The following is a 143,587-nucleotide window of genomic DNA, read 5'->3' on the forward strand; positions in this document are numbered from 1 at the left end:
ACTTATTATTGAGTGTTGGTGGTAAAATAGCCAAAGAGAAATTGTTTTTATAGGTCTTTTTTTTTTTTTTTTTTCTTCTAAAAGTTATTTTTAGAAGAATCTTTCCAAGCACATTTTTAATTTAAGAACATCATAAAAATTTCAATCACAAAAACAATTTTAGAGCAATTTTTGGAATCAGTACAAACACCCCTGAATTTTCTGCACAAATATTTTACGTGATGATATGGATAAAACATGATAATGATATATGACGTTCAAATTAGGCTTTCACACAATATGCACAATGAATACTTAATCTGGGTGATATGTTTAGGAACCAAATTTGAACGAATCAACATGAAATGGTCACATGTTAAAATCTGAATTTTGAACAAATGATAAACATGAAATTATATATGATAAAAATCTGATTTTTGATGGCATGCTCACTAAAAAGGTGTACTTGGCAGGTTTAATCATATGATCACATGAATGGTGGTGTTATGAGTGTGTATATGCATATGTTTTGGTTATGACACAATGACATGTCGTCTGGATGAATTATATACTGCATGAAATGAAAAATGGTTATTAACTCCTAGATCGAATACCATATCTCAAAAAAGAAAAAACAAGCAAACAAACAAACACCTAGAAGACTGACTTAAGTCGAGTGAAAAGGGTATCTAATACCTTCCCATTTAGGAATTTAATTCTAAACTTAGATCAATGGTTCTAGACAAGTGTGTTATTAGATATAGTTTTACATTTTATAGAATGTAACTAAGAACTAAGGTCATGTACCTTTTTCTTCGATTGTAACTAGGAAATAAAGTCTTGTAATTAACTTCTATTTCTTGTTCTAGCTAATAATGTAATATGATTTTTCTTTTTAATGAAATAAAGTTGTGAATCAATATTTTCTTTTGGTTTTCTTGTTTTTGTTCCATAAAAAAGCTAGTGATGGCTTCGTTAATATGTAAAATTTTCGATCTGGGAGAGGAGGGTTATTATATTGACGTTAAGGGCATCGTCTTGAAACTTACCTCAAACATTCACCCGGATTGTGATTTTTCACAAGTGGCGATCCATTGTAGCCCCTTAGATTATGATCGTAGCTACTGCTATTTTTAACATTATTACTATATATATGTAATGAAATGTGATTATATGAGGAGTAAAAAAAAAAAAAACAAAAAATTAGTGTGACTTTTTTTTTTTTTGGTTGAGAAATTTTTAGTGACTCGTTATACCATATTAATTAATTATTAGAGGTGTCATTCTCACCTTAAAAAACATGGATATTGAAGAATTCTCCCACGAAATTTCTATACCTTACTGGATTAAAGAAATTTATTAGTAGAGTACTCTATATATAGGAAATTTAAAATATCTGAATCCGTACCTTACCTTATGTTTGTAATTAGTTTTCCAATAAAATATAAATCCTTCTAGTTAATTTTGTTTTGGCTCAGAATACCTTTGCAGAGTAGGGAGAGAGAATTGGAATAATAAAATTATTATTATTAGTTTTTTTTTTCTTCTTCTTTTGTGGTGAATTGTTGGTTGTTAGGATTGAAATTCTAGGCATACTATGTATCAATGAATATCACTTTACAATTTGAGTTCTTGTACCGATAAAATCACACAATATTTTCAAAATAAATTGATATAAATCCACCATAAGATAAAATAAAATAAAATGGGTCACAAAAGAAAATAAGACTGAGTGCACTACCATTCCATTTGAGAATTAAAGTATAAAATGTAATAAATTAAGATACATATCACACCTGTGGGGCCCAAATAATTTATGGGCCGGGCCCATTTACCCGTGAGGAGGCCAGAGGCCCAAGCCGAGGAAGGCTATGGCCCAAGCTCGGCAGGATGGCCTTGGGATTCAGCCGAGGACAGTTCAGTCCTCGGCAGACCCAAAGTCCCATCAGAAAGAGGGGTAAAAACGGTATAGGATTAAAACTAGGAAGAAAAATCTAAAATATCCGGGGAAAGCTGCCCTTACGGCCATTCAATGCTCTGCACCTGACAGAGCCGCATTCTTTGGCTTTTACAACCACTCCCAACGACTTTGGGTATGGGCTGATGGGACAAGTATCAGTCTTGGAAAGTTTGACCCTACACGTGGACGAAGGACAGCGAACACAAGCCAGTATAAAAGGGAAAACAAGTGACCTAGGGAAGGGGCTGGGAAAAATGGCCAAAAACCAGAGCCTCCCAGCCCACCTCCAGGAGAAAGACTCCAGGGGTGAAGGAAACTTAACCTTGTATGAACACCACGAAAAACCCACCGCCTGGCGATCAAGGCCTAGCCTTTCAAACCCACGCTCTACAAATGATATTGTTTGGGCCTTTCTACGTGCGAACCCGACACTGTTACGGTCCGCCACGAATCGTGTCCTTACAACACCTATAATTCAAAATGAGATTGTTGAGATTTCTGAAATTTTCTTTTAGATTTTTTTTATAATTTAATTTGCCTACGAACATATCAAAACTCACATCTAATTTTCCAATATATTTAAGTGTCAACTTGTGAGATCACTATAAAAAAAGAATTTAGGTGCACCAATCACATTCACAATAATGTGACATTTAAAGATATATAATAGATTTTGGTACTCTCAAATTTTTTCAACTTAAACGATGGATGAAGGGTGAGTTTCAATTAATTCAATTGATAAAATTTTTCATCATCGAATAAGAGATCTAGAATTCAATCGATTATTACCCACATAAAAAACTAATTAATGTTTTGATCTGTCGATAAAGAATCATCCAAGTCGCAAGTTGTTTTGGTGAATGAAAATTAAAGTGTGACATAATTACATAACACGTGTCAAAAAAGGGGACGTGTTGGTTTTGTGGGCCGTCAACAGTGGGAGAGAAACCGAAGCTCTCTCCCGTGCATGAACATATATAATATTATAATCACATGTATAAAACCTTCTCAGTTTCTCAGGGCACAAGCTCAGCCCTAAATATATAAGTGCAACACCTACTATTATTCTGACCTGTTCTCTGTTAACAAGCATTTCTGATTGATCTCATCTGCCACACAACGTTTGCTCCTACTTTCTAGGGTTTTTCACAGAGCAAAATGGCCATGGCTGCGCTCCGACGAGAGGGGAGGCGTTTCGTCCCTCTGATCTCTCCTCGACCAATCTCCGCCGTCCAATCCTCTCTCATCTCTCAGTTCGTACTTTCATCTCCTCTCTCTCTCTCTCTCTCTCGTTTTTATCTTCTTCTGTTTGGTTGATGAGAAATGGTTATAGAAAAAAAGAAAAAATGAAACTTTATCGAAAATTGTGTTGAATAAATTGTTCTAGCTAGGTTTTATTAATCTCTAGCTGATTAGTGTGATAGTGCTTAGTAGTATTTGTATTTTATCTGCTGTTTGGTTGATGAGAAAATTTGGGAAATGCAAAAGGAAATTATTCTAAATGATTTTATTTATTTATTTTTGGCTGTAATGGTGCTGAGAAATTAAAATTTATACAAACTTGAAGAAATTATAAATTGCAATGAAAACACATTCTTAAAGGTACGTTTGGAACGGAGGAAGAGGAGATAGGAAAGTGATCACTGGAATATATACTATTCCACCCGAACATAGGGTTAAGAAAAGAAGTCACAAATATTTGAAATAAATTTTATGCTTTATTTTGATTTTGTGTCATTAGAATTGACACCTCCTGTACCCTTTAGCCAATAAGGGTGAATGCTCCTAGATTAACTAGTAACTGGTTAAAATAGGTAGAGTGGATAGAGTCAGTTGTTCTTAAGTTTTACCGGTTAGAGGCAAGTTCAAATGATTCTTCTTTAGAAACGTTTCCTACATTATAAAAAAGAAAAAAGGATTGACGCCTCTATTCAATTACATTAAATTGTATTTAGTAGCATTATAACTATTTTCTTGGAGCACTACCAATTAATGGATCATGTATTTGAATTTTAGCTAGCAAAATTAAACATTTTTATTTGGAGAAGTTTGAAATTTTGGTACACTTAGAAACATGTGGAATTCATCGGACTTGGGAATACCTATATTAAGAATTTTTGGACTTAATGAATAATTTAGTTTCATAATTTTTATATTTATTGTCTAATTGCTCCATATATGCTTTTATAAAATTATTGCATTTTTTTTTGCTTTGGAAGTACTAAATTATTTGGCTTGGATGGGCAGAGAACAGGCCCCTCTGGGAGTGCGCTCAATTTCAACTCAAATTGGTAAGAATTACTTTCATCATGTAGTTCAGATTTGCATTCGGCTGCCTTTTGGTTACCATTGTTCAGATATGAGATTGTTGATGTTGTTAGCGCTTTTTATGTACAGTCAGAAACCGGATGAAGAGTGTGAAGAATATCCAGAAAATTACAAAAGCAATGAAAATGGTTGCAGCCTCAAAACTTAGAGCTATTCAAATTAAAGCTGAAAACTCTCGTGGCATATGGCAGCCATTTACTGCTCTTCTTGGTGACAATCCCAGTATGTGTCTTAATTAACCTTTATTCTTCATGTGTGCTAGCTGCTCAATTACTGGTTTATTTATTTATTTTTATTTTATATATATATATATATATATTTATATCAAACGTAAAGTTTGCAATGGATTGCAAACTGTTGTTTAGAATGCTATTACAAACTACAGCTTGACACATTATGATGCTGTTGTTTGACACATATCAAATCAAGTGCTTGGTTTTTTCATTTTAAAGATCAACTACTAAAATACTTTTGTTTGATACATATTGGTCAACATTCCCCTTGATAGAAATGGAAGTAGGTCACTGATGCCCTTAGTAGCACACCAGTTTTCCATGTTCTGATTTTTAAAATTTTTGAAAAGTAAGTTTGGCCCCGAAGAGGATTGGAGAAGGGAAGAATTGAACTTTTGACCTCTGCTTCAATTGTTGTGGTTCTAGCTGATTGTGCTACCCCTGGGGGTTTTCCAATGTTCTGATCTTTTGAAATGGTGTTGTTCATTATATTTGTTTCTTTGCTACAGCTGATTTTTTATCAGTTGTAGCAAAGAAAAAGAAAGAAACTTCATAGAAGTCGAAATGTGAATAAATAGATATGGCTAGATCCTTTAGTCTATAGATAAAGAAAGGGTATCTAATTGATAGAAAAAGCACCATAAAGATCAATTAGTGAGCTTTTGGTCTGATACAATAAGAATTGCTTACTTATGTCATGATAGGAGATAAAAGTTAGGTTTTGAATGAGAGAAAAAAAGTGAGGAATCCTTTTTTCAACTCTGACAATATTTGCACAATATTTGCACAATATTCTTCTGAAATGCTTTACTTTTTGATATTAGAGTCTATTGCAATGAAAATGTGTGAAAATAATTTATTTCTTCAAGGATAATGGCATGATGCTATTTATTTATTCAAATTTATCAATAGAAGTTGGTCACTACACACACACACAGAAATACTCAAGTCTACATTAGCTAAGATATCTGTGCTTGATTTTCTCCAAATCTTTTCAAAAATACACCACTTTCTTTGTTAGCCCGTTGGGCAAAAATGGTTAATGGTTTTGGTTCATAGGTTGGGTTTGAGTACTAGTACTCCATCTCTTCTTTTAAAAGATAGTGATGGTAGTGCTAATGAGCCAAGAATCTTGTAATTCGATTGACATCTCCTAGTGTTTCCAACAGAGACATCTAGTGTTCAAATTCCCCCTCTCCATTATAACTATTAAAACATTCAATAAATAGTTGCACTAATTAAAAAAAAAAAAGATAGTGCCAATGAGTTTTGGCTCTAGTAAGTAGTAACACCTCCATCAATAGTAAGAATGAGGTAAAGGGTGAAGTTGTGAGTTCAAACTCTAGGTGCATAACTTACAAGCACAGGTTTCATATTTTTGCTTTCAATAATTGATTTAGAATTTTAGGTTTTGTTTGCTTGGTTTAATTTTTTGTGCAAGGGGCATGCTTTTCTAAACCTTGAAAGATTTTTTGCTTTTTTTTTTATTTTTTTATTATTTCTTTTTTCAGCTGCATAATGCATCACATACTTTGGAAATTGCAGCAATTTTTTAATGTATTTGTCCTTTTTAATGTTCAAGCACGCTTTTGAAAATTTTTGCTGAAAATGCTTAGATGAGAGATTGAGAAAGACCTTTTGCTAGAATTTGGCCAATTCAGGCTAACAAGAAAGTGCTAAAAGTACTTTGCTCACAGATTTTTAATTAAAGCTGTACTTGGTAGATTTATAGTCACCGTTACCAGAAGTCTTTCCTCCACCCTTGAAATTGTAAAACATTGCAATTCTTCTTTAGGATGATGTTTCTTATATGTTCATTTTGTGACTTCTCTTTCTATTCTTTATTTTTCATCCCTTTTGACTAATACATATCTTCCATTCTTGATTTTTAGTTGCCCTCATTGTCTTTCCTTGTGTTGCAATCCTAGGTGTTGACGTCAAGAAGAATGTGATCATTACAGTTTCTTCAGATAAAGGCCTATGCGGTGGGATTAACTCTACTTCTGTCAAGATGAGCAAGGCACTGCAAAAGTTGACTTCTGGTATTTTTGCAAGCCAATTCCTTATCATCAAATAATATTGGTTGTTATCTACATTAACATATTTTTCTAATGCCACAGGTCCTGAAAAGCAAAGTACGTATGTTATTTTAGGAGAAAAGGCCAAAGCGCAATTCATACGTGACTCAAAAAATAATATTGAATTATGCATCACAGAATTGCAAAGAAATCCATTAAATTATACACAGGTTAGTCTCTTTTGTTTCTTGGTACCATATATTATAGGAGAAGAAAGTTTTTTATTGTTTGTTTGAATATATTTGAATGTGAATTCAAATTTAATATCTTGTTGTAAGTCATCTATTGAAAGCTCAAAGTTATCTATCAAAGAAAATGTAGTGAATGCTAGGAGTGCGGTTAAGATCTATTCATCTGGTGATTCTGGTCAACAAGGTTTTTCTGGCTTTAGGTCTTGTAATGTGAGGCCTTATGAATACCAGTTTAAGATTTTAATGTCTTCATTAAGGCTTTGACTTAAGCTCATGTTTTTCCTCTTTATTTTTTACCGAATTTTTTTGTTGATCCATTAAATGCCTAGCCACGACATGAGAATTCAAAAAGCCTCACATCATTGTAAGTAATATATTGAAAGCTCCAAGTTTTTTTTTTTTGATAAGTAAAATTTTTTTATTCAAAGACATAATAATGTGTCACCCAAGTAGATGTAGGATATTGACTGAAGAGTTAGATCTTGGAGGAAGAACAAAGAAATTTAGGATGTTTTTCACTTGTGCTTGTTTAATTTCAGTGCTTCAATGATACCCTAATAGTACGGTTCAGACATTCCATTTTCATTAAGATGATCCTTTAGAGAGGCCCAGCTACCTCAAATTAGTCAGAAATATTGTTCTCAGTTATTTTTACTTCTGTTTTGGATCGTTATGGGTGGATTTCGCAGCTTTTTTATTGAATTAAAGTTGTTTCAGTTGGTGGTTGAGGAAAGGGGGAACTTTTTCTCCCTTAAGATTTTTGAACGGGGGAAGTATTTCATGCAATCAGTTTTTATGGGTAGGAATGCAACATGATGGTTAATGCATAGCTTGGAACACACGGTGATTGGGGTTAACCCCAAACACTTCTTCATGCTTAGGGAAGGAGACTCTGCCTACACAGTACAACGAGATTCTAACTCGTTTGGTCTATATTTGTTAGTAACAGAGCTTAAAGTAAGTGGGATGAGAAGATCTATCATTATTCCTGTAGGCAAGGCGTAACAAGGTTGGAGGGTCTTTGGGATTGACTTAAGGAGAATGTTGGAACCTTCTCATTATGCGTTGGGTGGTCCAAAAGCTTTACCGTACAAGCCTAAGTTGGGTTCAGAGATTCACCCTTCTCAGTCCTTTGTTGAAACGGTAAAAGCGTCTGTGCAAGTAAGGAAGCATTCACAGCAGCCCTCCATTAGAGAGAAGGAGAAGATTCAAGTAGTGGAGAACACAATGCCGCCTCCAAGAGACGAATCTTGGAATTAGGTGATGGCTTTTGAAGTTCCGGCAGATATCGCTATATCGATTGCCGTGGGTGGCATGGAGGGGAGTGATCGTGGTATTAATGGGGAGACTAAGATTAAGGAGAAAATTCCAGAACAAAATAAATCTAGATTTCCTCTGAATAATTTGAATTTGAAAGATGTTGATTCTGGTAGGGAGCGTCAAGTTAGAAGGTCTAGCTGGTTAGGGAAAGGTTTGATTGTGGAAGTAAATGAATTTGGAAAGAGGCGGGTATCTTGGCAACGTTATAGGGGGGATAAGCAAGCTGTAAAGTGGGTAGCACGTGGGGCCAATTCTGCCCAGGATGATTTTAAGGGAATGGACCATGGGCCTTCAGAAGCTCATGCACATTAGTTGGGAAATTTTAAGAGTTACTCAGGCCCACTATCGACAAGCCCATTTATTTTTGAGGTAGGTGATTGTTCCAAGCATTCTCAAAATAAACCCAGCCCCGTTGCTACAGGCCCAAATGTTGCGGATGGTAATTTAGAGTCACGCTTCTCTAGCCTGAGCTCAAACTTGAATGGTACGAGTTCTCTGGTGTACCCCGTAAGCTTTGTGACTGATTCTCTACCACCAAGGAGGACAGAGATGGCTCTGATGGTCACTTGGGGCTCGAATTCTTCCTTATTGGCACTGGAAGTCCCAGGTGGGAATGGGTTTAACGATCAGGTGAGTCCGAGCTGGCTTACCTAGTCCCCCACCTTGTTGATATTGACAACGGAAGTGGTCCAGGCTACATGCGAGTTGAGTTCGCCACCTTTAGCACCAATATATGCTTCTTTGGAGCTGGCGGAGGCGAATGTGCTGTCATCTGGGGACCCGATAGAAAATCTGGTGGAGAAGTCGTCATCTCCAATGTCGATGAAGGATGAGGATGATGAATCTTTGGGTCCAGAGGTAAGGGCGATGGTGCATGAGGCTTCTGATTTTAAGGGGGTAGTTAATTTTTGTCCCACTATTAGGGAATTGGTCAGTGATTTGGATAAATCGTGGGGTAACTCCAAAGAGTGGATGCTACAATTGCATGATGGTCGGCAAATAGTGCTTCCTCTATCTCTATATCAATCTCCAGAGAGTGTGTCAGATTGCTCAACCACGGATGTAGAGATTATAACAAGTAATGATTCTTTTATCAATGAAGGTCAGATGGTTAGCTGGGCAGAGGATTGTGATGGGTTAGTAGATTCATTGTCTATTGTTACTGAGGCAGAGGAGGAGAAGTGGGAATTTGATGAGAGGTCGATGACTTGGGAGTGTAGTGGCAAGCTTTTAGTTGTGGTACCGTTGGCCACAGAAGTTCCCTTGGAGTTGGAGTATAGTTCTGAGCTGGGGGTTGGGTGTAAAGAGTCGGTTGATAGTAATCATTTATCACAATGGGTAACAAATCGGATTAATGCTTTTAGAAAATCAGTGGGCACTTCTTTGGAAGGTTTTAAGGAGCAAATTACAGGATTGTTGTTAGCTATAGAGGCCAGGAAAAAGAATAAAAAGCTTCAGGCAGTAGATGATCAAATGAAGCAGGGCAAGTCAGGGCAGAAAGGTAAGCGGGAGTTGAAAAATTTATTGACCTCTATGAATGTTGAGGTTGGTTCAATGAAATCAAGGAATGTAAGTAAGGAGCGGGCTGTGGTGGTTCATCAATGAATTTGAAGATTATTTCTTGGAATGTTAAAGGGCTGAATGATAGGGATAAAAGGCTTTGGGTTCGTAATCTGGTTAGGAAATGGGGGCCAGATGTTATTTGTCTTCAAGAAACTAAAATGGAGTTGATAACTAGAGCTATGATTCGTAGTTTGTGGGGTGGTCAACATGTTGATTGGTTTTATCTAGGCTCCTGTGGAGCTTCTGGAGGGGTGCTATTGATGTGGGATACACGGGTTGTGAATAAAGTGGAGGAAGCTGTGGGGTGATTTTCGATTTCTTGTAGATTTACAAGTGTGTCAGATCAATTTGTCTGGGCATTTACTGGCGTATATTGTCCTAATTCTTTGAGAGACAGAAGGTTCTTATGGGAGGAATTATTTGGTTTGAACAATTGGTGGAATGTTCCATGGTGTGTGAGTGGTGATTTTAATGTGGTAAGATTCCCTTCTGAGTGCTCTGGTTCTACCTCTTTTACTGCTGCTATGTGGGAGTTTTCCAATTTTATTTCTGAGCAAGGCCTCATTGATATTCCGCTTCAAGGGGGATCTTTCACCTGGTCTAATTCTCATGAAGTTGCTTCGAAGGCTAGGCTTGACAGATTTTTGTTTTTTGCAGATTGGGAGGATAAGTTTCCATTTGTCTCTCAACGACACTTGTCTGGGCTGTTATCTAATCACTTCCCGATTGTTCTTGAGGGTGGTTCCTTTCAGAGAGGTAGGAGGCCGTTTAGATTTGAGAATATGTGGCTTAAAGATTAGGGTTTTGTGGAGAGGGTCCGATCTTGGTGGGAATCTTATAATGTCCTAGGAGCTCCGAGTTTTGTTTTGGCCAATAAATTGAAACTCTTGAAAAATGATTTGAAAAAATAGAATGTGGAGGTTTTTGGAAATGTTGAAGATCGGGTGAGAAAATTGTGGAAAGAGCTTAGTGATTTAGAGATGATTGAGGATAGTCGAACTTTATTGGAGGAGGAAAGGCTAGATTTGGAGAGAGTTCGAGGTGAATTAGAAAAAGTTACTTTGATGGAGGAAATTTGTTGGAGGCAGAAGTCTAGAGTCCTTTGTATTAGAGAAGGAGACAGGAATACCAGCTAACTCTCACAGGAGATTTAACTCCATTGATAGGCTTATGGTGGATAGAGAATTGTCTTCGGATCCGAAGGCTATAGCAGGTTGTATTTCTCATTTTTATAGGTAGCTATATGCTGAAACTGTGGCTCATAGACCTTTACTAGATGATGTGGAGTTCTCTTGTATCTTGAAGGAAGATGCACTTTGGCTAGATAGGCCATTTGATGAAGAAGATGTGTTTGGGGTGATTAGTGATTTTAAGGGTGATAAGGCTCCTGGCCTAGATGGCTTTTCTATGGCATTCTTTCAGTCTTGCTGGTGTATTTTGAAGGTTGAAATTATGGCAGTGTTTCAAAACTTTCATACTCAGGTTGTGTTTGAAAAGAGCCTTAATGCTTCTTTCCTTGCTCTTATTCCCAAAAAGGTGGATGTTGTGGAGATCAAGGATTTTCGGCCTATTAGCTTAGTTGGTGGGATTTATAAGATTATTTCTAAGGTGTTGGCTAATCGTCTTCAAAGGGTGGCTCATGGGCTTATCTCAGATTCTTAGAATGCATTTGTGAAAGGTAGACAGATATTGGACTCTTTTTTAATTGCTTCAGAATGTATTGATAGTAGATTGAAGTCAGGTGTTCTAGGAGTGTTGTGTAAGTTGGATGTGGAGAAGGCATATAACCATGTGAGTTGGGGTTTTTTAATGTATATGCTTCAATGTTGTGGGTTTTCAAAGAAATTGAGAAAATGGATAATGTGTTGCATCTCAACTGTTAAATTCTCTATTCTGCTCAATGGTAGTCCTTCTGACTTCTTTGGTAGTTCTAGGGGGATTCGGCAAGGGGACCCCTTGTCTCTGTTGCTATTTGATATTGGAGGCTTTGAGTCATATGTTGGATGTGGCTACTACTACTAGTTAGTTCTTAGGCTTCTCTGTAGGTAATATGACTGGTAACTTGGTGATGGTGTCTCCTCTTTTATTTGCTGATGACACTCTTATTTTTTGTGATGCTGATCCTAAGCAAATAGCTAGTTTGAGAGCAATTCTGGCTAGATTTGAGGAGGTCTCAGGTTTAAGGATTAACTTGGGGAAATCTGAGTTGGTTCCTATTGGTGTGGTGCACAATATGGATGTTTTGGTAGGGATGTTGGGTTGTAGGCAATCCTCTCTTCCATTGAGATATTTGGGGCTACCGTTAGGTGCTAAATTTAAGGAGTTGTCAATTTGGAATCCTATTTTAGAGAAGATGGAAAGGAGATCAGTAAGGTGGAAGAGGTTGTATCTATCTAAGGGGGATAAGGTAACTCTTATCAAAAGTACTCTTTCCTCCTTACCTACATACTTTCTTTCCCTTTTGCCTTTACCTGGGAAGGTGGCAAATCGTATGGAGAAGTTACAACGAGACTTTTTGTGGAGTGGTATTAGTGGTGAATCTAAACTACACTTAGTCAATTGGGCTCAGGTTTGTAAGCCGCTGTAGGTTGGAGGGTTGGGTATTAAACGATTGTGGAGTTTTAATTTTGCCTTGTTAGGAAAATGGTTATGGAGGTATGGCATGGAGACCGATGCTCTTTGGAGGAGGGTTATTGAGGTGAAATATGGGAATGATTGGGGTGGTTGGTGCACGAAAAAGGTGACCGGTGTTTATGGTGTTAGCTTGTGGAGACATATTAGAAGTGGTTGGATGAATTTTTCTAAACTCCTTCTGTATGATGTGAGGGATGGTACTGGAGTGAAGTTTTGGAAGTATGTGTGGTGTGGAGATCGTACTCTCCAAGAGGCTTTTCCAGAACTTTATTGTATTAGTAGGACAAAGGATTCTTCAGTAGCGGAGGCTATGTGTTGGTTTGGTGGGAGGATTCATTGGGATGCTAAATTTCGTTGTCCTCCACAAGATTGGAAACAAAAATCCTTTGATCTGTTTATGGATATGGTCTACTCTTCGACGGTACGGGGATTGGGTCCGAATCGGGTTTGTTGGAAGCCAGCAAGGAGTAGAGGTTTTGAGGTTAAAGGATTCTATCTCTCTTTCTACCCTCCTACCCTCTTATCCTTCCCTTGGAGAATGATATGGCAATCGAAGCTTCCTCCAAGGTAGCTTTCTTTTCATGGTCTGCTTCCTTAGGTAAGATTTTAACAACAGATAACCTTCGCAAACGACGTGTGCTAGTTCTTGATTGGTGCTATATGTGTAAGAATTGTGGGGAGTCAGTGGATCATCTTCTTCTTCATTGCCCCATTGCTTGTGAGTTGAGGTCGTTGGTGTTTTGTTTGTTTGGAATTCATTGGGTTATGTCTCACAAGGTTATCGAGTTGTTTGAGTCTTGGCAGGTTATGTTTGGACGACATAGTAACATAGAGTTGTGGAGAATTGTGCCTCATTGCTTGTTATGGTGTATTTGGCGCGAAAGAAATGCTAGAAGTTTTGAGGGATGTGAACACTCTATGTTAGAGACTAAGTCTTTTTTTTTTTTATATACACTCTTCTTAATTGGAGTGTGGTCTTTTGTCATGTTTCTTGTTCTTCCCTTCCTGTTTTACTTGATTGTTGTAATCTTGGTCATTGATTTGTGCCCCCCTAGTACATTCCCAATGTACTTGGGTTGGCTGTTTTTTGTTTTTTAATAAAATTTTCGTTACTTATATAAAAAAAAAAAAAAGTGTCACCCAAGTATACAGGAAGTATACAGCAAGGGACCAAAACAATCAAATACATAAAGTACAAGCATCCATCAAATCATAGACCGAAAAAATAGAACAACTTCCTATGATAAACATCCACTCCGATAGAGTTTTAAAGAAGAAAAGTTTTAAATCGGATATAGTCCTTTCAGAATCTTCAAAACACCTATTGTTTCTCTCCCTCCAAATGCACCACGTCAAACAATGAGAGACAACTATCCAAATAACACCATTATGATGATGACCAAAATTTCCTTGCCAACATGCAAGGAGCTTAACCACAGTATTTGGCATCGCTAATAGATACCAAATGAGGCGAACACCATAGACCACAACTCAGAAACAATAGGACAATGTAGTAAAAGTTATCTAAGAAATGAAATAATGAATGCTCGGAGTGTGTTGAAGATCTGTTCATCTTGCTGACAAGGTTTCTTGTAGGTTTTGGTTTATTATGTCAGGCCTTCTGAATGCCAGTTCAATTTAAATTAAAGCATTATTGGATTTCGATGTATTCAATGAGCCTTTGGCTTAAGCTTGTCCTCTTTAGTTAATACTGATTTTGATTGATAATCTGTTGCAGTGAGTTTTTACTTGCAATAAGGTCTCCCCTAATTTTGATGATTTGTTTTCTACTTATGAAAAATCCTATGGTATCTACGAATACGGAATTCCCCTATTAAGGAAAAAAGTAGAAGTCTTTATATCTTCGAACATGCAATCACTTTTTCTAATTCTCCTTTCAAATTGTTGCCCTTTTAGGTCTCTGTTCTGGCTGATGACATTTTAAAGAATGTGGAGTATGATGCTTTGAGGATTGTCTTCAACAAGTTCCATTCAGTTGTCTCATTTCCTCCCACAGTGGCAACCATTTTATCTCCTGAGGTGATGGGGATGCTACATTTTAATAAATGTTCATTTAAAAAAAAAATCATTCCCTTATTTGACTTATGGTTTTAAAACACTGTGTTTATGTGGATGTTATACTTATGTAGACTGTGGAGAGAGAGTCTGAATCTGGGGGAAATCTTGGTGAGCTAGATTCTTATGAGATTGAAGGTGGGGAAACCAAGGGAGAAATACTACAAAACCTGGCAGAGTTCCAATTTTCTTGTGTAAGTTTTCTTTCAGGCTGAAAGTATTTCTATTTCTTAACAGTAGCTGTCAGTTGGGATTGTGTTTATTGTTTTCTGTAACAATCAAATTATCTTGGATGAACTAAGAATCTAAACTGTTGATGTGTAAAGTCTTAATGACTAATTCCGCAAATTTAAGCATGCCTAGTAGTTGATGCTGTCTACCAAGTCTCTGGAATTATCTGATATTTTGATAATTTGCTGAGTAGTAGTTCCAAGCCAATATTTCTTGCTGAAGCTGGCGGTAACTGAAATCGAGACCCATTATTATTATTAGTAGTTTTGGGTTGTAGTTATTGTTAAGTTACACATGCACCAAGTGGATTTTGAGTCCAGTTTATCCTCCACCCATTCTTATGGGAGGAGAGATCACTGACTGGAGACCCATCAATTTTTGAAATAGCTGTAGTGTGACTTTGATTTTAAAAGCTTGCTGGACAAGAAATTTAATATATATGTTTTTGTGTTCCAACATTTGTTTAAATGCTGTAGATGTTGCTGGAAAAGTTTAGTTTCATCTTTTGTTTCTTTGGATGTCATTAATATTTGATAGGCAGCTGTGCTATGCAACTTTGAAGTCAGTACCAATAATTAAGACGCTTATTGCCTCTCATTTCTGTAATGATTTTAATTGATTTGTTGAAAAAAATATGTCCATTTTCCCCCCAGGTCATGTTCAATGCTGTGTTGGAGAATGCTTGCAGTGAGCAAGGAGCAAGGATGTCTGCCATGGATAGCTCAAGCAGAAATGCTGGCGAGATGCTTGATCGTCTCACACTTACTTACAACAGGTCTCTCTCTCTCTCAAACACTCACACACACAAAATAAAATTGCTTTAACTTGGGATAAAGTGATTAAGCATGAGTGTGTGAACAATGATGTGGTCATTCATAATGGAACTCACCAATTGAATTATTTTCTTTCAATTTTAGCAACTCTTGTTAGTTAATATAATACTCTTGTCTACTTTTATTTTTTGTATTTCTGTCGCCATCATGACTGATCTCTGTTGTTCATCTGATTGTTCGCGATAGAACTCGTCAAGCATCTATTACCACTGAACTGATCGAGATTATATCTGGAGCGTCAGCACTTAAGGGCTAATTGCAGACAGCCAACTTCTTGTTTATCCGATGGTGACGAAATAATGTGGCTTTTTTTTATCCTAGAACTTCAAGGTGCCACTTTTGGGGAGTTTTTAATTTTTTTTTTTGGTCAGCTGGGCTCACCCCTATAATAATCAGATTATAGATTTGGCAATGATGCCTCCATCTGTGCAAGAAAAAGTATATACTATTTAGGAACACAATTAATTTCTCAGTAAATTATTATTATTATTTAGTTGTTTTTTTGCTTTGTGTTTTTGTTAAACTACATATCAAAGGGTTTAAAACTTTGTGAGCACCCTAATAATTACCCAGTGTCAATCTTCATGCTGGGAATTAACAATCCTATTTGTGATGGTTTTAATGGATTTTTCTGATTTTTTTTTTCCCTTTTAGCTTGTGTGCCTTAATATTCCTCTTTAATTTTAATGACAATGGTTTGGGGGCTTGTCTTTCATTTATTTTGTTTTGTCATCTCACCAACGAGTCTACACAATGAGAGAAAGGTACTGGATACATAATATACCACCTCCTTAGAATAAGGCTCAAAGAGAAATGTCTCATGTTCTTCAGAAATGTTTTATATATAACTTGTTACACAAAATAAGAACTCTATGTCCTTTAGTTTTAAGGTCAATGGCATGAGTCTATTCTTTGATTGGTGGCATTGGTCCTAAATGGACAATAATGTTTCATAATCATTTTATATTTTCAGTTTGATGATTAGGTGCTACAAGTCAACTTTTGAGGAGTTTAGCAATTTTTTTCGAGTTATGTAAAATGCATTTTCTGAAGAATGAGTTTTGCATTTTCGATGCATTGTAACCAAAATTAGAATCCTCAAAACTAGATTATTTCAATATTTCTTATCTGCCCTTGTACCACCTGCAAGCTGCAACTCTCAAATTACAGCATCTTGTTATTTTTTAAATTTATTTGAAAAAATCCTTCTGGTTGAAGCTGCATGGGCTTGTCTTATAGTCACTAAAGCAGCATGAGAGAGAAAGAGAGAGAGCATCATATTATGATAATATACAATTCAATCTTAAGGGCATTTTATGGCCTTGTCATTGGTGGAATTGGTACAACACCCATTAGGGTGGTTATGAAAACATTTAATAGTTCTCCTTGTGAAATACAAATCTAGTAGAGGTTTTGGTGGAGAATTTGATGCATAACCTTTCCAACTCTTTTGCTAAAGCTGATGGCCCACAGTAGAAAACCCCTATATCCAAGCAAATTCACATTTTCAGTATTCACTATTCAGCTATAAGGACAAAATCCTAGAAATATCTTTTTGGAAGAGTTGATGACCAACTTGATGGGAATTATTATCTAGACCCTTTTAAAAGTTAAAGAGGTTAAATTAAGATGTACTCTTTTTCACGTCTTACCAATCTTTGTTCCTCTGTGTTGACGAGCCAATTTTGAGAAAATGTTAAACCAGTTTGGCCGGGCAAAATGTGTGTGTCCCTGAAAAGTCCAAATTGATGAAAATAATATTATAAATTCAAATAGGTTTTCCTAATCAATATAAATGTACATTAAAAAGTACAGGTTACTGTGGTTGGTGTCTGAATATTCTAATCAGGTGCCATGGCACAAACTATTTGGTGTGTGTCCAAGGAGTCGTTGAGAATCTTAAAAAAAAAAGGGGATCTTTCAAGTTAGAATTAATTTTCAAGCAGGTAGGATATTTCTTTATATATATATATATAAACAAAGTCAATAGTTAAAAAACTTGAAATAAGTGGGAGTGTAGTCATTTAAACCTTGGTTTTTATAAAAAAGACTAAATAATGTCATTGATCTACAAAACTGTTAATAAGTTGATGTATTTAACATGCATGCATTAGAGAAAAGTTGAGAATGTTAACAATGGCACTAATTGTATGGTTTCTCTCTAGGCAGGTGTTGGGAATCTTTAATAAAAAAATATGGGATCTTTCAAGTTGGAATTAGTTTCAAGCAGGTAGGGTGTTTCTTAATATATAAAACAAAAAGAAAAGGATAATAAACAAAGTCAATTGTCAAAATAAGTGGGAGAGTGGTGATTTAAACCTTGGTTCTTATAAAAAGACCATACAATGTCATTGAGCTACAAAGTTGTTAATAACTTGATGTAGTTAACATGCATGCACCAAAGAAAAGTATCTAATGAGAATTTGTAGAACTTCATTAATGATTATGTTGGCTAAACTTACTAGCAAAAATGTTTTGGATAAATAAGAAATCTTACCGGAGTCCCGGAGATAAAGTCAATTCCATTCTTAGCATGATACAAGGCTTGAATTGCGCTTATTAATGCTGATCGCACATCTCCTTCTTGATGCACATTTGTTAGGAAGTTATGCATCTCTATAACGGACTACATGGCCATTAGTGAAATTAGAGTGATCAAAATATTTTATTTTATGAATTGGACAATGAATATAATATGACTCTGAATTTAAAAATAACGTGACTCTAAATATATTTTTAAATTTGTGAAACTGGTATTTAATTTATACCATGAAAATAAATCCATTTTGATGATAGATATTGAAGATTGGCATGTACCTGCTGTTGGTTAGAATTTGATATCTCCTTCATGACATCTCTAAACCAGTCAAAGGAGCTTTGTTCTCTTGTAATCCAATAAAGATAGGATTTTAATGGACCTTTTTTTATGCTACAGTCTCCGCAACCAGTCTTTTAAGGGGCACAACATAAATTTATCAGTGACCAAAAGATGGAATTAGCAAATGAATTTTTCAAGCACATAAAACATATTGATCCTAATGCAAAACTTACATGATCAAAATGTGCCTTTGGATTACTGTTAGCAACATCTTTGAGGATGCTCATAAAAGGTGTGGCTCCTATGCCAAGGCCAATTAGCACGACAATATCATATTTGACATGGTCTTGAGAAGCAGCACCATAGGGTCCATCTATGTATATTCTTGGGCACTCCTTTGGCCCAGATAATTTAGCCTACAAACTCGAAAGTAATGGAACATTTATGAAATTGTTGTTGCAACCTTGTATAGAAATAATTCCATCCCTTCTCTTCAATCATTACCTCTTGGAAGAGATTGTATATATTATAACTCCAATCTCCAAGAGTTCTAATATGCACACTTAGGTAGTCATCTTCTGGTCCTGAAGTTAAAGAGAATGGATGCCTGAAAAGAAAATGAAGATAGAAGAGAAGTGTACCAAATTGTGACATTACTTTGGTGCTCCAAAGTTGGAAGAGGTTGGGCAGTGTAAACAAGCAAATAACATAAATTAGTGCACTTCATAATGTAAGGTCAGTAATGGTTCAATGGCTAGGGGCTATCCAAACTCGACCTAAATTTGTTGACAAATAGAATAAAAAGTCTAAAAAGAAAAACAATAAGATGAATTGTGTAAAATTACCATTCAAAAGGTGAAATGTGAGGGCATTGAATGAATATGTACATGCCACTATGGTACTTAAAACCTTCTGGTTTTTGCAATTTGAGGGACACAACTTTTCCTGGATAAATACTTGCCTGCATATGTATAAGAAAAAGAAAAAATAAACACAACATAATGGTGATTAAGCAGTTGTCATTAAAGCAGAAATAAGTCATTGCAGATTGCATTGAACAGTTGCCAAAATTATGAACTTTTGTACCAAATTTTCTTCCAAACAGGACAACGATATTAATATATACCTTCAAAATTTCCACTTCATACAACCCTGATCTTATGGCTCGAAAGATTCGCTCACCAATATATAATAAAACGGGAATGGCTATGTACATCCACGTCTACATAAGTATAGATTCTTAACATTAGTACTATTAATCTAAATTATAATGCAAAAAAAAAAAAAAAAAAACCCGTTGCAACAAAATGGTAAAAATTTCAATATATTTTATCATTTACACGATACATGATATATAAATGATTGCCTTTAAAAAAAAAATCCTATCCATTTCTAGTGAAATAATGAAAGGCAAATTCATAGTTAAGATTTTTGCTTTTTATGGACATGGGTTAGTTCCAATGCTCCAGTATATAGGAGCTAACATGATGTGGATACATGGCAAACTCCAGTGCATAGGAGCCGACATGATGTGGACATGTGGCAAATTCCAATGCATTGAAACTGACATAATGCGGTTTCAATGCATTGAAGCTAACCCTTACCCATTTTTTATATCTAAGTAAGTATATCATTACTAGTTAAAACTTTAGAACATAGTACTTAATCCATGACTTGATATCGTAAATGCTAATGATATAGGCTTACCGTTTTTTCATTTAGTTTATCGGTTAGGAAGAGGAACAAGGAGTGAATAATGAGCAATGCATAGACAAGAACGAACAAGTGGTGCGAGTACCAAAAGGTGTTATATCCAGTGACCCTTCGGACAGACCTTGGTAGTGAAGGTGATTGGCGTCTTGGCCACTTTGTTGCTAGTGAAAATGCGATCGTCATTAATATGACCATTGCAATTCCTGTTGCCACCTCTGTAGTGCACAATATCTCAATGTATGATGGTTGATGGTACCCAAATCCAGCAGCTATTGTTTGCCGGAACAGTGTATGGTCTGATTCACTGATTCTTGGGAAATCACAAGCAAGGTGTGTACCCCCATGTAGGATCACACCTATTACTATCGCTCCTGCAATCATCTACACCAAAAAGTTTCTTGTTAGTATACTCTACAAAGTTGGTGTACAATGCAGTTTTTGGTTATCAGTTTTATCTTAATTTTTCCATTTTATTCAAATTTCTAGTTGTTTTTCTTTAGAACTTTTTTCATCTCAGTTTCATGTAAAAAATAATTGTTCTAAATATAAAAAGTTCTGCTTCAATTTGGTTACCAATTTGTCATGCCAGCTGTATTAATTGTCAAGTCATGTGTATTATTCAATCATATATTTGTAAATTTGACATGCATTGCATAAAATATAAAGCATAACAAAACGTTATGAAGTCTATAGGATTATCAAACCTTAGCCTCATAAATTAAATATTCATTCCCAACCAATTTCAAATATTCTTTTTAATAGATACAGGATCATTTGAATTTGAAATCTATAATGTTTGTTCAATGATAATTATTCTTTATTATCATATTAAAATAACAACATATTTCTTTTTATTATAATTGAGAATATGGAATTCAAACTAGAATGTGTTTCTTTTTATTGTAGTTAGGATCAAACTAAATTTTTACTCAGATAAAAGATTTTACCAATCGAACTAACTTGAACTCACCAAATAGAAATGACTATTTATTTAAATGCCACATTACCTTGTGGCAGTCGATATTGTCGTTAAATGGAACAATGGAGTTGATCCACCGATGTTTGCGAAGCCATGTAACTGTGTTACGGCAAACAGGTAGGAGAATCAAAGCCATGTTGAATTTTAAAGTTTCCGCAGCACCCTTGGCAGTGGAGAGGCAATAGCCCATGATTTCAAAAGCTGTTCTATGACGGTATTGAATGAATTTCCAAGCAAAGAGAGCAAAGCACACGGTTAACCAAAGCAAAACAATCCATGCACGTCGCCAATAGGATCGAAATAGTACTTCGGCCTTTGACAATGGTTCTTGAAAGGGGTCATTGTGATAAGGAGAATGTGTGATTGATAATTGATTGTTTTGAATTGAGCCCCTTGATAAGTATACTTTAAAGAGAGTCTTGAATTGAGATAGCTGCAATATATAAAAAGTTGTGTATCAATTAGGTCAAATATAGTGATATATATTTCAAAACAAAAATAGTGATATATATTGTCTAGTTGGCAATCAATAGCATATAAAATCCCTAATATTGTGTGTATGTTACATTTAACTTGGTTAAATATATTGCACTAAAAAAAATTGGCTACAAACCGATTTGATTCATTTGAAGTTTTCTTCTTCCAACCTACCATGTGACAATTGAAAAGATTATTAATGCGTAATTTAGTCCTATAATTTTGTTAATGATTTATATGACTTATTTAAACAATACACAAGAATAGTCTTATAAATTAGAGTAATGATATGTCTACAACATTTTTATACTAAATTCTATGTAGCAAGTTGTTACAAGTTGTTATTGGTGGAGTAGAAAAGTAATTTCAGTGGTAGGTTTAAATTAAAACTAATAACAATTAACCACCTATGATTTATTGTAAAAATGTAGTAGAAATAACATTTCTCTATAAATTATCACATAATGAATTAGAAAAGATAACTCAAAAGTGGTTTTGAGACAAACTTTATTCTATCTTAATCCCAATTATTAGAATAACTCAACATATCAATTAAGAGGGTATCTTAGATTATTAAGTTAAAGAGTGAGGTTGAAATATTGGTACCTCAATGTAGCCGAGGTTTTCAGTGTCAAGCACTTCCATGATCAAAGTGGCATAGCATTCTGCTTCCTCGTGAGTCAAAGACAGCTTCTTGGTGGAAGCACTTAACAAAATAGTCTGTAGAATTGTCCAAATTTATATGAAACATTGAAACATGAACAGAAATTTATCGTCCCAAACTTTACATAAAGTCCAGCTTACTTAAAATTTTCTAAATAAACTAGATTAAAAAAATAAAACAAAGAATATAAAAATATAATTTGGTGACAAACTGCTTTTCATGACATTACCTGCTTAATCTCCATCTTAGTAATTCTTCCATCCATGTCTCTATCACACCTGCAAAAATTACAAAGGAAAAAAAAAAGTCTTTCCTGTAAGATATTGTAAAATGCCAAACTATTGAAATATTGTGAATAGAATCAAACTTTTTTTTAAAAAATAATTTTTATAAATGTATAGATTACACAATGGAGAATTTGAATGAAAATTATTACATGTCAAAGAAAATTCGTATTCTTGAATCGAAGGAGGGGTCCATCATGCGACACCAGAAACAGTGAAGCTCACATTTTGTGATATGAAATTTCCAGTCCCTTGTTCCTCTTAGTGCCCTTAATAGCTCATTAGCAAATTCGGGGGATTGTTGCATCCCTTCCAAAGCGAAAAAAAAAGAAAAAAGAAAAAGAAGAATAAGTTGAGTTAGTTCTTCAAGATAAAATACAAGCTGTTTGTATATGTTAAATTTTTTTTTTTCAAAAATAAAAATTCTCTTTCAGAAATTCGAATTATAATATGAAAAAGAAAAAGAAAGAATCAAATAAAGAATGGAGTAATATAATAGGAGAACATGCATGCTGGCGGTCTAGTGTAGTGGGTGCGTTACTTTGCCATTGGCAGCAATTAGCTAGCCAACCACAAGGCAAGCAAAGTTGAAAGTTTATATATATATATATATTACTATTTAATAATCAAGTTGGACTTTTTTCTTTCAACATTAATGGGAGAGTTCTATATAGAGGCATTTATTCTCTCACGTATATTTTTTCATCCACTTCTGACATATAGACATTTCAATATCAATTATATATACGTGTATAAAATAATGGATATAAATGAATGTAAAAAAAATATTGAAAATAAAAGATGCTCAAAGCTTAAATTTATATGTCAACCCATGATGTATATGACTATATTCCTCTTCAAGACTTTAAAAAGGTACTTTTGGTACTACCAAGAGGGGTGGCCTAGTGATCAAGGTGTGTGATCGTTGTCTTGAGGTCCCACATTTGAACCCTAACGGGGAGTGAGGTTGCCTCTTGCAACTAACTCTTGATTTGCTAGCTTTCTCGTGGGGTTAGGGTGAGATCTATGGTCACTCCCAATCACAGTAACTATGACTCAATTTAACATTCTCTAGCGAGAGGTCCTCTTATGATCACAACCAGAGAGGTGAGTCACAATGATTGCCTTCCTTTTTGTTCATCCAAAATAAAAAGAAAAAAAGAAGAAGATACTTTTGGAACAGCAATAGGTATAAAATGAAAGAAAAAAAATTAACCAAAAAACTTATAACCTAACTTCTAATTTACTAGCTCTCTTGTGGGGCTAGGATGAGGTTTATGATCACTCCCGACTACAGTAATTATAACTCAATCCAACATTCTCTAGCAGGGAGTTCCTCTATGATCACGCACAGAAGGGTGAGTCACAATAGTCACCCCCCTTCTTGTTAATCCCTCTCCCTTGTGTGTGTGTTTGTTTCTAAAAGAAAAAAAAAATGATATGAAAATAGTTAATGTCATTTTAACACCATAATAAATAAATATTTGAAGTAATATTTTTTTTCTTTTGTGATTGATTACTCATTAATTTTGTAAAATTTATTGCACTTTTTTTTCCACACAATTTCAGTAAGATCGGAATTCATTGCAATTGAATTTAGCTAAGAGAGTTGATTTAAAATTATTACATAAATTTCCAAATATGATGTTTCTCACTCTCACCTATACAAATACCGAAATCTGACCATTTCATGAGCGGTTCAGGGCCACTATTCTGAGTGAAGGCGAGCTGATTGAATCTTTCCTCCACGTTCTTCCACTCCATCCCACCGTTGCCCATGATGCCAATGAATCTCAGCTCTTCAATATTATCAATGGCTGACCCAGCAGCCATAGAGTACACCTCTCCATTTTCAAGCAACTGATCATCATCATGATTAGTCCCATGATCATATGGTGGTCTGGTTCCTTGAGGCTTTGTCTGAACAGGAGAGAAAGAAAGAGGAACAATAGTAACATTATAACAAGAAGAAGAAGATGTTGGTGATGATGAAGAAGAAGATGAGGATGATAGTGAACGAGCTGAGATAGAGAGCTCTTGGTTGGGTTGGGACTTCACATGCGTCTCCATTGATGGGTATCTTAGTATTATTTGTTAAATTTTGATGGAAAATCTAATGAGGGGTGCATGTAATAATGGTGAAATGTAGACTAGTATGTTCTTGAAAGAAAAAGAAGATGAATAGGTTTTTTAGGATAAATGCTCAATGAATGCACGAATATTGTTGGATATATACGTGAATATGGAGGAGAGAGTAGTGGTATTTTGGTTTCTTGAGAGCTATAGCTAGTTATAGAAATGGTTGTTTTTTTAATTGATTTTTTCGTGGGGTTTCTTGGCTTGAGTGGTTGAGTATGAAATGGAAAGTTTGACGATGAGGTATATGGAAAGATTAAATTTGTGTGTTTGGTTAGATACGGGCATGAATAAGACATGTAAGTTAAGTAAGACTTATGTTTTAATTCTTGGAGGCCAGCGGAGAGAGATGCGATATAGAGAGAGCAGGTGATCAAGTTCAAGTACTAAGTTAAATGCATGAAAACAAAAAGGTTGTGAAATGAGAGAGAGAGAGAGAGAGAGAGAATATTATAGATAACCCATTTCTAGTCTCTTCTCTTGCAAGAGATTATGAGCTGTATTTGGTTTAGGTGATGGAAAATTATTTAGCAACCCTGGTTTTCATAGCTTTATTTTGCAAGTTTCTTTTTTTCTCTCTAGTTTTGCACATGCATTGCATGCTAAGAGGGGCTCTTCAGATTGAAGCTTTTGTTTTTTCTTTTTTGAGTCGGAGATATTGAAAGGGATTGTGCACCTACATATCTGGCTAGTTTGGATCTAAACTAGGTCAGAAATAGGGCTGGTTTGATTAAATGAAAAAATTGGAAAACTGCTATGTGGACTTTAATTAAAGGTTTCATCCTTAATGGTTGGTTGAATCGTTCCCAGCTAGGTATATTCTGTAGTTCCTAGTTCCTAGCTTCTTGTTTTATTGTATATATTTGCATCATTGACATATATATATATATATATATTCATATACTTAATTGATTAATTATATGATTACGTGCTTCACCAAACCTTCTTTGATGTAGTTGAAAACCATGGGTTTAATATGTGTGAAACTACAATGGCTTCACACCATATGCTCTTTTGCTTTGAAATGTGCATCAACCCCGATATTTAATTTAGTCTCCAAAGAAAACTAGTTCGGATGACATCAAGAAAGTGACCAGAATATTGCAGATTATCAAGCTAGCTAGCTACTTGAACCCCACATTTATTTTGTGAAGCTATTTTAGTATGGTGATAATGGCATCAAGTGCTGCAACACGAATTTTAAAATATTCTCTAGTTAAACATATAAAATCAGACAGATTAAACATTCACAATTAAAAAAAAAAAAAGTGTATGAAAATTATTATAAATCAAATAGAATTGTAATTTTTCATTGATTTTTATTATTAATACAGTGAATAATAATGTAGTTAAATTATTATTTTTTTGAGAATCTAGGGCCCTATATTTCTAAGATACAATAATGTGGACGAACTTAAATTAACAATAATGTGGAAGAACTCACGAATTCGATCGTTGTCAATACCTTTAAACATTGATAGTGAAAGTGTAGCGAATATTAATTTGTAGAACACACTATATAGATTATATAGAACTAGCATGTAACTCAAACACATGGATGGATATAAAATTAAACACAATTTTTATTATAAAAATATAAATAATTAGTCTAATTATTAAAAAAATAGCATGTAACACATGCATACATATAAATACATTTAAAATTAAATACAATCATAAAAATATAAATAATTAGTCAATTTTTTTTTAAAGTAAGCATAATTAGTCACATATTAAAATTCTTACTTAAATTTAATACTACTTATGATCATTTTTTTTTTCTAATTTTTAATAAGATAGAACGTGTGGTGATCTTTACTGTGTGGTGATTTTTATTGAATATATGTAATTGGTTTTATTTATTTATTTTATAGTTCATTAATATTAGATTCTTAATATTTTGAAGTCATTAACTCACTTGATATAAAAATTAAAAAATTTAAGTAGACACATGGCACAAACTTAAGTAGATAATTATGCTGTAGTCTTCATATAAATTTCGAAACATGACGCAAAATTGGATTTTAATTTCAAATTCTAATTCAACTTTCTCTAAGTTTTACGTGTGTATATATATATGTATATATATATATATATATACATACATATACTGGCAGAAGAAATTAGAAACAAGTTTTTTTTTTGAGAATGAAATTAGAAACAAGTTCGTTATATATGTGTGTGTATTTCTTTTTCATATTCGTTTCAATCCTCTTGGCATGGCTTTATATATGACAGTTGACGATGTTACAAAAGTCATATATTTATTTCGTATATACTGAAACAAAATATATGCAATGGTTCCCTAATAAGTCCCACTCAACTTTAGATTAAAGAAAGTATAGTGGTTCACCAAATAACTCCTTATCACAAAAAAGGACATAATTAATGGTTCACCAACCCAGAAATACACAACTCCAATAGCGAAAGATACTGATCCGTGACTCAGTTCAGCCACTGCTACCGCCAGGCCAACTGGTGCGCAGCGTGTGCTGATATGTTAGCTAGAATTGGTGCTGATCAAGAGGCAGATTTCATTTTGTTTCCTACTCCGCCTGTGGACTTGTTTAAGGCCTTGGAGGATGACTGTAATGGATTTTATTTCAACAGACTTTGTACTGTTCTTGTTGTTTAGTTTTTAATGTTATAGTCGTTTTCAACCCAAAAAAAGAAAAAAGAAAAAAGATACTGATGCGTGGCTCAGTCAAAGTGCAAAATCTTTAGATTATAATATAGATTAAAAAAAAAGTACAAAATCTTTAAATAAAAGAAGACGATTTTACATAATTTTTATAGAGCAGTACAAATGCGCACATAAGGGAGAGGGAATGAGATTAACATAAAAGTACATTATAAATTCTACTAAAAAATCATAATTACTTTTAAAAAAGAGTGTGGCAAATTATATTACACATGCAACACACCACACACAAAAATTGGCTTAAATGTGAGCCGAGGGGGATAGATGGTGGTGATTTGTGATGAGATGTTGGCATGCATGTTGCATCAAGGTCCATAGTCAAAGAAAAAACTTGACTATGTGATCAAAGTAATGCATAGAATGAGGCTCTTATAAGCACACAAGATGGGGTGCCCCTTAGGGGCCAACTCAATATTGTAATTGGCGTGTGCAATGTGCATGTGTCGGGTTGGTGATTTGTGATAAGATGTTGGCATGCATGTTGCATCAAGGTCCATAGTAAAAGAAAAAACTTAACTATGTGATCAAAGTAATGCATAAAATGAGGCTCTTATAAGCTCACAAGATGGGGTGCCCCTTAGGGGCCAACTCAATATCCTAATTGGGGGTGTGCATGTGTCAACTGGTTGGTGATTTGTGATGAGATGTTGGCTTGCATGTTGCATCAAGGTGCATAGTCAAAGAAAAAACTTGACCATGTGATGAAAGTAATGCATAGAATGAGGCTCTTAAAGTACACAAGATGGGGTGCCCTTTAGGGGCCTACTCAATATCCTAATTGAGGGTGTGCATGTTTCAGGTCGGAAGGTTTTTTCAACTTAACTCTACCTTCTTGAGTTGAGAAATTCCCAACCTATCACATGTATAGAAACTAATCTAACCTAACCCATATGGGTCAAGTCGGAGGGGTATGCATACTTTTTTTTTTATACCTTGTAAAAAATTGGGTTTTTATCGGTTATTAAAAAAAAAATCAATAAATTATTACAACCCATATGATATGTTTAAATTATATTCTAAAATTTTAAATTTATCAAAACTAATTCTCAAAATATTGAAATCAATTAAACAAAAAAAAAAATTTAATGAAGATAATAAAATAAACTTTATATACAAGGAGGGTCGGGTTGGGTAGAAAAAAACTATAAACTTGAACCTGACTCAATCCAAGGCTCAAAATAAAATTTCAACCCAACCCAACCCACAAAAACCAACCCGAAGTGTCGGGTTATATTGCGTAATGGGTCTAGTTGGTGGGTTTGATGCACACCTCTAATCCTAACCCATGGGCATAGAAACACACAAAATGTCTTTTTTCTTTCCTCCATGGGATTCAAGCAATAACACTACTTTCACCTATGTTTAAGTAGATACTTTAGAAGTCAATTTTTCATTATCTCCTTCATGGTTTTGGGCAATTGACTAAATGAATTTATTTTCCTCACAGAGGAGAAAACATCCCAACTTGAACCCCCCTCAAAGGACCCATGAGTTTCACTTTTATTTTGCCTTAAAGTTAGGAAACCAAAATTTTTTCAAATCCAACTTTTCCAACAAAAAGTCCTATATATATGGTTGTGCAAAGATGTTCTTTATGGTTCGAATCTAGGGCTGTTATTTTAGCAATTTTAACAATAAGGATATGAAGTGTTCATTTGTGACACATGCAGTTTTCACTAGCTTATTTACATAGTATTTATAAATATATATATATATATATGTATAGGTTTTGATTTTTTTTTTTTATGTTAAATGTGTGACAACAAAAAAAAAAAAAAAAAGTTGAAATTAGCTAATTTCCAAAATAAACATAGAATTTAAATTATTTGCAAAAATAAAGTTCGTCATTTTAGAGGGAGATGTAAAACAAGTGATTGATGAGGTCAAATGAGTAGTTGTTGAGCTTCACTGGGAAATTCAACCCAATATTGATGATATCAAGGAGACGTTAGATTTTTTTATTTTTTATTTTGAACGGTTGGGACTTTTGTTTAGTTAAGGAAATTGCCAAAAAAAAAAAAAAAAATTGTACACAACCTTGTTAGATGGGCTTAGTTTTGTAACGCTATAACGGGCCTATGCTAGTCTCTACTATTTTTTTTTTCTTTTAATAATCCGTCTCTACTATTTCTAAGTGGGTCTTGGTTAGTGAGGATATATTGGACCTATATTAGTTGTTTTTTTTTTTTTCCTAAATTTTCCAATACACATGATTATCTATCCCCCTTCTCCCATTCCCAAAAAACCCTCAGCCCACAGACAAAAGCCAAATGGTTTATTGGTGATGTTCGGTTTTCTTCAACGAAGATCAGGTTTGAATCTACCTTTCCTAATTGTTATAAAATAAAAAATAAAAACCCTACTGACATGACCCTTATGGTTCACTAGTTATGTTACAATGTGTCAATTCGAATTAGCGTGTTGAGTTCGTGTCGTGTTGAGGTAGGGATATTCGACTAAGTAAGTATTTGGATAGGAATTATATTGCGTTTGACGCGTTTTGCTTCTTCTTTTTTTCTTTTTTCTTTTTTTCACGCATTTCAGCTTTTAGGGACAAATTTTACATCTGATGCACTATTCACGCAATGTTCATGGAATCCACAACCACTTTATTCAGGAAAAAAAAATTAAAAATGGGATCCACGACACTATTCACACATTTAAAAATTATTTTATTATAGTGTTTTCAGTTTTCAACAAAATAAGCTGTATTCAAACGGATCCTAAATGGTTCAACTCAAACCCGACTCATTTAATAATCGTGTCATGATCTTTCAACCTTAACCTGACCCAACCTGCTTGACACGCTTAATAAACAAGTCGTGTTGGATTGACATGAATATAATACAACTCATTTCAACCTGCATAATATTAAATATTACATCCATTTAGAATTTTTTTTTTTTTTTAAAAATCCCAAAAGTAGTGCATTTACTTCAAGTCTTTAACCCACATTCAAAATAATATAGTTCAACAAAAATATAACATCTATCTAGAAATAAGTTCTTTACACTCCAAAAGAAGTGCATACTCTTCAACTCAAATTCAAAATAACATATTTCAACAAAAATATTATATTCTCAAGGTTTGTAAAGTTTCAATTACCAATTATATCCCTTGTAAGTTTTTGTAATTGCTCACTTTTCTTTTTTCATATAAAATATAGGTTGGATATAAAAGGTATTTGACAAATTTAAAATAAAATGAATATTTATTTGTTATACGAGTTAAACGAATTATGTTAAATGGGTCATTTCGGATTGACACAAATAAATTAGCATGTCAAACATGTCTATTGCGGGTTATACAGGTTGACCCGCTTATGACACATTTTTTATCGTGTCGCTTTTAGGTTGATCCATTTATGACCCAAACCCGATAAGACCCAAACCTAGCCTGCAAAAACCTGTGTCGAGTTCTTGTTGTGTTCGTGGGTTGGGTCAAACATTGACACCTCTAAATTATATTACGTTTTCTTCCTCAAAGATTTGGGTTTAATTTCACTTTCCCTAGTAATCAAAATACATAAAAAGTAAAAACAACTAACACGTCATAAGAATATGCAATCTTCTTATTGAAGTTTAGGAAAAGAAACAATGACAAAATAATAATAATACAATTAATATATCAGAGTAGGTAGACAATATCCATCCTAATTAAGTTTATGTGAAATTTAGATCATATTCGACAATTGGCTGTGTAACGTATGTGTTTTTTTTCGCTAAACGTGTAATATATGTGTTAATTGGTGTGTTTTATATTAATTTATTGATTTGCTTATTTACTGAGTAAGACTTTAAAATTGATCTAAAAAAAAAAAAGAGTAAGACTTTAAAAGATTGTACATATATATAAATAAACTAATATGTTAGAGGGAAAAGCTGCCGACAAGTGCACCCATGATATGTGTTATGCATTTTCTCTTTGTTAGAAATGCATTTGAACTGAATTCCAAAGAAGCATGAAATTTTGTAGCACCATGTCAAAATGACAACTTATTAATTGGTTCAAAAGGATTGGCCTTGACCCAAACTCGTCAAACAAAACACATGCAGTTGCTATGGTTGTTGACACAAATTATTTGGTGTATTAGGAGTACCATGCTAGTCATGTTAAATGGTTGAATGTGACTGGTGAGCCATTATTTTTCTCCTTCACTCATACTTGACCAGATCAAATTTATAGCGAAAGCTATGAAACAAAAGGAAACTAGCTATCACCTGCATGTGTAAGGTGTAATCCCTACAATGTAACCCAACTGGTCTAATGATAGTCCGTCACCTTAATTAAAAATGCAACTCAGTTTTTTTTATTTTAGAAGAAAATACAACTAAGGGTCTGTTTGGATACCATTTATTGTTGAAAACTGAAAAATGAAAACACTATAGCAAAATAATTTTTAAACGTGTGAATAGTATCGTAGGACCCAATTTTAAAGTTGTTATTCTAAAAAAAAAAAAAAAATTACTTACGAATCCCATAAACCGTGCATAAAACCCATAAAAAAGTAACGCATATGTTATCCAAACCCCAACTAAGTATACATTTTGATATAGTTTATGTATGATAGCTTATTGTTTAGCAAAAAAAAATGTATGATAGCTTATTTGCACAAAGTCCAACAAAAAGTTAGAAACTAAATTATTTTAAAAAGCTATAAATTAGATATTTGTATCGTAATTATTTGTATAATTTGAGATAAAAAATTAAGAATTAATTTTTTTTCAAAAACTTGAAAGTTTGATTATTTAAAATAAATCCGAAACAAAAAATAGTATGAACTCACAAACAATATATAAAATAAGTAAAAAGCTAATATTTATAATCACTTCCCAAACTCAGAAGAACATATTTAAAATAGGATTAAGACCATAAAAACATTAGAAAAAGAAAAAAAAAAAAAAAGATTAAAAACTAAAAGAGAGAGAGAGATTCAGCCACTCCCTAAACCAAAAGAGAAATCGTTTTCGGCGGCTCCAGGGAGGTTTTTCGGCGTCTCTGGCCACCCTTCGGCGTCTGCAGCAATCTACTCGGCTGGGTAAGTTCAAAAAATTTTAGATTTTCAGTTCCAGTGTTCTTTTAGGTATTTTGTTTGATTTTAAATTTTAGAATTTTTTTTAAATTGGGTGAAAGCATACTGACATGGTAAACCGGGTGCACCAAATAAGGAAAATCAAGGGTTGGTGAAGGGGCTTCACAGTAATTTTAGTTCAAAGAACATTCAAATACTTTACCAAACATTTAGACAGCATAAACTGAAAGTTGCCAACAACGAGAAACAGAAGCAGATCGATCTAAAGAACAAGGTGATTATTGTTTGTTATTGTTTTCTTCATATTTTTAGCAGTGTAAGTATGTTGTTCTTTCTCTGCTTTCTCATATTTGCATTTCTATATTAATATCATCCTGTACCGCACTGTAATCTGTACGTGAAAGCTTCATGTATTTTTATTTATTTTTTTTGGTTTATGAATCTGGGGTTGAGAATTTTTCTGGGGTATGAAACAGAGGGTTAGTGTTCTCTAATTTTCATATTTGTAGCATTGTTTGTGGATCTGGAGCTTATTTTGCTTGTTGTGAATCATTAATGCTTTAAAATTTTGAGTTCTAGTCCTGCTGAAATGTACTTATTTTTAGTTTTTTGGTTTTTGTTTTGCCTTTATTGGCTTAATTGTTGGTTATGAATAAATGGGTACTTGTGTTTTTGTTGAATTAACCTTTATAGTTTGGTGTGCAATTGTTTGTGGATGTTTTGGTATAGTAGAATTTGTGGTAAAGATTGTTTTATTTTCTGTTTTGATGGAAACAGATAAATTAATGGAAGGGTTGGTGGGTTCACAGATGACACCAATTACTGCTCGTTGTAAGCAACTTAGCTCACCTTTCCTTCCTGTGTTTTCTCCCCGATTTACGAAAAAATTCAATCTCAGTCTAATTGGGATGAGCAAATCACCTAAATCATTGAACTTAATTGCTGCTTCCGTTCAACCGTTGGAAGCTGCTAAGTTGGGCCCCTTCGATAACACTCTACCATCCAAAGGTTAGCATTCAATGTTTCCTTGTATCTGCAATTTACAAGTTTGACGGAAACATGTGTTTAATTCAAACTTAAGTACTTTTTGATTTAGTTGAGTCTAATATTTAACTTGGTTAATTCCTTCTTTTCAGTTGGATTTCTTATTAAGTACAAGAAAATAGTGAATTGACTCATCACTCGAGAGTTGAAATTTACGTCCAAAGATTGGAGTTTGCTTATCTAGACATGAACTTTAGAGCTTATGATAACAAATCATTCGACTCTTGAAATATTCACTATTTAGTTTTTCAACGCTAATTTAGAATAATGTTTCTGTGGTTGATGGTTGTCATCTTAAATTTGTAGAGGTTCTTGAGTTATGGAGAAATGCCAATGCGGTGTGCTTTGATGTTGATAGTACGGTGTGCCTAGATGAGGGCATTGATGAACTTGCAGAATTTTGTGGAGCTGGAAAGGCTGTAGCGGAATGGACTTCTAGGTTTGATGTCTCACATTAATTAGAACTCTTGAATTGGTATGGTATTAGTCTCTATTATTGATTTTGTATTTCGATATTGTTAGGGCAATGAGTGGCTCTGTTCCTTTTGAGGAGGCCTTGGCTGCCAGATTATCTTTGTTTAATCCTTCCCTTTCCCAAGTCCAGGACTTTCTTGAAAAGAGTCCCCCAAGGTATGTGGGCTTCCTTCATTATTTTGAGCATGTTTTGACTTGTTTGCTTAATATGGGTGGGCTGGATAGTTTGGTAAAAAATTGAATTAGTGCATTGAGTTCTACGTGGCACTTGAAGACAACCATAGAAACATTGCCATCTTACCAATAGAGATATATGATTTATATTGTCCTACATCTGAAAATATATATTGAAAATGGATGTTAATTTTAAAAGACAGGATACTTAAGGCATCACCAAAACCAGAGTTTGCTGGCACCAAACCTTATAAAACATGAAGCACTGTCCAATTTCTTTGAGATAGCAAAGCTTCTCTTTAGGTTATTAACAGGTGCATCATTTTCTGGAGTAGAGTATATTTCTTTATCAGGTTTACTTATCATGTTACCCGATTGCATAGGTTGTTGTTTTCTTTTATTTTTACTACAGTTAAACTTTTCATTTTCTATTCCAGGTAGCTATTTTAAAAATCATCCACTGTGTTATAGCTTTCTGCATGGCTAAAGTCATGATAATGTTTTATTTTATATTTCTACAAGATTGTGCAAAATATTTTAGGATCTGTTTCAATTGGATGAACATATACTTATTTTGCTCATGAATGGATCAGGAACACAAAGTGAAATGTTGTGACCTCTTAAAACTTTACAAATATTTTCAATTCTTGATGTGTGTGTTATATCTTTAATCTAATGTAGTTTGACTGCATGGTGACATCAAAGTTAATTCCATGTTTGCATCTTTGTGGATCAGGTTACCAAATCATAAGGGAAGAGACTTTTAGAGTTATCATTTTAATAAATAAAATATTTCTTGCAACAATCCACCTACTAACCATGTCAAATAATGTTTATTAGGCCACCTGATGCAAGTTTTGTAATTCTTGTATCATTATTTTTGAAAATTTTCCCATTCGTAAATTATTAATATTAAGTATAATTGCAACTTTCACCAGAATAAGTATTTAACCAGTATGAGAATGAAGCATGGGAATCTTGAAGTGGCAGATCTAAGGCTTGTCAATATAATGGATGCTATTATGTTCCAACTGTTAGTACAACTATATTTGGTCATGCCATCAAATCAAAACTTTGTACTCTGTATATGAGGGGAAATCTTTAAATATTAGAAAATGAATTAACTGTGTGGTTTTGATGGTGAACAACAATAAAGCTTTGTAAATATAGTTTGCTTCATTCTATTCCAAACTGCAACTATACACGATTTATGTAGTATATATTTAAATTAACAAAATATGATTTAAATTTTAATTGAATGATATTCGCTAATGTTACTTATTGATATGTAGGCTTTCTCCTGGCATGGAAGAGTTAGTCAAGAAGCTGAGGGCTAATAATACCGCTGTTTACCTGATCTCTGGAGGCTTTCGTCAAATGATCAATGTATGCCGTCAAATAATGGAGTGACTAATGAGTGTCTGTTGGTAGTTTTGTTTTCTGTAGAAGCATTCATTGAAGAATAAAACAAGAATACGTGCGCATGGGGCACAGGCTGGCGCGCACACACACACATGCATGCATATTTAAGAATAAACAGGTGGTGACACAATTACTTCATTTTGCTGGATAGTGATTGTGAGTAGTCAATTGTAGGAAATTGGAACATGTAATGTTCTTATAACTGTGTTGAATCACTGTTTGGTGGATCCTAACATGACATGAGATTCAACTGAGTCAAGGAGCTTGCTGGACTCATTAAATAGGAAAAGCTTTAATTGATGATAGCAATTGGAGACTGCCGCATGAAGCAGAGGTCACTAGTTCAAATATATCTTTCTCCCTGTCTTTGGGACCAAAATTGAAAAAAAAAACGATAGCACTTAGAAAAAGCTTTGTTAATTTACATATTGTATGCTAAGGATAATCTATCAGAGATTATCAAAGCAAAGAACTATATGGATTGTTCATGTAATAATTCCTTCCTTTTATACCTTAGAAGGTTAATGTGTGTGTGTGTGTGTGTATTTTTAATGATTTGATATTTCTGTAGTGATAGTAGGACTAATAAAGTGTCTTGTTTATGTGAGATCCAGCATAGATCATCTATTTCTGTTTTAAATTGGAGAATTAGTTGAACATTGATCTACTCTTTGTAAGTACTAATAAATCTTCTTCCTTTGAAGCCTGTTGCATCAATCCTTGGGATTCCACCTGAAAACATATTTGCCAATCAACTTCTATTTGGAAGTTCTGGGGAGTTTGTGGGCTTTGACACCAAGGAGCCTACTTCAAGGAGTGGAGGAAAAGCCACTGCAGTACAACAGATAAGGAAGGTAAGTCTATTAGCTGTTTGTTTAATTTTTGGTTGTTAAGCATGTTGCTTATGAAGCTAATGAATTTGGTTCTCCAGGCTCATGGGTACAAGGCATTAGTCATGATTGGGGATGGTGCAACTGATCTTGAGGTAAGTAAATTCATCCAAACTTCAATCGTTTACTTGTGGCAGATTTCCATTAGAAAACTGCTGAAGCAACTGGTGTTTATGTTCTACAAGTTGTCACATTTCAACATACATATATTCAAGGAAATGTTTTTCATCCTCAACTTACCTTTAACTATTAGATTTTGAGTTGAGTCCTAAATAAAAGTTGTGAAGTTGTGTTAACATAGACTGCTCCAATGGTTGGGAGGAAGAAAAAGAGAAACTAAAAACCTACGATGGCCTCTCCATCAAGTTAGCGTGCTTTATGTGATTGGCCGAACCTCTATTTTGGTTCCCACAAGATAGTCATCTACCAGTTGTGTCCTCCACTCCTCCATGGCTGTCTGTTAATGTGATTTTTTTTCTAAGTTTCCTATCCAATGTGGATTTTCTTTTCTTTTTAATTTGTTTTGTTTCTATATATAGGCTCGTAAACCAGGAGGTGCAGACTTGTTTATTTGTTATGCTGGTGTCCAACATCGAGAGGCTGTTGCAGCAAAAGCCGATTGGGTGGTTTTCAATTTTAGAGATCTGATAAATTCCTTGGAATAGCCAGTAGTTTTCTGAGTCCTGTTCTTTTTTTCCTTGTTAAATGTTGTATAATTATTAATTTTGGCTCCTTGGTCAGTGGCCGCATGCCATTATACAAATGCATTCTTCATGGTATCACAAGGTTACATGTTTGCTTTTTAGTAATGAGTAATGTATAAAACGTAACCGACCCCAAAAAGTTGGGACTAAGGCTTGGTTACTGGTGTTCTGATAATGTATAAAACGTAATTGAGAAAGAATAGAGTTTCATTAAATTTAATGCCCACTTCTTATAAAGAATTAAATTTATACCCTATTGTATTTGGTTCAACCCATCGGACAGTTGATAAATAGTAATCCCATGAGTTATAGCTGAGGGTGACATGGTTTCTCTTGTGCAATTGGAGGAACCAAGTAACAGGCTCTTTATTCTTTAATATGTAGTTGTGCCTATATTTTAATATGTGATATTATGATGTGGCAAATTGGAAGTAAAAAGTGTAAAATTTGGGTTTTATACCACATCCTTACAAAATTTAATTTCTTGATATTCTCTCTTATGAAGCTTTTTTTTTTTTTTAAAAAAAAAAATTTATAAGATAGTTACAATATGCTACTTACTCCATTGCTTGAACCATTTCCTTCTAGACCTCCAAGCATTTTATACATAGGAATGTGCCAATTAAGCTCTTATGAAGTTGATTTGGCAAGATGGGAAAAAATAGACAGTTAGAAACCGCAATGTTTAATCAAGTTGTTTTGGGGAAGAAAAAAAAAAAAAACCTCCATTATAACAAATACACACTAATTAGAAAACTCTTAACTTTATTATAAGTGGGTTTCAGTTAACTCGATAAAATCTCAGGTCATTCAAAATAAGAGATTTGGAATTTGATCTCTACCTACACCATACGTAGGGTATGTATTTGACACAAACACAATTTTTAAGAATTGATTTTTATTATAAAGTATATGATAGATTAGTTGAGCATGAAATTATCATCATCAACAGTTGGATTATTGTTTTTACATATGATTATTAATGACATTAGTTTTTAGGGCAAAATGGCTAAATATCTTTTATTTTTAATGTAGCAAAACACCCCTCTAAACCATCGTTCCATGCTATACAATTTTTTTTTTTTTGGGAGAATCTTCCATGCTATACAATTGGATAATGAAGAGCTAATAACTAATATATTTTGGGTTGATGCTAAAATGATAATAAACTATGCCCATTTTGGAGACGGTTTTGGTTTTGACACTACATTTGGCACAAACAAAGAATTTAGGCCTTTAGCTATGTTTATTGGTTTCAATCACCAACAAAGAATTTAGGTCTTTAGTTGTGTTTATTAATTTCAATCACCATAGAGATGGCGATTTTTGGGGCTGCACTTTTATACGATGAGACAACTGAATCATTCAAGTGGCTTTTTGAGAGTTTTTTAAATGCACAACAAAGGTTGGCTAAACAAAAATTAAAGGTTGGCTAAAAAAAAATTATTGGATGAGAGACAAATTTTATCTTTCGCAATTTTACTTTGATTATTGTTATTATTATTATTTTATAATAATGCATATATAGAACTTTAATTCTTAGATTTTGCTAATAACTGTTTATTTGATAATATGTTTTGGGTGGACGAAATTACAATTTTTGTAAAGAAAATAACCTTAGTAGATTATAAACAACAAATTGCTTTCCTAATTGGTCCAATTAATCATAGTTAAGTTTTATTAATTTTTTTAGTTACTTTTTTCAGTGTTTTGGATTGTAGGCAAAAAAAATAAGTTTGAGAAAATTTGTTTAAAACTAAAAGAATAATATCCAAATTTTATATTCTTTTTAATGATTCCCAAAATGTTATAAATAAATTTTATTAAAAATAAATATTTTCGTTAACTTGCCTTTTGAATTTCTGAGAAAAATTGTATTTTTTTTTCAGTTTAGTACAACAAAAATTATTAAATTTATGATTTAAGATTGTTCCTATATTACATTTATGATTATTATTATAATAAATAAAAATATAATTACAAAATACATTACTCCTTATTAAATTAGTTTAAATTATATAAAAAAATTTAATAAAACCACTATAAAAATAATTATCATACGCAACACCAGGATCGTAGCTGGTCCCTATATTAAAAAAAAAAAAATTAAAAAAAAAAACCTTGCAGGCAAAGTGTGCCCAAAAAAACTAAGCCGACAATTATCAAACAGTGATGCAGTAAGGCTGTAGTGAAATTGAAAAAAAAAAAAAAAAAAATGGGAGAAGAAGAAGAAGGAAGAAACTTAGCAGGCAATAAACAGAGAACAAAGACTATAAAGAGTAAGATAGCTGATATATATATATATAGAGGATTTTTTTTTTTTTTTCTTTTCTGAATTGTATTTATATTTTATTGAATATTTTTGGCAGTCCTATATTTATTGAATGAATAAATAAATCTAATCCGAGTCGGCGAAGAATTCTCTCCCAAACTTGAAACTTGGGAACCGCCTTTAAAAAAACGTTAAGGTATATATATAATAATCAGTCTACAATAATACGAGTACTTCAATGCTCCTACTTTCTCACAAACCTACACTTGGTTTTGCTACCAATTAATTGAACTGGTACTTTAATTTTCTGGGTTTTCTTCTTTGTTCAATTTATCATACTTTGTTCATGTTCTGTATTGGTTCTATGGAAGAATATACATGATCTATACCTCTTAAAACTTGTTGCAAAAGTGTAAAAAAATTCATGCATCATGCATGCATACATACACACTGTTTGTTGATTTGTCAAGTTCAATTTTTTTTCAGCAAGATCAGTCTTTTGCACTCTACATGCACACAAATAAACAAGGTTGTGATGGTTTTTTTTTTTTTTTCCTACAGATTTGTGTTTGAAGAGCTGATATTTTCCTTTACAACAATGGTGGCAAAGACTTTTACCGTTGAGGAAGGATGGGAATATATGAAAAACAATGGGATATTAAAGCTTATTAGGATTCTTGAAGGACTGTCAGAGCCATCTTTCACAATAGCAGAATCTATGATGCTCTACACGTATTCTTTTTTTTTTTTTTTTTTGCATTGAATTAATATGTATTGAATTTTTTAGTCACAAAATCACGGGTTTTTGTCAGCATGTGTGAGTGATATTTCCTTAATTTCAATTGCAGAACTGTTTACAACATGTGCAATCAACATCCCCGTCCTGATAATTCTGAGAAGGTCTATAAAAAGTACCAGGAGGTGTTTGAGGAATACATAATTTCCAAGGTAAGGAATAATGGCATTCTCTTCTGTTCATATTTTGATTCATATTTTATCATAAGATAATGTAGATGTGTAGGTCATTAACTTGCCTGGTCATATTTTATCATAAGAAAATGTAGATGCCAATTTCTATGACTTGCATATTCCCTGTTGTGGTTGTTACTATACCTTGTTTGTGGGATAAGAATCTTGGAAAATAAGAAATTTCTGACCATGATGCTTCCTGAAGTTTTTAATACTCTTCATAAGGCCATTTATACTGTTGAGAAACTCTTAATTGTGTGCTTGGAATCAGAATTGATATGTCATTTTAATTTTACATGTTGGATTAATTCTTTCTATGGCCTTATTTTTAAGATTCCCTTTTTTAATTTTATTTTAATGCTTCTGCTAGAACCTTGCATAAATAATTTCTCAATGTATCTTTGTACTAACACTACTCTTTATTTGTTTTCCTTTGCTTATCTAATTATCTTTTGGGATCCTTTGAAGGTATTACCATCTATAAAAGAGAAGCATGGTGAGATTATGCTTATGGAACTTGTGAAAAGATGGGTTAACCACAAAGTAATGATTAGATGGCTGTCACGTTTCTTCGAATATCTTTCTCGTTCCTACCTAGTTAAAAAACTAGATTTTTCTTCACTTGAGGAACTTGGAGTTACGCGCTTCCGCAATCTGGTTTGTTATGAGTTCTTGATTCATCACCTTTAATTATTTTTTTCAAGTATCTTTCCTCTTCCTCTGCTTCAAATACATTTTAATCATTCTGGTGTACCTATTTTACTTAATCTCAGGTTTATCTGGAGGTGGGTAGAAATGCCATAGATGTTGTAATTACTCTGGTAAGTATACTGCCTTATAAACTAATGAGGTTCTACTCTTTGTTATTATTAAAAGTTGAATAACCAATACCTGTTGATCAGATAAATAAAGAACGTGAAGGACAGCAAATTGACCGAGGACTGTTGAAGAATGTTTCAGATTTCTTTATAGAAATTGGATCTGAATGTATAAATTGTTATGAAATGGATTTTGAAGCACTCATGCTTCAGGATACTAGTGAATACTATTCTCGTAAGGCATCAAAGTGGATTGTGGAGGATTCTTGTCCAGATTATATGTTAAAGGCAAGTGTATCTGAACATAATATTCCTGAATTATAAAGATCTTTTTTTTTTGGTTTAATCTCTTTGATCTAAAACCTATTATAAATTTGCACAGGCTGAGGAATGCTTGAAAAGGGAGAGGGATAGAGTTTCTCATTACATGCATCCAAGCACTGAGAAGAAGTTGGTGGAGGTTAGTTAATATATTAAAATTTTTTTTTTCTAATGCATCTTTTTTTTTTGGGGGGGGGGGGGGGGGGTATTTATTTATCATAGTAAATCCTTAAACACCACCTCTTTCATTTGTTTTCCTTGAAGTTATGGTTTTACATCACTTAAACCCCCTTCCCCCTCTCCCTCTTTTTTTCCAAGAGAGAGAGACCCATACATCTGATATTCCTTGATTCTCAGCACTAATTAAAGCTCAAAAAATTAATGGATTATCTTCTTTTAAAAATTAATGTAATTGATTATTAATATGTTAAATTTGAGAAAACAACTTCTACTTGTGGAGAGAAAAGTACCTCATTGCACACTGATGCACAAAAAATATTTGAATAACTACCTATCTGAGGATTCGACCTTGCATATATTATATAGACGTGGTAAAATATCATCATGATGGTGTACTTACTTCTCTGTTGTAAGTCTCTTTCTCTGTTAGCCATCTGTGTTAAGGGACGTGGAAAGAAAAATTCAGCGGCATAAGAGTTTTGATCAGTAATTTCAGACTTATGAATGCAACGTTAATTAAGATTATATGTTCTTGGGGAGATTGTCAGTGCTTTCAAGTTCATTTTATTCACATCTATATAATTTGTCTGTAGAAAGTGCAACATGAGTTGTTGATGGTCAAATCAAAGCAACTGCTTGAGAAGGAGTGTTCTGGATTTTGTGCATTGCTTAGAGAAGAGAAGGTATTTTCTTGTCTAGCTTTCTTTCTCATCATTTAAAAAATTTTCTCTAACCTTTTTCACTTCCTAGATGCTTAAAAATGTTCTCTTCTTTGGATATGTTGCTTTTAGGTAGAGGATCTTTCCAGAATGTATAGACTTTACCATGAAATACCTCAAGGCTTGGAAAATATTGCTTCTATATACAAAGAGGTGGCTGCTTCTGTGCTTAGATTCATTTTGAGACTGAGATGAGCCTCTTTCACATGTTCTTTTTAAACATTACTGATACTGTTGAGGGTTCTTGTGTGGCAGCATATTACTGGTGAAGGTACTGCTTTGGTCAAAGAGGCTGAAGATGCAGCAACAAATCAGGTTGAGTTTTTTATTTTTTTTTTGTGTGTGTAAAGCTGGCACATGTTTAATATTCCTGTCCTCTAAATTATGCTATGACATTGTGCATAAATTGCTTTTATGCACATGATTGCAGCCAATTTTGTTTTAAGTGGAACAAAAGCGCGTCAATAAAACAAGCTTATGTATCTTCAGTTCAGATGCATGATATGTATGAATTTTAGTTCAACTTAGCAGTAATTCTATGTGATAATAAAGCCACAATATCTGTTGCACTGCATGTGATTCTGTTACAAATGGTAGACATATCCATCTTACACTTTAGACTAGTAGTGTTACCCTTAATCATAGAAGTGTATATTAGTCTTATGCTTAGTGATAATGCCATAATTTGTTTTCTTATTTTTTCTTTTCCTATTTCCATTTTTAATGCCTATCAAAATTTGACTAGTAAATTGCAGTGACACCTTGTATTTAGATAGAAATGCTGGAGGCCAATGATAGCTCTGTGGTTGAAATTATGAATATTGCTCACTGGTAACTTTAGTTGTCTAGATTTGAGGAAGATTTAATTCATAAAGTAAACTTGCTTCTTCTTTTTTGCTTGTGAAGACATAAGATAATTAATGCTTCACCAAAGGAGGTTGTGGAAAGAAGAGATTTCCAGTATGTGAAGGGATTTCTAGGTTATGTATGCATTGGTCAACTCTATATTCTTTCAGCATAGGTCCATTAGTAAACTAAACATGCAGTGATCTAACAATCTTTGTTTCTAATTGTTGACAATGATGCTAATTGCTAAAAACAATGTTCCAGGATGCAAGTAAAGTTGGGGTGCAGGAACAGGTAAATTTTTTAATCTGCATGATCAGTTTTTTTGGAATATTGAAGAAGGTTAAGGAGCATGATGTAGTTGTGTGGTCTTCAGGTCCTTATCAGAAAAATAACCAAGCTTCTTGACAAGAACGTGGCACAAGTGAAAGATTTGTTCTCAAACCACACTTTGTTTAACAAGGTTTGTATTGGAGAATATTGTATGTTTAAACCTTGTTCTATCTTTTTTTTGTCTAAACTCCCCTTTTCTTTGGTTCAACAGGCCCTGAAAGAGGCTTTTGAGGTATTCTGCAATAAAGCTGTTGCTGGCAGATCAAGTGCTGAACTACTGGCTGCATCCTGTGATAACATCCTCCACAAGGGTGGAAATGAGAGTGATGAGGACATTGAAGAAAAACTTGAGAAGGTTTGCTTATTAGAATTTTCCTGATAAAAAAAATGATGTTGAATTAGAATATAGAACATAGGTTTTATGCTTTAAGAATATGTCACTTCCTGAGAGGTGATGCACAAGCATTTGGTTCAATCTATCTCATTATCTCCAATAAATCTTATGTTGGTAACAGCAAGGAAAGAATTGTCTCAATTCCAATAAATAGATGTATTTTTTTCTACCTGATTTCCTTTGAATATTCCTGGCATTGGAATTAAACTGCATAATTGATTTCTGCAGGTAGTTAAGCTGCTTGCATTTATTTATGATAAAGACATTTTTGCAGAATTCTACAGGTATAAATCTAAATCTTATAGTAGGTATTCATCTTGTTTCATGTTTCATTTTCTTTGTTGTTTGAAATAGAATTTATTATTTTATATTTACAAGTTGGCACCCATACTTGTTTCTTCTGACTGTTGGCAGGAAGAAGCTAGCTCGCCGTCTACTTTTTGAACGGGGTGCTAATGAGGACCATGAAAAGAGTATTCTGTCCAAGCTGAAGCAGCAGTTTGGTGGACTGTTTACATCAAAGATGGAGGGGATGGTTAGTTGGCCTAGGTTATTGAGCTTAAATTTTCTATATGTGCATATATTTTGTGTTAATTAAGAGTATGCTTAGCATCTTTTTATTCTTCCAGGTCACCGATATAATATTGGCACGGGAATATCAGACCAAATTAGTGGAATATCTTTGCAGTAACTCAAATGCAAATCCTGGGATTGATTTTAGTGTCACAGTTCTTACTAGTGGATTCTGGCCAACTTATAAATCCTTTAATCTCAGTCTCCCCACGGAGATGGTAATGTCCACTTCTCTAGTCAAACATTGACTTTTCAGTACCGGTGTGATTTTTCAGGAAAGAGAAAGGTGTTGCCTAATGTTTTAATCTGTTTGCATATTTTTTGGTTCAGGCAAAGTGTGTCCAGGTTTTTAAAGATTTCTATGACACACAAACAAAACACAGAAGACTTACATGGATCTATTCATTGGGAACTTGCAACATTAATGCAAAGTTTGAGACAAAAACTATTGAACTGATAGTGTCAACCTATCAGGTAATCTACACTCTGCAACCTTCATACTTTATTTGGAAAAGAGGACAAGGGGATGTTGGAAACCTTATTATTGGAATGAGATTAATGACTTTAAAAATATGGAATTTAACAGGCTGCAGCGCTGTTGCTATTTAACTCTTCGGATAGATTGAGCTTTTCAGAAATCAGAACTCAGTTGAACTTGACTGATGATGACTTGGTTAGATTGCTTCATTCACTGTCATGCGCCAAATATAAGATCCTTAAAAAGGAGCCAAACACAAAAACTATCTCTCCAACTGACAACTTCGAGTTCAACTACAAGTTCACTGACAAAATGAGGAGGATTAAGGTCTCAGATTGTTTTAGAATCCTTAAATTTAACTTATAACTTCTATTCACCCTTGCCTTTTTTGCTTTCTTTTGGTTTCCATTGTTCTTTTTTATATTAAAGATGATTTTTTTTTCTTATATTGCTCAATGAAGATTCCTGTCCCACCGGTGGATGAAAGGAAGAAGGTAATTGAAGAAGTTGACAAGGACAGACGCTACACTATTGATGCTGCAATAGTCCGCATCATGAAAAGTCGGAAAGTTTTGGAGCTCCAAAAGTTGGTCATTGAGTGTGTGGAGCAGTTGAGCAACATGTTCAAGGTACAGCATATACTTCTTCATATGTGATATTGAAAAATAAATAAAAAATTAAAAATTAAACAGTCTTCGATTAGCTTTAATTTAACTGCAGTTGAAATCAATAGATGAATTTCTTTTATGAATTTGAGAGGCCAACCATTAAGACTTTAAGCATATAATACTAACAATTTAGGTAGTTAGTGTTCCTGGTTAACTGTCTTGAATAATTACAGCCCATTTTATGTTGTAGCAATTTGAAATTCTTGTGCAGCTTTGCTTTTTATCTAAAGTTAAAATAAAAAAATAAAAAAGATATGGATTGAGTAATTTTAGGGAGTATAGCCTGTATTCTTCTTTTCTGATATATTATTTCTCTAATAACTCCTCCTTTACAATCTGATCATGGATGAACTTGGAATGTGCAGCCTGATATTAAATTAATCAAAAGGCAAATTGAAGATCTTATCACTCGTGATTATCTGGAGAGGGACCAAGACAACCCAAGCATGTTTAAGTACTTGGCATGACAGGTATATATTTGGATCTTGGTTCTTTCCACAAGCTGGGATGTGAGTTATAGAGAATTCAAACCCCAAATGTTGTATAATTACTGCAACTTCAGCTGTAAACATTGAGCAATCAACCCATTTGAACAATAACTTTATGCTTTTACTAGGGATTAATTACCATTACATGATTACTATTGTTTAAGCCTTTTGTAGATAGATCAATTTTGGTGTTTTGTTATTTTCACATTGTTGTTATTCTTGACGAAGCTGTGTGATGGCTTTACAATCTTTGTACAAAGAATCATGAATAGTTAGTGATACATATTCAGCAATTTTATTGGATCTTTAATTTTATTGAATAGTTAGTGATACATATTCCTATATCTGGCTTCCTGTCTTTCCATTACAAGGATCATTGATTTTACATGTGCCTGTTTTGGTTTGAGAAAGCTTGCTAACTGGAAGCCCATGATGGCTTTGGAAAAAGTTTGTTCTTCAAGGAACTATAAAAAGCTTCTTATCATGATGTATTACCTGATACATCAATGTTAGTCAATCAGACAAAAAATTGAGAGATCAATTGATTCTGCCAGCAACACCCTAGGACATAGTTTCTAGGTCTTTGAAATTACTTTTACCTTTCTACCAAAACAGCAAGTATATTTTACCTACTCACCTCTTGTTACAGAATAAATGGACAAAAGATGAGTAAATATATTGTCACTGAACAATAAGAGTTGGAACTTGGAACCATTGAGTCCCCTTAATAATGGAAACTATCATGCAACTTCAAAATTTGGACATGCAGGATTTTATGGTGATTATGTTCTTTTCCTTCAGAAATTTTTTATTGTTGGTAATAACCTTATTGTTGAAATTTATGGCGATTACTTTCCTTTTAAATTTCTTTGCTTGTTGCTTCTATGACACGCGGTTCAGGAAAAATAAAGGATAGATGTTTATAAGGCCTGATATATTACTGCAAAAACCATATCTTTTTTATTATTTATTTTCTCCCATGTTTTAGGCAAGATAAGGAAATCATAAGTTAAGTACGAATATTACATTTAGAATCATTGACAAGGTCATTAACAGTCTTGTAGTTTAATGGTTTTGTCTGGTCTCCCTTATTAGGAGCATCACGATTTAATTTTCTCCTCTCCAGTTGATGTAAAAACTGTTTGAAAAAAATCATTAACAAAGCCAGTTAATTATAGAAAACTAAAAATGTCGCGCTCAAGTGAAATCTATATCAAGTATTTACAGAATTTCTCTCTCAAAAGAATCTTCAGAACTTTAGTGCAATAATTTTCCTAACTATTGTTTTCATTTATACTCAACTTCCCAGTAGCCAGTAGGCATTTCTCTAAGTTGTGTAGTTGGTCCACCATTCATGCATGTGAATTGATCAATATTTAAGAAAGCAATTAGATCCAAGTATCTTTCATGTGTCATTTCACAGGTATAGATGCTGTTTGGCTCAATCTCTAGAGGTTGCCTAACATCTTGAAATGGGCAACCAACCATAACTACATTCTCCATAAGACCTCCCAATTTCCTAAGAAAATAAATAGTAAATAAATAAATAAATATAAATATAAATATATATATATATATATTATACTTTAATCTATATTTTTTAATCATTTTATATTTTTCATAGTATTCTTTAATTAAATTTTTATTCGTTTTGAATGTTAATATTCACAATTCAGTCTAACAAACTAACCGTTATTTTGGAAAGTGAAAAATACTAAAATTAACAGTGAGATTGAATGAAACTAAAATAAATGACTAGATTAAAACATATTAAAATTAAAGGATTGAAAAAAAAAAAAAAAAAAACAGAGAATTGGAATTGACAATAAGTCAAAATTAAAGGGTGGGATTTGTAATTTTTTTTTTAAAAAAAAAAAAAATTAAAGCCCAATAATGGTGCATTGAAGGTGGGGAGCAAGCAACAACCGATGGTTAGGGAAGGAGAGAGACGACAATCTTAGGAAAAAATTGCAACCTCCCATGGTCATTTATGCTTTTTTTTTGGGGGCAAAATCACAGCCTCTCAATCTCATGGTCAAATTTAGGTTTTTTTTGGGTGAAGATTGCGGCCTCCTATGACCAACTACGGTTTTTCATTGATAAGAGATTTTTTGAAGAAACATATATATGTTAAGATAATCGGTTAGATAGTCTCCTACCTCTTTCACCCAATATTTATGGCATAAACCCATTCATCAACCAATAAATCGACAATTAGGCCACAACATATATTTGGTCGAGATTCGGTATCACTTTTCGGTTGACACCCCCTAATAAAAATTATTATATATAAAAAAAAAGGGTAGTATAAAAATTTTCTTCCATGATGAATGGATAGCTTCAAGTAAAAGTGCGAGTTAAAAAGCACCCATCATATTTTCAGCTATAGGAAGATGGAAGAGGTTGTCAAGATTTCCAAAACCCTACCCCCAAAAGAAGTGACAGCCTACTCAAATCGAATGTGACGTGTGATGGAGAGTTGGGTGAGGAGGTTATTAGTTGGTCCAATTAAATCATAGCATTGTTGGTTTTTTCTTGTTGTCAAGGCCTCAAGAGATATTATGTCCAGTCATACAAATGCAATTCAAAAGCAACCCAAAAGTCATATGTGACATAAAGAAATTCTTATATTTCTTTTTATAAAGTGATCCAACGGTTTTGGTGGGTGTAGGTTAGGTTTTAATCCCCACCAACATCATTTATCCAAAGCCAATTAATTAATTCATTAAAAAATAAACAACAAAAACAACAACAACTCTACCAGTATGTCATTTTATATAGTATGAAATACTCTGTTTTAATAAGATATATACCATGAAATATTTAACAAATAAGGTTTTTTTTTTCCCCCTGAAGTACTTAACAAATAGGTTAGATGCATATAAATATAAGATTATTTATTAAAGAAAAAGACTTTCAAGTTGGATTAGTAGTCAAATAAAGATTTCTTGGTAAACAAGAAAAAAAAAGTTTTTTTAAAATATTATTCATCCTCGGATTTTGATGTGAGTGTCACTTTAGCCCTTAAACTTTTGACTTAAACAATTATGCCCCATAACTTTATATTTGTAATAAATCATTAAAAAAAATTAGGATAAAATATTAAAGTTAAATAGATTTAATCATGTGATGTGCACATGATTTTACCCAATTATGTTAAAAGTCCAAAAATGATATTTGTGATACCCCTTAAGAATTAATAAAAGATATGTTAAGGTGACCATTGGCAAATAGTATAATAAATCATAAAGTTTTTTTAAAAGTATTTGTTATATGGTTGACATGACTTCAATTATATTTTTTTGAATAATTTGATAAATACAACAATTAAGGAGATGAATATCACATGTCATATCTCCTTGGGACATCAAGAAATGTCAAGCAAGAAGAAGTGAAAGACATAAGAATAGATGTCATCAAGTACAACCTTTAAAATTGAGCTGTTCCATTGAAAAACTCACCAAAGAACCACCTAAAAAAAATTACTTTTGCGTCTTACTCTCTTTAAACCATGGAGAAAAAGAATAAATATTCTGACCATTATAATAAATCCAATTTAACCAAAATATCTAGATCAAAATCATATTTGACCCCAAATTTAAAGAACCAAAAAATAGAAACTATACCGGTGGAGGGTACGGGATCTAATGGAGGTAGAGGCATGACTGTTTTCTCATATTTTTTCTCTCTCTCTCTCCACCTTCTATGCTTGACCGGATCTCTCTCTCCACTTTCTGTTTGAATGGGTTTAATGTTTAATTTTTTGAAGCGATTGGTTTTCTTTTTATATGGGGAGGCTATCAAATGGTGTTTTAACATTGTAAAATAGTATAGTTTATCCTTTTTTTTTTTTTACAAGATAGAATTTCTACTCTAGCCAGCCCTTGCCCCTCACACCCCACAAGCATTTATACTTGTGAAGTGACCACTGCACCAAAGGTGCGCGGTGGTATCGCTTTTTAATTGTGAATGTGGGTGAAAGTTAGATGGATCTGTTTTCCTATGTGGCAGCATTGCTTTAATTGCAGGGAAAAGGTTTTGCTTTTGTATATAGTATTAGATGTTGTTCTTTGTGGTAATTTTTTTTTTCCTAATTGTCATTTACAAAATCCTACTTAAATTTTATTATTTCCTGGCTTTATCGAGCATTTTGTTAGTAAATTTCATTAAAACTTAATAAATGTTAGACTCACAGTCTCAATAAATATCACATAATAACTCAAGTAAAAATAAAAGTAAAAGTAAATTTTTTTATTTTTTATTTTTAAGATAGAGAAATAGTTATAGAAACTAAGAACCAGTTAGGGAGTTTAAAAAGAAGTGTTGTTTTGTCATAACGCATGCCAATAAAACTAAGAACCTTTTTTCAAAAGTGAGAATATATCTATCACTAGGTTTTTTTTTTTTTTTTTGAGGGGAAGATATCTATCACTAGTTGATTGGCTTGCATGCACAAATGTATTTTGATTATATGTATATTTTTATAACTAATATTAATTTATGTCCACGTGATACACCGCCTAACAAAAATTATATGTAAACTAAATAACAATATACTGCAATAAAAATTCAATGATAACAAATAATTAAAAAGAAAAAGAAAAAAAAGAACAGACCTTATAAATTGCATAACAAACACACATGATAAGTCCAAATTCTTATCAAAAATCAAATATTAACAATTGGTTATACAATAATTTAAAATGAATGAAACTCATTTTAATTTAATAATTGCATTTTAATCATTTTTTATTTAATTTAAAACAAATTTTGGGTAATAGAATTTCACTAAAAACCATCTAGGCTATTAGTTTCAATTTTCTTATATTGAGTCACATAGCAAAATTATGTCATATAACTTTTAATACTTACATTAAATCATATAGTGTCAATATGATGTATAGGACCCAATTTTTATTTTATATTTATATATATATATAATAAATTATTAAAATAATATAAAATAAATCATGAAAATTGTTTTAAATTTCTACAAACTCTTAGTAGTAAAATTTTAATCAAAGAAGTACTTTTTAAATTTTGACAATAGAGTTAGAGATTTTTTAAAAAGATAAGTTTAAATAACCACTCATGCATTTATATTTATATACACAATTATGTGAATCTTTGTTACTTTTACTAATAGAGATTTGTTGATGCCTTGATGGTATGAATTTAAATTAATTTAAAATTAACCAAACTATAGGAAAATTATGTAATTTATTTAAATTTTTGAAAAAGGTAGTCATTTTTTTTTTTAAGAAAGAAAAAGGGTAATCACTAGGTGAAAACTAGAGTTTAGTCACTTGAACCATAAATAAATAGACATTTGGTACAAGTACAACCAAAACTTTAGGACTCAACTTTTATTATATAATATATGATATTATGTAATATGATTTGTGGACAATGTGAATTTAAATTTTTTTAAGTACAATCTCAAAAAAAATAAAATTTAAGTTTTAAATATATATATATATATATATATTTGAAAACAAGTAGTAAAGCACTCGTTAACAAAAATCAAATAAAAAGCATAGAATCATAAGGGAGAGAATACAATAATTGTCTTGTCATCGTTTCTCATCAATGTGAGGGGTTAGGTTTAAGTCCAGTGTTCAATAATACTGGATTCGTTGAGATGATTACATGTGTTTACTTTTAAACACATGTCACCATCTGATTGAGTCCAGTGTACTGGATGCACTGGACCTAAACCAAGTCCCAATGTGAGCCTCCCTACAAATAATTCGTGTTTGGATAATTCTCCATTTTGTAGCCCATTGATTTATATAGATCATGTGTAAAATAGTTTTTTTTATTTAATAATTTAAATGTGTAAATTGGCTTTACATAATCATTGAAAGACAAAGTAAAATCTTTTCTTGATTATAATAAACCAAACAATTACTAGAAAATATCTTTTTAATTACAAGTAAAAAAAATGACAGATTGATAATTTAGGTGATTAACGGACCAATTTGGCAATGTCTTATTTTGCAATATATATTAAATTTGAACTTTTTTTTTGAGAAAAAATTTGGAAATTTTTTAATAGGAGGTTTACTTTTTTTTTTTTTTTTTTTAATACAAGATAAAAATTTTACTATAGTTTAATATAATTGTATATGTGTGCGAAATTCCCTCCTACAAACTTGAATCCTGACGCTTATCCCTACTTATATTTCTAGAATAACTATCATACCAAGAATGTGTAATAGCATAAGAGCACCCACAGTAGATGTGGGATATGTGTCAAATGTTAAATATTTGGCACATATCCCACACCAAACCCAATTTGAGCCCATTTAGTAGATGTGGGATATGGTTTTTTTTTTTGCAACATTGAACAGTATCGTGACAAATTTGTCACGGTACGGAAGATGTGTGATATATTATTTATTGTTTGTTTATTGTGTTGATAAGTAATAAATATTATTTTAATATGTAGTAAATATTATTTTAATGTATATAATTGAATTATAAAACATCTGATAAATGAGATGTTATAAAATGATGTAATAAAATAATAAAGTAGGCATTTGATGTGGTAAAATTACATAATTTTTGAAACAACTGCTACGGATGCTCTAGGAGATTTTCCCAATATGAATGAAAAATGTCTTATCACACAATTCTTTTTTTTGCCGACTTGGCTTCCGTTTCTTAATATAGTTTACAGTTTTCTTCTTAAAAAAAGAAAAGATCTGAATGTGTAGACTGTAGAGCGACATTTTTTTTTTTCTTTTCTACAATATGATGTAAAATAAAAAATAAAAAACCACCTTTTATCTCAACAAAAAATTCCTGATAAACAGAAATTGTAAAATGCTGTATTTATTAATTTATTTTCAATTTGCAAAAACAAAATTATAGTCAGAGCTTTGTGGGTGAAGATAACGGAGTTACGGGTCTTATTCTCTGGAGGAATCTAATCAGCAAAGATTCTACAACATCATCGTCCTATTCGGCTATTCCTAGAAAGTTACCTCTGTTAGATTTTGCTTCACACAACTCCCAGGATTCTTAAAAAGTAAGCTTTTTCTTTTCTAAAATTTATTTCGAATGTCAGAAACAAAGCACTGAGCCTTGTTCTCTTTTACACACAGTTCATCAGCTTCTTCGTCTATGTTGTGTTGGTATTTGGCCAAATGGGTTCATTCCATTGATGGGTTTTGGAGCAAAGAGGCTGTTCTCGAAAGGGTATAGCTTGGATTTTTTTGGTACCCTTTACTTTCTTTTGGGATTGTTGCTGTTCTATGATATGTGAAGGAGTTTTATGAGGAAATGGGGGTTCATTCTTTGATGGGTTTGCAAGTACTTAGGTTGCTCTTAATTGGGTATAGTTTAGGTTCTTGATTTGTGTTCACAAACGGGCCTTTTATTTAGGGTGTTGTTGTTTGTGAAATTGGAGTTTATAAATTGATGGTCTTATTTGGAATTTTGATATCTGTTCACAGAAAGGTTCCCTACATTTTGTTGTTGTAGTAGTTGTTGACATGGTTGTTTTTTGATTGCTTTCGCATTCTGGGGTTTAAGATATTTATTTCTGCAATTGATTACTACTCAAAACAAGAGAGAAGTTATTTCGGTACATTCTCAGCTTTGATGCTGAAAATTGAGTCACAAGAAGATTTGTTTCCTGGAATTGGGATGGTGGTTTTATTTCTGTGGATGTGGTTTTAAGTTTACACTCTGTAACCAAATTTTCCCCTGCAGAGTTAGAGCTTTTTTGATTCTTAGGTTCTGGAAATTTTATTTCCTCGATTTTGGATTCATGGAAATTGCTGTATTTGGGCTTTTTATGCTGAGAATTAAAACAAAGAGAAAATTTTCTGTTGTGGAATTCGGGTAGTGTTTTTACTGTCGAAGGGAGAGAGAGGAAATGGATTTCTGGGTGGTTGCAGTTGCTGCTGGTGCTGGATATTTAGCTAAGTATTGGCAAAATATTTCAAAATGGAACAGGTTTAGCTTACCCGAGTTATCATCTGGGGATTCTAATTGTGGGAAACCCGACTCCCCAGGTCGTTCCTTCCACCGATTGGCACGAAGACAGAAACTAGCAGATGATGTCTCTACTGATAGTAAAAGGGTTTCTAATGAGAGGCATTCAGATATGTACCAAGTTGATAGTGCTTCAGCAGTAGAAGTGGCTTCCACTAGTGGGTTTGATGGTGAAAAGCTGGGGTGCACAGGAGAATATGAAGATCGCAATTTACTTTATGTATCCAGCTTACCACCAGGATGCTCAACAAATGAAAATGTTTTAGAGCATGAGGCTGGAAATAGGCTAAGTGGTGATATCAGTGATAACTATGAATATTTAACTAGCCCTTTGGGTTCTTTTCATGGTCCTTCAAGGAATAGAAGCTCTCTTCGAACTAAATGTTCAAATAGGCAATTTATCAAACCCGTATCTTCCCTGGAAAGTTGTCTTATGGCTCAGCTATACAAGGTACACGCTGAATTGGAAGACTATGTATTTAGTTTCCTTCCATCGGCATCTACACCAACTATGAGGCCATTATTTGTTTCCGATGGAAGCCGAATACTCAACAGAGCATATGGTCATTCTTTCAGTACACAAAGTGGATTTAAGGAGAACAAGGGGCATAACGAAGCCTACTTGGGAAAGAATGAAAATGTGTATGGCATTCCTCCACTAGAGTTCACCAAGAAGATGAAAAAGACAAGAAAGGGGCAGAGTGGAAGATTGAGTAGCTCAATTAAACTGGTGAATGGAAAACGCATCCATTCACAAGATGGTATGGTTTTCATTTCCTTGATTTTTCTTTATAGCTTATTCACTAAATGCTATTTCTTTGAATGACTTATACCAATGCTAAGATTTTTCTCAGGCCTAGAAGGAGAAAAAAGAAAAAAGAAAGGAATTGATCCTTCTCTCTGTCTCCCTCCCCCCCCCCCCCCCCCCTCCTCTTCTTTTGCTGTTTTGATGTTACTCTTCTAGAATCTTGGATTTAAACATCCAACCCCCTTAATTCTTTTCCCAAATTCCAAATTAATTAACATCAATAATTCTTAAATCCCTTCACAACAAAGCACAACAACAATCCTTATTGGGATGTTGGAATTGAAGTTTCTACATCAGATGTGGAGACAGCAATCTTTCCTGTGCTTCCCTTCCATTAAAAGTTCCCATGAGAAACTGATTGTAGAATTTAGAGAGCCCACTGTGTATGTCATTGCTCCATTTGCTTCAAGGATTTGACAAACTTATGATTAATATTGGATACTGGTAGATTTCATTTGCATTTAGTGGTGCACTTCGTGTGCTGATGGAGCAAGCTTGTGGCATTATTCCTTTTAAAAATATGCAGCCTTTACTGTTACAAAGCTCTTGGAAATATATCTGATTGAAATCTCTATGCTAGAAAAGAAGTATATTGAGACTCCAATGAATTAGGATGATGGTAAATGTTAAAGGTATTGGGTTTATGGTAATGTAATGGCTCAAGAGCCCCAAGATATTGGGCTTTATCCTGTGGATGTAGGCTGTTGGCTGAACCATGCAATCCCTTGTGTTCTTCTCTCTTTCTTGCTTCCAATTCTCTATATTATTTTAATTGTGTCCAATACTCTTTTTATTTATGACTTTGGTTGTGTTTCTATGATGGTAGTAAAATTCATGTCATTTCCCTACACTTTCACACTCATCAGGGTCACCAGATAGTATGATTCTCTTCTGTCTTGGGATTTCTATTGGCATAATAGCTTCTATCTTGACAAATAAAAGAGAAGTAGACAATCTGAAAGAGGTGTTGAAGCAGACTGAGAACTTGGTTCAAGATCTGCAAGAGGAACTAGAGATGAAAGATTCAATGACTATGAAAGAACTGGCTAATGATAACTACGAATCTCAGGATACATGTGATAACTCCTGTGACAGGGCTCTAAATGCTTTTTACCCTGAAATGCATTTAGATGGTTCAACAAAATATGATGATAAAAAATCATATGATCAGAAGGCAGAGGAGAGTTCAGAAACTATGAGTAAAATTGAAGCAGAGCTTGAAGCAGAACTTGAGAGGTTGGGACTAAACATCAGTGCATGTAGTTTGGACAAAAGATTGTCTGATATTGTTGAGGTAAGCCCGTCTCTTTATCTTTGAATTCTTAGTAAAAGGTTGATAACATAGCCTCACCATTCAATGGTGCTCTACCATTGACGTTAGACTAGGTGTGTAGCTGTATCATTCATTATTTTTTCTTGTTTAAAGAAATCAAATAATGTCAGATATTTTATCTAATCTAGTAAAGACAAATGCCATAGAACTCTGCCTATGAAGTTATATAATTCTTCATTATGTCAATTTAAATCTAAATTCTTTATTTTATTTTTTTGATAAGTAATATAACTTCATTGAAAAAAGAAAACAATACAAAAAACCAAAGCACAAAAAACAGCAAAAACTATAGAGCAAAGAAAGAACAATGATCTAACAAATCAGTCAAAGAATTAAAAGTAAAAACACCCAAAGCATTTGTCCACTCTAGCAAAGTTTGGAGAAAAAACAACTTCATATCATGAGTTGATCTCTCACATCCTTCAAAAGTACGAGCATTCCTCTCCCGCCAAATTCCCCAAATAATACAATGGGGAATCATACTCCAAATCACCAAGGACTTACGTCTGCTACATTTATACAACCAACTTGCAAGAAGATCCACAACATGGCACGGCATAACCCAGCAAACCCCAAATAAAGAAAATACCATATTCCACAACTCTCTAGCTACATGACAATGTAACAATAAATGATCAATGGACTCCCCATCCTTCTTGCACATGCAACACCAATCCAACACAACTACCATGCGTTTCCGCAAATTATCTGTATAATTGAAAACCCCACTGGCAGAAGGTTTCCAGCATAATTGATCCATTCCATTCCCTCTCACCAAGACAGAATAAATCAAATCCAAAAAGTTGACCACCAACTCCAATTCCCAATCTTGTACCGGACGAACAAAATTAACATTCCAATGGAAACCATCCCCTGAGGAAGATAAAAGCTCTACCACAGAAGATTCCTTATTACTGGCAATACCGAATAATTCTTGAAAGACATCTTTTAAAGGAGTCCCCCCACACCTAAGTTCTTTATTTGAACTAAATGTACAGTAATGTTAATGAAATACCCGCCCTACTTTCTATCTTGACTTTAATATACCATATTCAATTTTAAGTATTTTGATTGATCCCCTCATTGGTAAGGTATCTAGGAATTTCTAGTTTTCTGAAAAATGCCCTTATCAGGTTAGTTGAGGATTAAAACTTTCCAGATTGCTTAAAGCCGAGACACATCTTGTCCAATCTAATGGAATTCAAGTATTACCTTTGTCCCATATTGTTTGTCCATAACTCCATTTTGGGAAGTTCCAAAATATTGTTCACTTTGAAAAGTCAATGGACAATTTTTATAACTTTCCTAACTTACCCTTTATTTAATTTGAAGTCAATACCCTTTTTTTAATTTGCTTTACCTGAGTGTAAATTGAAGAGGGTAGTTTTGAAAGCAAGTAGCTTTTTATTTCAAGAATACTGCATTAAATAATGTCAGTTTAGATCTTTTCAAGATTCATTTTCCATTGTAATGTGTGTGTGTGTGTGTGTGTGTGTGTATTTGGTTAAAGTTTATTTTAAAAGAATCAAACGGCAACACTAGGGTACAGGACAGGATAGTCAAATCCCCCTCTTCCATGGGTTCAACCCTAGAGTGCCGCCCCTCCCCCTTTGCCCCCTATAAAGAGGATAAAAGTACTCACATTGTTCTTTCATCTACTCTATGGATAGTCACATTTGCCACTGTCAATAGTCCAAAACATGAAAGTGGGTCATTCAGTCAGGTAGTTGTAGTTCTTTGACTTATTCTGTTACTCAAGCACTCCATCAACATGACAGCATATAAATAGTGCTTGAGCCAGACTAGTGTCAATGACATAGGTATCAAGTTTTATTATAATTATGGTCATGTTGTTGATTCCAGCCTTTCAACAACAATTTTTTATCACAGAAGGAAGCAGCCATGTTTAGGTGGGATCATACTTAGATAACATTAATCAATGTCATGGATATTGCTCAAATCACTTTTTTCTCTGTGAATCTACTCTCTTTTTTTCCCCCTTAGCGAGGCAAACTAGTTGAATTGTTTGCTTCGAAGTGCTAATAGAGCTTGATATATGTGCAGCTTGACCCAGACTTTGTAGCAGATTTTACTCAAGGTGAGTTGAGAGAAGACATGATCCATGGGCAAGCTGCTGCACAACCTAAGTCAAATCAAGATGCCAGGGACGCCTCCACCCCCCACTCTGGAACCTATGCTGTTTCACCCAGAGAGCTCAGCTTGCGTCTGCATGAGGTTATCCAATCTAGACTTGAAGAACGTGTGCAGGAGCTTGAGACAGCCCTTCAACACAGCCAGAGAAAGTTAAAACTCGTGGAATCAGGGCATAAGAATTCTTGGAAGGAGTTCTCAAGCAATGAACCGAGATATTCCTTTACCCAAGAATGTTCAATTGCAAATGAATGTAATCCTATGGCCCAGCCTCTGGTTATGAATCTCTCAGAGGAAGCTCTAGATGCATACAATGAGGCTTATATAGAGTTGATGAAGATGGATGATTCAGAAGACCAGGATTTATCATTTGTAGCCCATGAAAATAAGCATCAACAGGGCTTCAATCCATTGGATCAACATGCATTTAGGGATCAAAATGGTGGGATAGGTGGTTCAATACCACATCTTGCAATCAATGATGATACATTATCTATGGAATTTTTTTCCAGTAAGACGGAAGCATTTGGAGGGCACACATCCAAGGTTAAGGAATTTAATGATGTCTGTGTAAGTGAAGATGAAAATAGTGATTGTGATGATGAAATTGAGAAGCAGTTGATCAAGCAGATTGTGGAGAAAACCAAGAAAGGTTCTCCTGTAGTTCTAAATGCACAAAGAGTGTTGTTTTTAATGGATGAAAGTGAGCATTGAATTGAAACAAAATTAATTTTTGCAGTGTATAGGGTATATAAAGAGGATATTCATTCAATACTACGTCATTTATTATTTTTTTAAGGATTATTTCATATTTTATTTTTGTCCAGTTATTTCCTCGTTTTGTTTGATTAACTTTCTAAAACTCAAAATGTAAGACTTGAAATCAGCACCAGCATTGCTTGTCCCATGACGGAAGTCAGTATGTGTATGTGTGCGCACACTAACTTTCTAAAACTAAAAATATAAGACTTGAAATCAGCACCAGCATTGCTTGTCTCATTATGGGAGTCAGTATGTGTATGTGTGTGCACGCGTCTATATTTTTGGGTATATATTTGTATATACTTTAATTACATGCTTCATCAACCATCCAACAATCCAAGTTGTTTCTTTTTTCATGTACATCTATAAAGCCTTTAAAATGTGTTCCATTCCAGCCATCAATCTTACTTTTTATTCTCTGTTTTTATTATTATTAAATACTGGTAGCCCCTTGGGATATCCAAGGTTTGAAGCGATTGTGTGCCCCAGGTTTTGCGGTGCTAGTGTATATCTATGAAATAAAAAACGTGAGATGGAAAGGCCAAGAGTGTGTCTGCGAGAATCTTGTTGATTTTGAGAGCTTTTGCTTGTATCTGTGAGCTTAGTTTCGCTTATTGCTAAACAAACCTGAGTTTCGGAAATGTGAAAATTGTAGTTAAGCTTTCAGTAGCAAAATGCGAGGCTAGTCTTGTTGGTCAATTTTTGGCTAAGCCTCCTTTTTTTTTGTCTGCTATGGAGTTCATTTGGTTCTGTGCAGACTTGCTGTGTAAATAGACTTTATTTGTTCATATTTGAGGACACTGGTATCCATGTTATCCTGGATAAGAAAGGTCTAGTACATCTTCAATCAGCTGTTATTCCTCATAAACTGGCCTCCAGGAATGCAAGGCTCCAAGATGTCTCTTTCTAAGATCCCTTAATGGATTAAGATTTTACATTTACCTGTAGAATATTAGGATCCATTTTTCTTTAGCTACATTGCAAGTGGTATGTGCAGACCATCATATACAAATGAAGTTATTGAGGATCAGAAGCGTATTGGATATGCCAGAGTTTTTGTTGAAGTTGATATTGATTCTGAGATGACTACGGATATGGGGGTGGAAGTTTCTAGAACTGGAAGTCAACCTCATGGGTTGCCATCAAATGTTCTCACTGCAAGGCTTTTGGCCATCCTTCAAATCTTTGTCACAAAAGAGAGGAAGGTTTGGGTTCTCAAGGGAAGTACGGCTAATGAGATGGAAGGTGAATTTGTGGGGTGAATCACATTAGAAAGATATGCCTAACAAAAGCCATAAGGTAGTGCAAAATGGTACTCCTGTGAATGCAAGTAGTAACAGAGGTAGTGTAGTGCAGAGTAATTCATTTGCAGCTTTGGTATCAGAAAAACCAAGCAATGGTGAAGGTAGGGAAAATATGGAAGAAGAGAGAGAAAGAGCATGCTGTAGAAGTGGTGGCTACTCACTTCACTATTACCATTCAGTAGATTTTAGAATTTGCCTTTCCAAATAAAGGCAAAAGTGATAAGGGTAAGTCAAAAGGTTGGTGAGATTAATGAGGATTCAAAGAGGGGTTTTATCCCTTCTCCTTCCTCTTGATATGAAGATCCTTGTTTGGAATACTAGGGGTCTCAATGATCCCTTTAAGTAAAAGGAGGCGAGAAATTTGTTGAATAGAAAGAAAATATCCACTCTTTACCTAGTTGAAACTAAGGTGAGGGAGTATATTGCTCATAGAATCCAAAAGTTCATTGCTGAAAGGTGGCAATACTTAGCAAACTATCATAGTCATTCATCTGATTGTATCTAGGTGTGTGCTGGGACAGCAATGAGGTGGAAATCTAAAGTGGTATTTTTCCTTCAATTACACATCAAATATTGGCGATACTTATGGTAATCTAAAGTAGTTTGGTTGCATTGCTTAGGAAGTTGCAAGAGCCATATTGGATCTTCAATTGGCTAAAGCCAATTTGCTCGATTATATTGGCGATACTAATCTTCTTGCAAAAGAGAGGGAGTGTTTATACCTTTACCAGTACTTACTAGTTACTATAAGCTAAGATTAGTTTCTTTAAGCAGAAAGCTAGATTGAAATGGCTGACTCTAGGGGTTCAAAAGACTTCCTTCTTCCATAAAATGGTAACTATAAGGAAGGCTAGATGCACCATATTTTGGTTGATAATCAAAGGGAAGCAGTTGCTGGTCCTGAGGCTATGAAGAAGGTGGCCGAGGACTTCTATTAACACTTACTTGATAATTCTGCTGGCAATCTCAGCAGATATGGTGTTTCTTTAATCTCCCACATTCTTTCTACTCAAATTACTGAAAATCAGAAAGTTGCAATGCAAGAAGATGTGTCTGAATTAGAAATTCAGCAAACAATTTTCAATATGGATGGAGATGAAGGTTCATGCTCCAGATGGCTTCACAGCTCAATTCTTCTAAAAGGCTTGGAGTGTGGTGAGTGGTCTATGAGGATATTGTCAAAGCCATCCAATCTTTTTTTCAGGTCAGGCAAATTACTTGGTGAGGTTAATGCAGCAATTTTTTCTTTGGTTCCTAAGGTCCCTAACCCATTTAAAATTGGTGACTTTCAGCCCAACTCCTGTTGCAATATAGTTTATACGTTTATCACCACTATTTTGGCCAACAGATTGAAACATTGCTTGAATGACTTGATTGGTCAAATACTAGACAACATTTGCCCCTGGTAGGAACATAGCAGAAAATGTTGCGTTGATGCTGGAAATAGTGAAAAGTTATCACAAGTCTACCAAACCTGTTTGGATTGAGCGTCATCCATAACTCATAACTCAAATTCAATTCTCATAACTCATTTCTCTAACTCTATTTTTTCACTCACTCAAACTAAAACTTGTTTTTTTTTTTTTTTTTTTTTTTTTCATATCTTGGCATGCGTTTGCCTTAAAATTATTGTGCGTTCTGCATTTTTGGCTAAGTCCCACGACACTGTTCACGACCCAACCAAACTTGTGAAAACACATATTTCGAGGTAAATCCTAGGTCCCATAGCACTATTCATAACTTAAAAATTATTTTACTATAGTATTTCAACAATAAGTTTTCAGTTTCAGTAAAATTAGCGGTATCCAAATAGACCATTGGTCTTTATAACTCAAAATTTTGCATTAAGTGGTTGGACCCATTTTGCAAAAGAGTGAAGAAGAGAAAGCTGTTGTGTTTGAGATAATAATAAAATTAAAAAATAAAAAAAAAAAAAAAAAAAAAAAAAAAAAAGAGAGGGTGCCTAACGATCTCACTTAAACTGATTTGACCGCACACTACTGTAGCTCCCACCAAGGTTTAGTATTTACAAGAGTACCATTGAAACCCAAATCTTATAACTTGAAAACACCCAAATTGTGTTTTCAATTTTCATAACTCATACTCAAATTTTTGAGTTTTGAGTTAAGGAACTTAACTCAAAAATTTGTCTAAACAAGTTGAGTTTCAATGGGCCCCACATTTTTTGACTTTTGATTGATAAAAATTGAGTTATATAACTCAATTTTCATCAATCCAAACCCCATGTTTTTTCTGTTGACTGCAATTTCATTCTCAAAATTTTATGCTGTTGGTGTCCCTTTTTTTTTGTTTTTTTTTGGGGGGGGGGGGGGGGGGGGGGGGGGGGGGGGGTGGTGGGGGAGGAGGAGGAGGAGGGGAGGGGTGGGCGATAAATAGCTAAAGAGTGCATTACCTCCCCAAAATTTCAGTAGCCTTCAATGTTAGTTGGGACATTTGGGTGGGCTATTTCAAAGGGGGTAGAAGGCTTTGACAAGATGAACCTCTGTCCCTTTATATTTTTGTTATATGACTTATATCTATATAAGTATTTTCCAGGCTCCTTTAACAGGAGTTTTGTATGATGCAGCTAGCTCCTTAGATGCCAAAGCTTCTAGTGTGTTGAGGGACGGTGAGTGGGTCGACACGCTGCCAGATATGAGGACCTGGCCATTATTCAATTAATTCGAAGTAAACTTAGCTTGGTGCAGCTGGAGAGCCGTGAGCACCTTTTTTTTTAGTGTTCTTTCTCATGGAGGACTTGGAAAACTATCATGAGTTGGTGCCTAATAACGCACCCTAAAATCTGTTGGGTTGAAGTTTTTGTTTGGGCCTTTAGGGTGCCAATCAGTTGAGAGGCAAGAGTTTAGAATCTAAACTGTGCAGGCTGGCTTTATGGTCTGTCATCTACCATGTCTGGCAGCACAGGAATCCTCTAATTCACAAAGGTAAAATCAGCTGTGAGGAAGTTATTGGGAGTCTTATTCAATGGGAGGTCAGAAGTAGAATTGAATCTAATGGAAATTAAGTCCACAATAGACTGTTTGGTTGTCATGGATTCAAATCTTCGCGACCTGTTTTTAAGAGTAAAAAAAATTCAGTGTCCAGGATTTGACAAAATGATACTGCCAGAAAATACATACAATAATACTGCCTAGAATTTTAAGTACCAACATCTCCTACTCCTACCATACACAAAGTTCAACTGACAAAGTTAATGTTGACTTTCAACTGCAGTTTCCAGGACATGATTCACAAAATTTCTCTTCAGCAATGCATGCTTCAAGAACAAGAAAGTAAGATGAATGGTTCTAACTAATCCCATACATGGAGTGGTTCAATGGAAAAAAATCTTGTATACATCCGGCGTATACAACTCATGTGAGACTGACATGTGAGCCCCACAGTTTAGTCTCAAAAGAGTCTTATAGGACGTATAAGATAACTTCTCGGTTCACAGCACGTGGGACTTAAACATTTATGCGTCTTACATACTATGAGAGGATGGTCTCACGAATCTCATTGAACCGAGAAGTTATCTTATACGTCCTATAAGACTCATGTAAGACTAACATGTGAACCTCACAGTTTAGTCTCACAGGAGTCTTATAGGACGTATAAGATAACTTCTCGGTTTAATGAGAGTCGAGAGACCATCCTCTCATAGTATGTAAGACGCACAAATGTGTAAGTCCCACGTGCTGTGAGAGAGTGCCTTCATGAAACCTCTCAATAAGATAATTTTCCCTCTCCTTGGGGCCAAAACTTATTTTAAAAAATTAAATATTCCACCATTTGAAGTTCTTAAAAGCAAGTTTAAGTTCCAATATTATAGGCACTGCTGTTAGTGCACAGCAAACTAACCTCAAAGATCATACTAGAAACATCTACAAAAGAAACATTAATTTCCAGTTTACAACAGTAAATGTCAACTAATATCATGTTTAGAAATAACTTAAATTGCTAAGACCTTTGTAGCTTAATTAGCATCACCTGATGAAAATAAAATAAATAAATAAATAAATAAACAAAACAAAAAACCCAGATCTAGTACAGGGTATACAAGAAAAGAGAGCTAAAGAAAACAAAACAATTATCTAGTGCACCGCGAATCCATAAACTCAAGGAACTCCTCTACATCAAAATGTGTAAAATGCATAAAACTATCCCACCCTCTCTGAATGTATTTCCATAGGCCCTCTCCATATGACCCCTTACTTCCTTTGAACATCAAGTGCCTAACCCGTATTTCACATCCACTACCTGACACCATAAGGCCTCTTCCTCAGATCCATAGCGCCACAACCACTTGCCTAATAACGCTTTGTTATAAGACATAAACACTTAATACCCAAACCTCCTTGACGAATAGGAATACAGGAAGACTCCCATCCTACCAGATGAAACTTAAAATCCTCCCCCAATCCACGCCAAAGGAAATCTCTTTGAAGTTTCTCCATTCTTTTTGCCACACGCACTGGAAGAGAGAACAAAGACATAAAATAAGTAGGGAGGCTAGATAAAGTACTCTTGATGAGAGTGAGATGACCCCTTTTAGATAGATACGATTTCTTCCAACTGGCCAATCTTCTTTGCACATGATCCAAAATGCGATCCCAAATTGATGCCTCTTTAAATGTTGCACCAAGAGGTAGCCCCAAATATTTCATTGGTAGGGTGGATACACAGCATCCAAGATCACCCAACAACGCCTCAATATTCTGAACCTCCTTTACTGGCACAGTTTCAAATTTGCCAAAGTTTATCCCCCTACCAGACACTGCCTCAAAGCAAATAAGAATGCACCTTAGATTTTGAATATATGTAGAAGTGGCCTCACACGGAGATGCAAATATCTCATATAAAAGAATAACAATTGATTAAAAGAAGTAGCAAGGTAATACATAAACTGATGACAATGCAAAGTGTGCTTAAATATAAGACACCTTCAGGAGTGCATCTCAGCCAAAACTATGCAACCCCACATGATTTGCTTTCACTGCACCATTGTTGTAAACTAACAAAGTAGGAAGATTACAATCAGGGTAGTTAGGAATGCAATTTGTTGATATTATCTTAACAAATTTTGTTGCTGGTTATTTTTTTGCCAACTCTTCCAAAAATCACATCAGCCATGTACGTTCTGGGATTCTATCAGAAACTTCCAACAAACATCACTACAGTTCTCATCAAGAAAAAATAGTTGAGTATTAAGATCTCTCATAAAGTACCCTTCTTTGTAGAGGATCACAACAACCCAAACATCAGATGGAGCTTGCAAAACCTCTCGCATGAAACCTAATCCTGTAATTGGAATCACCGATCCAAACTTTGCAACCTTAGGTGCTTCCAGCATCCTGGCCAATCTCTTTTTCCTAATTAGCAAACACCATTCGATACATTTGAAAGACTAGTTACTAACTTGTGTGATGCATAGAAAAGTTTGATAAACAATTTTTATATATTCATGGGAAAGTTCAAATATATATTTTTTTGATAGGTAGGAAAAGTTCAAATATTTATTTAAGCTAACATAATTTAGCAAATTTGTGGATAGAGGCATTCTGCATTATGAACGATTTACAATTATGATACCTCATATTACTGGGTAACTAATTTGTAAAGTTGTAACAAATAATCAATGATCCCAAGTTGGCAAGATTGAAGATAAATGTGAGGAAATCATATCCAGAGAGCTTTTAGTAAATGAAAATATAAAATCATCAAAATCCCAGATAAGAACAACCATTTAATGAAACTAAAAATTATACAAAAATGACATATGGGTCATTCAAAAGTCTCAAGTCTCAGCTATGAGTTGAACAGCCTATTTTGATAACAAAATACAAAACAAGGAAAACCAAAATCCATAATATATTAAGACAAATGATAAATTCTACACTATCATTGTTGAAAAATGTAAAAATCATTAACTCACCTTTACAAGGTTGAGTTACTTTCTATTTAGAATAAATTGATTGATGTCTTCTATTGCCTCAGATTACAAAAAAAGATATAAAACTAGAGAGAGAGAGAGAGAGTAGTAAGCGAGGTCCAGTTGGGCTTGACTCGGTGATCTTTACAGATTCAATCTTCAAGAACTTAACAGGAGAACAGCTGTTAGAAGGCACACTCAAGACTACTCATAGGAGAAACAAGCCAAAGCTTGAGCAGCCTACTTCTGGGTGCAGTCGATTCAATTACAGGTTCTACTTCACATAACCAAGAGGATATCTCTCGAATACTTCTACGACTACCAGTTTTTTGACAAGGTAAACAAAAAGTGGAAAGTAAATTGAGTAGTAAGAAAGGACATCCCACCACAGCATTGTTTCATATGTTGCAGAAACTTGAGATTATGAAATCGGAAACTCAGACAAGGTATTCAAAAACTACATAGACAGTCTATAATAAAAAGAATCAGATCAGTCCCAAGTCAATCATTTCATGATTATAACTTCATAGTAGAATATAAGTAGAATTGGCCTCACACCTCAAAGCAAATAAGAATGCACCTTAGATTTTGAAGATATGTAGAAGTGGCCTCACACGGAGATGCAAATATCTCATATAAAAGAATAACAATTGATTAAAAGAAGTAGCAAGGTAATACATAAACTAATGACAATGCAAAGTGTGCTTAAATATAAGATACCTTCAGGAGTGCATCTCAGCCAAAACTATGCAACCCCACATGATTTGCTTTCACTGCACCATTGTTGTACACTAACAAAGTAGGAAGATTACGATTAGGATAGTTAGGAATGCAATTTGTAGATATTATCTTAACAAATTTTGTTGCTGGTTATTTTTTTGCCAACTCTTCCAAGAATCACATCAGCCATGTACGTTCTGGGATTCTATCAGAAACTTCCAACAAACATCACTACAATCCTCATCAAGAAAAATTAGTTTAGTATTAAGATCTCTCATAAAGTACCCTTCTTTGTAGAGGATCACAACAACCCAAACATCAGATGGAGCTTGCAAAACCTCTCGCATGAAACCTAATCCTGTAATTGGAATCACCGATCCAAACTTTGCAACCTTAGGTGCTTCCAGCATCATGGCCAATCTCTTTTTCCTAATTAGCAAACACCATTCAATGTATTTGAAAGACTAGTTACTAACCCGTGCAATGCATAGAAAAGTTTGATAAACAATTTTTATATATTCATGGGAAAGTTCAAATATATATTTTTTTGATAGGTAGGAAAAGTTCAAATATTTATTTAAACTAACATAGATTAGCAAATTTGTGGATAGAAGCGTTCTGCATTATGAACGATTTACAATTATGATACCTCATATTACTGGCTAACTAATTTGTAAAGTCGTAACAAATAATCAATGATCCCAAGTTGGCAAGATTGAAGATAAATGTGAGGAAATCATATCCAGAAAGCTTTTAGTAAATGAAAATATAAAATCATCAAAATCCCAGATAAGAACAACCATTTAATGAAACTAAAAATTATACAAAAATCACATATGGGTCATTCAAAAGTCTCAAGTCTCAGCTATGAGTTGAACAACCTATTTTGATAACAAAACACAAAACAAGGAAAACCAAAATCCATAATATATTAAGACAAATGATAACTTCTACACTATCATTGTTGAAAAATGTAAAAATCATTAACTCACCTTTACAAGGTTGAGTTACTTCTATTTAGAATAAATTGATTGATGTCTTCTATTGCCTCAGATTAAAAAAAAAAGATATAAAACTAGAGAGAGAGAGAGAGAGTAGTAAGCGAGGTCCAGTTGGGCTTGACTTGGTGATCTTTACAGATTCAATCTTCGAGAACTTAACAGGAGAACAGCTTGTTAGAAGGCACACTCAAGACTACTCATAGGAGAAACAAGCTAAAGCTTGAGCAGCCTACTTCTGGGTGCAGTCGATTCAATTACAGGTTCTACTTCACATAACCAAGAGGATATCTCTCGAATACTTCTACAACTACCAGTTTTTTGACAAGGTAAACAAAAGGTGGAAAGTAAATTGAGTAGTAAGAAAGGACATCCCACCACAGCATTGTTTCATATGTTGCAGAAACTTGAGATTATGAAATCGGAAACTCAGACAAGGTATTCAAAAACTACATAGACAGTCTATACTAAAAAGAATCAGATTGGTCCCGAGTCAATCCTTTCATGATTATAACTTCATAGTCTTTCTACATAACATGAAATCCAAAGTTTTGTTAAGCATACAAGGAATTCACTGACTAATTTAATTTAAAATCAAATGTATTTGGATTATAGCAATGAAGAATCAAGATATCCGTACGAGCACCTTGTTCTTTTTTCCCGCAGACAAAAGAACAACTTTCCCATCAACAATATCCTCGGCCTCAATCCTCTTATCCTCACCATCCACTCTACTGTTATTCAAATACAAACCCCCCTGCTTCAACAACCGCCTTGCAGCCGATTTGCTCTCAAACAAACCAGCAGAAACCGACAACTCAACCAGCTGAACATTCACCACCTGATCATACTTCAAAGAACAAGACGGCACATCCTCTGCAATCCCCTCAATGGTCTCCCAATCCAGCTTCGTCTCCGCCCCTGGCCTCAATGCCTTTGTAGCCTTTATAGCCTCCATCAACCCTTCCTCCCCGTGCACGAATCGCGTAACTTCCTCCGCAAGTCTCCTCTGTGCCGTGTTTGGCACGTAACCTACTCTCCCCATCTCCCTCTCCAACTCATCAATCTCCTCCAGCTCCAAAAAAGTCAGCATTTTCAAAAACCTCACTACGTCCGAGTCCGGCACCGAGAAGAAGTACTGATAAAACTTGTACGGCGAAAGCATCGCCGGCGATAACCAAATCGCGCCGTCTTCCGATTTCCCGAACTTCGTTCCATCGCTCTTCAACAAGAGAGGAAATGTCAATCCGTACGCTCCTTTCTCGACTTGCAAAACCTTCCGAATCAATTCGGTTCCGGCGGTGATATTCCCCCACTGATCGCTACCGCCGATTTGAACCCTAACTCCCTCGTTCTTGTACAAATGCAAGAAATCGTAGCCTTGCAACAGTTGGTACGTGAACTCGGTGTAACTCATTCCTTGCTCCGATTCCAACCGCTTCTTCACGCTCTCCTTCGCCATCATAGTCCCAACCCTAGCGTACTTCCCCACATCTTTCAAAAAATCCAACAGCTTGACCTCCTTCCACCAATCGTAGTTGTTGAGGATGACGGAGTTTTCAGAGAGGATTCTGGCGATAGTGGACTCAATCCCTAGAGTGTTGCGGCGGAGAGAGTCGAGGTCGAGGTCGGGACGCTCGAGGGACTTGCCGGAGGGATCGCCGACGCGAGCGGTGGCGCCGCCGATGAGGGCGACGGGCTGGTGGCCGAGGCGGTGGAACCAGGAGAGGACGATGATGCCGAGGAGGTTTCCGAGGTGGATGGATTGAGCGGTGGGGTCGAAACCGCAGTAAACTTTGAGAGGTGAGGATGAAACGGCGGCGTCGTGGAGGTCGGGGCTGGTTAGGGACTCAATGAGGCCGCGTTGCTGGAGGATTTCGATGACGTTGTTGTTGTTGTTGTTGAGGCGAGGAGGAGGAGAGGATAGGGATTGGGATTGTGTGGAGGAGTGGTAGCAGCAATAGGTGTAGGTAGAGGTGGTGGTGGTTTTGAAAGGGGAGAAGGGTAGTTTTGGGAAATTGTGAAAAGAATAAGAAGAAGAGGAAGAGGCGAGGGAGGTTCTGAATGGGGAGAAGAGAAGGAGAGTTCTGGTGGTGGTGGAGGCGGCGGCCATTTCTTGGTAGAAAGATAGTGGCTACAGCTTTTGCTGCTGGTAGTTCACTGGTTCTCAATCCATGTTAATTAATTTTTTTTTTTTTTTTTTTAATGTGACATAATTTTAATTTGGTAGAAAGATACGGCTATTTTTGCCATATATTCTATTTTGCACCCAAAAAAAAAAATCCAAATTTATTTATTTATGTAGCAACTTTTTGGAATTTGAATTTAAGCTCTAAACACTAATTTCAGGTATTATGGCAAAAAAATAAAAGTGAAAATCACATTTTCGTTCCTATATTTTCAGGCAATTCCCACTTTGATCCCTAGATTTTATTTTTACCGCTTTTAGTCTCTATCCTGAAAAACGCTTCCCGTTTTGGTCCTTGCCGTTACATCACAGACGGAAAATGCACACGTGGCAAACGGCAGAGTTAAAAAATTATTAAAAATATTTTATTTTATTTTAAAATAAAATAAATTTTTTGTGGGACCCAAGTAATTTATGGGCCAAGCCCTTTCACCCATGGGGAATCCAAAGGTCCAAGCCGAGGAGGGCTATGGCCCAAGCTCGATAATATAAAATACAAGGTAGCCATGGGATACAGCCGAGGACAATTCAGTCCTCGGCAGACTCAAAGTCCCACCGGAGAGAAGGGGTAAAAACGGTATAGGACTAAAACTTGGAAGAAAAATCTAAGAAATATCCAGGGAAAGCTGCCCTTGCTGCCATTCAATACTCTGAACCTGACAGAACCATATTCTATGGCTTTTACAACCACCCCCAACGACTTTGGGTATGGGCTGATGGGATAAGTATCAGTCTTGGAAAAGTTGACCCTATACGTGGACGAAGGACAATGAACGCAGGCGGATATAAAAGGAAAAATAAATAACCTAGGGAAGAGGCTGGGAAAAGTGGCCAAAAACCAGAGCCTCGCAGCCCCCCTCCAGGAGAAATACTCCAGGGGCGAAGAAAACTTAACCATGCATGAACACCATGAAAAACCCACCGCCTGGTGACCAAGGCCTAGCCTTTCAAACCCACGCTCTACAAATGATATTGTTTGGGCCTTTTTACGTACGAGCCCAACACCGCTACGGTTCTTCACGAATCGAGTCCTTACAATTTTAGTTATCAATAATTTTAAAATAAAATTATTAAAAATTTTAGTTAAAAATAATTGTTATTCATGTTCTTCCCCCAAGAACATGGTTGCCCAGAAATATTTTCTTCTCTTTTATTTCATTTTCTTGGCATCCAAACAAGCAAAAACATATACAAAAGTCATTTCCCTTCACGCTCCACCACCAATGCCTTGGTCTTCTTCTGCATAGTGATCAACACATTGTGCCAAGTGTTCACCCTCGACCTCTCTTTCCCAACAACTCCCACATTCATTTCCACCAGAAAAAGAAACCCAGATCAGAAGAACACAAAATGCAAACGAAAAAAAAGTGAAAAAATAAAATACTAACAAGGAGAATGAATAACTAAGAACGAATGAAAATTCAAGGAATTTCTATTCCAAGATTTGTATATGTTCTTCCACAAAAATCAAATACAAAGACCTTTAAAGATTCTTTCACTCAGATGAAAACCAATTCTTTCACAAACCACATCCATGTGTGTCTCAAGGTTAAATGAAAACCGATTATTTCGCAAAGATTTCAACAATTACTCAGCCAATTTTTCACTATCTCACTACAAACACAAAGGACCTTCAAAGATTCAAAACACAAATAGCAACAAAGCAAACCCAACAAAGTAAACCGAGATGTCATGGGTTTGGCTTTGGTGTCATGGTGCCTGTCGTGGATGGTGGTGGTGCTTGTGGGGTTTGGCTTTGGTTGAACTAGAGATTTGAGGGAGATCTAGAGATAGATCGAAGCGAGAGAAAGAAAACAGAGAGAGAAGCGAGATCTGGGAATGTTCAGATCAAGGAGAGAGAGGACGGTGGGGTTTGGTAGTGAGAAACGAGGGAAGCACCGCCTGGATAGGCGGTGGTGTTGAGTGGCGATGATCGAGGAAGAGAGATCTGGGCAGAGAAAACAGAGAAAGATAGAGGGAGGCCTTGCCAATTTGTGGGTATCGAAGGTTTTGAGAGAGTGAGATTGAGAGATGATGATAAGGACGAAGAGGAGGATGGGGAGGTGGAGGATGAAGATGATGATAAGCAGAAAAATTTCTTTTTCTGGGCAACCATGTTCTTGGGGAAGAAGATCAATTATTTTTAACTAAAATTTTTAATATTTTTATTTTAAAATTATTGATAACTAAAATTTTATTTTATTTTAAAATAAAATAAAATATTTTTAATATTTTTTTAATTCTGCCATTTGCCACATGTGCATTTTCCGTCTCTGATGTAACGGCAGGGACCAAAACGAAAATCGTTTTTCAGAATAGGGACTAAAAGAAGTAAAAATAAAATCTAGGGACCAAAGTGGAAATCGCCTAAAAATGTAGGGACGAAAATATGATTTCCGCCAAAAATAAAAATACTTTGTAACTAAATAAGTTCCTAGATAAGTTAAATTCGTGTTTAAAACTCGAGTTTGGTAAACTCTAATCTTACTTGGAAAACAAGTTCGAACTCTAAAAAGGAATTATATAACTAAATAAGTTTAAATAAGTTTGGATGAAGGTTTTTCAATAAAATTTTTTACTAAAAAAATATTTGGCAGTCTAATTTTTTGTAATATTTTTAACTTGGAGTCAATTTTGATCTTATTATTTTCAATTTGCAGTCATTCTAAATCTAAATCTAAATCTAAGAGCATTAGCATTGGGAGTTCTAAAACTCCCAATATCCTATTTTATAGCATCAAACCACAAAAGAGATGCATTACCCGGATTTCCAACTGAAATTTTTTTTACAATCAAGCTAAGAAAAGACCCAAAATAGACTGAAAAAAGAAAAGAACCGTTCTATTTGATCAAAGGATTTGGAACTTTACGAGGTCACAAAATTTTCCCGATACCCACAAACAGCAACAATTTTTTTTTTTTCTTGAGAATCAAGACTTCAAACTTCTATTAAACCAAACTGAGATCATTTCAAATTAAAGCTTCAATGTCTGGTAGAACATCCTTCAACCAAACCAGCAAAGTAGAAGAGGTCAAAGCTATCCTTGCTAAGGCATGAGAAACCTTGTTTCCATGTCCTCCCACATGAGCGACAGAAAACGCTCCATATTTTTGGCCATCAATTTAGCTTCCTGCTGATAGATTCAAATTGGAGTTGTTAAGCATTTTAATTACCACTGCTGTCTCCTATTTCCGTTTTGAAAATTCAAATTTAGAGTGTGAATTCAATGGCCGTCTAGCAGCTAACAGCTCCACCATAGCTACAGAACCTGGTAAAGAAGCCCCATGACCTGACCATGATGATTAGGAATCACCACCCCTAAGCCTGCCTCATTAGTATCCTCGAAAGTTACACTGTCAAAATTTGTTTTGTTCCAGCCTTGTTTAGGTTGGTGCCGCGCAGAGGCAACAACGAGCACTGTTTTGATGTTGTTTCTTTGCACTAGGCATAGGTCTCACCTTGTTTATCCTATTCCATGGTAAACATGAAACAACAGTAAACATCTCGTTCTAGTAGGCAAATAAGTTTTGTTTCAAATACTGATTTTCTCCCCAACAACTAAATTCTAATACGCAAATACCACAGCAATAGGAACTTTTTTTTCTGTCTTTGTTCGAAGAAAAAACAAAACCATTAGTGTCATTAAATACCCACAAAGGAATGTCTTCACCACATTAGAGATCAGAGTATCAGACATGGTAGCACCATTATCCAAGGATTTAAAGAAGAAAATGGTTAAATTCACATTCAAACGAGTACATAACAGTCTCAATATATCAAAGGACAAACAAATCTAGTTTCAGGCTGAACCGCTGAACACTATTGATAGTGCATAATTTTGACCTTCTATGCACATTTATCTCTATATGTAACACTTTCAGGTAGCAGAACAAACACACGAGAGACGGAGAGAGAGATTATTTTCTAACATTCTTTGATTCTCATCGGGAAAACACACTAGAAGAGTGCATCAAAGTCAAGTTTCAGAGCCAAATCCAATATAAATAAAAATAAATAGTTCAAGGAAAAAGAAGAAAAAACTACAACAAAGAAAGTCTACTAGTAACACTGGTGAAGGCAGGTTCAACTATTTTCAGGCTCTTTTGGCAAAATAACTAGTCTCATCCTGAAGTTTCCTTCCAAAGAAGCAACTTTGTCAACAATCTCCACCTCCACCATCCCCCCCACTGCTGCTCTCACTGGTACCAAATTGATCAGCACCACCTAAGCCCTGTCCAGTACTTCCTTCAAATCCACTACCAGCTATTTTACTGCCATCCCTAGAGGCAAAGTTACCACTACCACCAGAAACATCAAAATTCCCACCAGTATTGCCATAGCCTCCACTGTTCCCACTGGCATAATTGCCACCGCTGCTGTAACCAACACCACCTCCACTTTAGCCACTACCTCCATAGCTAGGACAAGCCCTATCAGCAGCATAATTCACCCTTACCTGACGACCATGGAGATCCTAGGAGGTAATGTTACCGCAAAAAGGAAAGAATCAATTAAAAATTACCAGCAATAATCAATAGATTAAAAGAGGCCAAACCAATTCATAAAACACGTTTGTAATTTACTTGGAAAGAGCAAGGGTGGAGTTCAGCAATATCATAATTCTTATAATTAATACACATTTCTATGTCATGCATAGACGAGTTACTGTACACCTATTATACCAACACCATTAAGACATCAGTTGCATTGCATGGATTACTTAGCTATGAAGTAATTCCAATATTTGCAAGTCCGGTTTTGTACTTTATTGGGTGTTTCAAAGATCCAAGTCCTCAAGTGTGAGACTTGACAATCCAATGGCATTACCACATCATACAGGTTTTTAAATTTCAATTCCCATAACACAAGTGAACATAGCAGTTGCAATGCTAAAACTGGCATGGAATGGAAGTTCACTGTGATGCTGCTTGTGAAAGGGACATGCTAAGTTAAAGCTGTTAGGTGATATCATTAGTGGAGGCAAGGATAGTCATTGGGGTAATTTGGGGGTAATTTTGGCAACAGCTTTAGAGTGAGAAGGTCATAAAAGTTCCAAATAACCAAGCTTTATCCATCACAGCTTACAGACAAAGAGATTAACAAATGAAGAGCAACAAATCAGTAACATTACCTGTCCATCTAAGGCCTGGATAGCACTGGAGGCCTCCTCGCTTGAAACATATGTAACAAAGCCAAATCCACTGGATCTACCAGTCTCACGGTCCATAATGATTCTTGCTACAATAAATGCCAACTTCAGTCAGTATGTATTTCCAGTACTTATGTTTCTACCAGATACAGGACACAGGCACAATACATTACAGTCAACATGGCAATTTTTGAAAAACTAGTATACAATACGGCATGAATATAGCAAAATTAAATGTTATATATATATATAGAGAGAGAGAGAGAGAGGACATATTTTATGTTACATTTAGGCTTAAAACAAATAACAAGCAGGAAAACCTTTAAAAAGGTATCAAGATAATCATACTAATTTTTGGGGAGCCCAAGGCTAGTACTATGGCTAATTAGGAATAACCACTCAAGCCTACAACAGTTCAGCTTCAAAAGCCCAAGGATAATAAACCCACATCTGCTTCAGCCTCATAGACCCTCCACATGCAACCACAGTTCTCTCAAAGACCAAATAAAACAATAACCAGGTGGCAAGGAGTACAAATTATTTTAATTCAAAACAAATTAACCACTCTATTAGCAGAATCGGCACGTTGCCTAATCAGGACCCAATATATAGGTGGCAAGAATATAAAGACTTGTGTTAAGGGAAAAATAGTAAAATGCCCAAACCCTACAATCTCCACTTCCTCAACTCTTTCTTCCTTTTCCATTGAAGACACAACACTACCACCTCCCACCACCAGCCATTGCCAACACCTTTCATCTACATAAATCTTTAAAGGCATGATTATTACATTTTGCTTGGGCCATGGTTTCAAGCCCTAATCGACTATGGTGGACATGGAAGATTGTTCTGCTTTTTGTCCTTTTCTTTTTCTTTTTGGAATTTAAGCCACAAATCTATTCATTGCTGTGATGAAAGACTCATCTCAAGTTGCCCCAGGGCGAGGAGTATGTAATTTTGAAAGAATAGCTATTTAATTTCTGGACATATCTCATATAGTCGTATTTGCATGTAACCATGTTCATGGACATGCCAAAGAGTTTGACATGCATGTCTGTGACTCTTAAGTACCATGAACTGAATTCATAAAATATGACGAATTTAAGCCACAAATCTATTTTTTGCTGTGATGAAAGACTCATCTCAAGTTGTCCCTGGAGAATGTAATTTTGAAAGAATAGCTATTTAATTTCTGGACATATCTCATATAGTCGTATATGCATGTACCATGTTCATGGACATGCCAAAGAGTTTGACATGCATGTCTGTGACTCCTAAGTAACATGAACTGAACTCATAAAATATGAGGAATTTAAGCCACAAATCTATTCATTGCTGTGATGAAAGATTCATCTCAAGTTGTCCCTGGAGAATGTAATTTTGAAAGAATAGCTATTTAATTTCTGGACATATCTCATATAGTCGTATATGCATGTAACCATGTTCATGGACATGCCAAAGAGTTTGACATGCATGTCTGTGACTCCTAAGTACCATGAACTGAATTCATAAAATATGAGGAATTTAAGCCACAAATCTATTCATTACTGTGATGAAAGACTCATCTCAAGTTGTCCCTGGAGAATGTAATTTTGAAAGAATAGCTATTTCATTTCTGGACATATCTCATATAGAGTTTGACATGTCTGTGACTCCTAAGTACCATGAACTGAATTCATAAAATATGAGGAATTTTAGGAGGAGGAAAAAGAGAAGACACCAATGCCACTTGCCCAAACCCATTAAAGTCAAAGGTACCCAAAAAACACATGCACCATATTATTATTTATTAAAAAAAAAAACCTTGAAAAATATTTATGAAGTTCCAAACACATATTTTTGTTATGCACACTACCCATATCACTATACCACAACAAGGGAAGGCAAACTTAATCAATCGCACAACATGACGTTTATAGAGATTAAGACGAATGCATTCGAGCATAACTTTTTCAAAAGTATACAAAGGAAGAGCCAACAATTAAACATGTGATAAATATAACACACCTTCAACAACTTCTCCATACTTAGCAAAAGCTTCCTTCAAACTTTGATCGTCTGTGCCATGTGAAAGACCTGAAAAATACAAGATAAGAAATCTAACAACAAAGAAATAAAGCCGTAATGCAACTAATAAATGCAATCTGGTGGCACCTCCAATAAAAAGTTTTGAACTTGACATGCATCGTATAGCTTGAAAGAAAGACCGTTTCGAGGCACCAAATTCTGAGCTGATCTGCTTGCTCGCAGTCTGTCTAAGCAGATTTCCAACTTTACTTAATGATGACGTTGAAAATTGTTACCAATAGGTCACACCGTACTCGCGACTCAAAGCGAACCTGCACAACAAGAACGATCGAAAGAAAACCTTTAGAGAGCACCGGTGTGGTGCCGGCCAAACGCTCTCCGAAAGTCAAGTCAGAATTCGTCTCTTCACTCTAGAGCGTTAGAGAGGGTCAATTAATCGTACCTCGATTTGCGAAAGTGTTAGTCCTTTTATAATGGTGGAGAGTTGGCTTTTCTTCTTAATCTCCAAATCTTTTCCATATGGGACTCTAATACAAATTCTCCAAAGCATGGTGAGCAAGGATTTCCCTTTTTTGATCTTAGGGCTTTTCTAGGCGATAGAGATTTCGGATCATGGGCCCTCACTATGTCTGTCAGCGATGGGCCTTCAAAGCGCGTGGGACTATCTTTACACAGGCCCATCAGTTCCAATCCGTCAGGCCCATTAAGGTAGGCCCATCAGGCTCTATATTTTATCATCTTCAATTAAGAAAGCCATTACAATAACCTACCAAAAAATGGGAAGTAGAATCGAGAGCTATGAGGCTCTCTGTCTCTCTCTCTTTCTCACAGTGCTTAGAAGCGTACCTTGTTCTCTGCGTTTTTTGGTAGTGACAGTGAGAGCAGAGAGAGTCTAAAACCCTAAAAACAGATTTCGAGATTCGGGGGGAGGGTTTTATCTTATAAAGTGGAAATGAAATGAGGGGAGAGAGATTTAAGGATGGATTGGAGAGATCTGGGCCGTATTATTTGGAGTTATTGGGTGTGAGCCGTTGGATGAGGGGTGTGACAGTGAAAGTGTGGGTATTTTTGTTGGGAGGGTACGGGTTTTACGTGTGAGGTTTGGATTTGAACCCTACTCCCTCATTCTTATACAAATGCAAGAAATCATAGCCTCGCAACAGTTGGTACGTGAACTCGCGCGGTGTAACTCATTCCTTGCTCTGAATGGGGAGAAGAGGAGAGTTCTGGTGGTGGTGTAGGCGGCGGCCATTTCTTGGTAGAAAGATAGTGGCTACTGCTTCTGCTGCTAGTAGTTCACTGGTTCTTAATCCATGTTTTTTTTTTTTTTTTTTTAATGTGACATGTTAATTTTAATTTCGTAGAAAGATATGGCTACTTTTGCCATATATTCTATTTTTGCACCTAAAAAAATTCCAAATTTATTTATTTATTTATTTATGCAGCAACTTTTGGAGCTTGAATTTAAAACTCTACATTCTAGTTTCAGGCATTATCACACAAAAAAAAAAAAAAAAAATCCAAATAAGTTCCAAGATAAGTCAAGCTTGTGATTAGAACTCAAGTTGGGTAAATTCGGGTTTTGCTTGGAAAGAAAATTCAAGCTCTAAATAGGGACTAACATAATTGAATAAGTTTGGACGAAGGCTTTTTAGTGAAATTTTTTACAAAAATAGAATATTTGGCAGTCTAATTTTTTTGTAATATTTTTAACTTGTAGTCAATTTAGTTTTTATTATATTCAATTTGCAGTCATTTTGAGTCCAAATCGTAAGAGCATTAGCATTAGAAGTTCTAAAACTCCCTGTAGGATTGAGTGGCCTAGGAATAAATGTTGGGCCTTAGGCCTTATCTGAGGACAGATAAACAGTGATGAATATGTAAGACTCAAGACTCCATGAGCGAGCTATGAATGAGAAGGCTAGGGAAGGTAAGCCGAGGAGGAGTGTCTTCTCGGCTGAATGAAGTAGAGGTCAGAAAGTGTGTTCTGTCATCCAGGGTGGCATTCCAGGAAATTCTATTAATAAAGATATACGTTATGAACGTATTAAACAAATGGGAGGTGGGAAATATCTAAGGAAAAACTGCTACCATTGCATTGAATACTCTGTAGCTAACTCTCTGACCACATTAATAAGAAAGTTATACCTGAACAGTAGTTATCAGTCTTACTGCTACTCCCCATAAACTTCAGGAAGGTGTTGATGTGATAAAGATCAACACCAATAATCTGCTTTACATGTGGAGGGCAGAGATGAAAGAAAAAAGATAGTATAAAATAGAAGAGAGGCCCTGAAAGAGGGAGATCGAAAAATTGAGAGAGAAATACTGTAGCAATAAGAACTGTACTCATAATCAACTTTAAGAAATATATATCAGAACTGATCTCCTCAGACTGTACCAAGGATCATTTTCTTTAGAGAAAACTAGTCTGTCATTACCTTATCGTCATTTGGATCCACTATAATTGTTACCCAACTCATTATAGCCTAGTTTTCCAACCCACTCTCTACAAATTCATTGTATTATACTTTTTGGGCCTAGATCCTTCTAACTTTTGGGCTTAGGACTCAAATCTTGTCCATACAATTGGCAAGGTTTGTGAGAAATTCTGGTATTGTAGTGAAGTTAATGTCCAACTATGGTGGGTTCAGGTCCAAATCTGGAGGAATCTATGGGATCCCAACGTCAAGATTATTTTGTTAACCTTGAACAAAGAAGGGACCGAGAGGTTAGTGTGCATACCACCCATACTAGCAAGAGCCAGTCTCGAAGCGGAAGCCACCTTTCTCATGATGAGAATATTAGAGCCATGCAATTGGAGATTGATTATCTAAAAAGGAAGTTGCACCACGAACGGCGAAGGCAAACTCCCTCCAATTCTGACTTCTCCTCTAGCAATGAGGAGGATGGTAGTTATTGACCCAGGTCAAGGACCCCTCTAGTGAGTCTTTCTCGTATGATGAGGATTACAACCATGAACGCAAAAACAGGAGCTCATCTTCCAAAGGTTTGGGAAATGATGCGATGAGCAGAGCACTCAACCAAATTTCCAGGTCACCTTTCACGTGCAGAATTAAAGAAGGGAGACTACCTCAGCGGTTCACTCAACCAATGTTCACCATGTACAATGGTTGAACAGACCCTGTGGAGCATGTGAGCCACTTCAACCAAAGAATGGCTATGCACTCCAAGAACGAGGCCTTAATGTGCAAGGTATTCCCATCCAGTTTGGGGCCTGTGGTCATGAGGTGGTTTGATGGCTTAGGGGCAAGTTCTATTAATTCCTTTAAGGAACTTACTTGGGCGTTTGGATCTTACTTTATTACATGCAACAGGGTTCCTCGGCCCCTAGATTCCTTGTTGTCAATGACTATACGAGAAGGGGAAACCTTGAAAACGGACTCGGATAGGTACTGGGACATGTTCAATGAGATAGATGGTGACTTTGATGATGTGGCCATAAGGACTTTCAAGGTCAGCCTACTTGCCGAGCATGGTTTGAAGAAGTCTTTGACTAGAAAACCTGCTAACAATGTACGTCAACTCATGGACCAAATTGACAAGTATAAGTGGGTCGAGAAGGATCAACAACAAGGGAAAGGGAAGGCTAAGGTTATCTCTCAAGAGAGGAGAGATTTCAGGTCGGACCAATACAACAAAAATTGGCTCCAAAGAGACTTTGCTGGGCAATCGGGGCCTACCGCTACTCAAATGGTTAATACGGTGTTCCGAGAACCAGTACACCAAGTCTTGGAGAAAATCAAGAATGAACAATTCTTTAAATGGTCAAACAAGATGGGAGATGATCCCATGAAGCGCAATCAAAGTCTTCATTGCCAATACCACCAAAACCGAGGGCACACCACAGAGGACTATAGAACCTTGTGGAATCACCTAAAGCAGCTAGTCCAAGAAGGGAGGCTGAAGTAATTTTTGTATCATCCCAATGGGCAAGAAGGCCAGGCAGGTTTGGAGCCCCGGAGATATGCCTCTTCAAGATCCCCTTTGGGCACAATTAATGCCATCCTTGCTGCCCCAAGAAGGACTGGTTCTCATCCCTCCAGAGTGATGTCTATAGCTTTTCCATCTGCCGAGGACTCTAACCATAAGTCGAAGAGGGCTAGGATGGAGATTTAACCGACATTGAGCTTCTTGGAGGAGGATGAGGTTGGAACCATACAGCCACATGATGATGTTCTAGTAGTTACCCTCAGGATAGGGGATATGATGTGAAGAGGTTGTTGGTGGGTCAGGGTAGCGGGGCAAAAATTATGTACCCTGATTTGTACATGGGGCTAAAGTTGAAACCGGAGGATTTGACAAGTTATAATTCACCTCTGTTGGGCTTTGATGGGAAAATGGTTATTCCTAAGGGTCAGATCAGACTACTAATGCAGGCAGGCTCAGAGGTAGTGAAAGTGGACTTTATTGTGGTGGATGCTTATTTTCCCTACATAATCATTGTAGCACAACCATGGCTTCATGCCTTAGGGGCTATTTCTTCCACCCTCTACTTGAAAGTGAAATATCTATCTAAGGATTAGATTGAAGAGTTGATTGGGAGCCAATTCGTGGCTAGGTAGTGCTTAGTGGCCGCAATTATGCATCAGCCTGAAACCAGGTCTGCGGCATCTACTGATAGGGGTTTATAACAATCAAGGACTCCGATGTCACCCGTGGACAAGACGGTCGAGGGGGCGAAGTGTGAGGATTTGGAGAGGGTTGTTGTAGATAATGATTTGGAAAGGTTTTTTCAGGTCGACGCCCAGCTGCCTCCTCAGGAGAAGAAAGAGCTGATAAAGTTTCTCAGGAGGAACATTGACATGTTTGCATGGAGTGCTTATGATGAATTTCAATCCCTCCGTTACAACCAAAAAGCAACCACCTCAGCGTTCGTCTAAAGACCACTCTGATACTGTCAAAGATGAGGTGATCAAACTAAAACAAGCGAGGGCTATTAAAGAGGTGTTTTACCCCGAGTGGCTAACCAATACTGTAGTGGTGAAGAAGAAGAGTAGAAAGTGGTGGGTATGTGTAGACTTCATAGATTTGAACAAAGCCTGCTGAAAGGACCCTTTCCCTATGCCTTGGATAGATCAGCTAGTAGATGCAATTATAGGCCATTCTCGGATGAACCTCTTGGATGCCTTCCAGGGATACCACCAAATACCACTGGCTTTAGATGATCAAGAGAAGACAGCCTTTGCCACTTCTATTGGAAATTACCACTACAAGGTAATGCCCTTCGGATTGAAGAATGTAGGGTCTACCTATCAGAGGATGATGATTAGGATGTTTGAGTCACAGTTGGGCAAGAGTATTAAGGTTTATATAGATGATATGGTGGTGAAGAGTAAGGTGGAGTTCGAGCATATGGGAGACCTTGGGGATATTTTCGAAATACTGAGGAAACACAAACTGTGCCTTAATGCTTCCAAATGCTCTTTTGGCATGAGATCAAAAACATTTCTGGGTTATATGGTCACTCATCGTGGAATTGAGGTCAACCCTGATCAAGTTAAGGCAATTAGCAGTCTGCAACTACCTCGAAATCCTAAAGAGGTCCAAAAGCTAACTGAAATGACTGCTGCCTTAAACCGATTTATCTCTTGGTCAGCAAACAGGTGCAAACCCTTTTTCCAACTGTTGAATAAGTGGAAGGCGTTTGAGTGGGCCGAGGAGTATGCCTTAGCCTTCCAACAACTTAAGGAGTACCTTTCTCGGCCACCTGTTATGTCCAGGCTCGAGGTGGATGAGGTCTTGTTTGCCTATATTGCTGTGGCTTCCCATGCTGTAAACTTGGTACTAATACGAATCGACGATGGTGTGCAGAGGCCAGTTTACTATGTAAGCAAGTTGTTGCACGGGGCAGAAGTTCGTTATCTGCCACTAGAGAAGGTCATTTTGGTAGTAGTACATGCTACACGTAAACTCTTTCACTACTTCCAATCCCACACAGTGGTTGTTCTAACCCAACTTCAGCTTCAATCACTACTTCGAAGTGCTGATTTTACAAGGAGGATTGCCAAATGGGGTACGATCCTAGGGGCTTTTGATATCAAGTATATGCCCCGCACCTCTATCAAAGGCCAAGTACTCGCAAATTTGGTGGCCGAGTTTGTTGAATTCCCATTAGAAGAGAAGATAGAGAAACAAGACATGGATTGAAAATCAGTTGGCGTAGTCTCCTTACAGGAACCTTTATCTTGGAAGGTATAAGTCGATGAGGCAGCGAATCACAGAGGATCTAAAGTGGGGATAGTTTTGATGTCTCCTGAGATGATCACAATTGAGAAATCCTTAAAGCTGGGCTTTTCAACCACAAACAATGAGGCTGAGTATGAGACTCTATTGGTAAGGATGACCATTGTTCAGAGAATGGAGGGAAAAGCAATGGAAATATTCTCGGATTCGAGGTTGGTTGTAGGCCAAGTAAGTGGGGAGTTAGAGGCCAGGGACATGAGAATGCAAGAATATTTAAGTTAGGTCAGACAATTACAATCAGGGTTTAAGTCTTTCAACTTGTTGCATATCTTTAGAAGCGGAAACACCCATACTAATTCTCTGGCCACTCTTGTAACCTCCTCGGCTTAGAGCTTACCTCGGGTTATCCTTGTTGAAGACTTGAGTAAACTTGCTGAGTTGAAGAATGAGGTGGTCTATATTCATCAAATTAGAGTGTGACCTAGCTGGATGGATTCTATTGTGCTATTCCTTAAGGAGGATATCTTGCCCAAGGGAAAATACGAGGCTGACAAAATACGAAGAAAGGTTTCTCGGTTTTGGCTGTCCGAGGACCAAAACTTGTACAAGCGCTCTTTTTCTGGACTGTACTTGCTGTGCATACACCCTGAGGCATCTGAGCTACTCCTTAAGAAGTCATATGAAGGGATTTGTGGAAGCCACACAAGAGGCAGGTCTTTGGCTCACCAAGCCCTCACCTAGGGATATTGGTGGCCGAACATGCAAAAGGAAGCACAAAAGTATGTGAAAAAGTGTGACCAATGCCAAAAATTTGCACCAAACATTCACCAACCAAGGGGAGTCCTTAATCCTCTGTCCAGCCTTTGGCCGTTTGCTCAATAGGGGTTGGATATTGTAGGACATTTCCCTAACGTAGCAAAGATAAGAGATGGTTACTAGTCGGCACGGATTACTTCACCAAGTAGGTTGAAGCTAAACCATTGGCAAATATCAAGGATGTGGATGCCAAGAGATTTGTTTGGAAAAATATTGTCACTTGGTTTGGGATCCCCCATACCCTCATCTCTAACAATGACCTTCAATTTGATAGCAAAGCTTTCAAGAGGTACTATTGTGACCTGGGAATCACGAATAGGTATTCCACCCCGACTTATCCACAGGGAAATGGACAGGCCGAGGCTATTAATAAGGTCATAGTGAATGGGCTCAAGAAGAGATTAGATGGTGCGAAAGGAAAATGGGTGGAAGAGCTGTCACACGTCATTTGGACATATCAAACCACACCTTATAAGTCAATAAGAGAGACCCCCTTTTCAATAACTTATGGGGCCGAAGCTGTTATTCCTCTGGAGACTGGATTCCTAACACTGAGAATGTGTTCTTTCACTTCGAGCAACAATGATGGGCTAGTATGGAAGAGCTTGGACTTAATTGAAGAGCGCAGAGAGAACGCCATGGTCCAACTAGTGTATTATCAACACAAACTCAAGCAAGGGTATGATACTAATGTGAAGCTAAGGTCATTGGCGTCTGGAAACTTGATATTAAGAAAGGTTTTAGGTACTGCAAAAAACCCAGCATGGGGAAAGTTATGGCCCAACTAGGAAGGGTCATATCGCATCACCTCAGTAGCTAGAATAGGTGCATATTATTTTGAAGATCTAGATGAAAAAGTTGTACCACGTCCCTGGAATGTAAATAACCTGTGAATGTATTATTATTAATGAAAGTCACTTCTGCCATGTTTTCATTACATTATGCATTACATCTGTTATTTGACTAAGTATCAAACAAAACCTTGGTCATGCCTGGCTCCACGGACCACATACCTTGGGTAAATTGATATTTCCTATTATCTAACTAAGTATCAAACAGAACATTGGTCATGCCTGGCTCCTCAGACCAAATACCTTGGGTAAATTGATATTTCTTATTATTTGGCTAAGTGTTAAACAAAACCTTAGTTATACTTGGTCTCTTGGACCACATATTTTGGGTAAATTAATACTTCATGTCATCTTTTCTAAGTATCAAATAGAACCTTGATTATGCCTGGCTCCCCGGACCAAATACCTTGGATAAATTGATGTTGTCAAATCATTTTACTAAGTGTTAAACAGAACCTTAGTTATGTTTGGTCTCTCAGACCACATACTTTGGGTAAATTAATACTTCAATTTATTTTATTAAGTATTAAACAGAATTTTAATTATGTCAGGTCTCTCGGACCGCATGTTTTAGGTAAATTAATACTTTAGTTTATTTTTTTAAGTGTTAAACAGAACTTTAGTTATGTCTAGTCTCTCAGACACCCTCTTTTCCTACTAAGTATTTCATTTTTCGCTAAGGACTTAGCCATTTTTGTTGCGCCATGTACACAGGTTTAACTTATTTAAGTTAACAACGAATTATTATGACCAATTAACAATAAATATTGCAAGGAAAGAGAAAGATTCATAAGGTAAAAGTTAAAGTCTTTTCATTAAATAAAGAAAGATTACACCAGAAATAATGGTAAAGCTGCCACAATCAAGGAAATTTACATGTAAAAAAAAAAAACAAAAAAACAACAACAACAACAACAATAACAACAACAAAAGGAGCAAAAGAAAAGGATCCTAAGCTACGCCTTGCACTTCGAAGTAGGGTCTTCTTTGTTGCCCGGCCGAGAGGCAAAAGCATCTTTAACTTTAGGATCAGCATCTTTGGATTTGGCCTCGACTTCCTTTGCCTTGACAACAACATCCTTGGCTTTAGAAAGGGCATCCTTGAGCTTGGGGGCTGTCTCTAAGTCTTTGGCCTCTGATAGCACTTTACCTCCTTACCCTTACCCTTATCCTTAGTCACCAGCTTGGCCAGGCCCTGTGGGAACCTCAATAGGAGGAAGAGGTGCTTGAAGGATAAAGGGCTGCTCAAAGATACTGTTGCAAGGGCAATGGGAGGTGAGAGTCCAGCTAGGACTTTGCGAATGTTTGGAGGATAGTAGACATTCCCAACTTGCCTCCACTTCGAGGTAGTAGGGACTCTTGCAAAGTTGAGGGCCTTCATCCACACCTCCTTGCAGTAATCTCTGCAAACCTCGACCAGCTCGTCTGCCAGACAGACCTCTGTCTCTTGCACCTCAATCTCGTAGGACTCCATCTTCAAAGCCTCGGCAGCCTCCTTCGCCCTCCCTACCTCGGCCTTCAGCTTCAAGACCTCCTATCTTGCCATGGCCAGCTCTAGTTTAGTGTGGTAGAGTCTCTTGCGTTAGTCCTCAACCTGGTCTTGGGCGCTCTGAAGATCGACCCGGGCACTCCTCTGTGCCCTCTCCTTAGCCGTCAGCTTCGCGGCAAGCTCCTTATTCTTCTGTTCAGATGCGCCCAAGGCCTTGTTCCCTCAATGCGAAGGTTGGCCTCAACTCGGGCCTCATTTCGAGCATCCCTAACCCACTCCTCAACTACAAAAACTTCTTAGATAGCCTGCATATAAACAACACGGGAGTACGTTTAAAAATAAAAAATAATAAAAAATAAATAAATAAATAAATAAAAGACAACAGTGGGGCAGGCTCAGAAGCTTACCAGGACAAGATCCCTTTTCAAGGACATGAAAAGGTCCGGCTGCCTTACGTGCCTCAAGGCAGCCATGTCCTTGGGCAAAAGAAGAGGCTGCTCCAAAGCCTCGGCCAAGTGTTGGGCATGTCCTTTCTGGAACTCCCTGATGGTGGAGTTCCATGGAATGGTTGTGCCATCTACCTCCAGCCGAGGAGCCTAGGTGTGATGTTGGTGGTGCACCTCGGCCAAGATAACTAGGAATCACCACCCCTAAGCCCGCCTCATTAGTATCAGCGAAAAGTTACAGAGTCAAAATTTGTTTTGTTCCAGCCTCGTTTAGGTGGGTGGCAGGCAGCAGCAACAACGAGCACTGTTTTGATGTGGCTTCTTTGCACTAGGCATAGGTCTCACCTTGTTTCGATCTAATAGGCAAATAATTTTAGTTTCAAAAGATTATCGGTACTTAAAAAATGATTACTGTTTTTCTGCCCAACTACTAAATTCTAATACGCAAATACCACAGCTATAGGAACTTTTTTGTCCAAGAAAAAAAATAAAAAAACCTTTAGTATCATTAGATACCCACATAGGAATGTCTTCATCACATTAGAGATCAGCATACCACACATGGTAGCACCATTATCCAAGGATTTAAAGAAGAAAATGGTTAAATACACATTCAAACGTGAACATTACAGTCTCAATATATCAAAGGACAACCAAATCTAGTTTCAGGCTGAACCGCTGAACACTCTTGATAGTGCATTTGATCTTCTATACACATTTATCTCTACATGTACACTTTCAGGTAGAAGAACACACAGAGAGAGAGAGAGAGACAGACAGAGAGAGAGAGAGAGAGAGAGAGATTATTTTCTAACATTCTTTGATCCTCATCGGGAAAACACACTAGAAGAGTGCATCAAAGTCAAGTTTTCAGAGCCAAATCCAATATAGATAAAAATAAATAGTTCAAGGAAAAAGAAGAAAAAACTACAACAAAGAAAGTCTACTAGTAACAATGGTGAAAGCAGGTTCAACTATTTTCAGGCCCTTTTGGCAAAATCACCAGTCTCATCGTCGTCATCCCTGAAGTTTCCTTCCAAAGAAGCATCTTTGTCAAAATCTCCAGCTGCACCATCCACACTGCTGCTCTCATTGGTTCCAAATTGATCAACACCACCAAAGCCCTGTCCAGTACTTCCTTCAAATCCACTACCGGCTATGTTACTGCCATCCCCAGAGGCAAAGTTACCACTACCACCAGAAACATCAAAATTCCCACCAGTATTGCCATAGCCTCCACTGTTCTCACTGGCATAATTGCCACCACTGCTGTAACCAACACCACCTCCACTGTAGCCACTACCAGTGCCACCACCACCTCCTTGATAATTCCCACCTGAACCATATCCGCTACTACCAGTGCCATAGCCTCCACTGGCAGCACCATCATAAGAATTGTTACCATAGCCACCGCCACCACTGCTGCCGCCGCCATATGCATTGTTACCATAGCCACCGCCACCACCACCACCACCATAAGCATTGTTACCATAGCCGCCATCACCACCATAGCCACCACCACCATAGCCGCCACCACCATAGCCACCACCTCCATAGCTAGGACGAGCCCTATCAGTAGCATAATTCACCCTTACCCGACGACCATGGAGATCCTAGGAGGTAATGTTACCGCAAAAAGGAAAGATTCAATTAAAAATTACCAGCAATAATCAATAGATTAAAAGAGGTCAAACCAATTCATAAAACACGTTTGTAATTTACATGGAAAGAGCAAAGGTGGAGTTCGGCAACATCATAATTCTTATAATTAATACACATTTCTATGCCATGCATAGACAAGTTACTGTACACCTATTATACCAACACCATTAAGACATCAGTTGCATTGCATGGATTACTTAGCTATGAAGTAGTTCCAATATTTGCAAGTCAGATTTTGTACTTTATTGGGTGTTTCAAAGATCCAAGTCCTCAAGTGTGAGACTTGACAATCCAATGACATTACCACTCATCATACAGGTTTTTGAATTTCAATTCCCATAACACAAGTGAACATAGCAGTTGCAATGCTAAAATTGGCATGGAATGGAAGTTCACTGTGATGCTGCTTGTGAAAGGGGCAAACTAAGTTAAAGCTGTTAGGTGATATCATTAGTGGAGGCAAGGATAGTCATTGGGGTAATTTGGGGGTAATTTTGGCAACAGCTTTAGAGTGAGAAGGTCATAAAAGTTCCAAATAACCAAGCTTTATCTGTCACAGCTTACAGACAAAGAGATTAACAAATAAAGAGCAACAAATCAGTAACATTACCTGTCCATCTAAGGCCTGTATAGCACTGGAGGCCTCCTCACTTGAAACATATGTAACAAAGCCAAATCCTCTGGATCTACCAGTCTCACGGTCCATAATGATTCTTGCTACAATAAATGCCAACTTTAGTCAGCATGTATTTCCAGTACTTATGTTTCTACCAGATACAGGACACAGGCACAATACATTACAGACAAAACATGGCAATTTTTGAAAAACTAGGATACAATACGGCATGAATATAGCAAAATTAAATGTTATATACATATATACAGAGGACATATTTTGTGTTACATTTAGGCTTAAAACAAATAACAAGCAGGAAAACCTTTAAAAAGGTATCAAGATAATCATACTAATTTTTGGGGAGCCCAAGGCTAGTACTATGGCTAATTAGGAATAACCACTCAAGCCTACAACAGTTCAGTTTCAAAAGCCCAAGGATAATAAACGGATATACCCACATCTGCTTCAGCCTCATAGACCCTCCACATGCAACCACAGTTCTCCCAAAGACCAAATAAAACAATAACCAGTGGCAAAGAGTACAAATTATTTTAAATCAAAACAAAACCACTCTATTAGCAGAATCGGCACGTTGCCTAATCAGGACCCAAAATATAGGTGGCAAGAATATGAAGACTTGTGTTAAGGCAAAAATAGTAAAATGCCCAAACCCTACAATCTCCACTTCCTCAACTCTTTCTTCCTTCTCCATTGAAGACACAACACTACCACCTCCCACCACCAGCCATTGCCAACACCTTTCATCCACATAAATCTTTAAAGGCATGATTATTACATTTTGCTTGGGCCATGGTTTCAGGCCCTAATCGACTATGGTGGACATGGAAGATTGTTCTGCTTTTTGTCCTTTTCTTTTTCTTTTTGGAATTTAAGCCACAAATCTATTCATTGCCGTGATGAAAGACTCATCTCAAGTTGTTCCTGGAGTATGTAATTTTGAAAATAGCTATTTAATTTCTGGACATATCTCATATAGTCATATATGCATGTAACCATGTTCATGGACATGCCAAAGAGTTTGACATGTCTGTGACTCCTAAATACCATGAACTGAATTCATAAAATATGAGGAATTTTAGCAGGAGGAAAAAGAGAAGGCACAAATGACACTTGCCCAAACCCATTAAAGTGAAAGGTACCCAAAAAACATACGCACCATTTTATTTATTAAAAAAATAAAATAAAATAAAAAAACCTTGAAAAATATTTATGGAGTTCAAAACACATATTTTTGTTATGCACACTACCCATATCACTATACCACAACAAGGGAAGGCAAACTTAATCAAACGCACAACATAACATTTATAGAGATTAAGACGAATGCATTTGAGCAAATACTTTTTGAAAAGTATACAAAGGAAGAGCCAACAATTAAACATGTGATAAATATAACACACCTTCAACAACTTCTCCATACTTAGCAAAAGCTTCCTTCAAACTTTGCTCATCTGTGCCATATGAAAGACCTGAAAAATACAATATAAGAAGTCTAAAAACAAAGAAATAAAGTCGTAATGCAACAAATAAGTGCAATTTGGTGGCACCTCCAATAAAAAGTTTTGAACTTGACATGGATGACATGCATCGTATAGCTTGAAAGAAAGACGGTTTCGAGGCACCAAATTCTGAGCTGATCTGCTTGCTCGCAGTCTGTCTAAGCAGATTTCCAACTTTACTTAAGAAAGCCATTGCAATAACCTACCAAAAAAGGGCAGGAAACTGAAGCCTCAATAAGATTCCCAAGCAAATACTAAAAAATAAAACAGAATCACAACATACCATTCCCAAGGGCAGGAAACTAAAGCCTCAATAAGATTCCCAATCAATTACTAAAAAATAAAACAGAAATCACAACATGCCATTCTCAATATATACCTCATCAAGTCATCATGAAAAAATAAGAATCACAAAATAGATGGTGAGAACTGCACGTGCTATCACAATAACAGCATGAAACATTTACGAAAAAAGTCACTCCTTGCCATTGAAATACAGGAAACACACAAAAGAAAGCCTATAAATTTTGGGTTTAAAAAATAGAAGAAATCAATAAGATGATAGAGACAACTGAGAGGTTCTAACAAACCAAACGATACCCACCAGCTCCCTGGTGATTTTTAAACATAGCACAGAAAAACAATCTTATAAAAGTGTCAATAAAAATCAGAAACAGGCTCTTGTTAGTGTGACAATCACAAATAAGCATGTACCCATATCCAAACAACACAAACTTCCAAACTGCAAATTCATACAAAAATCAAAGGCATATTCATGTTTGCAAGCATACCCATATGATCAAAAAAAAAAATTTAAATCAATTTTGATAGTTGATCACAGACCATTATCCCCTCAATACTTAACCCCACTTACTGTTTGGACACCCAAACAGGTTAAATACAAAACACAGTAATCCCCAAAAAGCAATTTCATTTCCATCCAAACTTGCACACACAAAAATGAACTCCATAGCACAAAAAAATCAAAAATTTTACTTTCCCATAAACCAAATAGAGCTCTAAAGTCTAATCTAATAGATACATAAACACACAAAGAGGCAAACATCATATACGCATATGAATCATCAAGAACATCTAAGCCAAAAACACACAAACAAGCTGATCGATTTAGTGTAACCCAAATCAAACCCTAAAAATGAGTGTAAACCCAAAAAAAAGAAAAAAAAAATAGAGAATCAGCAATAGAAACAGGAAATGAAAGCGAAAGCAATAGAAAACAAAAAATCGGAAGTAGAATCGAGAGCTATGAGGCTCTCTGTCTCTGTCTCTGTCTCTCTCTCACAGTGCTTAGAAGCGTACCTTGTTCTCTGCGTTTTTTGGTAGTGACAGCGAGAGCAGAGAGAGTCTAAAACCCTAAAAATAGATTTCGAGAGCCGGGGGAGGGTTTTATCTTATAAAGCGGAAAATGAAATGAGGGGAGAGAGATTTAAGGATGGATTGGAGAGATCTGGGCCGTACGATTTGGAGTTGTTGGGTGTGAGCCGTTGGATGAGGGGTGTGACGGTGAAAGTGTGGGTATTTTTGTTGGGAGGGTCCGGGTTTTACGTGTGAGGTTTGGATTGGGTTGTGTTTTCTTTTTGGTGAAAGTTGAGGCAATGTGATCATTTTTATATATGAGAAATAATATATTCACAACATTTTTACAACAAATCATAAATGGTAAGTTGTTACTGATTGTTATTGTTGGAAAAAAAAGTAATCTTAGTGTTAGGTTCAAATTTGAACCAATTACAACTAACCACTTATGATTTATTGTAAAAATATTGTGGACAAAGCACCTCTCTTTTATATATATAATAGTTTTTTTTTTAAATAAAAATCATTTTTCTTTATTGGCAATAAACAATTATCTTCAAGATGTGAAATTACCTCCCGACCCTTTGAATTTGTTACTGCTAAAAAAATATAAACATACAAAACCCAAATATGGTTTCCCTAAAAACAATAAATCCTAGAGGTTTTGAGTAAAACAATTAGGGGTGTGTTATCGGTTGATGTAGTCAGTTTAGGGAGAGGTTTTTGGGTTGTGTTAACCTCCTCAGTTTCCAAAAAATGCAAATTGACACCACCCTTTTGAAACGATTTTCTAGCAATGTTAGTGGCGGTTTATGTTTGCAAGGAAGTTAGGTGCCACCGAATTTCGCCACACATGAGAGATTTGAGAAACTAACTCACATTACAAATCAAACTCATGGATCAAAACCCACAAATAAAAAAAATCAACCCCTAGCAAATCTTAGAATTGAGACTCACCTTCCATCAACCAGATTTTAGGATGAGGACTCAATGTCGATTAAATATTGAGATATGACAAAACTAGTTCTTGTTGTGTCATCTATTAGCAATAGCGCTACTTATTTTGGTCTTTTGAATTCAGGTGAACATCAATTCTCTTTAAGGTGGGGGGTTGTCTTCATGTCATTGTTGTTAAAGTTAATGCATCATATCATGATTCTACCAAGTGAGTTATTGTATACTTCTAACCAAAGTATGGAGTTGTTGTTCTATCAAGATCATCTCTAACCAAAATCTATGATCACGTGTCTCACTTAGGCTTTGGAAGACTAACAATAAAGAACACAAAAGAGTTTGAAATTTATACCAATGTGGTGCCGATCAAAATTACTTTGATACTTAAGATAGCACTCAAAAGGGTAATGTGCGCGCCGGAAATGAAATTATTGGACCTAACTTCACTTGGGCTCACAACTTATTTATAAGATGGGTTTGTGGATTTCCTACTTTGAGTTGTTCTCGACACAGAGACTCAAAGTAATTTTCCTTCTCTCTCTCTCTCTCTCCTGTTTTTTTCTCCCTCTGTTTTTCTGCTCCCATTTCTTCCCCAACTTCTACTATTTATAGATCTAAGTTAGTGGGAAAGTCATGATTACTACCATTGTTAGTGCAATCAAAGATCCAATATTATTTGTTGTAAGTGTGTGTTTAGGTGAGAATGGAATGCTGAGATTATGGTTTTGGAACTTGGTTCCAACTTAGGTTAATATGCTCAGTAATGATGTTTTCTGGAACTGTCGAGCACCCTATGGTACATCTGGACAAGACTTTCTTACTTGTTCGGGAAATTTATGCCGAGCATCGGTTTGGGGTCGAGTTTTAAAACTCGTAGTTTGTGAAGGTAGTTTTAAGCAGAATTTAAAGTAATGGGGCCGTGCTATTGGGCTTGAACTCCGGGCCCAATTAGGTCTGGGAACCTCGGTGTCGTACAGGTAATATTTTTTAGTATCAAGTGTTTTGTGTGTGTGTTTTTTCATACCTCGATGTGCAAGAGGATTAGCATATGTATAGGACAATTCCCACTTATCCCACAATTTCAACCATTTTCCATGATTGTCATGGAACATGTTTGGACGTAATATATAAGGTGGACATCTTGGGAGTGTGCATTACCCCCTTGGCATTGTACAATTATGGTGTACTTCTAGTTGAGTTTAGCCCACATGTTTCGAAGTGTGACCTTTTCATATTTAAGTTAGGTCATGCATATTTTCCTCATCTCTTAATGGAGATATAGCTTGCCCCATCTCTAGTTTGGATGAGGTTTAGGGTCCGTTTGGTTGAAGTGAAATAAGGAGGATAGAAAATAGAAAAGAGAAAATTAACTTTATGGGTATTTAGTTGGAGAGAATGAGAGGATGAAAATTGGTGGGGTCTAGGTGTTTTCTCCCTTGGCCCACCAAAATTCTATCTTCCCAATTTGGGGAGAAATTAGAGAGGAGAAGAATAGTTGTAATTAATGACTGAACTACCCCTCTTCCTCTCACGTGGACTTTCTGTTGCCTTTTCACTTTTTTTTTTTCCTTTCCTGGGCATGGACCTAGTTGCTTTACCCTTTTTTTTTTCTTGGCATGATACAAGTTTTATTCTTTTTTTTTTTAATCTTATTTTGGCTTAACTATACGTGATTTAAAAAAAAAAAAAAATGGGCATAATTTTTCTTGTTTAATAAATTTGGGTGATTGGTTTTTTTTTTTCTTTTTTTTTGGTTGTTTGACAATTTTTTTTTTTTAATTGGCCATCATTTTTTAATAAGGGCATATGAATAAATTTATACAAACTCATTTTTCCATTTCTCCACTTTTTCACCCCCAACCAAACACAAATGAGGGAAACTAAAATCTTTTCTATCCTCCCACTTTTCTATCCCCTCTCCATTTTCTATCTTTCTACTTTTTCACCCCTCCAACCAGGAACAAGTTGGAACCTACCTAAATGAGATGCTAGGATGAGTTTATACCCAAAAATTTCTCCTATGATCTAGTATTTTATAACATTAGATGTGTGATTTTATGAACATGTCAATAATGATTTTAGGTTTCGATATGTAATATTAACAGTTTACTTTATTTTCAATTTTATTATAAAATAATTTTTCTAGCTTTTGTTTGGAAATGACTTGTTTACATCATTTATATCTATATATTACTAAAAGTTAAAGCGTGGCATTTATTGCTACTGAACTCCTATTGCACTATCTCATCGCCACGTTATTCGCATCATAATTATTACTTATTATTTATTCCTTCTTTTTTTTTTTTTTTTACAAAATATATAAATATATATATAAATAGATTATTAACTTTACATATTCATCTTTGTCGGTTTTAACACACACACACACACACACACATATATATATATATATATATATTTCTTTTTTATTTCCAACTTTCCTATAATTTTTTTTACATTCAATTATTTTTTAAATATTTATACTTTCTTCAACTTTTCTTCTTCCCTTACCTTTTCATTTCCCCACTACCCTCTACTTTAATATTGCTATTCATCTTTTCCTTTATCTTCCTTTATTTGTCTCTTCTTATCCCTTCCCTCTTATTATAAATTTGTCACTCTTTTCCATTTTTTGCATAATTTTCTCTCACAAAAAGGCTCTCTCTCTCTCTCTCTCTCAATGTTTTGGTGGAATTTTATTTTTTATTGCATCTCCGCTTTAGGTTGATAAATTTTTGTGTTTTTAAGAACTCTAATTTAGGTTGATATGATTTAGTTTTGTGTTTTAAGTTATTATTATTATTTTTCTCTTTGATTGTTAAATTTTATCCAATCACATTATAAAAAATTAAAGATAGTAGATAAAAATAAAATAGTATTCCATTATATAGCATAATTTGGATAATTTAGTGTTTATTGTTATATCTTTTAATTTTTCTTATTTTTTTCTTCTCTTCTATTTTACTCAATGTTGAAATTCAACCACATCCTCCTTATCATTAAATTATTTATATTTTCTCTCTCGTTTTGTTTAAAAAAAAAATAAAAAATGTAATATTTTACTCAGATTCAAATAAAAGAAAATTGTGCTCATCAAATTACACTCATTTTTTTTAACATTTACACTTTCTCCAACCTTTCTTCTTCTCTTTACCTTTACATCTCCACAAACGTTCTACCTTGATATCACTCTTCCTCTATCATTTTATCCTCCTTTATTTTGTTTATTTTTATTTTCATTCTCTTAGTATAAATTTGTCATTCACTCTTCCATTCTTTACATAATTTTCTCTTACAAAAAAGTGGTTATTTCTCACTCTTTCTCCCTCAATTTTTTGGTGGATTTTTATTTTTATTTTTCTTGCATCTCTATTTTAGCTTGATAAAGTTTTGTATTCTTTAGAACTCTATTTTGGTTGATGAGATTTAGTTTTGTGTTTTAAGTTTTTATTTTTTTATGACTTTGATTGTTAAATGTTATCATATTGCATTATAAATAATTAAAAATAGTATATAAGAATGTACTATTATTATATTACATAGAATTATTTGGATAAGTTAGTGTTTATTGTTATATATTTTATTTTTATTTTTTTCTCATATCATTATATTTAACATTTAAATTCAGCCACATCCCCCATATATATCATTAAATTATTTATATTTCCACTCATTTTTTATTTTAAAAAATTTTAAATATAATATTTTGCCTAAATTAAATAAATAAAATTTTCCACATTAAGTGGAGTAATACTAGGGAAAGACTCATTCTCACAACCAATGCATCAAAGGAAAAATGAAATACAAAACAAATCAAGTAAGAAACACTAAATTTAAATATATAAAAAAAAAAAAAAAAACTAATAATGCATATTTAATGTCATAGAATCATCATCAAATTTTGAAGAACGATAGGTTGCCAATGGAGAGAGAGAGAGAGAGAGAGAGAGAGAGAGAGAGAGAGAGAGAGAGAGAGTATGATGGAGATCAAGGCACCGCTTCGAAGGATCTCGTTCAAGTACCAATTGGGCCGGTTACAAGAGCACGAGCAAAGAAATTCAAGGATGTACTCAACGGACTCATCCAAGAGTTATGGGCTCAAGCAAACTCGTGGAGGCCCATTGAGCATGATCCACGTGGACAACAAAAAATCGTCACCTTGATTCAAGTTCTAGAAGGATCTGGTCAAGGCTAAGAATTGGCATGAAATATTTTGGGTCTATGTAAAAAACGTTATTCTAGGTTTAGGTGATTTATTTCCTTGTTTTTAGGTGCATTTAATGCTTTTTAGGTCAAACTTTATTCCTAATATGATTAGGTAACAATCAGGAGTTATTTTAGAATATATTTTCTTGTCTGTCAAGTTTTAAGGAGCCCTTAAATAGTCATCTAAGTCTGTAAACGTTTTTTAGATATTATTGATAAAACTTGTGAGGTTTATTCTCTTTGGTTCTTTGAAGAACTACTCGAACTTATTGGGAATTCTCATGGCGTTCATCTCGACTTATCAAATGGAGTTTCCACCACTGTTTGTGGCGTCTTCCTTATATCGAGATTCTTGTTTGTCATAAACAACGGGTCGAGGTCTCCCATTTGAATCTGTCCATAGAACGATCTTGGGTTCCCTTTCGTTGTTGGGTCTCGTTATTCTTGACGGGGTTCACATCATTTGGTATCAAAGCAAGGTTTCTAGTTCAGGTTTGCCTATCCTTTAACATATTTATCTCTTCTTAGCCTAATTTCCTTTACCCTATTTGTTCAATCTTTGTTTGCCTTGTTGATGTCTAAACTATTGGTAATTATTGAGAACATTGTGGAAGATTCAATTGAAATCAAATATGAGGATGAGTCCACAACTCACAATCCTCAAGTCTCAGTTGATTTGTTGAAGATGACTATACAATATGTTGATTTTCTTGGAGTAAAAAATTTTAATTTTATTATCAACCCTTTGTTAATTGATGTTGCAAATAAATTGAAAGTAGATGAAAAGAAATTTTATGCTACACTTTATGAAGGATTCAAGTTTCAGAACTGAATCAAGTTATTAAAGCATTTGAAGTATTTGTTTATTTGGAGCGGAAGATTTCAGATTTCAAAGATGAACTCGAGGACGAGTTTGTTTCAAGAGGAGGGGTCTGATATAGGACACAATTTACTATTTAATTATTGTAATTTATTATTTTTGGTATTGTAAGGACTCAATTTATAACGACCCCAAAATGATATTGGATTCGTACGTTAAGGGCCTAAACAATATAATTTGTAGAGCGTGAGCTGAAAGGTTAGGCCTTAGTCACCAGACGGTGGTTGGTCAAGGTATTCATGGCGGACGCATAGAGGTGAACTAAGTGTATCCATGGACCTTGTCCGTTGAGCTTAATGTTTTTACTCTTCCTTTTACTTTCTGGGTACCATGGACCCAACCTTTTTTGGCGCATAAGCCCTTACAATATATAGCCTTTCTCGATTGATCCCGATTTTCCATCTGTTGATCAGGCAGATACCTACTCGAGTGTCTGTCCCATCAGCTGCCTCCCCTCACTTTCTGTTAGTTGCAATAACCGAAACCACACTGTTCAGGGGTCTTTTCCCATCAATGTGGCTAGGACGTTTGTTGGCGCATTTAATGCGAAGGTGACGTATTCTCCTTGAACCAATCCCACACTGTACCCCCGTGCATGTCCCATTCTACTCACCTTTTCTTCTGCGAGTGCTTTAGAGGCTGCCTTTGATGTCGTGTCGTTCTTCCCTTTTAGGCCTTGGGATGCCGAGGACATGGTCATCCTCGGCTGCATTCCTAGGCTATTTGGTATTTTAATACTTGTCCTCGGTAACTACTCTCCTCGGCGCGGGTCTTGAGCCTTAATGGAAAGTAGGCCGGGACCACAAATTCTCTGGCCCCACAATAGCCCCTCAAAATCCTGCTGTCCGGATCCTCAGACGAAGAGGAGAGTTTTGATGACATCAGGCCTCTGTCAAAACTTGTCAATCCTTGTCATCTATCAATCCCGGAGACTCTTCGTTTGCCCGTGACACGTTCTTGGAGCCTTGGAAGGTGAAAAGTGTCTTCATTAAATGTGGGCGGCTTTGTGCTTCCCACGTTCAACGGCGCGATGGTGATCTAACGGTAGAGATTTCCTTACCTTTATGGGCGGGAAAATTCGTGCAGTTACTTTCGATGGGAGGTATAAATAATTTTTGGAATTGATTTGTCTCTTCATTTTTGCACTTAAGAGTTCTAGCGCACATATCCTAGGTTCAACCAAACTTTCATCCAAATTCAAGTCTATCTCCAGCACAAAAAACCTGTCCGAGGAACCTTTCCTCTTTTCTGTAAGTTCTCTGCCTTCACTAACTCGTGCTTTTTCTTTTCTGGGTTTATTTTTCTCTTGTTCCTCTCCTTCTCCCGTCATCCTCTGAGTTTGTTTAGTAGTTCTTAGAGATAGTTAAATTGAGAAAATTGGTTGAGACTGAAGAGGCGATGGAAAAGTTCATCGCCGACTATAGGATTCCCCCTAACGTAAGTTTAAGGCACTGCAAGGTGGGGGAATGGCATCTTCAGAGAAGGACGGGCAAAGTGGTAATTCCCATTCTCGCCTTCGTAGAGGGGGGTATGAGAATCCACATGGGGCCGATAATGAAGAGTTACCTTAGGCATTTCCGATTAGCTCCCACACAGTGCGCTGCAAATATGTTTAGGATTCTGGGTTGTGTGGATGCCTTAAATAAAAAAATGGGGCTAAGACTAACCCTTCATGATGTAAATTGGTGCTACAATCTCCAAAATTTGAAGGGCAAATCCTACTACATGAAGACGAGAGACGATAGGGTTTGGCTAATCCAGTGCCTCCCCAACTCCAACAAGGGGTTGAACAAGGACTTTCTTAACATATCTGGGGAATGGCATGATGGTCTTCCTTACCCAATGGTGGAGGGAGAACCAGATGGGGTATAGAGAGTAGGAGGGTGCCAATCCTTTGTGCCGTTTTAATTTGGTGTGGTTCGGTTACTAACTATGTACATGCCTCTTTTTGCAGATCCAAACGCCTTTCACCGACACTTTCATCTGGTTAACCGGGTTGATTTGAAGATAGTTCTTCAAGCGGCGGTTTTTGTAAATGACGAGGATGGTCAAGTCAGAACCGCTCACAAAATCTTAGGGTACGATCCCATCCAGAAGTCATTTGCCGACCCAAAGCACGTGATCAGCACTAACAATCCTCGGCTTCCGAAAATCACCGTAGTCGAACAAGGGTTTTTGATCTCCAAAAGATCTCCTGTCCCAGAGGGCGTCCCATTGGTGGACTCCTCCCCGTCTCATCAGGCCGCGGAAGACGAAGGTGATTTGAGTCTGTCCGAGGAGGGATTTGGGGCATTTGACCAAGCCCACCCATCCGAGGATCCTTCTAGTGATCTAGGTGACCCCAACTTGTCCGAAGCAGAATTGTTGTCAGTGGGAACATCCTCCCGAGCCGAGATGGGTCTTAAGAGAAAGCCCCTGACCAGCTTATTCGACCTCATTGAGGGTCAGCCGGGGAAGGGTGCATAGGAAAAACCGCAATCCAGTGCTCCAACTCCCCCGTCTCAGCCCCAGCCCGTCCAAACTAGGTCCTCGTCTACTAAGTCACAGCCACAATCTCCTCGCCCCAAACTTCCTGCTCCTCCTCAATCAGCTCTGCCTCCTCGGTCGGAGCCCGCTGACTCAAAGAGAAAGAGGAGTCCCAAGGGTAAGGAACCCATGGATGGGAGAAAATCTCAATCCTTTTAGGAGAGGGACGAAACCTCGCGAGCTAAAAAACAGTTAAAGATTGGGCACCAAAGTAAGGGGAAAGGGATCAAAGCCCAATTCGCACCGAGTGCTTGGCTTCCTGCCCCAATGCTCCACGGGGAGCCATTACTGGAAAACGCGTCCATGAGGAACCTTGGAGACGGCGATGGTGGTTATGTGGCCGACGCGTTAGGGAGAACCATGCTGCTTCCTACTGATATGGAAGAGTTGAAGAATATGAGGATGCAGGAGGTTTTCCTCAATGCGAAGAGGTACCTGGGTATGGTAAGGCTCCTAAAATTCATAACATCGTCGATTCTTGCTCCTAGATTCTCGTTCATAATGTATTTGTTTCAATTGACTGGCTATCCAGGTTACCTATAGGATGGAGGAAGAAGTTAAGGGGCAGAGTAAGACCGCCGAGCTTGAACGCAGTAAACGAATAGATGCTGCACGGACCCTCAAAACTTCCGAGACTGACCTCGCGAAGGCCAGGGAGGACTTAAAAGAGGCTACCCGAGCTAGGGATAGTGCCGCGACAGGTTTGACTGGTGCCCAAAAACAGGCCGAGGAACAGACAAATCGCCTACTCGCTGCCAAAGAGCAATTGCAGATTGCTAAGGAGCAGATCAGTGATTTAAAGAAAAAACTGATCGAGGCAGACAATGCTAAGGGCGTGGCGGAATTTGCCAAGGACGAAGCCGTGAGGGCCAAGCAGGAGGCTGAGTTTGCCAGAACTGAGGTCGAAGCTGCTAGGGACAAGGCCGATGAGGAGGGTTACGAGGCGGGGGTGGCTGAAACCCAGGCCTCCCTTAAAGCTCAAATCCCTGGAGTATACAGGCTATACTGCTCCCAGGTTTGGGAAGAGACCCTCAAACGAGCTGGGGTGGAAGCCTCATCCGACTTGTGGAAGGCGGAGAGTGTATTTTATCCTCCAGTCATTCGTGAGACCACCTCCGCCAGCTTCGAGGCTATGAGCGCTTCACAGGAGGCTAAGGCTGCTCAGTCAGAAGCTGCTCAGATCATCGTCACTCCTGGCTAGTGAACTAAAGGAGGAGAGCCTCATGATGCGACAGAAGCACCTGGAGGTCTGAATCCTGAGATGCCTAAAGAGGATGTCGAGCCTGCGGTTAGTGCTCAGATCTCTGGTGCCGAGGAGCCAGCCATCTTTGTTCAGCCCCTACAGGCCATTCCCCTTACTGGTGTCCCCAAAAGCACCAAAACTGATCCTGCTCAGCCTTCCCAAGAAGGGGATGTCTCCTAAGGCCCCGAAGCTAATCCTGTTTAGCCTTCCCAGGAGGTGGCCAAAACGAGATCAAAGAAGTAGAGGCCCTGGCCAACTTTTGTATTTGTTTCTAGTTTAACTGTTAACTAGTTTCGCTTTTGTTTTGAGGACTTTAGAGTTTGCTTGCAGTTGTACTCTTTGACCACCTATCTGAAATTCTTTTCTTCCTTTTTCCTTTAAATTACATGTTCGTTGCCCTTGCCAATATCTACTATTGTTGCGAATCTCATGGTTTTTGAACTAGTTATTTTAACATGTATGAATAGCTGTACATATGATTTATTTGGGATTACATCCCGGAATTCTAACTTACCCATGCCCATGGGGCGCTAAACTTGTATCTGAACATACTTCTAGGGAGCCAAAGGTATCATCCGAGGTGCCGAGTGTGTTGTTAGGCCAAGCCTGGTACTTAGATTTTTTTTTAAGTAGTTGGTTTCCCCATAAGCTTGAGTCTAAGGACCATGCAATACTCTGATTCTGTCCAAAACTTATGGTTTTCTTTAAGTAGTTGGTTTCCTCATAGGTTTAAGTCCGAGGACCATGCAATACCTTGGTTCTGTCCAAAACTTATAGTTTTCTTTAAGTAGTTGGTTTCCCCATAGGTTTGAGTCCGAGAACCATGCAATACATTGATTCTGTCCAAAACTTAGATTTTCTTTAAGCAGTTGGTTTCCCCATAGGTTTGAGTCCGAGGACCATGCAATACCTTGGTTCTGTCCAAAACTTATAGTTTTCTTTAAGCAGTTGGTTTCCCCATAGGTTTGAGTCCGAGGACCATGCAATACCTTGGTTCTGTCTAAAACTTATAGTTTTCTTTAAGCAGTTGGTTTCCCCATAGGTTTGAGTCCGAGGATCATGCAATATCTTGGTTCTGTCCAAAACTTAGATTTTCTTTAAGTAGTTGGTTTCCCCATAGGTTTGAGTCCGAGGACCATGCAATACCTTGATTCTGTCCAAAATTTAAAATTTTCTTTAAGTAGTTGGTTTCCCCATAGGTTTGAGTCCGAGGACCATGCAATACCTTGGTTCTGTCCAAAACTTAGATTTTCTTTAAGTAGTTGGTTTCCCCATAGGTTTGAGTCCGAGGACCATGCAATACCTTGGTTCTGTCCAAAACTTAGATTTTCTTTAAGTAGTTGGTTTCCCCATAGTTTTGAGTTCGAGGACCATGCAATACCTTGGTTCTGTCCAAAACTTAGATTTTCTTTAAGTAGTTGGTTTCCCCATAGGTTTGAATCCGAGGACCATGCAATACCTCGGTTCTGTCCAAAACTTAGATTTTCTTTAAGTTCGGGGGATTAGCCCCTCGGCCAAGGTGTGGGGTGTTGACCTGACGTTGGAAGCCCCTAGAACTGTCCGCGCCACTGGCGCTTTGAAGCGTAGTCCCTAGTGGAACTTTATATTAGGGCAAAAACAACGGGCTGCTAGAAGTGATGGAGGGGCTTTCGCAGGCCCTTGCTTGACAGAAGCTCGATCCACCGCTTGTGCCAACGCACAAGCCTTTCCCACAGACGGCGCCATTGTAAGGACTCAATTCGTAACGATTCCAAAATGATATTGGGTTCGTACGTTAAGGACCCAAACAATATAATTTGTAGAGCGTGGGCTGAAAGGCTAGACCTTGGTCACTGGACGGTGGTTGGTCAAGGTATTCATGGCGAACGCACAGAGGTGAACTAAGTGTATCCATGGACCTTGTTCGTTGAGCTTAATGTTTTTACTCTTCCTTTTACTTTCTAGGTACCATGGACCCAACCTTTTTTGACGCATAAGCCCTTACAATATATAGCCTTTCTCGGTTGATCATGATCTTCCATCTATTGATCAGGCAGATACCTACTCTAGTGTCTGTCCCATCAACCGCCTCCCCCCACTTTCTGTTAGTTGCAATAACCGAAACCACACTGTTCAGGGGTCTTTTCCCATCAATGTGACTAGGACGTTTGTTGGCGCATTTAATGCGGAGGTGACGTTTTCTCCTTGAACCAATCCCACACTGTACCCTCGTGCGTGTCCCATTCTACTCGCCTTTTCCTCTGGGAGTGCTTTGGAAGCTGTCTTTGATGACGTGTCGTTCTTCCCTTTTAGGCCTTGGGATGCCGAAGACATGGTCATCCTCGGCTGCATTCCTAGGTTATTTGGTATTTTAATACTTATCCTCAGCAACTACTCTCCTCTGCGCGGGCCTTGGGCCATAATGGAAAGTGGGCCGGGACCACAAATTCTCTGGCCCCACAGGTATTTTTATGTAAAAAACGTTATTTTAGGTTTAGGTGATTTATTTCCTTGTTTTTAGGTGCATTTAATGCTTTTTAGGTCAAACTTTATTCCTGATATGGTTAGGTATCAATTAGGAGTTATTTTAGAATATATTTTCTTGTCTGTCAAGTTTTATGGAGCCCTTAAATAGTCATCTAAGTCTGTAAACGTTTTTCATATATTATTGAATAAAAATCAGAAAATGTGAGGCTTTGCTCTTCTTTTGGTTCTTCAAGAACTGTGAATTTATCAGGGATTCTTCCTTGTGGCGTTCAAACTTTATACCTTTGGTTCGTGATTCAATTATAATAATTGGGTCAAGGTGTTACTTATACCTTTGGTTCGCATTTCACTTATAAACGTTGGGTCAGGGTTTTCTATCAAAATCTGAATTTTAGCTTTCTTGGGCAAGTATTCCAATATTTTTGTTGGGTTTCAAAGCGTGTCGATTGAGGTTCGCAACATATTCCAATATTTTTGTTGGGTCTCAAAGCATGTCTATTGAGGTTCCCATCATTTGGTATCAGAGCAAGGTTTCTAGTTCAGGTTTGCCTATCCTTTAACATATTTATCTCTTCTTAGCCGAATTTCCTTTACCCTATCTGTTCAATCTTTGTTTGTCTTGTTGATGTCTAAATTATTGGTCTGGTCTCACATCTCTTAGTTATTTTGAAATCTTATTTCATTATTCTCAAAAGCTAGTTGCTAATAAATAAAAAAAAGACTCGAAGAAGAAGACAAAAAGGAGTCCGAACAAAAAAAAAAATTTCTGTGCTTCCAAAATTCCAAAACTATCATATTCCTTCTAATTCTAATCTGAAAATTTCCATATTCCTTACGTTCAAATCTGAGATTCCTTGATTAGTTCTTGGTGAATTGTTGCTGGAAATTTTGAGTTGTTTGTTTAGTTTCAAAAGAACTGAAAGAGAATTATCGAGTGGAAAAAGGCAAAAGTGGTGAGAACATCAGAGGATAAAAGTCATATTATTTTGAGTGAAACACGAGTGGAGAGTGATCCACATTCTTGAGTGTAAACACGTAAAGGAGTGATTCATGAGGTTTTTTTTTTTTTTTTTTTCTTCTTCTTCTAACCTTTGTTTTGCAACAATCATGTCTCACGATAGTGGTAAGAGCATTGCCGAAGATGATACAAAATTGGCTGATCCGAAAGCGTTTTTGGAGGCCATGATGAGTGAGATTGTAACACCCCATAAATTTTGTTACCAATTAAATTATTATACGTAAATTTTTAAAGGAGGCCTATAATTAAATGGAATAAATTAGTATTGGGCCCAAGGTATTAAAATATGATAAATACTAAGGGATCTAAAGCCCAAAGTGAGGTGGCATAAGTAAATATATGGGCCTTGAAAACCCTAGCCTTTTTCCTCTGAGGTCTCACGTGTTTTTGCTAATGGGATTTTCTTTTGCTTCAGCCAACTATTGAATGTTGATTTTCTTCACTGTGGCTGTGGGTGGAGACTTCAGGTACGATTCTTTGCTGCTCTAAACTTAGGATAGTTTATACTCATGGCTAGCTTTTGTTCCCACTTTTAGCATCTGTTATTGGCGTACCAAATAGAAAAAAAAAATAGGGGCTGCCGTTATGGATCTAAAGCTAGGATTATTTTATTGGAACAAGGGTGCTTTGTGGGTTATATATAATAGTTTATATTCTCATTGTACTCAGCGTTAATTTGACCTGCATCCACGCCCTTTTCTTTGGCTAAATCCTAGTCCAGCGCATCAAGGGAATACTAGGCAATTGGATGGATAGATTAATGTATATATTAGGTTATATTAGGTTATCACATGTCCATCTTTTTGCCGCATTAAAGTCATGCATGGATTATATTAATGGAAAAGGGCTGCCTTAGGTTATTTGATACCCACGTTTGCATCTAATGGTACTAATTTATCATCTCTAAGCCACTGAGTATGCAGTAACTTTTCAAGCCCAAAAATATGAGTATGCAGCAACTTTTTAAGCCAAAATATGATTAGGTAGAGCCAAAAGATATGATCATGCAGGGGTAATTGTAAGTCCAAAAATCTGATCAAAGCTGAAGGTGAATTGGATAGTTAAGTGAATAAATAGAGGATTTTGGATAAATTAATATTGTTTAGGATGAAACTGTTTAAGAGTGAAAATAGATTTTTAAGTGGGAATTTGTGTATTGATGAACCTATTTTTGGTATTGCTAGGTTCTAATTCTACTGAATTGTTGTGATTCAAGGGAGGTTGATTTCCTTTATTTTTGCAACTAAGAAGTAAGTGGTGTTTACTAATTTTGGGAGTTTTCCCAAAACAGTGTTAATTATTAAACTATTTTATATGAAAGAATATGTTGATATTCTATATGTAAATGAATATTTTACAAACGTTTGATGTGCACTTTGGCTATTCGTTTTATGAAAAACTTGTGGGACAACCTAATTTTATTTAAACTTGTATGTGTGTATATGTCTTTATATTTTGAGAAGTATGAATGGATTATTTTGTGAGCATATTGAATATGTTTTAAAAACCTATGGCAAGTCGTGATTAGAAGCTCAGTATGGTATTTAGTCCTTAGTAAGGGACAATCATGCTGCAGCTAGTCCTTAACAAGGGACGGTCCCAAAAAGGGGACAGTGCACATTTGATAGCCCCTTAGCAAGGGAGCATACTATTGAGGATCCAAAAGGAAGCTCCTTAGCAAGGGAGTGTACCTTTAGGTTCCAAAGGAGCCATCCTTAAGAAATGGGATGAAAGGAGGTTCCAGTCCCAAAAAGGGGACAGCACAACCCTGTCAACAGGGCGTAAACGTTGACCACGAGAAAAGCCTAGGGAATTGTTTATGTGATAGTATCAATATATATATTATGATGGCTCACAATATAAAGATATGATTTTCTTTTACATGAAATAGTTGATGACAAAATATTGGTGAATTATAAGTTGTGAATCTGTTGAAAGAATTATTTATTTGAAAGGTTTGTTCCCACACCCCAATGTTAGTGAATTCCACTTATTGAGTTATCTCACCCCCCCTTTATTTCCCATTACAGATACATTAGGTGGATTATTGGAGTAGAGATTCTTGGGAGACAGAAGTTACAAATTATTTTTGTGGAACTGAGGATTTTATTATTATTTTATGGCATTAAACTTTGTATTGGAGAATTATTTTGAGGATTTTTTGTATTTGGTGAATTAGAGCTTTGACTTTTGTAATCAGTTTCAAGGTTGCTAGTTTTTTTTATTTAATATTTTTATGAATTATTCAGATTAAATAGACTTTTATTGCCTATGATTTTGGGGCGTTACAGAGATGAGGCATATGATGAAGATGGAGATGACGCAGGTTCACGAACGGATAGATCAAATGGAGAATAAACGTGAGGAGCAACCACAAAACGGTCGTAATTTGTGTAGGAGGGAAAGAGTTCCACCGAGGGAGGACGATGAAGAGCATTATGGGTCTGGTTTTGATGAAGAAGAAGATCGGGATTCCATTGTTAGCAATAGGAGACTTGGAGGAAGATTTAGAGAAGCTAGGAATCGCGAAGATAACAACTTGGGTGGTATTAAGATGAAGATTTCGTCCTTTCAAGGTAGGTCTGATCTTGAGGCATATCTTGAGTGGGGGAAGAAGATGGAGTTCGTGTTTGATTGCCACAATTACTCCGAGACAAAGAAGATAAAATTAGCCGTGATTGAATTTTCTAAATATGCTATTACTTGGTAGGATCAGCTTGTGATAAACAGGAGGCGGAATAGAGAACACCCAATAGACACATGAGAGGAGATGAAAGTAGTGATGAGAAAGCGATTCGTTCCAAGTTACTACTACCGAGAGTTGTACAAAAAGCTACAAGGTCTTAGACAAGGGAGTCGAAGCGTAGAGGACTACAAGGAGATGGAGATTGCTATGATCCGCGCTAATGTAGAGGAGGATCAAGAGGCTACAATGGCTAGATTTTTGCTTGGTTTAAACCGAGAGATCCATGATAAGGTAGAGATGCAGTATTATGTGGAATTGGAAGATATGGTGCATATGGCTATCAAAGTGGAACAACAACTCAAGAGAGGGAATAGGATACGTGCAGGCCATAACTCTAGTTCTACCTCTTGGAAATCGAGTCATGCTAAGCCGCTGGACAAGTCACAAACGCCCAAACCCAAGCCCAAGTCCGCGACCACCAGCCACGTTCCTCAAGGTAAAACCGAAGCCTCTACCTCTAGGAATCGTGATATTAAATGTTTTAGATGTCAAGGCAGGGGCCACATAGCAAGTCAATGTCCAAACAAGCAAGTCATGGTGTTGCAAGCCAATGGTGAAATTGTGACCAATGATGAAGATTCCGACACCGACGACATGCTGCCATTAGAGGATGTTTCGAGGAGGAGTATTTAGCCCCTGGCGCATTGACATTGGTGGCGAGGAGAGCATTGAGCTTGCAAGTAAAAGGAGTTGATGAAATACAGCGGGAGAACATCTTTCACACTAGGTGCTACGTTAAAGACAAGGTATGTAGTGTGATTATTGATGGTGGTAGTTGTACTAATGTTGCAAGCGCAATTATGGTGGAGAAATTGGGATTGCCCATGGTAAAGCACCCTAGACCGTACAAGTTGCAATGGCTAAATGATAGTGGTGAGATCAAGGTGAACAAGCAAGTGTTAGTTGCATTTCGAATCGGTAAATACGAAGATAAAGTGTTGTGTGACGTAGTACCGATGCAAGTGGGACATTTATTGCTAGGGCGTCTATGGCAGTTCGATAGGCAAGTGAAGCATGATGGCTTTACGAATAAGTACTCTTTTGTACTTAATCAACGATCAATCACTCTTGTACCATTGACACCGCAACAAGTATACGAGGATCAAGTAAAATTACAAAAGGAGAGTGATCAAAAGAAAGAGAGTGAGTAAAAGAAAAATAGTGAAAATCAGAGAGATGCCAAGAAAAATGAGGGAGAAAGAAAATCAAAGTTCGGCCCTTGAGAGAAAATCAGAGAGAAAACAAAAGAATTTCTATGCAAAAGTGAGTGAGATCAAGCGAGCAATGTTTTCAAATAAGCCGATGATTGTACTTTTGTACAAAGTGGCACTTTTAAACACTGACGAACTTGACCTTTCTTTGCCTAGTTCTATTGTTTCTCTTTTGCTGGAGTACGAGGATGTCTTCCCCGAGGAAACACCACATGGGTTACCTCCAAACCGAGGGATTGAACATCAAATTGATTTTGTTCTCGGTGCAACCATTCCAAACCGACCAGCTTATAGGAGCAATTCCAAGGAGACAAAGGAGCTTCAACGGCAGGTAAGTGAATTGTTGGAGAAAGGGCACGTGAGGGAGAGCATGAGCCCATGTGCAGTTCCGGTCTTAATTGTACCTAAAAAGGATGGGACGTGGAGAATGTGCGTTGATTGCCGAGCCATCAACAACATAACGGTTGATGAAGAGAAGATACGTGCAATCCAAGATTGGCCGAGTCCCACAAGTGTAGGTAATGTTTGTAGTTTTCATGGACTTGCTAGTTTCTACCGACGGTTCGTGAAGGACTTCAATAGCTTAGCCGCACCGCTTACCGAAGTAATCAAGAAGAATGTTGGATTTTGGTGGGGAGAAGAACAAGAGAAGGCATTTCAATTAATCAAAGAGAAGCTGACTAACGCACCTTTGTTGTCTTTGCCCAACTTTTCTAAAACGTTTGAAATTGAATGTGATGCTTCAAGTATTGGTATAGGAGCCATTCTTATGCAAGAAGGACGACCAATTGCTTACTTCAGTGAGAAACTCAGCGGGGCAGCCTTAAACTACCCAACTTATGACAAGGAGTTGTATACATTGGTTCGGGCTTTAGAGACGTGGCAGCACTACCTATGGCCTAAGGAATTCGTGATTCACACCGATCATAAGTCCTTAAAACACTTGAAGGGCCAACACAAGCTAAACAAAAGGCATGCGCGATGGGTGAAGTTCATAGAGACGTTTCCATACGTCATTCAATACAAGCAAGGTAAGGAGAATGTAGTCGCCAATACATTTTCTCGCAGGTATGCCTTACTCTCCACACTTGATGCAAAATTGCTTGGTTTTGAACACATTAAAGAATTATATGCTGAAGACCATGAATTTTGTGAGGAATATCGAGCTTGTGAGAAAATCGCCTCTGGTAAGTTCTTTAAGCTTGATGGATTCCTATTTCGAGAAAATAAGTTATGCATGCCTAATTGTTCTATGAAGGAGTTATTAGTGCAGGAATCACATGGTGGGGGATTAATGGGACATTTTGAAGTTGCAAAGACTTTAGCTATTTTGCAGGAACACTTCTATTGGCCTCACATGAAATGAAATGTCGAACGGATTTGTGGTAAATGTTTCACATGTAGGCAAGCTAAATCCAAAGTGCAGCCCAACGGTTTATATACTCCTTTACCAATTCCTAGTGAGCCTTGGATTGATATTTCAATGGATTTTGTGTTAGGATTGCCTAGAACTAAACGTGGAAGAGATTCAATTTTTGTGGTCGTGGATAAATTTTCTAAAATGACACATTTTATTCCATGTCACAAAACGGATGACGCTTCACATGTTGCTGATTTGTTCTTTAGAGAGATTGTGAGATTACATGGAATGCCTAGGACAATTGTTTCGGATAGAGATGCTAAGTTCTTGAGCTATTTTTGGAAGACTTTGTGGTGTAAGCTAGGTACTAAGCTATTGTTTTCCACTACTTGTCATCCATAAACTGATGGTCAAACTGAAATAGTAAATAGGACTTTGTTTACTCTATTGAGGGCAATCATTAGAAAGAACATCAAAACATGGGAAGAATGTTTACCACATGTTGAGTTTGCATATAATAAAGCTGTTCATTCTGCTACCAAATTTTCTCCATTTGAAATTGTGTATGGGTTTAATCCTTTAACTCCATTGGATTTATCTCCTTTACCTTTGATGGAGCACGTTAATTTAGATGGCAAAAAGAAAGCTGACTTTGTGAAGCAGATTAATGAGAAAGCAAGACTCAACATTGAGCGAAGAATGGAGCAATATGTCACACAAGCCAACAAAGGTCGTCGCAAACTGGTTTTTGAACCCAGAGATTGGGTTTGGCTGCACATGAGAAAAGAAAGATTCCCGGCGAAAAGATGTTCCAAATTGCTCCCAAGAGGAGATGGTCCCTTCCAAGTCCTCGAGCGTATCAATGACAACGCTTACAAGCTAGATTTACCTGGTAAGTACGATGTAAGTGCCACTTTTAATGTTATTGATTTGAGTCCTTTTGATGTAGGTGATGATTTGAGGGCAAATCCTTTTCAAGAGGAGGGGAATGATGGAGATCAAGGCACCGCTTCGAAGGATCTCATTCAAGTACCAATTGGGCCGGTTACAAGATCACAAGCAAAGAAGTTCAAGGATGTACTCAACGGACTCATCCAAGAGTTATGGGCTCAAGCAAACTCGTGGAGGCCCATTGAGCATGATCCACGTGGGCAACAAAAAATGGTCACCTTAATTCAAGTTCTAGAAGGATCTGGTCAAGGCTAAGAATTGACATGAAATATTTTGGGTCTATGTAAAAAACGTTATTCTAGGTTTAGGTGATTTATTTCCTTGTTTTTAGGTGCATTTAATGCTTTTTAGATCAAACTTTATTCCTAATATGATTAGGTAACAATCACGAGTTATTTTAGAATATATTTTCTTGTCTGTCAAGTTTTAAGGAGCCCTTAAATAGTCATCTAAGTCTGTAAACGTTTTTCAGATATTATTGATAAAACTTGTAAGGTTTATTCTCTTTGATTCTTTGAAGAACTACTTGAACTTATCGGGAATTCCCGTGGCGTTCATCTCGACTTATCAAACGGAGTTTCCACCACCGTTTGTGGCATCTTCCTTATACCGAGGTTCTTGTTTGTCATAAACAACGGGTCGAGGTCTCCCATTTGAATCTGTCCATAGAACGATCTTGGGTTCCCTTTTGTTGTTGGGTCTCGTTATTCTTGACGGGGTTCACATCAGAGAATAGAAAAAAAACCAATACAAAGTAATAAAGAGTAGATAAAGAAAAAAAAAAAGTCAATTAGTAATCGTTGATTGGAAAACAAAGAGGTTATAAGGAGAAGTAAAAAATAAAATAGAGATTACCGTGTGGAGAACATTAAAAACTTTACAGTATAGTAACATAAACCGTCAAATTCACTTAAAAAGTTAAATCAACAATTAAATACAATCATAGTACTAAATTTAAATTTAAAACTAATCAAACTCTAACTATGGAAACCATATTAATCATAACTAAAAAAGAGATATATATATATATATAATTTTCATACACTATTACTTTTGAAAATCTAATGAACAATACTACCTCTCATTTATCATCTTTGTTATGCAAATCATCAGTTAATAAATATATGATAATGGTAAGAAGAGTTACAAATGAGATCGCTAAAAAATATATATATAAAATTAATTAGCCACTATTATTATGGAGTAATAGTCTATAATTTTACACATCCAAAAAAGTGGAATATATAGAGTTTTCTTAAAAGTGTGTGTAAAGATTCACTATATGTGTATGTGTGTAAAGGTAAAAAAAAAAAAAATGTATATTTAAAGTTTTTATTAACTTAAAAACTAATGAAAAACCAATAATTAATAACTAAAATTATGGTATTAATAAAATATTTAATGAAATTATCTTAAAAAAATTATCACGCGCAATGTACGAGTATGCTACTAATGCAATATTAAAAGTTAAAAATTAGTTTCCCATAAAAAAAAAAAGTTAAAAATTAGTTTATTTTTGAAAAACTTAAAATAAAAAGTAAAAGGTTAAAAATAAAAAATTGTTGGCAGACTCACCCATAATGTTACAAAAAGTGGTGTTTACAAATTTTTGAATCATGGATATAATATTTCTTATCGGCTATACGATGAATTGTACTTTTTCTTTTTCTTTTTTGGGATAGGGTGTCCATGAATATGAACTATACTTGATTTCCTGCTTTTATTTATTTCGTTGTCACTGAAACGGTAATTTTTTTAAAAGAAAAATGATAGGACTACAATTATCTATACAATTTTTGTCACAATTTATCCTAGTGGCAAGTAGTAAGCGATGAAAAAGAGAAATAGTAGGTTTATGTGAGTTCACGTCTTTACTACGCATAAGTCATCACTTGACGAGTTGTAGCTAAAATCCTGTAAATAATTATCTTAGAGCATCCACATCAGTTGGTGGATACTCTTCTATAATACAAAAACTCCTTCATTTTACACATTTTTGCCAAAAAAATACCCACATCAGTAGGTGTAAAGTTGTACATAATTATACAAATGCTACAGTGACCGTGCATATATGCATGGTCACTATAGCTCGTGTATTTACTATTTTAATCATTTCTTCTCTCTCCTATGTCTGACTCTCATCCAAGGATGTCAATACCGTACCGGAGGCCGTACCGGTTTAGCTACCGGTACGATATATTTCGGATATCGGTCAATACCGGTGTACCATTTCGGGTTTACCGCTATTTTTTATATTTATAAATATATATATATATGTATGTATGTATGTGTTTGTATATATATATATATATATATATTATAATAAATATAAAAGTTTACCATAAAACATTTCCTCAATTCAAAACTAATTATTCATGGTTTTAAACTTTAGTATCAATTAAAAGGGAAAAAAAATAAAATAAAATAGAAAACTTAAAAGTTACCATTGCATACTAAAAAAACAAATAATACTAATAAGTTAATGCAAATAAGTTACCATTCTTTCCTAACAAAAATTCAAAAATTACAAAACTTAAAAAAAAAAAAAAAAAATTTATGTACCGGCCGGTACGCCCGATACCGGCTAGTATTGCCCGGTATTGGCCGGTACGGCCAGTATTTTTACCGGTACGAAACGTAGGGGTTAACCGTACCGGATCACCGGTCGGTACGGTATATTCCGGCCGTACCGGCCGGTACGGTACGGTATCAACAACACTGCTCTCATCTCATCTCAACTCTCTCTTTCTCATTTCATTGCAGCTCTCTCTTTCTCTCATCTCAACTTTGCAAAGCCGATCAGCTTCTCCTTTTTCTTCAAAATCTCAAGCTTCGAAGACAAAGACGATGATAGCTTGACGGAGATCTCGCGCGCCACAAACTGAGTCTAATTGGCGAGTTTGGGCAGCGAGTGAGTTGGGAATGTCAATCAGCCTCTCCGATCCAACAATCCATTTGAAAACGGAGACGATGACGGAGAATTAATCAGACATGGAGGGCTAAGCTCGTTACTACCTGGACAGCTCTAGCGCCTCCTCTGGTGCCATGGGGTTTTTGTGTGGGGCCAAGGTCTTGAACTTGAGCGCCGCTGAGGATCAAGACAATGAGAGTCATTGATGATGGGGTTTAGGGGTCTCAATTTTCTGTGGGGTTTGTAATTTTTGTGGGGTGATGGTGGTTGATGATTGTGGGTTGATGGTGGTGGCTGGGTGGGTGGGTTTGATGGTGGTGGCTGGGTGGGTGGGTTTGATGGTGGTGGTTGAGTAGCTGGTGGCTAGGTGTGGGTGATTTTGGGTTTATTTTAGGTCTGTGAGAAGGTTCCAGAGAGGAGGAGAAGGAAGGAAATAATAAAAAATGTAAAAAGAATGAATATTTTATTGAATAAATGTGAAGAATAGATAAACTGATGTGAGTATTTTGTAAAAGTGGATGTGTAAAATAGAAAAAAGTAGGTTTTTTCTTGTAAAATAGACAGAAAATTTGCACAAACTAATGTGGTTGCTTTTAGCATTGTTCAAATTTTTTAAATTTAAAACTGAAAAATAAAGGCGAAAAACACCTTTTAGGATCCCTATATTTGTAGGCGATTCTCGTTTTAGTCCTTACATTTTATTTTTACCGATTTTAGTCTCTATCTTAAAAACGCTTCTCGTTTTGGTCCTTATCATTATATCAGAAACGGAGAAAGCTGACGTGACAAATGGCAGGAATAAATAATATTAAATTGATGTCCACGTGGCCTAAATTAATAATAAAAAAATGTTTTTTGGCATTAAAAAATGTCATGTCAACATCTAAATTAAAAAAAATTAATTTATTAATTTTAACTAAATTAAAAAAAATTAAAAACTAAAAATCATATGAATTGAAATCTAAATGTGTATTGAACAAGAACAACAAGAACACAAACTCAGATCCAAGAACACAAACCCATAAATTAGAAAAAAAAAAAAAAAAATCCATTTCGATCCAGATTCCAAAACTTCAAACGCACTTCAAAAATAACAGTGACTCTTTGACTAGGGTTGCTCTTCTCTCTAAATTTTTACTGCAATGAAGCTCGTAGGATTGAAATCCATCGAGAACTCCCACAACGAGTCGGTATGGGCGGCCACGTGGGTCCCAGCCACCGAGACCTGACCCGCTTTGTTGATGACCAGGTCACAGGACAAGACTGTTAAGCTATGGGGCTTCGACAAGCTAGTCCTGGAGCGAACCAACACTGGGCACAGCTTGGGATTGGCCAGCGTGGCGACTCACCCCTTGAGACTCATCAGCGCGTTGGCCTCACTCAACAGCTTCGTGCGTGTCTTCGATGTTGATACCAATGCCACCATCGCCACTCTCGAATCTCCTCCCTTTGGAGTCCTTTTTTTATTTATTTATTTATTTTATTTTATTTAAATTTCTAGGTTTGTGTTCTTAGATTTGGGTTTGTGTTCTTGTTCAAGACACACTTAGATCTCAATTCATATAATTTTTAGTTTTTAATTTTTTTATTTAGTTAAAATAAATAAATAAATTTTTTTTAATTTAGTTAAAATAAATAAATAAAGTTTTTTAATTTAGATGCTGACGTGGCATTTTTAATGCCAAAAAACAGTTTTTATTATTAATTTAGGCCACGTGGACATTAATTTAGTATTATTTATTTCTGTCGTTTGCCACGTCAGTTTTCTCCATTTCTGATGTAATAGTAGAGACCAAAATGGAAAGTATTTTTCAAAATAGGGACTAAAACTGATAAAAATAAAATGTAGGAACTAAAATGAGAAACGCTGAAAATATAAGGATTAAAAAGTATTTTTCGCCAAAAAGTAAAAAGCTACTATTAAATAAACAAGAAATTTAAAAAAGCGATTATTTTTATTATTTTTTGGGAAGCAATAAAGGGATTTTTGTTTGGGTAAAAAGTTTCCACCAATGAGATATCCAGTTGTCCCCACTGGAAGAAAGGACGGTTGATCTCTTATCATCACGAAGCAGTTCAGTTGACCATACTACCGATCGGTCAAACAACCAAACCCCGCAAAAACTTCGAACTCAAACCCCTTCCTTTCAATTCTCAAACACCTCCAAGATCCGAAATTGATACGGTTTTCGAGCACCCAATGGCCCCAAACGCAAGACCCAGAAGCATTCTTGAATCTCTTGGGGAAGAGATAATCAGAATCATAACACCAGTCTCACTCTGCATGTTATTGGTGGTGATTTTGGTCTCTGTTCTCAACACAGATTCTTCATCTTCTTATTCAGCATCAGCCACCTCCATAGCCACCATAGCGTACAGTGAGAGCAGCTCAGACTCATCCTGGGACAAATTCTTAGGTGCCCTTTTGAACTCCCTTGTGTTTGTGGCTGTTGTCACTTTGGTCACGTTTCTTTTGGTGCTCCTTTTCTACTTTAGATGCACTAAGTTCTTGAAATACTACATGGGTTTCTCTTCTTTTGTTGTTTTGGGATTCATGGGTGGTGAAATTGCAGTATTTCTGATAGAGAAATATAGTATTCCCATTGATTGTATCACATTTCTGGTGGTTTTGTTTAATTTTGCTGTTGTGGGTGTTTTGGCTGTCTTCATGACAAAAATTGCAATTATTGTGACACAAGGGTACTTGGTTCTTATTGGAATGTTGGTTGCTTATTGGTTTACTCTGTTGCCTGAATGGACCACTTGGGTGCTATTGGTTGCCATGGCATTGTATGATCTTGCCGCGGTTTTGTTGCCGGTTGGGCCATTAAGACTCTTGGTAGAGCTTGCAATATCAAGGGATGAAGATATCCCAGCACTGGTTTATGAGGCTAGGCCGGTGAATGGTAATGATTCTGGTTCAACAGGTGGAGTACCTCAAAGGAGGGTTTGGAGAGACAGGAGGGGTGAAGATTCAGTTAATGGGTCTAACCACAATTCAAATGGCAATTCTGTTTCTGGTGAGAATGTGAATCCTGAGTCAAACTCCATTTTGAATGCCACTGCTGTTCCGGACTCAGATTCAGATTCTAATTCCGTAGTTATTGGCCACACTGATACTAGTTTAGTTAGAGCTGAAGAGGGCCGTGTTCCAGAAAGGGATGCTGAGCTATCTGCGCCTTTAATTGGTGGTAGAATGAATATTCCGCCGCATCAACCAGAAGATGATGCGTCAGGTGAAAGTTTGATGCTAGAGGGAATTGGGTTGGGTTCTTCAGGTGCAATCAAGCTGGGGCTAGGAGACTTCATCTTCTATAGTGTGTTGGTTGGTAGGGCAGCCATGTATGATTTTATGACAGTGTATGCATGTTATCTTGCTATTATAGCTGGTCTAGGTGTCACTTTGATGCTCTTGGCACTATATCAGAAAGCTTTGCCAGCTCTTCCCGTGTCAATAGCATTAGGTGTGTTGTTTTATCTCTTGACTCGGTTCTTACTTGAAGTTTTTGTTGTGCAATGTTCTTTTAACCTCTTAATGTTTTAATACATAAATTATGTTGTCAAAGATTGATACTTGGCTACACAATATATAGCCTCAGAAAGTATGGTGTATGAAATTCATGTTTATTGTTTCAACTTAAATTCTCTCCCCCCAGTTGATTGCTTATAATTTATGTATTTGGTAAACTCAGTTTGGAATCGATGGTAAGTGTTGCCCTAACAAAATTTAATTTCTCGAGCCTGGGATTCTATCATTTGACACTTTATAACTTTAAGATTATGGGTTCTGCAATTTAAAGTTAGCAAAGAACTGAATGCTGGTTCCTGGTTAAATAGTGAATATGGGACACAGCTCCCAAGCTGATGGGAAACATGAAATTGGAGTTAGTTATCTTGGTGGGGTGGGGGGACGGACCCTGAACATGAAATTGGAGTTACTTTGGTAGCTATATAAGCAAAGAGGAGGTGTTTGAAGCATATGATAATCTCAATGTATGACTTCATTGCCATGGATATATTACAGTAAGCATTTTATTTTTCCCATGAAATTTCACAAGTTTCAAAAGAAAGATGCACAGGAAGTTGGGTTTGATCTAATTATAGAATTTTTAGCATGGAAAAGTTGGGACACGGAGTAGGGGTTTGAAGGATATCCCTGTGGTTCCGGCACCTCTTGTGGTGCCTGGACACTAGGGTTTGAACCTCACCAGGCCCCCTCCCTATTTATGCAACAAAAGAAAAGTTGGGACATGGAGTAACAGAAGCATTACAAAATATATGAAAATCTTTGGAAGAAGACTCTTATTTCAAGGGGCAGAAAAGCTTTTTCTTTTTGCTTTTTTTTTGGTGAAGTTTCAGTTGCTTAGAAGCTTTGCTTTGTACTACTGTTGGTATGGGCCTGATGCAATTGGGGTTAAGAGAGGAATTACCTTAAGACCTTGTTATCACTGACTGAATAAATCAGATGTTCTGCCACAGTGATTTTGCCAATGAGATTGACTATTGGTTCTCTATTCCAGCTTCATTCATATTAAAGGTATTGCTTCTTTCATGTTTCTTTTGTCTTACCACTTTTGAGCGCAATCAGCATGGTGGAAATTGGAAACATAGATGCACAGTACCTGCACTAAATGGATATGAAGACAATATGGTTTCGTATTTCAAGCTTGTTCTTTACATGTTTGAAATTTTATCTCCAAATATACAACTAAACTATAACCACTTGGATAATCTATGGCATTAATTGCCATATATTAACCATGAAAACTTGGCATCTTATAAATTTCTAGAATATTTTATGATTATGTGGCATGTATGTATTAATAATAATTTACTGCAGAACATAATGTGGCCTCTTGCTTGAGCTAGCTTCCTATAGAATGCAATGATTAGCTTACTTCTTTGTCTGCTTTGCTCGATAGATGTAGTCTTTATAGTTCTTAGTTCTGTTTTGTTCTCATTTTACCTTAGTACACGTCCTGTGTGCATTGGCTTTTTGTATTAGTTTTCCTCTATCAATGAAATTTATTACTTATAAAAAAAAATGCATTGATTAGTTTATATCCTTATTTATGTATAACTTTCTAAAGGACAAGGCCCATCAATATACTAAAGCTTTAATTGGAAGAGTGTTGTGGCAAGAGAAATGCACTCACATGGAGTTTTAGTTGAAACAAAGACATCATAAAAAATTAAAGCCAGATAAAAGGATTTGACTCGATAATTGTAGATCTCATAGAGGAAAAAGTTACATCATCATATAGAATATAGGAAAGTGAATTCAGCATGTGAATTATCATTCATCTAGTATTGAAAATTTCTTCAGACATTATTTGGTTTCTTCATCTTGCGATCTTAATGGGGAAAAATGCTTAAAATACCCCCATGAACTTTCAAGTAGTGGCCATAACACTCCCTGAACTTTAATTTTGGCCAATATACTCCTTGAACTTTAGATACCTGCCAAATCAATACCTCTGTTATTCTTCTGTTAATAAACTAACGGTAAAACTCACGTGAGAGGCACATGGGAATAAAAACCAAAGCTGAACAGCCTGAACCATTGAGAGAGAGGGAGAAAGTTTGGGCTCAGTTTAGAGAGAGGGGAGATGATCCAACCAGAAGTCCATAACCACCTTGGTATCCTTTCTCTGGTAGTTCCGCCGTCGTCTCATTGGCTGTTCACCACTGGTATATTTTTCTCTTTCCCTTTTTTTATTTTTTTGGTGCTCTCTGTTTTTCCAATTCTCCTTGTGCGATTTTTTTTTTTCTTGGTTTGATAGATGGTTGTGGTGGATTGGGTAGGCTTGGTTGTGGTAAAATGCCCATAGTTGGTTTTTTTTTTTTTCCAATTCACTGCTCTTTGTATGTAAAATGCAATGCTTTTTAAGTATGCTACATAGCTGTTTGATGAAATGCCTGAGAGGGATATGGTCATTAGAGGAGTTGGTTGTTTGGTAGGATTTTAGATGGGTTTGAAATTTCTTGATAATAATTCTAGTTTATTTTGATGCATTTCTAATAACTTAATCTTTTTGAGTATATTATTATGATGAATCCGTTGATGAGAATTTACTTTGGCACCATATGGTTGTGAGCTAATTGGTGGGAGAACAAGCTGGGCTACTATTATTAACTGTTTACTTGGCTCTTTTATAGTGAATGTGGTATATGTAGTGTAGTTGATGGACTTCTGGTTGGATCATCTCCCCTCTCTCTAAACTGAGCTTAGACTTTCTCCCTCTCTCTCAACGGTTCAGGCTGTTCAGCTTTGGTTTTCATTCCCACGTGCCTCTCATGTGAGTTTTACCGGTAGTTTAATAACAGAAGTTAACAGAGGTATTGATTTGGCAGGTAGTTCAGGGGGTGTTATGGCCACTACTTGAAAGTTCAAGAGGTGTCTGAGCATTTTTCCCATCTTAATGATAACCTATGGATTGCATTGGGCATGTAGAGGGACTTTGAACCATCATCTACCAGCTTGTGATATTAATCCAGGATGTATCATTGCAGATACCATTATAATTTAAAAGAAGCATTTTGACAACTTCTTTGATTGAAGAACAAGAACCTTTACATTGTCACTTATTATCATGTATCAATTTACTGTTAAGCTGAAGACAAGACATGTTTTGGCATTTAAAAATGGATGATATCAAGTTTTTTCTACTCTCATAGACCAACTACAGACTATATGGTCTGAGTATTGGGATGGATGCTGAAGGTTGTGCATTTTACATGAAATTTTGTTTGCATTGTAGAGTTACATGTGCTTCTCTTTCATTCATGTTTTATTATGTGCTAGTTTGAATCAAATGATTTGTTACACGGACTCTTCCAAGTGTGTCACCTAACATAAGCCATTAGGATGTCAGTCGTCGATGCTAACTTTCAAACACATGATCAACTTCATAAATTATAGCTTAGTGCATTCTTAAATCTAGATGTTTGTTTGTGCCAGACTATCTAGACACAAGTTGATCCTCAAGTAATTTAAGGATATTAATAGTATTCACGTGTAATTTAGAGGTCTAAAGCTTGGATCAATCTGACAGTTGAAACTTGCCAGAATTTTAAATGTACATATTTCCATAAGACAGGGCTTTCTTGTGCTTCTCTATCTGCAACGAACTGACAAACAGTGTCATACATTTTCCACGTGATTGGCCTACTGTCTCAATAAGTTTAGCGACAAAAGTTTGGCTTAGATGCACTGAACTTGTTGAGATAATGTCACGTGGCCAAAAATGGACACGTGTAACTATGATGACGAGTCTAGTGCAACTACTCTAGGGATACTCAATTTCACACCCAACTAATAAGTTTAGTTATGATTGGTGTATAATAAAAAGTGTCAATGTGGCTTCCCTAATTGGAGAAATTCTCATCCAAGTATGAAAAGTTTTCTAATCTTGTTGTTTGTATCCTCTTATCATAATTATGGCTTCCAAAAATCAAGCTTGTTCATTTAATAGTAATTAGTACATGATGTTGACTTGACAAATGATGAATGGTAGACCAAATTGTTATATAATTGGTTGATGTGGTAATGCCGGTTATGTGTAGAAATATTTGAAAAACTATGTCGATGAGACTCATGAGGGACTGATGTAGGGTAGTACAAACGTGTTCAAACTTCATATGTAGCAAAGTATGTAATAGGACAAACGTTACAACAGTATGCATAGTTGAATAGTACATAAATAATTAATAGGACATAACTTGTCTCAACCGTAGCATTTGTTGGCGTATGTGGTTTGTCGAATGTGTTTGATATGACTAGACTTGATGCAACAGTAACGGATTGATGAAGTGTAGTGCAAAAATTTTCATAATTATTCACGTGAAGATTAAGTGAATGTGTTTGATCTGACTAGACTTGGTGAAACAATGATGGGCTGGTGAAGTGCAATGGAAAATTTTGCATAATTATTCACATGAAGATTATTCAAGTGAATGTGTTTGATACGACTAGACTTGGTGTAACAGTAGTTTTATTATATATATGATAATCTAGTAATTAAACCTTTCCCAAGCATTTAATTAAGGAATTCATCCATTCTGTGGGAGCTAATTGCTTCTACGGAAATTGATTACTTTCCAAAGTGGGTGATAAATAAGGCATTTGCATTTGTTCACGTCCATCCATTCAGCTTGTGAGCCATGCCCACTATTTGTCACCAGAATCAAGAATCTCAATTTTCCTTCTCGTCTTTGGGTTCAGACTTAGCTAGCCATCTCGTTCTTATAGTTGCAAGCCCAATGGCTAGATGCGCCTTTTACATATTGGGCCATAGCAATAACAGTTCATGCATCTTGTGCACAAGTCCATGAGCCAACAGATTGGGCTAAACTTAAGGCCTGTGTGGTAGAATATCTTAAACACATATTTTCAGTTTTTAAACAACATTACACGATTTTACACGCTTTTCCACCCACACATATTTTTAAAAAAATGCAAATAACATTACTCAATCTACCTATCTACTCTACCAAACGGTCTAGAGAACCCATGAGAAAACCCCCCCTCTTTAGCTTTTCAATCTCTCAGGCTTCTAAATTTTTAAAGAAATCAAAATGTCATTTCAGCATTAGTGATTGGTCATGAATTTGTCACTGTATATCCCATGTGGTCATTTACCATTTGGACTAACACTCCTCAATGAGTTTAGGGATACACTCAATTTCACATCCAACTAATTTGTCAAGTTGAGATTAGCGCATAATAAGTTTAGTGTCAATGATGTGAAAGTAATGTAGCTCCCCTCATAAGTTTATAACTAAGCAAGGTATGAAATTGAGTGTAAAATTGGATGTATCTATAGCATTCTTGAGTGCTAATACAAGCTGCTACCTACAGCATTATCTTGACATTTGTTTAACCTTTCTCTGCTCCTCAAAAACAACTTCAATGTGATGTGTGAAATTGAGACCGAATCAATCCATTGAGTACGCTCATAATGGATTCAATCTAGTTCATAATAGAGAGTTGCCTTTCTTGATTTCGAACAAATGATTGCTCCATAACTTTTCATAACTATCTATTTCAAAATCTATAAATATCTATTGTATAACCAATAGGTGAGTCTGCGTGTGGGTGTGGGTGTATAAATGTGAGTTATAGATGAAAAACGGTCTTAATCTCTCTTTACCAACTCTTCGTAGGTTCGTAAGTGGTGGATTTGTATGTCTTGCTTTTAGAGTGTGCCACAAAAGTGCTTTAAAAGCTTTAAAGCTCTTTAAGCAGTAAGAGAGAGAGAGCTTTAAAGTGTCCGAGAATTAGTTTTCAGTTATAACTCTTTTTAAGCAAAAATTTAGAGCTATAAATACAATGGCTTGGCTTACCTCCAATGTTCCTGTACACGAAAAGAGAGATTGGCATGTCACATGTCCTAAAATGGCCACATATCGGCTAGTTTCTAATCCAATGCACAAAAATACTAGACCAAAACTTAAATTAAAAAACAATTCACTATTCGTGCTTTATAAACCTAAAACTTTAAAGCACTATTTTATGCAATTTGCCAAACACAAAATTAAAGAGTTTTTTGGATAAAGCTTTATTATCAAAGCTTTAAAACTCTACATCCTATCCAAATGTACACTAAAAAATAAATTTGCAGCTTGTTGAGGTCTAAAAAAAGGGTTATAATGAAATAAGCCCAAAATAGAAGAACAAGTCAAGCCCAAAAGGAAAAATTCATGCTAAGCCCAAAGTAATAGATATGGAAGACTCATGGGGGAATAAAAGAAAGGCCCAGAGGATCCCGAAGCCCAGAAAAGAAAGAAGCTTCCAAAAAAAAGAGACCACGGCAAAGTATAAAGAAGCAAGGATCCTCAGGAACCATCAATAAACACGGATCCCTTCAGGCACAAAGAAAAAGGAAGACTGGGACAGATCGATAGAAAGAAGACAGAAGAAGAAAACAAGAAATAAAAACAAACACGCGAGCGACCTCTCATGGCACAGACAGAAAAGGGCTTCGGGGAACCAGGACAGGGAAGAAGAATGATAACAAATGACTTTCAAAAATGGCAGAACAGGATTCCGCCCAAATAGGAAAGAAAGGAAAAAGAGGAAGACGCCAGAAATGGGGATGCCGAGAAGGGCATACCTCAGCACGTCCCAAAGAAGATAGCCAACCAGAAGCTTTCAAAAGAATCAGAACTGAGAGAAGGAAAGAATGAGAAAAAACGGAAAAAAAAGACTTACTGAGACGATGGGGACAGGACATGCTCTGTTTACAAAAGAGCAAAACAAGGGAACCAACGGTTCCCCGGGAAGCCCAAAAAACTCCATTATAAAAGGAGGGGATGGGCTGTGAAGAAGGCGGCGAGAAAAAAAGAAAGAAATACAAGAAAGAAGAGATTTTCTAGGAAAAACTATCAGAAAAATCTATGCAGAAAGAAAAATACTAAGGGAAAAACAAATATTGCTTCCCGATATCCTGTAAAGGCCACTATTGCACATACTCGGATTCAACGAGAATCAAACTTTGCAAGTTTTGAAGGCTGAAATAGCCATTCAAGGCTACAATTTTTGAGCTTGATTGGACCTTGTATCACGTCCTAGTGAGCTTTCTGTAATCAAACAGATAATGTATTAATGAAACACTGCTTCATAATTCCCAGGATCCCCACAGCACTTTTTTTGGCACTCTTTGATATCCTTGTTTGTCATTTTTCTTTATATTGTCAGGAGTATTTTCTGCATTCACTTGATTCTTAAACAACTCGTTAGCTGCGGTGAGTCAAGGCCCGGTCCACCAAATCCTTCCATTTTTCATTCAGGTCCGGGATCCTTGGGCCTGAGTGTCACGAAAAAGGCACTCTCACACAGCTTTTAGGAGAAGACTCAATAATTTACCTTTTTTGTTTCATAAATCCAGAATTATAAAGTACTATTCATTGTACTTGGTCACACTCACAAGTCACAACCTTTCCTCTCAAAAAAAAAAGTCACAACCTTTATATTACAAAAGCTCTACTTTCTAGAATATTGTTAAACGAACACAAAGTAATAATCAAGGAAACAAAACGTGACTAGTCATTAGAGGCAAATTAACAAAGTAATACATATCATATGATATGATTATGGGGTGACCTAGTCATTAAGGCAGCCATTAGTGTGGTCATGACCCATGACACATCTTCTGGAAACAAAACGTGATCATATTTTCAACGTGACCTCCCAAAAAAAACAGCTTTTTATTTAGCATAATGACAAACGTGTATTTAATTTTCCCTGGACTAGGTCTTGATTCTTTAAGTCTTCCTTTGTACACATCAGGGGAAAATATAAGTCCTCACAGTCAGGTCCCTTTTGGCTTGCTCAACTAAAAATTTCTACGTATGCATGTACTGATTATCTTCTGAGAAAATATAAGACCACACTCTTTTGTGCCATAACTTTGTCACAATTTTGATTCGATTGATTGTAAGTGATAAAAAAGGTAATGTGTTAATATAAAAGTAACAAACAATCTGTACAGTCTGCTACATAAAATAATGGTAGAAAAGAGTATAGGATAAGTTTATGGTTACAAAATATAGTAACTCTTATGTTGTTGATGAATGTGTGAAGTCTGTCCCTGTTCATCATTGGAATTGTATAAGTCTTATTTAGTTGATGAACGTGTCCTCTGTCTCTGTTCATCATTGGAAATGTATAGGTATGGCCCTCAAAGCCACCTGCTTTCTCTAGCATTAAATGCCTATTTATTCTTCTAAGCTAAACTCAACTAACTTGTGCATGAATCAAACCCCAGACCAATTCATCACAGAGGATGTGATTGCTGGCGGGTCACGGGTTTTATTTTCTGCAAACTGGTAAGCTAGAGTCAATGCTGCCTGACCCCCAACAAGATAGATGCCTTGCAAGTTGTCTCAACATCGTACAATGACTGTTTGGTAGATATCAAGTTGATGTAGTTGTGAACCTTCAAAAACATGGGCGGCTCCACTTGAAGCCTAGGGGGTTCATTTGAACCCCCTGAATTGGCCCAAAAAAAAAAAACTATTATATATCATTTTAAATTTTTTTATTTGACCCATGAAAATAAAAATTTGAACACTCTGAGCTCAAATTTTTTTAAAACTTAACTGAAACAAATTTGAATATGATACTCTTAATAATATTTGGGTCTTTTTAAACACACACACACACATAAACCCAATAACAAACTAATTTAATCAAAATCTGGAAAAAATAAAATAAAAAGTCCAACAACAAAAGTAGAAATTTGTCAATCTCAAAGTTAAAAAAAAAAAAAAAAATGTTAGATCTTAAAAAATTTGAAATAAATCAATCAAATAAAAGATTAATGGATGAATAATTGATTGGCTATGTATATTGAAAGAGATGTAGACCATAAGATTGATAATAAAAATATTGTGCAATGATTTTAAAATATGAAACCTTATGTATTTGGGTTTTTGTGTGTGTGTGTGTGTGTGTGTTTTTTTTTTTTTTTTTTTTTTTTTTTGTGTGTGTGTCATGTCAATATATTCAAGTTCTTTTTTGTTTTAAATTTTTTATAATTTATATTTCTTATTGACTCCCTTAGAAAATAATCCTAGAGCTGCCACTGTTTAAAAAGTACTGTTTTTTTGTTTTATATTTTCTGGGCGAGGTAAATAATATAGAGATCTCATATGTGTTTTTACACAGATTCTTATTCTTGAAAATCCATAGAAATTATATTAGTATAATGGTTAAATGATCCTTAATAGCTTAATTTTTGGAAGGAGCCGTAATTTATTTTAGGATTAGAATAGGTTGTGTTCAGTTCTAATCTATTTTCATTCTACCTCCTATTAAAAAATTGAAAATCTCACACCTTTTGTGATTAAATTCACCAATTTATTTATTTTTTCGTTGAGAAACAAACACACACACGAGAGAGAGAGAGAGAGAGAGAGAGGGGTTTTAACACAAAGTCTACAAATGAAGGACAAAACTTGTTAATATAGATTTTCCATATTCATGCCTATAACCCCAACTGAAAAACAAGACCATTTTACAAGAATATTCATGCGGGCCTATAATCCCAGTTGAAAAACAAGACCATTTTACAAGAATGACAGCACGAGAACTTTTAACTTGACACATTTGATATAATACAAACACAGATACATCATGTATTCATGACATGACTAGGATGAAGAAACATGAAAAGAAAATGCAAAAATTCAATACAATGAAGACTTCACTTTTTGCAAGAACTTTGCAATATTCTTGGTGAGCCATTAAAGAGATCCAAGATATAGTTCTGCAGATCATCCGGAGAATGCCTGATGTACTTCTCACTGATACTGGAAGACTTTCTCCCCATAAAACTCCTATACGCATGGATTACTTTCTGCGAAGCTGAAATTTGTAAATCTTCCCGGAGCTCAGGATCTGGGATAGACCACCCTGTCTGGTTCTTGTATACCTCCTCAAAGGCAATAGTGAAGCCTTTAATTGCCTTTGAAGCTGAACATAACCCTGGACTATCACCATCCTTAAGAAAAGAAAGGACTGAATTCCAAGTGGCCCTCTCATAGCTCATTGCTTGCTGCTTGTACTTAACAATATGCTCTTTGATCCATTCATCACCAAAGAAAAGCCTGAGTTCACCGGACTTAACCTTTCGGACCATGTAATGGAAGTTGTTCATTAAAAAAATATGCTGCAAAACACCATCCTTGTAAAGCTTGGATTTGCTATCGAGGTTGGATTCTAGAGTAGCTGTGATTGACCGAAAGTGGCATGCCATTTGACAATGTGTGATAGAAGAAACGCCGTGTCCATTCTCTGGCCCAACAACTGGATTTGGATCAGCTGCTTCTTGGTCCTTGAGAAGCACATTGAGGGTGTTGCAGTACATGGTAAGGGTCTTGATGTAATTCATGACATACTTAGTGAGGGGGTGTATCCCACCGCCTAAAAAAGGCCTTGTTGATGCATTAGCTGCAATAGCATTTCCAAGTTTCAAAAATGTTGCCCTCCCAGAATCACCCAAGCTCCTTAGAAGCTCATGGAACTCGAGCCTAACAGCAGTACCAGCCTCTTCCGAGAATAAAGCATCTATATCCAGAAGATTGTCTGCCACAACTTCATACATGTCAAGTATGCGAAACAACTTCTCTGGTTCATGTGTTCCCATAGCTATGGCCTCGCCAAAATTCAAAAGGTGCGCCAACGAACCCTTTGATATCTCAACAAAGCATAATGGATTAACAAATCCATAGTCTCCCAAAATCTGGTCACAGAGCTGTTTCTCACTTGCAAGATACCGGATGATGATATTCATAGCGCGAACCCATTTTTGGATCTCGTAGTTCAAGCTACTCCACTCCATTTTTAGCACATCCTCGATGCTAAATTTTTCAACTTTTAGAATGACCAAGTACTCCTCTAATGCATCTCTCCGGACGCTAACGAAAGCCTGGCAGAACTCCTGATCATAATTCACACCAAACATAACATTTGCAATGGACTTGAGATGAGGAATTACTTGTGGATGAACCAAATCAAAAATATATTCGTCAGATTCTTTTCCACTACTATTTCTTTGCAGCGCTTCTTCAGATGTTATGTCCTCAACTGAAACAAAGGATTCGTCATAAAAAACATCCAATACACAAGATCGAAAAGACATGTTTTTAGGCTGAAAGTATTGCTTGTGCTTAACTAGAATGTGTATTATCTCTTTCTCAAGCCTTGACATTGCCATCTGCAGATTGCTGTCAGCTCGGTTAAGAAGTTCCTTCTGTTTCCCATTTCCATTCACAGACAAGCTTCGTAAACCTCCAATCAATGCTTGAATTTCATCAATAGCTTTCAAAAACTCAGCCGCTTCCAAGGGATCAAACTCATCAGAGTCCCATAATAATGATTGATTCGACTCCCAACCCCTGATCTTCTCCTCAGCATATTTGAGCTGCTCCTCAACCTCTCTGAATCCTGTACCCCTACTTTCAGTAGTGAGTACAGTCATGGCAGACAAGTGGCTGTCAAGCTGTGAGAGGATTTTCCTCAAATCATCATCAAGGTTTTTATTTGCCCCTAGTGCCTTGACTATGTGCCGAGCTGCAGCAATCACATGTATATCCCCTTCACGGGGAGAAAGTACAGAGCTAAAATCTGCCATGACAACAAAAATGAAGTAACCAAAGAACCAGAGTACCTAACCAAAGCTTCAAACAATCCCCAAACCAGAAGCTACCCTTTTAATCTGAAAGGACTTGAATAACTTGGTATGATAGCAAGTGCCTTCCACCAAAAGTAACAAGTCACAAGTTCAAGTCCAGGAATCAGCCTCTCCAAACAAAAAATTGGGGATAAGACTGCTTATCAATTACCTCTCTTAGACCCTGCAAAAATAGGAGCTTTGTGCACTAGATACAACCTTTTTTTCGTACACGCACTAGAAAAGGCGTGCATGTCTTCAATTGGATAAGCTTAAGCCTCCACTCAAGTTTGCAAATCTGATAAGAACAGATCAAGGTCCAGTTAACTCAGCCTATACAAAGCCAAAAGAGAAGGAATACATCAGATTCAGAACATTTCACTTCCAAAAACTCACAACCAAGTTGTGATGTTTTATAAAAAGGAATTGGAAGATAAGAGGCTCTATAAAGGAAGCAGTATATTGATTCTGTACAACTAGACTACTGCCTTAAACAACGCCCAAAATTGAAGTCAATTGATAGATACAAAAAACATGGACGAGTACATGTTGCAATACATGATCAAGGCTGTAGTATAGCTGTAACTTTCCTGGAGCCACAAAGCTCAACAATGGCTTTCAAGAAACCTCTTAAGAACATAATCAGAGACTTGAAATCTACTAAAACTTGCAGTTTACTTCTGCTTTTTCTTTTTCTTAAACCATCTCATGCTCTTTGCCATAATCGAATCAAAGCCTTAAAATTTAGCATGATCAAACAAAAATGACCTCTAGACTAAAGGACCCAGACACAGATTTAATCAAACAAACAAATAGAGAAATTATAACTCAATTAAAAAAGTTTGACCTCCCTGGTGAAGAATAATCACAAACCTTATAATATAAATTCACAGAGAACAACAAGTGAAAATCAAACCTTGGAGTTGAATTCTGAACAAGAGCAGCTGTAGACTATGTAATACAGAACAAAACCAACTAGTTCTGGATTGAAACAAAACAAAAAGTAGTGATTAACGCGTTTCCTTTGAGCAAAAAAATGTTGTCTTTTGCCTGAGAAAATGAAAGAAAGTGAGAGAAAATCTGGGTTAGGAAGCAAAATAGAGGGTGAAATGGACAAATGGGGAATCAAAAAGGTTGAAAAACTATGAGAGAAATGAAACTGAAACTTCGTGGGGTTGGAATTTAGGAAGTCTTCGTCGATGTGGGGTAAGCCTTTTTTCTGTTCAACTTGTATCAATAACTTTATCGTAAACAATATTGTGTACATCTAAAGGCGTGGTTTTGACTCTTGACTCTTAGCACTTAACGAACAAGAAACCTTGACATTGCTTGCGGGCCGTAAATTATGTAGGTTGACCTATCAAAGTCCATTCCAACCAAGACATTCATTCATGCGTATTGTAGCTTTTGCACGTATTATTATATTTCCTTAAAAATACAAACTAAGCTTTCCCTCCCATTACTGAGACTTTGGCCGTTAAAAACTATAGATTTGGTTGCAGAATAAAACAAACTAAAAACTGTTAAAAGAGTCTTGTCTTTTATTCGACTTAGATCATTGCTTAATTTACTTACCTTCTTTCTTTCTTTTTTTTCTTCTTTTTTCTTTATATATTCATTTTTCAAAACACCTGATATCATATTATCAATTTTACATTACATTTCATTAAAATATTATTTCTTTTCTTTACTCATAACAATTACCATACATTCCCTTCCTTCGTTCTTAGGATACACAAATAAAGAATAAAAAACTAAATTCAAAATTAACAGTGCTAGTGTAAATTTATACGGTTACTATAACAACAGTGTATATTACACAACTTTGTATGGACTAATGTTGGTGAATTTTGAACTTGATTAGCTAAAATGCAATACTTTTTCTATTATATAAGCACTTACACGAGTGCTATGAGTGTAACACTTAACTTAGTAAGGTATTGTTTTATGTGTAAATCATGAAATATCTATCAAAATAATTGGTGAATAACTTAAATGATGATATGTGTTGTTAGATATACATGTGTGAGTGAAGTCTCACATCAAATAATAATGAGAAAAGTGAGTGTTTAATATCACATAGTTAGGTCCAAACTAATTGGTTTAAGTTTTTGGGTTAAGTAATGTTAGTTGGTGGTAGATTCTATTTAGCTTAATTGGTAAAGTCTTCTATTATTGAATAAGAGATCTAAAGTTCACTTACACTAAAATCGATTGGTGTTTTAGCCCGATGATAAATAGCAATCATCATGAATTTGATTAATAATTTGAAAATCCCACCGATAAATTATATATTCTATATATTCTTAACACACATGCCAAATTTTGTGTCAATTGGATTTTATTTACTATTTAGTCCATACATAACTTTAAACCATAAAAAATTAAAAACTTAAAGTTTAAATATTTGATTGATGACATTGTTATTAATCTCTGATTGTCTTGAAATTATACAAGAATGGAGAATAAAGAATATGATGTAATCCAATGACGGATTTGTCAAGATTTGCATCCATTAGATAAAATTAAGTAGTGTAATATTGTTTAAAATTTTAAACTAATTTGAATGTAAACATTTTCCTGGAAAGAAAGTAGTTTTGAATAGAGCCATACAGCTTGGTATTTTACTTTTATACCGAGTATACCAACCCGAAATTGTGTACGATTCTCCGGTTTAATGGTTTGACTGTCATTTCAAAACGGTTTTGATAACTACAGGCATGTATAATTCCTAACTCATTGTAATTTCCACACTTGTTCTAACTTGAAATGAATGAAAATGTCACTGTCTTTTGATGATAGGGGTGTAATTTTCCAATGCATGATATGTAATGCACTTGATGATAATTGACCAGCCTGATGAGACCAAGATTTGATTATTCTTGTGGGTCAATAAAAAAAAATATTAAAAAAAAAATTATTATTGTGGTTGAATAATTTAGGAATGTTCCATGAGATGAATCAATTTTAATTTTCAAAAATGATTGTTTGAATTCTTCAAATATAACCTCTTTTATCTTACGAGGAGTAACATGTTTCTCATGAATTTCAGATTTATTTTTTTATTTTTTTATTTTTTATAATTAGGGTTTGTTTGAAATTTGCTTATTTTACTGAAATTGAAAATTTTTTGCTGAATATACTGTAGATAAAAGTAAAAGTTAACTGAAATAATATAGTAAAACCTATGAATGTACCAAAAAGTGCAATGCGGTCCATAAATAATAGCAAAAATAAGGTAAATTGTAAAATAACCTGACTTTTTAATTTTTGCCAAACACACACTTAAAGTCTGTTTGAGATCCGCTTATTTTGTTGAAATTGAAAACTTTTTGCTGGAAGTACTATAGATAAAAATAAAAGTTAGCATAAATAGTACAGTGAGACTCATAAATAATATCAAAAAGTATAGTGGGGTCCATAAATAGTAACAAAAATAAGCTAAATAATAAAATAAGCTGGCAAAATTAATCATGCCAAGCATACACTTAATTCCTATATGGCATAGATGACACGTGTGATTTGAATAATGATATAGATTGACAATTAATTTCCCATTAAAAAAAATAGATTGACAATTAATTCCTAGAAGGCTGATATCATCTTCCCGTGTAAGTTTCTATTTCTTCGAATGTAAATAGGAGTCAAAGTGGTGCAGCTTTCTTAGTTTGTAATTATAAGAAAAATCCAGGACATTTTCAAGGTTTTTTTATAAAAAAAAAAAAAAAAAATGCTCATGAAAGATGATGTAATCTTAAATTTCATTTGAATAAAGTTTTTTTTTTTTTTTTTTTAATTCTGTTTTCTTGATTTAATTCCAAATTGTAAAACCCTTAATTTTAGGGGTAAGGTTTTATTGGTTGATTAATCATTTTGAGACCCAATTGACCTAGCATTTTTGGGTCGTGGTTTTCATAATCACTCACCCTTTATGGTTTATAAGAGTACTAACTTGTAACCCCATACATATGCATGAATACATTTAAAGATATACAATAAGATGCATAATATAATTTCTATATATATAATTTAAATACTATTGATAGTCATTTTTATATTTTGTTAACTCTTTGAAAAATTTTGTAAGGATATTATTAGGTATAAAATATAAATTGTCTTTTTTTTTTTTTATAATTATTGTGAAGCTTTTTTTTTTTTAATACAATTCATTTATTCTAGACTCTTTGGTTTTTATACTTAATAACTCACTTGGATGAATGTTTATGATATGGTCTTGCATTTGATTCTAAATTAAGAAATTAAACTCTTTAAGAATAAATTATTTAGGACACATGGTGCAAAATTGGAACTCTAATTTGGAATTTTAATTTGAATTTCTCGAAGCTTCACCTATTATTATATACTAACTTGTAACTCCATATATATGCATGAATACACTTAAAAATATACAATAAGATGCATAATATAATTCGTATATATACAATTTAAATACTATTAATTGTCATTTTTATATTTTGTTAACTCTTTAAAAATTTTTGTAAGGATATTATTAGGTATAAAATGTTAATTGTCCATTTAAAAAAAAAAATTTATTGTGAAGCACTTTTTTTTTTACGATTCATTTATTCTAGACTCTTTGATTTTTGTATTTAATAACTCACTTGGATGAATATTTATGATGTGATCCAACATTTGATTCTAAAATTAAGAAATAAAACTCTTTAAGAATAAATAATTTAGGACACATGGTGCAAAATTGAAACTCTAATTTAAAATTCTACTTTAAGTTTATCTCGACTTCACCTATTATTATTATTATAATATATATATAGATACATAGACTAACTTATAACCCCATGCATATGCATAGATACACTTAAAGATATACAATAAAATGCATAATATAATTCATATATATATAATTTAAATACTATTGATAGTCATTTTTATATTTTGTTAACTCTTTCAAAAAATTTGTAAGGATATTATTAGGTATAAAATGTAAATTATCCATTTAAAAAAAAAAAAATTTATTGGGAAGCACTTTTTTTTTTTATGATTTATTAATTTTAGACTTTTTGGGTTTTGTACTTAATAACTCATTTGGATGAATATTTATGATAGGGTTCCACTTTTGATTCTAAAATTAAGAAATAAAACTCTTTAAGAATAAATAATTTAGGACACATGATGCAAAATTGGAACTCTAATTTAAAATTCTAATTTGAGTTTCTTTCAGTTTTACCTATTATTATATATATAAATATAGATTTGTTAGGGAGTAGAATGGAATTTAAATTCTTGAGTTAACATTATGACATTAGCAACCATTATATATGAGTCAGATCATATTATACTCCATTTTTTTTCCTAAAAAAACAAAAGGATAATTACACTTTACCCACTTGTGATTTGCTTCTAATTTGACTTACTTACCTGTGGTTTCATTTTTTACACTTTACCCACTTGTGATTCCCTCCGTTACTACTCTGTTACCCACCTCCAGTGCAGACGTTACTCTAACACATAAACTCATAAAAAACAGAACCTAAAACAGATCAAACACTCCTTACTCCCAAAACACACTCTCATCCAACGTGCTCACCAAACTAAGATCACAATACAATATGCTTGGGATAATGGACTGAGAACCACCTGGGTTTTGATCAGAAACTCCAAACAACCCATTTGCAACAAACCGTCAGAAAAATGCAACAGTAAAAATAATCACGTTGACCCAATTTTGCACCTCATGCTCCGTGTTTGTTTCTAGGGAAAAATCAAAGGGCAGAGAGAGAAATGGAGAGTGAAGCAAAATGCAAGCAAAGGGCGTAAGTGTTTTGTTTCATTCATGCATAAATCAAACACGCTTGGGATAACTTAAACAATACGACTTTTGGATCAAGAACTCTGTTTGTTTCTCGAGAAATTGGCAAAATAAAGTGAAGGAAAATGGTTACAGGTAAATATAATAGCAACTAAACAAATAATCAATAGCCTTAACCCAGAAACTACAACTAACCCATTTGGGAAAGCTTCGAAAAAGAGCAATGGCGTAATAAAATCCCACTGATCCAGTAAGGAAAGTTTGAATTTTTCCCAAATTTACAAGCTGGTGCTTTGCTTGTTTCTCGGGAAAAAAAAAAAGCAGAGAGAGAGAGAGAAAGAGTGTGTGTAGCAAAATGCTAACTAGAAAAGGGTGTTGGCATTTCATTTCGTTTCATTAATGATGACCCACAAAAGTTTAGTGATTGATTAAGCATTAAAGTGTTCAAGATCAAGAAGATAGTACTCTGTTTGTTTCTCGAGAAAACGTTAAAAGAAAGTGCAAATAAAACGGTTTACAAGTAAAATGAGCTGACCCACCTAGAAGGAGCAACTAATTTAAACAAAAACAGGTAGATAAAGATTATTAAAAAAAAAAAAAAAATCACCACAACAAACACACTCGTTTGCTGGTATATATAATTAGGGAAATTGAAAGAGAAATTTGACTGCCTAATAAAGCAATAATCTATAATAGATTATACTTTTCCACATGCAAGTCCGTCTCATACTTTATTTTATTGTATTTTATATGCAGATAGCTGACTTGACATTCAATTTTGAGATTCATCATGGTGATCTTAGTTTGGTGAGCACATTGGATGAGAGAGTGTTTTAGGAGTGAGGAGTGTTTGATTTGTTTTAGGCTCTCTTTTTGATGAGTTTATGTGTTAGAGTAACGTATGCATTGGAGGTGGGTAACAGAGTAGTAATGGAGGGAATCACAGGTGGGTAAAGTGTTAAAAATGAAATCACGGGTAGGTAAGTCAAATTAGAGGAAAATCACATGTGGGTAAAGTATAATTATCCAAAAAAAAAAAAAATTATACTCCATTTTACTGTCTGTTAATGTTACCTCACGTAATAACTTCTTATAAGATTAATATTTTGAAATCCAATCATTGGACTATATAGTCTTTTGTTGTTAACATGCACGTCAAGTTTCATGTTAATAAAATGTTATTTACTATTTGATCTATAAAATCGTCTTTTATACATAATTTTTAAATTAAAAAAAAAAAAAAAAGACTTTGAAACATTTTATAGATGAGGATGAGATAGCTATTAGTCTCGGGCTATTTCAAAATTTTGCAAGTATTAAAGATATAAAAGGAAAATATAACCCAATGATAAATTTGTTAAAATTTGCATCCAATATAAATAATTAAGTAGTGTAACATTGATAAAAATTACACCAAGTGTAACTTATGCTTGTTTGTTTTGAAGTAAAATATTTTTCGGAAAATGTTTTCCTATTTTCAGGTGTTTTGCAAGTAAAATATAGTCAAACGTATAAAATATTTTCCTTTGACTATAAAATATTTTATTGAAAGTTGTAAAATGTTTTACCTATAAAAATTTGGTAAAACATTTTCCAAAAACACATAGTAGCTTCCCCTCCCCCATCTGGTCATTTGGTCACTAGTTTGATGGTCAGAGACTCTTCTTAATTTGACTATTGGTGCCGACAGTCCATTGGCCGGATACACCTCACTAGTGAGGGATCGTCGACGATCTGGTTGTCGGAACCACCGTTTTGACTATCATTTCTAGTGGTTCAATCACCAAACCTCCGACACTAGTGGCTTTGGTGTTTAGCCATCGGTTTTGGTGGTTTGCTTAAAAAATTTTACTTGTCATACTAAACACATGAAAATATCTTACTAAAAATGTTTTACATGTAAAAATATTTTACGTTTGAAAATATTTTATTTTAAAACAAAAAAAGTGATAACTCAACTATATATATTGAATAGTTTTTGGGGGGATAATTTGATGTTTGGGGGAGGGAAGATTTGAACCCCTAATGTCGTCTTTGAAAATACCAAGAGGTGCCAATATATTGAGCTTCAACAACTAAACTACAGAGTTTAATTTAAAATATTGTTACAAATTACAACAACGAAACTTTATTGTTACAAATCATGCCTTATAATTTCATTAATTTCAAATTAAGCCTAAATTTTTAAAATCACATCAATTTGAACCATGAATGTCTTAGGTTTGATTTGGTGGTTTAATTTTTGGATTTGATTAGGGCTTTAAATTGATATGATTTTAAAAATCTTTAAGTTTAATTTGAAATCAACAAAACTATAGGGTTTAATTTAAAATGTTCTTAAACTTCAGGGTTTAATTTTAAAATTTTGAAATTATAAAATAGAATTTGAAGCCATCTTAAATTATATTCACATATTTTTTTAATAAATAATTTTTCCACTAGCTTTTTTTGCCCAAAACCTTGTAACTCAACTTATTGGCAACTCCTAATGTTTCTAATAGAGATGTTATCAAGATTTCATAACCCCCAACCCCAACTATTGATTTTTTTTTTTTAAATCAATTTTGTAAGTGAGAAATTTTTTTATTAAAAAAAATTACTATAGTGTTTTTTCCTAGTGATTTTCAATTTTTAAATGCAAGATGTTATTATGAGAGGAAAATTCCAAAGGTACCACAAATTTCAATATGAAAAGTTTTATAAATTAAATTAACAACTAACGTGATTATATCTGTGGGGCCCAAATAATTTATGGGCCGGGCCCATTTACCCGTGAGGGGGCCAGAGGCCCAAGCCGAGGAAAGGCTATGGCCCAAGCTCGGCAGGATAGCCTTGTGATTCAGCCGAGGATAGTTCTGTCCTCGGCAGACCCAAAGTCCCACCAGAAAAGGGGGTAAAAACAGGATAAGGCTAAAACTAGGAAGAAAAATCTAAAATATCCAGGGAAAGCTGCCCTTACTGCCATTCAATACTCTGAACCTGACAGAGCCGCGTTCTTTGGCTTTTACAACCACCCCCAACGACTTTGGGTATGGGCTGATGGGACAAGTATCAATCTTGGAAAGGTTGACCCTATATGTGGACGAAGGACAATGAACGCAGGCAGATATAAAAGGAAAAATAAGTAACCTAAAGAAGGGGCTGGGAAAAATGGCCAAAAACCAGAGCCTCCCAGCCCACCTCCAGGAGAAAGATTCTAGGGGTGAAGACAACCTAGCCACGAATGAATACCACGAAAAACCCACCGCCTGGCGTCCAAGGCCTAGCCTTTCAAACCCACGCTCTACAAATGATATTGTTTGGGTCTTTTTACGTGCGAACCCGACACTGTTATGGTCCACCTCGAATCGTGTCCTTACAATTAGCGCCGTCTGTGGGGAAGGCTTGTGTGTTGGCATAGGCGGTAGGTCGAGATAGTTCCTTTGTCATTTCTAACAATTGGTTATAGAGTTTTAGCGTAAAGTTCCGCTAGGGGCTATGCTTCTTGATTAGGGGCTACGCTTGTCAGCGTTAATCACGCGGATAATTCTAGGGGCTCGGCCGAGGAGCTAACTCCCTTAAAGCCAAGTTCCAGCGCTAAAAGAAACTGGGTTTTGGACAGAACCAAGGCATTGCATAGTCCTCGGACTCAAGCTTATGGGGAAACCAACTACTTGGATGAGGAAAACTGGGTTTTGGACAGAACCAAGGCATTGCATAGTCCTCGGACTCAAGCCTATGGGGAAACCAACTACTTGGATGAGGAAAACTAGGTTTTGGACAGAACCAAGGCATTGAATAATCCTCGGACTCAAGCCTATGGGGAAACCAACTACCTGGATGAGGAAAACTGGGTTTTGGACAGAACCAAGGCATTGCATAGTCCTCGGACTCAAGCCTATGGGGAAACCAACTACTTGGATGAGGAAAACTGGGTTTTGGACAGAACCAAGGCATTGCATAGTCCTCAGACTCAAGCCTATGGGGAAACTAACTACTTGGATGAGGAAAACTCGGTTTTGGACAGAACCAAGGCATTGCATAGTCCTCGGACTCAAACCTATGGGGAAACCAACTACTTGGATGAGGAAAACTAGGTTTTGGACAGAACCAAGGCATTGCATAGTTCTCGGACTCAAACCTATGGGGAAACCAACTACTTGGACGAGGAAAACTAGGTTTTGGACAGAACCAAGGCTTTGCATGGTCCTCGGACTCAAGCCTATGGGGAAACCAATTTCTTGGATAAGAAGAAGATTGAGTTTTGGTAAGGTTGGCTACTTAATAACAATTCTTAATTGCTTAGTCCTCGGCTCAAAAACTGTAAGAGGTTAATGCCAATAGGAGTGTTAAGAAGATGTTGAAACGCGTCACTTTTTAGTAGCCCAGGGGGGCTGTTCATTTTGGGGGTGATATGTCCTCGGATGGTTACTTCCTACACCGCATCGTGCATTGAGCTATCATCTCGGCCAATTTTGGGGTAAGTGTCGTTTTTTACAGGTCGGCATTATTGTGCCAAACAACTCTATTAAGGTTATGGTGATATCTTTTTCTTAGCAAGCATTTTGGCCCTAAGTGTCATTGATTCAAATGCTATATTACTATGCCGAACAGCACTTATCAGTACATAATAGCGCCTTTCTCTTGGATAAAGGATTATGGCCCCAAGTATTGTACTCTAAGGTCGGCAGTACGGTGCCAGATCAACCCAGTAGATCCATCATAATGTCCTTCCTTTTCCTGCCTAATGGGAGTTTCGACCCTAAACATCTTTTGTTTGATTCAATATTATTAAGCTGGGTTGTTTTTATAAGCGCAGAGCAAGGTCTTTCCTTTAACTGGGACTTTGTTCCTAGACGTCGGCTACAGTTAAAAAAAAAAAAAAGGGGTTTTTTTATTCACAAGATTGTATGTCTATTCATTGCTTTATCATTCCGGAAATATAGAAATAGAATATGTGAAATAAAGTGATAACAATTTTCATTAATACAAAGATGTATTACAACGTACAAAGAGGGGCTTAAACAAGCCTATACCAAAGGTAAATTGCCAAAACAAAAAAACAATACATCAAGTAAACAGTCAGGTCTCTTTTTTAAACTCGTCTCCGAAGTCCTTCCAAACTCTGCCTTAGTAGCGCCCATATCAAGAGAAGGACCTTCTTCAGAAGAAGATGGAGGAGATGAATGAAGAAGATGGAGGAGATGAATGAAAAGAAGGAAGAGAAGAAGAGAGAAGAGATGAAAAGAAAGAAAAAGGAGCAAAAGAGGGAGAAGGAAAAGCACCAGGATGGATCTGGTGGTGGAAAGAAGAAGAAAGAGAGGCAAAAGGAGGCACCAGTGAACGAAGAGAGGAAGAAGCAGGGGCGCTTGGTCCCTGCTTCAGTCCTGACTCCTAACACACTGGTGCCATATTAGGTATGCTCATGAGAGAGCGGTTGGTACTGATGATGGGTGTCCTCAACTCAGTCACGCCGAAGGTTTGACGTGACGAGTCCCTGCTTCGGATTTTGGCTGAAAGAAAGGTGAGGTTGATTTTGAGTCTTCGTCATCCCTGCCCTGACCGAGCCATTACGAGCTTTATTGGAACGTGGCGTGTGCGAGAGGGGTATGGCTCCTTCATTACTCGTTGTTATGGTAAAGTGTATCACGATTTAGTGTATAAACTGGTAGGTAAAATAGACTCTAGAGAAGGCCAAGTATTTCGAATTTCAGAAGGATGAAAAGGGACTCTTTGCAAAAACAATAACCTCCTACCTTCCTTCTTATACAGAGGGTGGAGCGGGAGGCATTTAATAGGTTCAGATCTCCAAAGGAATCTGCAAACACAAACATGCCGGTTCCATTTCTCCACCTCATCAAAACAAATCATCGAATTAAAGTAGTCTCGTAAATAGAGGTCATTAAAAGCGCGTTTTAGATACCCAAACAATAAGAACACATCAAGAGTAAAATCAAAAGACTGTCTCGTAGACCGGTACATTTCCTGGGCAGATAAAGTGCCGCCAGCATTATTGATAGGCCGAATTTACTGGGCCATAATAAAGGCTCGGTGTTACCAAAACCCCCATTTCCAACCAAGAGATTGGACAGCAGGGTTTTGAGGGGCTATTGTGGGGCCCAAATAATTTATGGGCCGGGCCCATTTACCCGTGAGGGGGCCAGAGGCCCAAGCCGAGGAAAGGCTATGGCCCAAGCTCGGCAGGATAGCCTTGTGATTCAGCCGAGGACAGTTCTGTCCTCGGCAGACCCAAAGTCCCACTAGAAAGGGGGGTAAAAACGGGATAGGGCTAAAACTAGGAAGAAAAATCTAAAATATCCAGGGAAAGATGCCCTTACTACCATTCAATACTCTGAACCTGACAGAGCCGCGTTCTTTGGCTTTTACAACCACCCCCAACGACTTTGGGTATGGGCTAATGGGACAAGTATCAGTCTTGGAAAGGTTGACCCTATATGTGGACGAAGGACAATGAACGCAGGCAGATATAAAAGGAAAAATAAGTAACCTAAAGAAGGGGCTGGGAAAAATGGCCAAAAACCAGAGCCTCCCAGCCCACCTCCAGGAGAAAGATTCCAGGGGTGAAGACAACCTAGCCACGAATGAATACCACGAAAAACCCACCGCCTGGCGTCCAAGGCCTAGCCTTTCAAACCCATGCTCTACAAATGATATTGTTTGGGCCTTTTTACGTGCGAACCCGACACTGTTACGGTCCGCCGCGAATCGTGTCCTTACAATATCATATCAACAACTTAATAAATAAAAATTTTAATTACTTCTTATTTTTTACTTTAAAAGTTGAGACATTAGTTTGTAAGATTTATGAAATAAAATTTAGTATAATACTTCTAGCATCATCTATTACAAAATTTCACAATCTACATGTCACTCATGCCCAAAAATTAAACCTAATTAGTCGGTGTTTGTTTTACTGCCGAATCTTTTTTGATAGGATTTGATTGCTGAATCTAATTCCCATACGTCTTGTATTAATCCTCTGAAATAGAGTTGGGATTTGACTACTCAAAATTCACTACTTTTAAACCATGAATTGGCCAAAATAAATATAACAGGAATTCGTGGCCAATTTGAAATTGTTATTCATGGCTCAAAAAAAAAAAAAAAATCATGGCCAATTCATGGAATTTAACAGGAATTTGAATTTGATATTCATTGCAAATTCATGGCTTCATCCTCTGTAAAAGGAATATGCTGTTAGGGGATATTCAGTTCAATTTTGTCAAGATAATAAACGAATTGATAGAATTAAGAGCAAAGAAAAGAAGAAAATCACCAAAGAGCAAGTCTGTAAAGTAAATGACATCACTGTTCTATAACTGATGGAGTAAACTGCGTGTAGTTCAGCTTTTGTATATATATTTTAGGGGTGTGCAGAAAACCCACCGACCCGCCAAACCCGACCCACCGGATTGGGTTGGTTTTTAAGGCTTGGTGGGTTGGGTTGGGTTACAAAAAAAAATTTTATGGCGGGTTGGGTTGGGTTTGGGTCATAAAATTACAAACCTGCCAAACCCAACCCGACCCACCCATATTTAATATATATTTAAAATATATTTTTATATTTAATAATTTTTTTTAAAATCAATTGTAGGGCACTTATATATATATATATATTATATTTAATAATTTAAAAAAAAAAACAGTTGTAGAGTAGCATTTCCTCAGTTTCTCCTACTAATACTAATTTAATATATATATAAAATATATTATATAATTAATAAATTTTTTTAAATAGCCAGTTTTTCCTATCCTATATAAAAGCCAATTAGTTCACACAAATCCTAATAAATTACTATTGTTATTTAGTCATTAGTGTTGTTTGCCTTTAAGGAGTTACATTGATACTAAT

At 35.9% G+C, this 143,587-nt stretch overlaps 10 protein-coding genes and 2 pseudogenes across 16 annotated transcripts; 7 read left to right on the top strand and 5 right to left on the bottom strand.

The window, feature by feature from the left end:
• Positions 1-2,960: 2,960 nt before the first annotated feature.
• LOC115963220 (ATP synthase subunit gamma, mitochondrial-like) lies at positions 2,961-16,048 on the top strand. Its single transcript, XM_031082151.1, has 9 exons — positions 2,961-3,192; positions 4,187-4,230; positions 4,337-4,489; positions 6,429-6,542; positions 6,621-6,748; positions 14,204-14,326; positions 14,437-14,556; positions 15,247-15,368; positions 15,613-16,048. Exons 1-9 carry the CDS (start codon positions 3,098-3,100, stop codon positions 15,680-15,682), a joined length of 969 nt encoding a protein of 322 aa, XP_030938011.1. The 5' UTR covers positions 2,961-3,097; the 3' UTR covers positions 15,683-16,048.
• Positions 16,049-16,242: 194 nt separating this feature from the next.
• Positions 16,243-25,015, bottom strand: LOC115963223 (respiratory burst oxidase homolog protein A-like). The gene is made up of 14 exons (XM_031082152.1): positions 24,023-25,015; positions 22,514-22,670; positions 22,307-22,355; positions 22,020-22,133; positions 20,965-21,369; positions 19,952-20,338; positions 19,371-19,466; positions 19,090-19,205; positions 18,749-18,851; positions 18,478-18,660; positions 18,244-18,375; positions 17,924-18,052; positions 17,079-17,157; positions 16,243-16,909 (listed from the first exon to the last, which is right to left on the bottom strand). Exons 1-14 carry the CDS (start codon positions 24,429-24,431, stop codon positions 16,800-16,802), a joined length of 2,469 nt encoding a protein of 822 aa, XP_030938012.1. The 5' UTR covers positions 24,432-25,015; the 3' UTR covers positions 16,243-16,799.
• A 7,099-nt stretch (positions 25,016-32,114) lies between these two features.
• Positions 32,115-37,164, top strand: LOC115963930 (phosphoserine phosphatase, chloroplastic). 3 transcript variants are annotated; one of them, XM_031083176.1, is made up of 9 exons: positions 32,115-32,236; positions 32,332-32,504; positions 33,008-33,238; positions 33,581-33,713; positions 33,797-33,904; positions 35,215-35,308; positions 36,049-36,198; positions 36,276-36,329; positions 36,774-37,164. In XM_031083176.1, the coding sequence occupies exons 3-9, from the start codon at positions 33,016-33,018 to the stop codon at positions 36,897-36,899; spliced, it is 888 nt and encodes a 295-aa protein (XP_030939036.1). In that variant the 5' UTR covers positions 32,115-32,236; positions 32,332-32,504; positions 33,008-33,015; the 3' UTR covers positions 36,900-37,164. The 3 variants fall into 3 exon arrangements, with proteins under 3 accessions (XP_030939036.1, XP_030939035.1, XP_030939037.1); XM_031083175.1 differs by having other exon boundaries at positions 32,367-32,504; XM_031083177.1 differs by having other exon boundaries at positions 32,377-32,504.
• A 1,971-nt stretch (positions 37,165-39,135) lies between these two features.
• On the top strand, positions 39,136-46,160 carry LOC115963929 (cullin-1-like). 2 transcript variants are annotated; one of them, XM_031083174.1, is made up of 20 exons: positions 39,136-39,217; positions 39,772-39,942; positions 40,059-40,158; positions 40,648-40,836; positions 40,953-41,000; positions 41,082-41,285; positions 41,380-41,457; positions 42,092-42,181; positions 42,290-42,370; positions 42,473-42,532; positions 43,328-43,357; positions 43,440-43,526; positions 43,608-43,751; positions 44,019-44,074; positions 44,205-44,325; positions 44,420-44,581; positions 44,694-44,837; positions 44,950-45,168; positions 45,303-45,470; positions 45,875-46,160. In XM_031083174.1, the coding sequence occupies exons 2-20, from the start codon at positions 39,809-39,811 to the stop codon at positions 45,974-45,976; spliced, it is 2,217 nt and encodes a 738-aa protein (XP_030939034.1). In that variant the 5' UTR covers positions 39,136-39,217; positions 39,772-39,808; the 3' UTR covers positions 45,977-46,160. The 2 variants fall into 2 exon arrangements, with proteins under 2 accessions (XP_030939034.1, XP_030939033.1); XM_031083173.1 differs by lacking the exon at positions 39,136-39,217 and having other exon boundaries at positions 39,662-39,942.
• Positions 46,161-52,798: 6,638 nt separating this feature from the next.
• LOC115963336 lies at positions 52,799-59,145 on the top strand. 2 transcript variants are annotated; one of them, XM_031082303.1, is made up of 4 exons: positions 52,799-53,030; positions 53,107-54,762; positions 55,676-56,103; positions 58,207-59,145. In XM_031082303.1, exons 2-4 carry the CDS (start codon positions 53,883-53,885, stop codon positions 59,005-59,007), a joined length of 2,109 nt encoding a protein of 702 aa, XP_030938163.1. In that variant the 5' UTR covers positions 52,799-53,030; positions 53,107-53,882; the 3' UTR covers positions 59,008-59,145. The 2 variants fall into 2 exon arrangements, with proteins under 2 accessions (XP_030938163.1, XP_030938162.1); XM_031082302.1 differs by having other exon boundaries at positions 52,799-54,762.
• A 9,249-nt stretch (positions 59,146-68,394) lies between these two features.
• On the bottom strand, positions 68,395-70,210 carry LOC115963973 (tyrosine--tRNA ligase, chloroplastic/mitochondrial). The gene has a single exon (XM_031083246.1). The coding sequence runs from the start codon at positions 70,120-70,122 to the stop codon at positions 68,635-68,637; it is 1,488 nt and encodes a 495-aa protein (XP_030939106.1). The 5' UTR covers positions 70,123-70,210; the 3' UTR covers positions 68,395-68,634.
• A 3,837-nt stretch (positions 70,211-74,047) lies between these two features.
• Positions 74,048-77,646, bottom strand: LOC115965583 (annotated as a pseudogene).
• A 2,906-nt stretch (positions 77,647-80,552) lies between these two features.
• LOC115964470 lies at positions 80,553-81,308 on the top strand. Its single transcript, XM_031083775.1, has one exon. It carries the CDS (start codon positions 80,553-80,555, stop codon positions 81,306-81,308), a length of 756 nt encoding a protein of 251 aa, XP_030939635.1.
• A 6,488-nt stretch (positions 81,309-87,796) lies between these two features.
• On the bottom strand, positions 87,797-92,408 carry LOC115963595 (glycine-rich RNA-binding protein 3, mitochondrial). 2 transcript variants are annotated; one of them, XM_031082663.1, is made up of 5 exons: positions 92,303-92,408; positions 91,031-91,184; positions 90,884-90,952; positions 89,457-89,563; positions 87,797-88,797 (listed from the first exon to the last, which is right to left on the bottom strand). In XM_031082663.1, exons 2-5 carry the CDS (start codon positions 91,173-91,175, stop codon positions 88,165-88,167), a joined length of 954 nt encoding a protein of 317 aa, XP_030938523.1. In that variant the 5' UTR covers positions 91,176-91,184; positions 92,303-92,408; the 3' UTR covers positions 87,797-88,164. The 2 variants fall into 2 exon arrangements, with proteins under 2 accessions (XP_030938523.1, XP_030938524.1); XM_031082664.1 differs by having other exon boundaries at positions 91,031-91,205; positions 92,303-92,391.
• Positions 92,409-107,885: 15,477 nt separating this feature from the next.
• On the top strand, positions 107,886-112,211 carry LOC115964471 (annotated as a pseudogene).
• Positions 112,212-116,760: 4,549 nt separating this feature from the next.
• LOC115965747 (presenilin-like protein At2g29900) lies at positions 116,761-118,441 on the top strand. The gene has a single exon (XM_031085041.1). It carries the CDS (start codon positions 116,972-116,974, stop codon positions 118,313-118,315), a length of 1,344 nt encoding a protein of 447 aa, XP_030940901.1. The 5' UTR covers positions 116,761-116,971; the 3' UTR covers positions 118,316-118,441.
• Positions 118,442-127,712: 9,271 nt separating this feature from the next.
• LOC115965398 (exocyst complex component EXO70E2) lies at positions 127,713-131,222 on the bottom strand. Of its 2 annotated transcripts, none has more exons than XM_031084609.1 (2): positions 130,864-131,222; positions 127,713-130,245 (listed from the first exon to the last, which is right to left on the bottom strand). In XM_031084609.1, the coding sequence occupies exon 2, from the start codon at positions 129,906-129,908 to the stop codon at positions 127,980-127,982; it is 1,929 nt and encodes a 642-aa protein (XP_030940469.1). In that variant the 5' UTR covers positions 129,909-130,245; positions 130,864-131,222; the 3' UTR covers positions 127,713-127,979. The 2 variants fall into 2 exon arrangements, with proteins under 2 accessions (XP_030940469.1, XP_030940468.1); XM_031084608.1 differs by having other exon boundaries at positions 127,713-130,280.
• Between the last annotated feature and the right edge of the window lie 12,365 nt (positions 131,223-143,587).

The sequence above is a fragment of the Quercus lobata genome, chromosome 10 (assembly GCF_001633185.2).
Source record: "Quercus lobata isolate SW786 chromosome 10, ValleyOak3.0 Primary Assembly, whole genome shotgun sequence".
Classification (NCBI taxonomy): domain Eukaryota; kingdom Viridiplantae; phylum Streptophyta; class Magnoliopsida; order Fagales; family Fagaceae; genus Quercus; species Quercus lobata.

Excerpts from the sequence above, each read along its gene's own strand:
- LOC115965747 (XM_031085041.1), top strand. The coding sequence starts at position 116,972 with ATGGCCCCAAACGCAAGACCCAGAAGCATTCTTGAATCTCTTGGGGAA.
- LOC115963929 (XM_031083173.1), top strand. The coding sequence starts at position 39,746 with ATGGTTTTTTTTTTTTTTTCCTACAGATTTGTGTTTGAAGAGCTGATA. Across the intron at positions 42,533-43,327 it reads AAGATGCAGCAACAAATCAG|GATGCAAGTAAAGTTGGGGT; the intron begins GTTGAGTTTTTT and ends ACAATGTTCCAG. Across the intron at positions 45,471-45,874 it reads AGTTGAGCAACATGTTCAAG|CCTGATATTAAATTAATCAA; the intron begins GTACAGCATATA and ends TGGAATGTGCAG.
- LOC115964470 (XM_031083775.1), top strand. The coding sequence starts at position 80,553 with ATGGCTATGCACTCCAAGAACGAGGCCTTAATGTGCAAGGTATTCCCA.
- LOC115963223 (XM_031082152.1), bottom strand. The coding sequence starts at position 24,431 with ATGGAGACGCATGTGAAGTCCCAACCCAACCAAGAGCTCTCTATCTCA. Across the intron at positions 18,852-19,089 it reads CACATTTCACCTTTTGAATG|GCATCCATTCTCTTTAACTT; the intron begins GTAATTTTACAC and ends TTTTCTTTTCAG. Across the intron at positions 16,910-17,078 it reads ACACAGAGGAACAAAGATTG|GGGTTTTCTACTGTGGGCCA; the intron begins GTAAGACGTGAA and ends GCTTGGATATAG.
- LOC115963220 (XM_031082151.1), top strand. The coding sequence starts at position 3,098 with ATGGCCATGGCTGCGCTCCGACGAGAGGGGAGGCGTTTCGTCCCTCTG. Across the intron at positions 4,231-4,336 it reads CTCAATTTCAACTCAAATTG|TCAGAAACCGGATGAAGAGT; the intron begins GTAAGAATTACT and ends TTTTATGTACAG. Across the intron at positions 14,327-14,436 it reads CAACCATTTTATCTCCTGAG|ACTGTGGAGAGAGAGTCTGA; the intron begins GTGATGGGGATG and ends ATACTTATGTAG.
- LOC115963930 (XM_031083176.1), top strand. The coding sequence starts at position 33,016 with ATGGAAGGGTTGGTGGGTTCACAGATGACACCAATTACTGCTCGTTGT. Across the intron at positions 33,714-33,796 it reads GTAGCGGAATGGACTTCTAG|GGCAATGAGTGGCTCTGTTC; the intron begins GTTTGATGTCTC and ends CGATATTGTTAG. Across the intron at positions 35,309-36,048 it reads GCTTTCGTCAAATGATCAAT|CCTGTTGCATCAATCCTTGG; the intron begins GTATGCCGTCAA and ends CTTCCTTTGAAG.
- LOC115963595 (XM_031082663.1), bottom strand. The coding sequence starts at position 91,175 with ATGGCTTTCTTAAGTAAAGTTGGAAATCTGCTTAGACAGACTGCGAGC. Across the intron at positions 89,564-90,883 it reads GTATGGAGAAGTTGTTGAAG|CAAGAATCATTATGGACCGT; the intron begins GTGTGTTATATT and ends CATTTATTGTAG. Across the intron at positions 88,798-89,456 it reads TACAGGCCTTAGATGGACAG|GATCTCCATGGTCGTCGGGT; the intron begins GTAATGTTACTG and ends ATTACCTCCTAG.
- LOC115963973 (XM_031083246.1), bottom strand. The coding sequence starts at position 70,122 with ATGGCCGCCGCCTCCACCACCACCAGAACTCTCCTTCTCTTCTCCCCA.
- LOC115963336 (XM_031082302.1), top strand. The coding sequence starts at position 53,883 with ATGGATTTCTGGGTGGTTGCAGTTGCTGCTGGTGCTGGATATTTAGCT. Across the intron at positions 54,763-55,675 it reads ACGCATCCATTCACAAGATG|GGTCACCAGATAGTATGATT; the intron begins GTATGGTTTTCA and ends CACACTCATCAG. Across the intron at positions 56,104-58,206 it reads GATTGTCTGATATTGTTGAG|CTTGACCCAGACTTTGTAGC; the intron begins GTAAGCCCGTCT and ends ATATATGTGCAG.
- LOC115965398 (XM_031084609.1), bottom strand. The coding sequence starts at position 129,908 with ATGGCAGATTTTAGCTCTGTACTTTCTCCCCGTGAAGGGGATATACAT.